This window comes from Bufo bufo, chromosome 10 (genome assembly GCF_905171765.1).
Source record: "Bufo bufo chromosome 10, aBufBuf1.1, whole genome shotgun sequence".
Lineage (NCBI taxonomy): Eukaryota > Metazoa > Chordata > Amphibia > Anura > Bufonidae > Bufo > Bufo bufo.
In genome coordinates, this window is record NC_053398.1 from 46723686 (window position 1) to 46867864 (window position 144179).

Genomic DNA, 144179 nt, shown 5'->3' on the forward strand with positions numbered 1-144179 from the left:
TTTCTGTTTCCTTCCTCCCAGCTGTTCCTCCTGCGGTTGATTTCCCTACCTTTAAATCACCCCTCCTCCTATTGTAGGGCGTGGATTATATTTCTCATTTCAGTTGTAGCTCTTGCTTGAGTATCTTCACTTGTAGCTATCAGTTCACTGGACCTGTGTTCTGCTGCAGCAAGCACTCCGGATATTGCCAGCTGTCCTTGGATCCGTCTTCTCTGCGGCTGCAGCTCCTTCAGCTAAGTGTGCAGACATTGTTGTGTACCTGGTTATTTTCTGACTGGATCTGAGGTGGCCACGGTTCCCTCCATATACTGAGCAGGGCACCGGTGGCCGTGCCCCTTCCACTATTGTAGGGGTTACAGTGGTCATCAGTCTTAGGTACGCGGGCATGCCTCGTTCCGCCATTTGGATCCGGGCATGTGCTTTAGCAGCATAGGGAGAGCTTTGAGGGTCTGACAGGGGTCACCCTTTATCCTCCCTAGTTTGGGTCCGGTCAGTAGCTCTTTTTACTGTGTATACTCTTGTTGCTCACATACAGCCGTGACAGGTAGAGTGGAGAAACTTAGCACAAACAGATTCATTGTTTCAACACTCGTCTCTCATAGACTTACATTAGTGCTTTAATGATACTCAAAGGCAATGACACAGCAGTATTTCGAGACACAAACAAGTTTCCAGACATAATAACATAGCTAAACCAGACAGTCACAAGGTCAGTCTGTCTGGTGTTGGTGGTAAATAACATCTGGCTTTTTTCCTCCAAAACATGCTCTTCTATAAACCCTATGGTAGCTGTTAAAAATTACCAGCTTCTCTTTCAAAGTCCCAAAAGTCTCTCAGTTTTCATTAACCCTTTTCACAGAGCCTCTCAAATACAGTACAAATGAACAGGATATATATCACAACATACATATACAACTCAGTTACACAGTAATTAAACAGCGCAAGTTAACCCTTTCAAGTGATATAAAGTTAACTTTGTATAGGGGAAGCAGGCAAATGTCCAAAAGTCAGAGTACCCCTGCTCCAGGGCACTACATTATATGTGGTGTTACATAGGACTAAAGGTAACATTCACTTCATTATCTGTATTCAGAGAGTTATCAATGTGTTATCTGTGGTGTTACATAGGACTGCAGGTAAAGTCTCTTGCTTTCCCGCTTCCTCTACATCCAGCGGGACAGTCCCAGATTTCAGAGGCTGTCATGTGGTCCCGGGAGGGCTGAGGTATATCCCTAGGGGAGATGTGTCCCTACTCTCTAAGCCACTCCTATTACTCCACCCAATGCATATCTATACACTCCCAATCCCTCCCAGTTCCTTTAGTGCCCCCACACAGAAGTTATACCTACATTGTGGCCCTCCCAGTAGTTTTGCCCATATTATGCCCCCTCACAGTAGTTATGACCACACTGTGCCCCCTCACAGAAGTTATGGTCACATTGTGCCCCTCACAGTAATTATACCCACATTATGCCCCCTCACAGTAGTTATGCCAATACAGCAATTATGACCACATTGTGCCCCCTTACAGTAGTTAGGACCACATTGTGGCACCTCACGATAGTTATGGTCACAGTGTGCCCGTCACAGTAATTATACCCACATTGTGCCCCCTCACAGTAGTTATGTCCACATTATGCCCATTCACAGTAATACCCACATTGTGCCCTCTCACAGTAGTTATGGTAACACAGCTGTTACGACCACATTGTTTCCCTTTACAGTGCTAATGCCCACATTGTGCCCCACTTACTGTAGCAATTCCCACATTATATCCCAACAGTAGTTATGCCCACATTGTGCCTCGACTGCAGCTATATTCACATTGTGCCCCCAGAGTAGCTATGTTCCCCTCTCAGTAGTACCACCCCATTTATAAAATAAAAAAACAATAAATAAATAAAATACTCACCTAGGCCTCCGCAAATTCTGCTCTCCCTAGCAGGAGCAATGCGGTCACACATTGGATGATGGAATAGAGACACATCATTGTCTTTTTTTTCTTACTGGTATTGATCCTGCTTTGACTGTCAGCCTAATGCTGCTGATTTTGAATAAAATTTGTTAGAATACACTTCCTTAACTCTACTCTACTTTTCACTCTTAAGTGTATTTTTCTACTCTAGCTCCCATTGCCCCTTGGATTGTTTTTTTCAAATGTACCTCATTTGCAGTTTTCTCTTATCCACCATGTGACACTCACCACGCTCCTTGTTCTTACCACTGACGCATCCTATGTCCTACGTTACCAGGCTCCATTGCAAGACGCAACCTACAGCGATGGAATATCAAAACAGATTTGTCCCAGGGCTCAATGGTGGGCTAATAAGAGTAAGGCTGTTTTGATAAATGGTGGTATTTGGGGAAAGTGATATATCAGTGATATCTGTTGGGTGGGATACATTTATATTAGTGGCTTGTCTGAAAAAGCTGTCACAATCCCAGTTAGATGCTGTAATTGTGACTATATTAGCATATTTACCAATATTTTAGTCGGTCCGTTCAGGCACCCCAAACCCACTTGTGGGTGGAACTTGTGTAAGCACCGTCCATTTCTGACCCAGGAAAGCCTAAAAATAAGGTACAGTCCCTGCAAATTCAGGTCTGTTGGCAACTATGTATTAGTTGCCCCCTAGCTTAGAAAAAGATATAACAAGACTGAGAAAGTGAGTAGTAATTCAGAACTTTCCTTCCCAGGGAGAAATCCTCTTTTATTGAGCAGTATATGTTACATCCTGTTACATAGGTACAGAGGAGAGTGGGAGGGCGAATTAGCAATGGCATATAGTCTTATCGCCACAGCCATAAATAAGTGAACGAATAACCGGGAAGGAATCAAAGGTTAATCATGGATGATACTCTCAGTGTTCAGTCAACGTACAGTCTTTTCCATAAAAGAAACTAACACCCTACCCACCCAGGAACAGCCACTTCTATTTGGAAGATCGGGACCCTCCTATCAAAAATGGGGCCCCTTTTGGCCCTATGTATTCTCCTTTTGATCCCGATGGGATGTTTATCACAAGGTAAGGTCTATGACTTATGTTCTTTCTTAGAAAATGCAGAATACATTGGTAAGTACACATCAATATACTCAGGGGTTGGAAACGTTTTCTTGGGATCTTCATTACAATATAGCGTCTACCTTCATTTTCATTCCTTCTGATATTCATGATATTATATACCAATATAAAATATAGCAACCCGAATACAGATGCAACAGTGCCAAAATTACGTGATCCGCTGGGATGTCAGGGTGTGTTATGTGTGGATATCTATCCAAGACTCTTCTGTAACATATTAGATGTTTGATTTATTACAGTTTAACTTGGTTTATACATTATATGACCCCTATTATGAATTATTGTTCCTTTTGTTCAGTATTTTGCACTAGGTACACTCGCAGTGAGCCTTGTTATATGAGAGCTGGGCTACCAATACATCCTGATAACCTGTCGCCTGCACTTCCTCATCAGGCACAAGAGAGCAGGGGTGTGGGGACTGGCACATGTTTCTTCTGACCACCGTCTCTTTTTAAATGTATATTCTGATTTCTACTAGATTCATTGTATATGGATTATTGAATTAAAGGGGTTTTCCAAGATTTTTTAACTGATGATCTATTCTCTGGATAGTTCATCAGTGCCTGATCGGTGGGGGTCCCACACCCAGGACCCCCGCTGATCAGCTGCTTGAGAAGGCACCACGCAGTAGCACCACGGCCTTCTTGCCAATTTGCTTTGGCCATGTGATGTTGTGTTCATCGTCACATGGCCTAGGCGCAGCTCAGCCCCATGGAAGTGAATGGGGCTGAGATGCGATACCAAGCACAACCGCTATACAATGTACGGGTCTGTGCTTGGTGGGCTGCGAGAAGGCCCGTGATGCTAGTGTGAGTGCCAGGGCCTTCACAAGCAGCTTAGCGATGGGGGTCCCAGGTGTCAGACTCCCTCCTATTAGATACTGATTGCCTATTCTAAGGAAGTATAAAAGTCTTGGAAAACTGCTTTAAAAGTAGATACATGTTGGGTCACTTGCCGCTTGGGGACACATCACCGCTGAGGCCAGTCCCTGGCTTCAGTAGCACATGTGACCCCGTCCGTACAAAAGACCACTAAAGAGACCCTTAACAGAGTGACTTTTTTCAACAGGTACAACAGGCAGCTATCGAACGTTAAAAAGAAAAGTCAAAAAAATCGAGACAACCTCTTTAAAGGGGTTATCCAAAGACAAAAAGATCCCCCTTACCCCAATGCCCCTCGTATACATTATACTTATCTGCTCCTCTGCACCTGCGTCGCTCTGGATCCCTGCTGAATAGCTGCTAGGGAGACTCGTCGCTGTCATGGCCTGCTATTGGCTGCTCCCCCCTGTCACCGGATGCACCTGACGGGGAGATGCAGTGGCAGCCATGCATGGATCCGGAGCGAAGCAGGTGCTGGGGAGAGAGGTAAGTATAATGCATATAGGGGGCCCAGGCATTGGGGGGATCTTTAAAACTTTGGATAACCCCTTTAAGACTTAGAATCTTAGAAGCTTGGTTTGAGGACTACTGCATGTATGGAGCCTTTGTCGCTTTTTGTTGGTATTATTTAGGCTTGCACGATAGTATAAACTTTGTGTGCATTGTGTGGTGCTGCTGATTAGGCTCTGAACAGTACAGTCACTAAATTACATTCACTGGGGGAATATAAATGGGTTCTCTAAGAATATATATGAAAAATGTTGTTATGGGAAGGGGTGGACTTAGAGAGCAGGGGGCTATGTGCAAGGAGAAAAGAGTATATGGAGCATTTGCTGTTGAATAGCCCAAAATAGACCACCCCCTTATTCCAGTTATAAACAATTAGACATTTCCACCTGTCCACTATATAAGCAATAACAGCTAGATACACTATATGGATATAAGTACTGGGACACCTACACTTTACACCTACAGGAGCTTTTATGACATCCTATTCTAAATCCATAGGCATTAATATGCAGTTGCCACCCCCACCCCCCTTGCAGCTTAAACAGCTTGTGAAGAATTTCTACAAGATTTTGGAGGGTGCTTGTGGGAATAGTTGTCCATTCATCCAGAAGTGCATTTGAGAGTTCTGGCTCACAACCTCCTTCTAGTTTATAGGTGGTTGGATGGGGTTGATGTTAGGGCTCTGTGTGGCCAGATAAGTTCTTCCACACCAGACTCACATAACCATCCCTTCATGGACCTTGGTTCTGCTGCAACAGAAAATGACCTTCCCCAAACTGTCCCTGCAAGGTTACAAGCATACAATTGTTCATAATGTCTTGTTTTGCTAAAGCATTAAGATTTCCCTTCACTGGAACTAAAGGGCCAAGGCCAACCCCGGAGAAACAACCCTATAGCATTATCCCTCTGCCACCAAACACCAAACAGTTGGCACAATGCAGACAGGCAGGTAATGTTCTCCTGGCATTCGCAAAGCCCAGATTCGGCCATCAGGCTGCTAGGTAGGGAGTGGTGATTCGTCACTCCACACAAAATGTTTTCACTGCTCCAGAGTCCAACAGTGACGTGCTTTACACCACTCCATCTGATCCTTGGCATTGTGCTTGGTGATGTAAGGCTTGCATGCAACTGCTTGGCCATGTGAACTCATGTCATGAAGCTCCTGGTGCAGTTTTTGTGCTGATGTTCTTCCCATTGTGGAAATGAATGGAGATCCAAGTGATTGGTTCCCCACTGATCTAGCACCTATCCAGTAAAAATGAAAATTGCTTATAACTCAGGGCGGAATTTGGTCCTGGTGCTTGGGTATTTGTCAGCCCGTTTTAAAAGATGCGCTCTCGGCGCGCACCATGGTTTCCTGAGCCGGAACAGTGGAGAAGGAGAGGAGTCCCTCCCTCCCCACTGTGCGCGGCTGCCGCTGACCACCAATGAGAACAGAGTAGGAGGAGGGGAAGGACTGTGGCCACTGCGTCACCAATGAATGCCTGAATACCAATGTGCCGGCCATATCCCGGCCCCTATGACTGCACGCTGTGATCCGCGCGATTAATCCCTCAGTTGAGGGGTTAATCGCGTGGATCACAGCGTCCTGTCAGAGGTCGGGTGCCGGGAATGTTTGTCTGCATTGGTGGCAGTGGGCAGTTCCGATCGGAGTCCCAGCAGTGTAATGCTGGGGCTCCGATCGGTTACCATGGCAGCCAGGACGCTACTGAAGTCCTGGCTGCGATGGTATGTTAGTGAGCAGCATTATACTCACGTGCGTCATGGCCGCCGGGCGCTCCTTCTTCTGTCTGTGTGGCTCATTGCTAATGCTTATAGCATTAGCAATGCGCCGCACAGACCTATGAGAAGAAGGAGCTCCCGGCGATCACGGCGCACGTGAGTATAATGCTGCTCACTAACATACCATCGCAGCCAGGACTTCAGTAGTGTCCTGGCTGCCATGGTAACCGATCGGTGCCCCAGCATTACACTGCTGGGACTCCGATCGGAACTGCCCACTGCCACCAATGATGGGGGGGGGAGGAGGAGGGGGACCCTGTGGCCACTGCCACCAATGATTAATACTGGGGAGGGAGGGGGGGAGGGGTGGTGTGTTTGTTACCAGAGGGGGCTGATAAGAGGGAGAGGCTGGAGGGGCTGATCAGAGGGGGGGGGGGCTGATCAGAGGCTGGAGGGGCTGATCAGAGGGGGGGGCTGATCAGAGGCTGGAGGGGCTGATCAGAGGCTGGAGGGGCTGAGCAGAGGCTGGAGGGGCTGAGCAGAGGCTGGAGGGGCTGATCAGAGGCTGGGGGGGCACATGATAGGCTGGCTGCCATGGTCAGCTCCCTGCTGTTGTGTGCACAAAGCACAGGGCAGCAGGGAGAGTGTAAAGTCTAAAATAGAGCTCTATTAGGGTGAATATGACAAGGGTTCTAGCCCTTAAGGTGGCTAATAGTTATTAAATAAAAAGTAAAAAAAAAAAAAAAAGTTTAAACACCCCCCCCAAATATAGAAAACAATATATTGCGATATATATCGCATATCGCACATGCTTAAAATTATATCGCAATATAGATTTTATGACGCGGCTCCGCCTGGCTCCTAACTTTTTTAGCTGGCTCCTAGATTCCAAGGAAATTTGTCAAGCAACTAGAGATGAGCAAATCGAACTACATGAAGTGGAATTCGATCCAAATTTCAGGATAAATTCGATTCACCTAGAAGCCGAATTTCCTCGTGCTTCGTGTCAGCGAATCGATTTAACCTGAAATAGTATAAAAAACAAAAAAATTCAAACTTACCTCCTCTATTTGCTCGTGACGGGCCGCCAGCCTCTATCTTGCTTAAAAATCTCTGGGCGAAATCCAGTGCGGCGTGAGCTTACATCATCACGCCAGCTGGCGTGATGACGTAATCTAGTGCTGCACAGGATTTCGGCCGAGATCTTCAAGCAAGATGGCGGCGGCCGGCCCGTCGTGAGCAAATGGAGGCGGTAAGTTTGATTTAATTTTTTTTTATTGTTAATTTTACACTCAGATGCCGCAATCATGTATGAAAGCGGCATCTGAGGGGTACAATGACGGGGGTGTCGCTATCGCAGCTCTCTGTTATTGCACCCGCTACTTACAAAAAATGTGCTTCATGATGAAATAATTAGTCAAGTAAATTTTTTTGTGAAATTCGGCGAATGAGCCCAATCGAACTTTTAAGAAATTAGTTTATTTCTACTTATCACAGTTGTGTGGGTGTAAGTACCCAACATGATCTAAATTCACAATTAAATAGAGAAAACAAATAGGTGAATAGAAAGATGTGCTTATTATTTAGTCATATTTTTGTCATTTTTGAGGCACCTTTCTATTCTCTTCATTTTATCTATTTAATCATGTATTTAGCTCCTGTCGGGTGCTGTACTTCTCTATTTTCCAATGTGTACTTTATTCTATAATATTTGCAGTTATTGTCTTGTGTTGCAGCCTGTGCTTATACTTGTGTACCTTTGTAGATTACTGGTTCTAAGGGTTGTGCCTATCATAGCACACTATTTTTGTGTGTGGTTCACGCAATTGTCTGCTCGATAATAGATTTTGTATAATAAAATATATTATTTTGATATTTATTGAGGAGTGCATCTGTTTTATACCTCCGGTCCGGTTTCTTCCTTTATATTCTATTTAGATTTTGTTTGGGGAGGTGGATAACACCTGAAGTGATATGAGTTGTGCTGACCACTGTCTTGCTTCTATTCTGAGGATAGGGCATCAGTATTAAACACTGGTATAACCCCTTTCACTGTCAATAAGTTTTATACATTTTTTTGGAAGAAATCACAAAATGAAGCAAACAGATATCGCAAGAGATGCCAGATGTTTCCTAAATATATCTTGTACAAAAATGTGCATATGGAAAGAAACAGAAAATATGTCTTGACTGTATTATTGTGAGATTGGAAGGTCAGGAAAAAATAGACTTAACACGACTTAGGTGCATAAAGAGTTTACTAAATTATGATAAAACATATACAGTATACGAAGATATACAAAGACAAAGATTAAGTAAAGTAACAGTCACTGAGAGTCATCAACTAATGGGCAGGCTCCATCGAACATCTTACTCTGATGAGCTCTTTGTTCCAGAACTAAGGGGAATATTTATGAAGACCCGCCATTTAGACGCTTGTCTTAATCACCGCCGGAAATGTGGGTCGATTCGCCGAAGTTATGAAGAGGCGCCGGCCTCTACATAACTTTGGCGCATCCACCGCCAGTCAAAATGTAAGCCAGCTTCATTGGTGGCTTAAATTTAGACCATTTTCTATACCTAAAACAGGCATAGAAAATGATAAATGAGACAGGCTCTCAGACCCATCCCCTTCCCTGCCCACTCTACGCCCCCACTTTTTTAGACCTGGTGAGAGCGTGGAAAAGTCACAGATTGTGGCGCAAATAACCTGATAGTAAATGACTCCCTACATGTTTTCTACTCTACTGGCCCCTCCTAGCCCCATCTAAAGGTCAGTATGTATGTACAGTTACCTCATACTGCAGAAATGCAGCCAGGTATAGAGATCACTAAATAAATTCATGAAATTAAATGGGAAGAACCAATTAAAAACCTCGCTTTACATGAAATTTCCAGAGTTAACAGTAACAGTCTGTTCTGAGCGTATCTCATTTGCAATGAAAGCACTCAGTATTATCAACTAGTGCACAATTATAGTCCCCTTTATGCACAATTACACAGTACTTAAAAGGGTTTTCCGAGAATTTTTTACTGATGACCTATCTTCTGAATAGGTCATCAGTATCTGATCTGAGAGGGCCCAACACCCGTGAGCCCTTCCGATCAGCTGCTGCATTTATTAATTTTTTTCATTTTTTGATCTCTACATTTCAAAGCCATAACTCTGTTTTTGTTGTTACATCGAATAGCTGTATGAGGGCTTGTTTTTTGTGGGACGAGTTGTATTTTTAATGGCATCATTTCGGAGTGCATGTAATGTATTGTATAACTTTTAAAATCTTTTTTTGAATGTTGCATTGAAAAAAGGCAGCAGCAATTCCACCATTCTTCTTTGGATTTTGCTCTTATGTCATTTTCCGTGCCTTATAAGTGACATAATAGCTATATTCTCTGGGTCAGTACAATTACACCAATACCATATCTGTATAGTTCTTTGTTTCATGGTTTTCTACTTTTACAACTCTTTTTCTTGAAGTTTTTGTGTAGCTGCATTCAAAGATCCATAACACTTTTCCTTTTCCATCATTGAGGCGATATGAGGGTTTGTTTTTTGCTGGAGGATTAATAGTTTTTAAGGTGCCAATTTTGTTTCATTTGACTTTTTGATTGTTTTTTTATTGCATTTTTGGGAGGTAGAATAAACAAAAACGTACACCTAATAGTCATGCATATGTACGCCTATGCACCACCTGTACAGGAATGCTAATGTCCTATGTGTGTTCTAGCATCCTGTAGGCCACAGGTCTATAGTGGCCTGTGGCTGACAACATGGAGAACTGCTCTACCACAAGCTCTAACTGTATCTGCATCCTATAGACGCCGATACACTTGACAGTGCTGGGCCACTCCAATCCTGGTGGGTCCTACCATGCCAGTGTGCCCAGAGCCATTGCTCCCCCTACACTCCTGCCAGCCGTGCCTCTTCCTGTCACCACTCCTGACATGCCTATTTTAGAAATAACTTGCATTCATTGTAAATTGCTAGTAATTCATTCCCTTTACTTCTAGCAGGAATAATAAAGGAATGCCACATCATAGAGCCATAAGAATAGATGCTCTAGAATTGCTATTACATGGGGAATGCAAGTAGTTACTAAAGAAAGACATGTCAGGAGAAGTGACAGTTCCTCTTTAGGGTTTAGTTATCATTAGAGGTGGGACGACGAATCCGTCGAATCCACAAATCCCTCGAACCTAACAAGATTCGAGGGATTCCTGGACTCGAATCCTGACCTATTTTGTAAAATTCGAATCTGACGAATCCCGACAGCGGATACCATTGCAGTCCCTGTATTCTAATGCACCGGCCCCGCTCACTGTTGTATAATCTTATTCTTATCTAACCTGTAGGTATTGTTAAAATAGAATATTCATTTGTAATCCAGCTGTATTACAGCTAAGTTCCGTAGCAAGGAGGAGGGAGGAGGCAGGCAGGAGGCAGGCCAGGAGAACGGGCGGGCGGCGCGTCACTCACTACGTCACGCGCCCGCGACGCCTGCTTTATTCATAAAGTGGGCGGCGCAGGTGCATGACGTAGTGAGTGACGCGTCGCCCGTCCGTCCTCCCGGCCTGCCTTCTGCCTGCCTCCTCCCTCCTCCTTGCTACGGAACTTAGCTGTAAGTAATACAGCTGGATTACAAATGATTATTCTATTTTTACAATACCTACAGGTTAGATAAGAATAAGATTATACAACAGTGAGCGGGGCTGGTGCATTAGAATACAGGGACTGCAATGGTCCCCGCTGTCATTACTAATCCAGATGCCGGCCCCCAGCCCCTGTATTGGGGGTCATTCACACTGCAGGGACACTATTATGGGGGGATCTGTGGATGGCACATAGCACAAGATGCATATGTGTCATCCACAGATCCCCCTCATAACAGTGCCATCTAGAGATCCCCATAACAGTGTCATCCAGAGATCCCCCATAACAGTGCCATTCACAGATCCCCCCTTCCCCCCATAACAGTGCCATCCACAGATCCCCCCTTCCCCCCATAAGTGTTTTGATCACTTTGTTTCTTACACCGTTCACACAATTCTTATGTACAGGATTCGTAGGATTCGAGATTCGAAAGATTCGATAGATTCGAGAACCTTTTCGGATTCGGAAAAAATTGGATTTGTCCCACCTCTAGTTATTATATAGTATAGTGGGACTTAAAGGCTGTGGACAAACTCTCAGCAATTTATGTGATACATGCAGTTAAAAATCTGCATTTGCAGATTTTCCCTCCTGAGTTCCGTCAGCTGACGGCTCATGTGGAGCCTTATCTCTGATCTGACCTCATTACACTCACTATAGCTGGACTCTTATCAAAATGTTAAGAATATAGCCTAAATGCGTGTTTATGAGGTTGAGAGATAAGCTGTCAGCTAACGGAACTCGGGAAGGACAGTCTGCAAATAGACTTATTTTTAACTGCATGTTTCACGAAAACTGCTGGCATTTTTTAATGAAGACCAATGGAAAAAGGATTTTAGCTCAAAATGAGTAGAATGCAATCATTAAAAAGTGCCCCAAAGGTGTCCATAGCCTATAATTAAAAACAATATCAAAAGAACTGATTGTTAACAAATATTACAAGTTAAAAAAATAAACAAAACTTCTTTGTTGTGGAAAACAATAAAAATAAAAACACAAGTGGAATTTGCTTCTGCATCAGTTTTCCGTGTAAAAAAGTGCAATTTTTGTGCAAACATTTGATACTTTTTGTGGCTTTTGTGCCACTTTTGCCACTTTGAAAAAAGATGGAAAAGGGTGTGTGGTTACTATGGTAATTAGGTGAACGCCAGATTTGGCAACTGCTATTTTTTTTAAATCACAAAAAAATTGCAATCTCGATCTAGTGGGGGTGGCTTAAAAATCGGGTAACTTTGTGTTATTTGTAAAGATGCTCCACATTTGTTATACATTGTGCGACATTTTAAGAATTTGCCATAAATTATGGTGCTGTAGACTGAAAACTGACTTTAAAATTTTTTCCTCATGGTAAATTCCCCCATCTGGTATTACTGCATCTATAACAACCTGAACTGTGAAGTTATCATGTTCTTTATCCCACATGGGGAACATCATACAGAAACAACACCAGAATTACTGTTTTTGTTTGCAGTGAAAAGTGACCAAAAAGTTACTTTTTATTCTTATTTTACATTCCACAACAAGTAAGCGATCTCACAGCTCGATTGATGAAAAAATCAAAATGTAATGGGAGTTTAATGCAGGCACACAAAAAAATTCACAGGCAAAAAAAAAAAGGAAAAATGCTCTACAGGGCCATGTGATCCGAAAAATAAAGAAGTCATAGCTATTGGAACGTGATGATGAAAAAATTGTTTTGTTATTAAACTGAAGCAGAATCCAGTTGGCACTCGATCTTGTGTTCACGTTGCAGCGGGAAGGAGCAAACCCCACGTGGAATGTATGAAGGAATCCCGGCAACCGTGTCTTGCTTCAAAGTATATTCTTTTTATTTTTTAATCATTCAACGTATAAGATGCATTTCGGCACAAAGCCTGACTGAGAAAGGCTTTGTGCCGAAACGCGTCTTAATTATACATTGAATGATTTAAAAAATATATATATATATACCTTGAAGCAAGACATGGTTGCTGGGATTCCTTCATACATTTACTTCAGCAAACGGCATTTATCATGCAGAGAAAGTTAATTCAAGACACTTACTAATTGTGGTTATTGTGATTGTCCATATTGCTTCCATCACATTATACATTGCTTGTTTCCAGGGGTTACGACCACCCTGCAATCTATCAGTGGTGGTCGTGCTTGTGCATTGACCCCCTGAGGAGCTGATGCAGAGGATAGGAGTACACCCATGGGATCGGTGCAGTAAAATGATAGTACTAAATAGTGCCAAATAGTGCTAGTGTGAATAAAGAGAAATGAGGGTGAAGGGAGGACAGAATTGTCTGTTTGTGGGTGGTGTGCGGGAAGCTCAGTTCTAGAGATGAACAAAGTTCTCTAGAATTCGATTTGTCTGCTCTGCCAAATTTTACATTTGCTTTGTGATGAATTACTTTGTCACGAAGCGCATTTATTTGTAAGTAGTGGGTGCAATGACAGGGGATTGTACCGCACCCGTCATTGAACCCCTCAGATCAGGAGCGTAACTACCATAGCGGCAGACCAGGCAACTGCTATGGGGCCCAGGGCAAGAGGGCGCCCAGTTGGGATTATCTCCTCCTCTACTGGGGGTGAAAACGTGGTCAGGACTCTACCCTCCAAAGAAACAACTTTTAGCAAACGAGGCAGTGGAAAAAATGGCCCAGGGGTCATTGAATGGGGTTTAGGTGGAAACCCTTCTCTACTGTGTGGGGGGCCTGGTTTGATCCTTACCATGGGGCCCTTACTTCTCTATGTACGCCACTGCCTCAGATGCCGCGTTCATCGCTGATCACGGCATCTGAGATCCATATTAAAGCATTATAGTGTTTGCTAATTAAAAAAAAATTAAATCATACTTACCTCATCCATCTAAGCATGAAGAGGCCATCGCGGCCATCTTACTTGAAGATCCAGAGCAAAATCTTCAAGCAAGATAGCTGCATTGGCCTCGTCGTGCTCAAATGCATGAGATAAGTATGATTTTTTTTTTTTTTACTGCCATTTAAGGGAAAATCGATTCGTTACCACGAAGCGCGAAGAAATTTGGCTTCGCAGTGAATCTTTGTAAACTTTAATTTGCTCAACACTACTCAGTTCTATTACTCTCTAATGGCAGGTTACAGTTTTAACAGCACAATGGTTCTAGTACAAAGAGAAATGTGTATATGTGGGCCGAATGCATGGCCGACCCTGAAGTACATGTATGAGCCAGGTCTTTAAGAGCCATTCTTTGGGAGGGGCTATTAACTCTCAATAAGAGGAGGTGTCTTCATTTGTGATGTCCATCTGTCTTAAAGGGGTTCTCCAGGACTAAAATATCAAAGATAGGTCATCAATATGAGTTCAGTGGGGGTCCGACACCAGGCATCCCATCGATGAGCTGTTACCGTCATCGGCGGATCTAGGAAATAAAATAAGTATGCCGCAGGAACACCACAGCTTCGTGCATTGTGTGGTGGCCGTTCTCAGGTACTGTCACTGATGCTCCTTTCCAAGTGAATGGAACCTGCGAACACCCACTACACATTACAGTAGCTGCACATAACATAGCGGCATTTTAGGCAGGTATGTTGGCAGTCTGCTTTCTATCATAGGGAAAATAAGGTACAATTTCTGTTCAAATATTTGACCCTCTAGCGCTGCAAAATCCTGGATACAAGTGAGCAAAAAGTCCACACAATAAAATAGAAGAAAAAATGGATTGCGCTGCAGGAGAGTATGCTAGAAATAATCAAAGTCACAAAGTTATTTGCATTTTCTTCCTATGTAAATCTTCGGTCAAATGGATTCATCCATATACATCAAACACAAACTGGAATGTAGAATTCTGAAATAAAATAGAGACCGCACAATGGTGTAGTAACTTCTAAAAGAGTGCAACCTAGATACAGGTTATACTCACAAAACTCAGATGGTAATAAGCGTAGAGGACCGGCTCAGCACTGTCATGGACCCAGGAGTCGCACACCTCAGATGCGGTTCACCAGACCAGACGGACGGACAGAATCTTTAGCCGTTTCCACAAGCACAAGCCGGATCTCCAAGTGAGAACCACTTAGGCAAGATGTCAAACTTTACACTCCTCAAAGTCTCGGAAGAAATATATCAACCAATGGTGAAGTACATACCACAATGTTGAATAAAAAGGGTTTATTATACTCACAAAGAACGCAAGTTTTGGAGCAAATTTAAAACAAGTACAAAGTGCCCGACCTGGGTTTCGCCATGATGCTTCGTCTGGGGCGTGTGTTCCAAAGAACCTCCCTTGTTGGACGTCATGGAACTTAACAAATGCAAATTACTTCTAAAATGTATGAATGCACACACATAAATGCTGCCTCCCCCGCACACAGACGGGTAGGAAACATAAAAAGTTATAATTACTAAAATAGTTTAAAAAATAAATAGACAAAAACTAATACAATCATCTCGGGACCTAAACCTTTCTATCATAAAAGCGCAAACCTATTATAAATACATCCTAGATTTAAACTATGCAAGCATTCACATCACATTCTATGTTAAGACCCTGGGGTTGAATGGTGTTTAAAAGAAACATCCATTCCACCTCCCTTTTATTTAGTATTGAAATAACCCCCCCCCCCCCGTATAGGGGTACGGACCAGCTCAATACCAGTAAAAAGAAGCCCTCTGGGATTTTTTTGATGGTGAATTTTAAAATGAAGGGAGACACTATGGGTCTCCAGACCTTTTTTAATATTTCGAATATGTTCTTGCACTCGGGTCTTTAAACTACGTGTGGTTCTCCCCACATATTGGAGGCCACAAGGGCACTCCAACAGATATATGACACCCACATTGTTGCATGACAGATTACCTTTTATTTTAAAACTACTACCTGTTCTTTTATTAGATACTACGGAGTCAACACAAATTTTTCGATCTTTAGAGATGCGGTTTTTGCAAGGTATGCAAAAACCGCACCATGTGAATTTACTCCTATGTGCAATCGGATGTTTTTTATTGGTAGCAAAGCTAGCACTATGTACTAACTTATTTGTAAGATTACTAGCTCTTTTAAAAACTAAAAAGGGTTTTTCTGGAAGATCCTTATTCAAAACCGGATCATTTTGAAGTAAGTGCCAATTTTTGTTAATCATCTGTTTAACCAAGCGGGTTTCATTAAACAGATGATTAACAAAAATTGGCACATACTTCAAAATGATCCGGTTTTGAATAAGGATCTTCCAGAAAACCCCTTTTTAGTTTTTAAAAGAGCTAGTAAGGTAGTAGTTTTAAAATAAAAGGTAATCTGTCATGCAACAATGTGGGTGTCATATATCTGTTGGAGTGCCCTTGTGGCCTCCAATATGTGGGGAGAACCACAAGTAGTTTAAAGACCTGAGTGCAAGAACATTTTCAAAATATTAAAAAAAGGTCTGGAGACCCATAGTGTCTCCCTTCATTTTAAAATTCACCATCAAAAAAATCCCAGAGGGCTTCTTTTTACTGGTATTGAGCTGGTCCGTACCCCTATACGGGGGGGAAGGGGGGGGGGGTATTTCAATACTAAATAAAAGGGAGGTGGAATGGATGTTTCTTTTAAACACCATTCCACCCCAGGGTCTTAACATAGAATGTGATGTGAATGCTTGCATAGTTTAAATCTAGGATGTATTTATAATAGGTTTGCGCTTTTATGATAGAAAGGTGTAGGTCCCGAGATGATTGTATTAGTTTTTGTCTATTTATTTTTTAAACTATTTTAGTAATTATAACTTTTTATGTTTCCTACCCGTCTGTGTGCGGGGGAGGCAGCATTTATGTGTGTGCATTCATACATTTTAGAAGTAATTTGCATTTGTTAAGTTCCATGACGTCCAACAAGGGAGGTTCTTTGGATCCTTTGGATCCTTTTTATTCAGCTGCAAGCAATTAGGAACACACGCCCCAGACGAAGCATCATGGCGAAACCCAGGTCGGGCACTTTGTACTTGTTTTAAATTTGCTCCAAAACTTGCGTTCTTTGTGAGTATAATAAACCCTTTTTATTCAACATTGTGGTATGTACTTCACCATTGGTTGATATCTTTCTTCCGAGACTTTGAGGAGTGTAAAGTTTGACATCTTGACTAAGTGGTTCTCACTTGGAGATCCGGCTTGTGCTTGTGGAAACGGCTAAAGATTCTGTCCGTCCGTCTGGTCTGGTGAACCGCATCTGAGGTGTGCGACTCCTGGGTCCATGACAGTGCTGAGCCGGTCCTCTACGCTTATTACCATCTGAGTTTTGTGAGTATAACCTGTATCTAGGTTGCACTCTTTTAGAAGTTACTACACCATTGTGCGGTCTCTATTTTATTTCAGAATTCTACATTCCAGTTTGTGTTTGATGTATATGGATGAATCCATTTGACCGAAGATTTACATAGGAAGAAAATGCAAATAACTTTGTGACTTTGATTATTTCTAGCATACTCTCCTGCAGCGCAATCCATTTTTTCTTCTGCTTTCTGTCATAAGAATATCATCTTTTTTTCTACAGCTTGTAGGGCTGATAACCCAACTCCAGCTATTAGGGAAGATGAAAAACCCGGTACAGTGGTGACAAGATTAATTATTGATTCGGGGCATACAGTGGAAGTTAACTCAACTAAATTTGGAATAGTTAACTCAACAAATTTGGTTTTAACTGAAGAAGTAGACTATGAGGTAAGTCCGTGCGAATGTCCGGGTAATTTTTCTAAAAATAAAAAAAAAAGTTGTTAAATGGCATCTGTCTCCGGGAGCTATGATATATTTTTATGTATTTGCACACCCCACAAACAGCCTCCAATTTACAAGTCGGGCAATGAGATGACCCCTCGCCCGATTTGCAATTGAGCTGTTTTTAGTATTCTTGTTTTACGCCTAGAGGGTTCACTTGGCGGCAACATCCACCTGCATAGACTCATTCAGAAATCCGCATTCAACAGTACACTGTTTGGAATGTCCTTCCTGATAACTGCCCCGTGTAAATATGCTGCTAATCCCCCGACAAAGCACTGTGTATCTTCATGCTGCACCTAAAATCATCACTTGTCGGCAGCACATGACCCTGTGTAAACATGGTGTGCTGCTAACAATATGCACGGTAAATGGGGATGAATGATCGTAATAACTAGGGATGAGCGAATCGACTTTGGATGCTTCATCCGAAGTCGATTCACATAAAACTTCATTGTATTACTGTACGGAGTGGGAGCTCTGTACGGTATTAGAATGTATTGGCTCCCATGAGCCGAAGTTATTACTTCACGAAGTCTCACTAGACTTTGTGTAATAACTTTGTGAATTAATTATTACTGTAAAAAAAAAAATTGATATCGAACTCAGGTTCGGTTCCAAGTAGTGCCGAGACTTCGCGAAGTAATAACTTCAGCTCATCGGAGTCAATACATTCTAATACTATACGTAGCTCCTGCTCCTTACAGTATTACAGCAAAGTTTTATGCAAATCGACTTCGCATGAAGCATCCAAAGTCGATTCGCTCATCCTTAGTAATAACGATTATTCGTCCCCCATTCCTTTTGCATCAGGCTGTGTGAAAGGCCCCATAAATCAGCATAGATTGATGTTAATATTCTCACAACGCTGGTGTCTCAGCACTGGGCCGTGTAAGGGGAGCCTTAGTGAGTCTGCATATCTATTGTCCTTTGTTACATTTTACTTTTCTTTGTATTAATAGGTGGAAACACTCATAAGAGTGACTCTTATCTGCAAAAATAATGGCCAGATTGTAAGTAACATCCTCCCTGTCAATCTTAGGGCTCATGCACACGAGCGTGTGTGCCCCGTGCTGCAGACTGCAAATAGCGGTCCGCAGTGCACGGGTACCGCCCCAGTACACACCGTTTGCGGATGTGGGCCCAATTCATTAAATGGGTCAGCGATCAGCAAGATACGTTCTGCACAGACCAAAATCCCACAGAAGCGTCTGGTAGTGCTTCCGATCTCTGCCTCCGTTCCACACCATATCTTGCAGATTGTGGTCCGCAATACGGGCACTGATGGCCTACGGTCGTATGAATGAGTCCTTAATGTTACGTTGCTCCTTCATGATGTCGTTCTGTCGCTATTTCTTTCTCTAAGTCATTGTGTCAATCTTCATATTTCAGAAGCTGCTGTCTCCAGTGACGTCATAGTGCAATAGTGATGTGGCTGAGAGTCTGAAGATTACATCTATTGTTTTTTTTTTTTTTTTTTCAGGTTCCTGGGGGAATCGTTTATGTACAAATTATTAATGTCAATGACAATGCACCCGTCTTCAAGGAAGCGAGCTATCATTTCAGTATTGCTGAGGTGAGTATTTTATAAACGCTACTTCTATGTGATAACCATTGAAACAAAGAGGAGCTGTTCATGGCACCCTGTAGACTGTCCATCGAGTCCAGTCTACAATGTAAGGTTTTCATTCTAATGACACATGCGGATCCCGGAGGTGGGGACCCCAACAATCAGAGATTTATCATTTATCCTGTTTATAGGTGATGGTGGAAAAACTCCCTTAAGGTTATCTGACCAATGAAATGCCCTCCCCCCCATATACCCGGGCCCCTCACACACAATGTACTTACCTGGCTCCCCAGCACCCGGGTCACTTCTGAAGCCCGCATGGCCGCTGCTGCATCTCCCCATCACGCGGATGAAAACATCTGGTGTCAGGGTGGGGCGCAGCCAATAGCAGGCAGGTATAGCGTCACCCACTATGCTATGAGCTCACAATTATTACTAGGAACAGCTGTCAATGTAATGTGCATGGGGGGGGGGGACCTCCAGACTCTCCCACGTTGGGGGAAGAGGAGTTAGGCACATTGAGTTTTGCCTGGGAGAGATAGATCTGCTGTTTTTGAAGGCCAGCTATTAACCATCAGACTGTTGGTAAATCACCTGTATGACATATTTCAAACATCCTTTTATATGTATATTAAGAATCTGCCAGTGAACAGCGCCATTGGTCCTGCAATGCAAGCTGAAGATGCCGATCTGGATACCCTCTACTATGAGCTCATTGGGAATGATACGGTAAGAGGAACAACAAATATTTGCTATACCTACGCTATGCTTTGAATTTCTTTTCGTTGGTAGTATCCCCCTTCATGATCGCTGTTGACCTTTTGTTATGGCGGTCTAAGAAGTAGAGATGACATGAGACGTTCTGTAAGGGACAAGCAGCAATATTTCAGATTGTTTCATGTGTCCTCATCTTAAAGGGAATCTGTTGTCTACTTCTGTCCTACCTGAGGGCATTATAAAATAGTGACTGACACATCAGCGTTCTCCCTTTCCGCTATTGAGATCCGTCATAGGATTTATGGCGGGGGGAAAGCGCTTTGTTTTGTCCCCATTCATTGTCAATGGGGACAAAACTGAACTGAAGGGAACGGAGTGCACCAGATAGCGTTCCGTTCCATTTCATTGCGTTCCCATGACGCACACAAAAACGCAGAGTGCGTCCTGGGAAACTGATCAAGACGGATCCGTCATGACTCACAATGTAAGTCAATGGTGATGGATCCGATTTCTCTGACGCGAAAGAAAACGGATCAGTCCCCCATTGACTTACAATGGTTTTAGAGACTGATCCGTCTTGACCATTTTAGAGATAATACAACCGGATCCTTTCAGAACGGATGCAGGCGGCCGTATTATTATGACGGAAGCGTTTTTGCTTATCCATGATGGATCCAGCAAAAACGCAGATGTGAAAGTAGCCTTGCTTAACCGGGGTATTCCCTATCCTCAGGATAGGAAAAAACTATTAGATCGGAGTTGGTCCTAACACTGAGACCCCCACTGACGGCGAAAACGGGGGGCCCAGAACCCGTGGGGCACCCCGAAGTAAACAGAGAAGATGATTGGGTATGTGTGCAGTCACTCTCTTCATTTCTAGGGGAGTTCTGGAGATATAGCCAAGTATAGTGCTCAGCTATCTCCGGAAATCCCATCTAGAAATGAATGGAGCGTCTGCACGCATGCCCGACCGGCCGCTCTGCTCACTTCGGAGGGCTCCACGGGTTATGGGGCCCCCATTCTCGGCGGTAGGACCGCCAATGATCTAATAGTTCTCAGAATAGAGGATAACTTCATATAACTGGAATATCCCTTTGGGTGGTTGCAGAGATCCTGCTGCTGGAGAAGAATCATTCATGATCTCCTGCTCACCCACCATCATATAGTGCAGATAATACCTTTCTAACCTAGCTAAAACCAGCCCTATACCTCAAATGGATCCAGAGATCTCCAGCTTCACTGCTTCAATTGCTTCCACCCTGGCAGCTCAAGAAGTGTGTCCTTTCTGCTGCAGCTCTCTTCCTGTAACTACCACAGAAGTATTCAGATCCAGGTGCTGGTTAGAAAAATGTGGAATATGCTTTGTGACACAATCCCTTTAAGAAAGTTGGTGTGGCCTTGTGAGACTCTAAAGTTTCACACATGGTATTACCTTTTCCACAGACCTTGTATGGACCCATGTGTACTTTGTGTGCCCACATAGTACCTCTGTTATATGGCATGGGATGAGAGTGCAACATTGGCATGAAATAGGTGGTAAAAAAAAATAAAAATCCTAGAAAACCATAGGCACATTGGAGTATACAATATGGCATCAGTGGTCCTCAGCAAATATGAAATTGTCAGTCTCTATGTAAAAATATATCATTATATCCAATTGATTTATAGACTCTAAGGGGTATTCCCATAATTTGCTAAAATATGCCAAAACATTATAATCAGTGGGTTCACCGATCTGGATATACATTTGGTAGATCTGTGCTGCTGGTCACCCACTTTGTTGGGCAATGCATTCAAGTGAATGAGGTTGTGGTTATCTCCGTGTGGCCGGCAACATCACTATACTTGGAAAATCATTGAAAGAACCGCAATGCTTAAAGGGCATCAGTCAGCAGACTTGTACCTATGACACCGGCTGACCTGTTACATGTGCACTTGGCAGCAGACGACATCTGTGTTGGTCCCATGTTTATATGTGTCCGCATTGCTGAGAAAAATTATGTTTTAATATCTGCAAATGAGCCTCTAGGAGCAATGGAGAACGCCCCTCAAACCCAATGCTCACTATCACTATTACTATTACTATTACTTCATAACCTATTAACATACTAATAACATACTAATTATGCTTTTTTCCCCTTACTATTAGGCTGCTGGTTATTTTAGATTGTCTTCTGTAACAAATCCATTAATACTACTGAATAGATCTCTGGATTATGACCTGCAACCCCACATACGGCTGAATCTCACTGCACGGGTAGGTTGTGTTCACAGAATGCACAGGGCCTCTGTGCCAGATTTGTTCGTGGACGCCTTTCTCTTTCAGCCTTTTATGCCTCTCTAACAATTCACTAGCAATAGTTTGAATCATGAGATTCTTAGTCTTGAATTTTTATATTGATCTGCAAGCATCGTTATCTTATTGGCGGGGGTCTGACACCCCACAGCCGCATCGATCATCTCTTCCTGAGTAGCTGCGGTGTTGGAAATAGGAACGGCACAACTCAGTCCATTATGTAGTAGATGGAGCTGGTTCCTGCAGCGCGGCTCCCATTCACTTCTATCAGCTCACATTGGACAGACCTGTGTAGTTTCTGCACCTACGTCCTGCTCCGGGGCTACAAGGTAACTCTGAAGCGGGGGGAAGGGGTTTTGGACCTCCACCAATCAGATAGGGATGGCCTATCCTGAGTCTTGAGGAATCAAATACAATTGAAAGTGGTGTTCTAATGTGAATCCAGAACTACTTGGCCAAATATTTGGAACATGTGCCCCAGATGTCCAGCTCTAGTGACACCAAAAATATGAGACTGAACCACATACAGTGTGTTTGCGAACATTCACCAACATGGTTCACAAGCCACATGTTTGCATACAGCCCAAGTAAAGGTGCTGCAATGTGAAAGTTAACATGAAGCAGACCATGCGACTAGGCCCCTGTTATAGAAAGTGCCAATTTCACTGGGTGATGAGCACAAAAATATGACCTGTAGAGGTGCAGCAATGAGAACGGTGGGGTCAAGCAGCAGCTGTAAAGTGTAACATGTAACATAGTAACATAGTACATAAGGCCGAAAAAAAGACCTCTGTCCATCCAGTTCGGCCTGTCATCCTGCAAGTTGATCCAGAGGAAGGCAAAAAAACTCCTGTGAGGTAGAAGCCAATTTTCTCCACAAGGGGGAAAAAATTCCTTCCCGACTCTAATCAGGCAATCAGAATAACTCCCTGGATCAACGACCCCTCTCTAGTAGCTATAACCTGTAATATTATTACACTCCAGAAATACATCCAGGCCCCTCTTGAATTCCTTTATTGTACTCACCATCACCACCTCCTCAGGCAGAGAGTTCCATAGTCTCACTGCTCTTACCGTAAAGAATCCTCTTCTATGTTTGTGTACAAACCTTCTTTCCTCCAGACGCAGAGGATGTCCCCTCGTCACAGTCACAGTCCTGGGTATAAATAGATGATGGGATAGATCTCTGTACTGACCCCTGATATATTTATACATATTAATTAGATCTTCCCTCAGTCGTCTTTTTTCTAAAGTGAATAACCCTGATTTTGATAATCTTTCAGGGTACTGTAGTTGCCCAATTCAAGTTATTACTTTAGTTGCCCTCCTCTGGACCCTCTCCAGCTCTGCTATGTCTGCCTTGTTCACAGGAGCCCAGAACTGTACACAGTACTCCATGTGTGGTCTGACTAGTGATTTGTAAAGTGGTAGGACTATGTTCTCATTACGGGCATCTGTGCCCCTTCTGATGCAACCCATTATCTTATTGGCCTTGGCAGCAGCTGCCTGACACTGTTTTTTGCAGCTTAGTTTGCTGTCTATTAAAATTCCTAGATCCTTTTCCATGTCAGTGTTACCGAGTGTTTTACCATTTAGTATGTACGGGTGACTTGCATTATTCCTTCCCATGTGCATAACCTTACATTTGTCAGTGTTAAACCTCATCTGCCACTTCTCTGCCCAAGCCTCCAGTCTATCCAGATCCCTCTGTAGTAGTATACTGTCCTCTTCAGTGTTAATTACTTTACACAGTTTAGTGTCATTTGGGTCTTATTTTAATTATTATCTTTTGCTATAGGATTTCCAGCTTCTTTGTGAAAGCTTGCAAATGTTCTGATTGTATGGTTTCTATCACAAAAACTGGCTTAGTTGCCCATATCAACCAATCGTGTTGACAAATGTCCCTCTCCAAGAACTCCAATATATTTTTTGAGGCAGAAGTGATTGGACAGATTTACTATGGTCTTAATATTAGATAAATTTACTATTCTGGCGCATAGACCTTTATAAATTTGAAATATTGTAAATCCTGTGCCAGATTCATGCTAGAATTCCATTAATGCACCAAAAATGTTTCTGTGCACCAGAATTTTGTCTCTGCGCTAGAAAAATGCATCTGTGCGCCAAAAAAATCGGTTTAGTCGAAGTTTACACCGCCTATAGGTTGGCATAGTTACACCCCACAATGTGCCAAAATGTTGTATAAAACAGTAAATTTCATGAAAAGTATGCACGCCAATTTTTTTATGCTAAATGCATAAAAAAACTGGCGCATTTTCAATAATAAATGTGCTCTTTCGTGTACCAAACCTTGTGGACGCATTGTATGATTTTAGATATATCACACGTCTTCATTTTTATCTTCTTGTGGATTTTTCAAATGACCGTGTCATCGTCTGTTTCTGTTTAGGACACAGAATTTCCTGACGTTCATCCCAGTTTCACAGCTACAACATCTATAATTATTGACATCATTGATGCAGATGATAAACCACCTTTCTTCCAGCCCTGCAGGCTGATAGGCACGAAGATCTGTATTAGCAATGGCTACACAAGTAGCGTTAACCGCGCTGAACAAGCAGTAAGTGTGGGGGCGGTTTACGGAGGTTTCTAGTGATGCCGGCTTCATGAATTTCAGATGAACACCATTGAAATGTATAAGGCAATTACTGTTCCTTAGGCCAGGTTGACATCATCGTCTCAGAGGAACAGAAACCAACAAAAACAAAAAAACGGATCCTTTATTTTAAAGAGTAACTATTCCTTTTTTAAATTTTTTATATGCCATAGGGACATACCAGAAGTGTTGATCGTTGGGGGTCCCAGGTCTGAGACCCCCACAGATCGCTAGAACGTGGAGTCAGAAGCAGAAGCACTCAGCCGAGCGCAGCTTCCCTCGCTACTGATAAAACTTGATAGATTATTAAAGAAACTACCCACTTTATTATTATAGACACGGTCAGATAGCTGAGATGACTTCTAGCTATAGAGGAAAGCTGCTAGTATCCTCTTTTCCCCATGACCTACCTTCTCAAAGTTGCTGCAGGGACCCCCATATTAAATCATCTGGTATCAGGTGCCCCCTCCTCCCCCCCCCATGCATTTTGAGCAGGTAATATTTGTATGTATCCGTACAGTGGGCCCCAAAATAAATTTTACTGGTGGGCCCTAGGCACCCCAGTCTGACACTGCCGCCGATCAAGACTTTTTCAAAAATGGAAAAAAAGTGTAATTACTCATTGGGTACTTTCACACTAGCGTTTTTCTTTTCCGGCGCGGAGTTCCGTCCTAGGGGCTCAAATCCGGAAAAGAACTGATCAGTTTTATCCTAATGCATTCTGGATGGAGAGAAATCCGTTCAGGATGCATCAGGATGTCTTCAGTTCAGTCTTTTTGACTGATCAGGCTTTTCAGAAAAACGTAGCATGTTGTATTTTTACCTCCGGCCAAAAATCCTGAATACTTTGACTGAACGCCAGATCCGGTCTTTTTCCCATTGACTTGCATTAACGCCGAATCCGGGGCGGTGTGTTCAGTCAAACCGGATCCGGCTTTTGCATGTTAAACCCGAAAAATGTGAAAAAAAAGTTAAAGTCCATAAATGGCGGATCCGTTTTTTCCAATGCATTTTTTCATTGTGATCAAAATCCTGATCAGGATTCAAATGTAATCCGTTTTCACACGTTTTTCCGGATCCGGCAGGCAGTTCTGGTGTCGGAATTGAACGCCGGATTAAAACAACGCTAGTGTGAAAGTAGCCTCAGCATCCGTTATGCTCAGTTATGCACATTTTGCATCCGTTTTAGCCATTTCCGTCTAAGATCCATTATTTCAGAGGGAAAGATAAAGTGTAGATGGGGATGTCTGGGACATTTACTAATCACAGAGAACGCATGGGCTGTCATAAAATGAGAAAATAAATATTTCTGACCTGGAAAATCTCCCGCAACTCCGATGTTCCCACTGGTCCCTGTTGCTGTTCTGCAGTGATGACATTGTGACCTCCCACTGTAGCCACTTAGCAGACAGTGAATGGCTGCAGCAGTGACTTGTGGGTAATCTCAATGTCATCACTGCTGGACAGCATTGGAGATCAGCACTAGGGCGGCAGGGGATTTTCCTGCTGTCTCTGAGTGTTTTTAAAGAGGCTGTCTCATCTTAGACATCGGTGGCCTATCACTAGGATATGTCACCGATGTCAGATAGGTGCGGGTCGCACAGCTATTTCCAGAATGGGTCCATGAAAGTAAAGGAGAGCGCATCATGCATTCACAACGCGCCACCCCCCAGGGCCCCTCTTGCGTCCCAGGTGTAGTAGGAATGCTGAGTGGTGTAGTGTGGCCTAAATGTTTCTTTATGTGTCACGGTGCTCCTACCTGGATACTGCTGGACCCCAGCTTTGGCTCCCAAGCAAAATAAAGGGGGAATAATTGAGGGATGAAGGAAAAATCTGTTGAGTCCAGACCTTGTGATGAAATCCAACGGCAGCTTTACTTGAACAAACGTTCATCCAAACAATTTGCAGGCTTTGTGTTCGAGAAGGCCTTAGCATAAACTGGCAGGCAAACTCAATAACTCTGCTTTCTCTCTCTGCTGTACTGACAGGCTTGATTAAATACTTCACTTTCTTTATGCTGCACTAAACTCTGCTTAAGTCTGGTTTCTGTACTCCTCATCTGATCTGGTATCCTTGGATGGGGTGCCGTTCACTGTTATTCCCCTCCTGACACTCAGTAAAACTTATCTTCAGCCGACAAAATATTCCTCTTGCTGATTTCTCTTATGGCGGCCGAAGAACTATTCCTCTGGCCTCTATGGCTTCCAGACATCTTTCTTCATGGCCAGCAGAGCTTAGGGTGCTCTGGCTGGCATAGACATGCCTGAGCGTGCCCCTGCTCACACTTCTCCTGTCTAGCTTAGAACTAGAACTCGAACTCTGGAAACTCCTGCCGAACCCATCCGACAGGAAGCAGGACTGGTCCACTTCTGCCCAAAGGGGGGAGAATGGAAAGGTGAGTTCCATTCTCTCTAACTATAGCTCTGCGATTTGCACTGGTGGTGAGCACATAACATAGCATTTAGGTTAACCATTAGAGATAGTAGCAGGGTGTAGGAGTGGTAACACCACTCCGGGGTGTTACAAATGGGAGCTTGGCTGTTTTCAGAACTTCCATGAAAATGAATGTAGGGCGGTCACGTATGTGCGGCTGCTCTCCACTCCGTTTGTGGGTCCAATTCTGGACATATGTGTGGGACCCAGAGCATGTGGAGCCCCCTTAAGCCACATGCAGATGTCTGTGGAACACGGTCCGTGAGATACCGGACTGGCATTGCAGGAGCGCACGGCGTCATTGGTTGCTATGACGCGGTGCGCTCCTGCAATGCCAGTCCGGTATCTCACAGACCGTTTTCCACGGACGTCTGCATGAGACTTTACATTTATCTCCATGGAAGTTCCAAGATAGCCAAGCTCCCATAGAAATTAATGGAGAGCAAAGGGCGTGCTCTCCTTCACTTTCAGGAGTCCATTGTAGAGATAGGTGTGGGCCCCAGCTGTCATGGCCATGGTCATGGTTGTGACTCCTGTAACCGCATGCAGTTGCCTGTGGTCTTGGTGTTGTTGTCAATCACAGGTGAGGGCTATAGTATGTTGCCTCACCTGTGTTTGCCGCTGGCAACATTGTGTATGTGGCAGCAGAGCAGCCTGAGCGGTGCTAGGCAGCTTGCTGCAGTAGGCATGCGGTTGCACCTGGCAACCTCTCTTTATAGGTATACCTTTTATCGGTGTGCACGGGGTGTTATATGTGTTGTGTGCACTTCCCCTTTAAGTTGTTGTTTTCCCTTCCCTGGTGTTGGAAGGGTTAACTTCCTTCCTAGTGTGTGTGTGCACTGGGTGTGTCTGACTGTGGGTGTGACTACTCGGGCCTATAAAGCCTCAGTGGAAGGCAGTAGTCAGAGAGGGTGATCAGCCATGCTTGCTGGAGACATCCTCCTGCTTATTTACCATCTGCCAATGAGGGCCAACCTGGTTGTCATAAACGCTATGTCTGGTGTTAGTTTATGGTTTATCTGTTATTGCAGCATATGGTTTACTGGGTTCCCGTGTGATGTCTGTTGTGTGCTGTGTCCTTTATGTTGGTTGTTGATAGCAGCACTTGCACGTGGGTTCCAGGTTGTGTGTCTGTGGCAAATAAGTGTGGAACTAGTCTCACTTACCTGTCATTGCCATATGTCTGTTTATGTTCCCCCTTTCTATGTATCTTGGCCTGTGAGACTCCTGTTCCTCCGTGTCTAGGAGGAACGGGTCGTCTTACCCTGCTCCTAGACCAGGGCCACCCTGAGGGCGAGCAGGAATATCAGGTTCCGGAGTATGAGCCCTCCTACCTTCAGGGATGGCTCATACGGATAGGAGATAGGGTCAGAGTTAGGGATGTGTAGGAGGTGACCAGCTCCCTAATTCTCTGTCCTGGCCTTGCAGCGACTCCATCTGCTGATACCGCACGGCTGAGGGTTTTCCCCATCCTCAGCCGTGACACCAGTGGTGACAACTCCACTAAATGTCTTGGATAGTCCTTAATTAATAAAACATCTTTACTATGCACGTCAGAGTAGACATTTACATATCAACTGTTCTGTGTTCTACAATACAGTCATCTAGCTCATAGTAACGATGGCAACAATGCATTTACATGGTTGTCGAGAGGCCACAGAAGTATGCATGATAAGACAGAAGAAATGGTTGTGACTTTGCTCCTTTATTGAGTCGTTTGATGCACTTTAGACTCACAACAGCTTTAAGTAATGTGCACATGTACGTCAATTGCAAGGCAATAAACTACAGTGAATTGCGTTGTTTGATGTCATATTGTGTCAGATTGAACTTAGAACTTTACACTTATGTGATTTACCCATAGCTCCCAACTTGTGAAAAGCACAAAGAGGGACAGTATTTGCCATGCCTCTAACGCCACCCAAAATATAACTATACATACCCAATCCCATCTAGTTCCCCCAATGCCCCCACATAGTAGTTATTCCCCCTATATGTCACCACACAATAGTTATGCCCACATTGTGCCCCATTCACAGTAGTAATGCCCACATTGTGTCCATTTCACAGTAGTAATGCTTACATTGTGCCACCACACAGTAGTTATGTCACCCCTTGTGTCCCCTTCACAGTAGTTATGTCCACATTGTGCCTAATTCAGTAGTAATGCCCACATGTGCCACTTCACAGTAGTAAGCCTACATGTACCCCTTCACAGTAGTTATGCCCAGATGTGCCCCTTCACAATTGTAAAGCCCAAATGTGCCCCCTTCACAGTAGTTATACCCGGATATTTTCCCCTTCACAGTAGTTATGGCCAGATGTGCCTCCTTCACAGTAGTTATGCCCAGATATGTGCCCCCTTCACAGTAGTTATACCCAGATGTGCCCCCTTTTCAGTAGTTATACCCAGATGTGCCCCCTTTTCAGTAGTTATACCCAGATGTGTCCCTTCACAGTGGTTATGCTCAGATATGTGCCCCCTTCACAGTAGTTATACCCAGATATGTGCCACCTTTACAGTAGTTATGCCCAGATGTGCCACCTTTTCAGTAGTTATACCCAGATGTGTCCCTTCACAGTGGTTATGCTCAGATATGTGCCCCCTTCACAGTAGTTATACCCCCTTCACAGTAGTTAATGTATACCCAGATGTGTCCCTTCACAGTAGTTATACCCAGATGTGTTCCCCCTTCACAGTAGTTATGCCCAGATATGTGCCCCCTTCACAGTAGTTATACCCAGATGTGCCCCCTTTTCAGTAGTTATACCCAGATGTGTCCCTTCACAGTGGTTATGCTCAGATATGTGCCCCCTTCACAGTAGTTATACCCAGATATGTGCCACCTTTACAGTAGTTATGCCCAGATGTGCCACCTTTACAGTAGTTATGCGCACAGGTGCCCCCTTCACAGTATTTATGCCCAGCTGTGCCCCTTTCACAATAGTTATGCCCAGATGTGCCCCTTCTCAGTAGTCATGCCCAGATGTGCCCCCTTGACAGTAGTTATACCCAGATGTGTCCCTTAACAGTAGTTATGCTCAGATCAGTGCTTCCTTCACAGTAGTTATGCCCAGATAAGTGCCCCCTTCACAGTAGTTATACCCAGATATGTGCCCTCTTCTCTGTAGTTATACCCAGATATGTGCCCCTTTACAGTAGTTATGCCCAGATGTGTCCCTTCACTGTAGTTATGCTCAGATCAGTGCCCACCTCACAGTAGTTATGCCAAAATATGTGCCCCTTCACAGTAGTTATGCCCAGATATGTGCCCTCTTCACTGTAGTTATACCCAGATGTGCCCCCTTCACAGTAGTTATACCCAGATGTGTCCCTTCACAGTAGTTATACCCAGATATGTGCCCCTTTACAGTAGTTATGCCCAGATGTGTCCCTTCACTGTAGTTATGCTCCGATCAGTGCCCACCTCACAGTAGTTATGCCAATATGTGCCCCTTCACAGTAGTTATGCCCAGATATGTGCCCCCCTTCTCAGTAGTTATGCCCAGATATGTGCCCCTTCACAATAGTTATGCCTAGACAAGTGCTCCCGTCACAGTAGTTATGCCCAGATGTGCCCCTTCACAATAGTTATGCCCACATGTGCCCCCTTCTCACTAGTTATGCCCAGATGTGCCCCCGTCACAGTAGTTATGCCCAGATATGTGCCCCCTTCACAGGAAGTAAAAAAAAAAAAAACAGTAAATACTTACCTGGTTCCTCTGATGATCTGTGCTCCCCAGCAGCAGGCAGGATACACCTTGCGCTGCTGGGCTGTGTGGGAGGAGCACAGGCTGTGTGCACAGCTCCTCATTGTTTGTTACTATGTGTCGAATATCTTCTATATAAAAAGAATAAATGCCATTTACTGAAGTGAGACAACCCATTTAAGCAAGTATAAATAGAGAAACAAGTGGGATGTCAGCAGACTACATCATAAATATGTGACAGAGGCCTTAAATGGTTATAACTGTAGAGTAATGCAATTTTTATTTTAGACTCAGCCGCTACAGCTGATGCCTGGCCCTCTATATGCTGTGGATGGAGATTATGGCATTAATGACCCTATTTCCTACAGTATTATCAGTGGTATGTAAAAATATCAATGTAATAAATATTGCAATTGTCAAAACAGCGGATTCTCCATATAGCCAAATCGAAAACATTGAAGCTCTAATGCCGTGTGCGTGTAAGAACTTTTCACTGGGTCTATACAGTATTGCTTTACAACATATTATTCTGCTAGCTGATGGGATCCAGTATATGTTCAGTTAAATTAAATCTTGAACCACTTGCAATGATAGTTCTTTAAAGGGGTCTTAAAAGGCATTTTATATAAAGTATTATTGTAATATACCTGCAATAAAAATATTGTTGCACATCACATTTGTCTCTGCTGTTTATCCCTTTGGTCCACCTTCTTCTGCAACCAGAGGTGGACTGACATGCTCAGTAGCTTCCCTGCTCATCCCTACCTTTGAATTAATAGGACTATATAGATATATCTCTCTCTAGACAGTGGAGAAGGAAACTGTGAGGGTATTACATACCATATGTATCTCCGGGGCTATATGTGGTGGTCCTACCCTAACAGCTATCTCATGTCTATGGCCAGAGTTATCTGACTGCTGTTGGATTCACTGCACTCTTCACTTCGGTGTGCACACATACACATTATTCAGGGCCGTTACCATGGATGAATATGGTGATATCCAAGCTCAGAATAGTAGGCATTATAGGAATATAAGTGGAGGAGATGTAGGTTTGCAGCCTGCGGCTTCAAGCAATGACAGGTCATGACAGACGATAAGTGGTTATGTCTGAGAAGATGTAACCTATGAAAAAACTCCTTTTGAATATCTCATGTATCTCCTATAAACAGTTTTGGTAGATATCCGTTAACCTTTACTAATTCACCACTTAATCTATTTTTAAACTTTTAATCTCCTTTGTGTTTAGGCAATGAGAACAGTATATTTTCTATAAATACGGGAAACGGAAACATAACAATGGACAAGTCAGTAGACACCTTAAGGACATTCCTGCTGCAAGTTATGGTAGGTACTGAAGAACTTGTTGGGTGGACATGGTAGAGGGCACTAGAAATAATAAGCCATTTTGCTCTGTACAGTAGGTGTTTGTGAGATTGTGCTTTCAGCACGACAGCGTCGCGCTGATACTCGGCGACGTGGTGCCGAGATCTCGCACTCACTGGGATAGCGACAGCACATCCCAGCAAGCGCGTCATAGAAGAGGCGGGAGATCCGACTTGGATTCCCGCCAATTCTACACGTGTGCGGCGTTTGTTATGAATCCTGAGGGGGAAGTCCCCGCCGGATTTTAAATAAAAATCCGGCCTGGGTCCCGCCCTCAGGAGCATACCGGGCCCTTAGGTCTGTTATGGGTTGTAAGGAGAGCCCCCCCTACGCCGAAAAAAACGGCGTAGGGGGTCCCCCTACAATCCATACCAGACCCGTATCCAAAGCACGCTACCCGGCCAGCCAGGAAGGGAGTGGGGACGAGCGAGCGCCCCCCCCCCCTCCTGAGCCGTACCAGGCTGCATGCCCTCAACATGGGGGGTTGGGTGCTCTGGGGCAGGGGGCGCACTGCGGCCCCCCCACCTCAGAGCACCCTGTCCCCATGTTGATGAGGACAGGGCCCCTTCCCGACAACCCTGGCCGTTGGTTGTCGGGGTATGCGGGCGGGAGGCTTAACGGAATCTGGGAGCCCCCTTTAATAAGGGGGGCCCCCAGATACCGGCCCCCCACCCTAAGTGAATGAGTATGGGGTACATCGTACCCCTACCCATTCACCTGCAAGAAAAGTGGTAAAAACACAAATAAACCACACAGTGTATTAAAATATTTTATTTTTCTGCTCCGGAGGCCGCCCCCTGTCTTCTTTATTAGCTCTTTTACCAGGGGGGGCTCTTCTTCTTCCGATATCCCGACGGGTCTTCTCCGCTATCCGGGGGGGTCTTCTCAACTCTCCGGGGTTCTCCTTCTGTCTTCTCCTTCTGTCTTGTTGTCTCCTTCTGTCTTCTGTCTCCGGGGGGGGCTCTTCTTCTTCCGATATCCCGACGGGTCTTCTCCGCTATCCGGGGGGGTCTTCTCAACTCTTCGGGGTTCTCCTTCTGTCTTCTCCTTCTGTTCTTCTTCTGTCTTCTCCTTCCTTCTTGTTGTCTCGGCGCACCCCGATTCTTCTCTCTGTTGTTGACTCGGCGCACCCCGGTTCTTCATCTCGCGAGACGAAGAATCGGGGTGCGCCGAGTCTCGCGAGACGAAGAACCGGGGTGCGCCGAGTCAACAACAGAGAGAAGAATCGGGGTGCGCCGAGTCTCGCGAGACGAAGAACCGGGGTGCGCCGAGACAACAAGAAGGAAGGAGAAGACAGAAGAAGAACAGAAGGAGAAGACAGAAGGAGAACCCCGAAGAGTTGAGAAGACCCCCCCGGATAGCGGAGAAGACCCGTCGGGATATCGGAAGAAGAAGAGCCCCCCCCGGAGACAGAAGACAGAAGGAGACAACAAGACAGAAGGAGAAGACAGAAGGAGAACCCCGGAGAGTTGAGAAGACCCCCCCGGATAGCGGAGAAGACCCGTCGGGATATCGGAAGAAGAAGAGCCCCCCCTGGTAAAAGAGCTAATAAAGAAGACAGGGGGCGGCCTCCGGAGCAGAAAAATAAAATATTTTAATACACTGTGTGGTTTATTTGTGTTTTTACCACTTTTCTTGCAGGTGAATGGGTAGGGGTACGATGTACCCCATACTCATTCACTTAGGGTGGGGGGCCGGTATCTGGGGGCCCCCCTTATTAAAGGGGGCTCCCAGATTCCGTTAAGCCTCCCGCCCGCATACCCCGACAACCAACGGCCAGGGTTGTCGGGAAGGGGCCCTGTCCTCATCAACATGGGGACAGGGTGCTCTGAGGTGGGGGGGCCGCAGTGCGCCCCCTGCCCCAGAGCACCCAACCCCCCATGTTGAGGGCATGCAGCCTGGTACGGCTCAGGAGGGGGGGGGGGGCGCTCGCTCGTCCCCACTCCCTTCCTGGCTGGCCGGGTAGCGTGCTTTGGATACGGGTCTGGTATGGATTGTAGGGGGACCCCCTACGCCGTTTTTTTCGGCGTAGGGGGGGCTCTCCTTACAACCCATAACAGACCTAAGGGCCCGGTATGCTCCTGAGGGCGGGACCCAGGCCGGATTTTTATTTAAAATCCGGCGGGGACTTCCCCCTCAGGATTCATAACAAACGCCGCACACGTGTAGAATTGGCGGGAATCCAAGTCGGATCTCCCGCCTCTTCTATGACGCGCTTGCTCTCCATCGCGGCAAGCCAGCTCGGCGCTGGCTCCCGCGATGGGGCTCGTATGTGCTCAATCTCGCCGAGAAATACGGCGAGATTGACACAAAATCGGGTTCACCTACTGTATGTGGTTGTGAATACATTTGATCTTAGTATCACATGGCAGCCTCAAGCAGTCAATGCAGGTCTCAGTGACAGTTTGTTACATAACATCCTGCAGCATTGATTAATGGATGAAACAGCCATGTGACTTCACATCAATATCCATGAAACGTCACTGATGTAAATCCAGAATGATGTTGATTCAGATTTCTCGCATAGGACTTTAGTTGAACATTATATACTATATTATAAAATGTATTTATACAGTAAAACATTATGCAGTGTTTTTTTTCCATGTGTAGTGCATTTATTATTGTACTTGGCTGATTACTAGAAAGAACGTTTGCCATTGAATATTTTTTTGTGGTATAATAGGACATTACATTTCCTTCCAGGCTTATCAGTCCAATGATATACAGAAATATGCCACCACCACAGTCCAGATTGAAGTAAAGGAAAAAAATAATTTTCCTCCAATATTTCAAATGTCCAATTACTATGGAACTATAGCTACAAATACAGATATTGGAAGTTTTGTTCGGAATTCTAGTGACCAGAGTAAATCACTCCAAGTGTTTGCCTCTGATAGAGATTTTCCAGATGTAAGTATCTCCAGTAGCTGAAAGAATAAAATAATTATTCTGTTTGAATCTTACAATATATTGTAATTCTATACTTATTTTTATTATTTACATATCTACAAAATGGCTGAACGTTGCTGTTGTGCTTGGTATGCTTTTACCAACATATATTTTTTGCACTGTATCTGTGATAGCATTGCAGTCAAGAAAAAGAACATACTCACTGCACAAAATGTATTCCCTTTTGACCCAATAAGAGATGCTCACAACTTATGGCAACAAATAGTGCATAGGAGCCCCTTCATCACATCCTTAAATCAGACACCACACTAGACCTCAATAAACACACTAGACTCTAGACCAGGCTCCCTAAATATATCCAGCCCCCAGAGCAGACATCCTAAATAAATCAAGCCCCCAGAGCAGACATCCTAAATAAATCCAGCACCCAGACCAGGCATCCCAAAATATCCAACCCCCAGACCAGGCATCCCAAAATATCCAGCCCCCAGATCAGACTTCCTAAATAAATCCATACCCCAGACCAGACTTCCTAAATATATCCAGACTTCAGACTGGAAATCCTAAATTAATCCAGCTCCTAGACCAGACATTCCAAATCAATGCAGCTCCCAAACCAGACATGGACCAGATATCCTTAATCAATCCACCCCCCCAGACCAGATAGTCTAAATAAATCCAGACCTTAGACCACACATCCTAAATACATCTAGCCCCCAGACCAGACTTCCTAATTAAATCCAGTCCTGATATCCTAAATAAATCCGGCCCCCAGACCAGACTTCCTATTTAAATCCAGTCCTGATATCCTAAATAAATCCAGACCCTAGACCAGACATCCCAAATACAGACCCCTCAGACCCTAAATAAATACCTCTATGTAATACAGAAGACATAAACTAGATATAAACTACTGCAGATCCCAGTCCAGACCCTTCATAACATAGATCACAGACCAGAACTGCCTTAATATAGACTCCAAACCTTGCTAATTATGAATACCAAGTGCAAAAATTTTTTAAAATTCTTGAATATTGTAAAAAATTAAAAATGTAATTTACTATATTTGGCATCATTAATCAGACAGCTTCCCTATTTATATGTACACTGTCTGTTTTTCAGGGTTTTAATCTAGCTGTCATATATAAGGTAGAGAACAGCACGGATTTTACCGTTCTTCGCGATGGATACATATTGACTAGTTCTGTTTTCAACTCTCCTGGCACCACTGCGTTACTGGTAAGTTCTGCAAAGTACTGTATTTCATGGTTTATTGAAAAGAAAGACACACATTAAAGGCCTTATTCTTACGTAATATTAATATATTAATGTTATCCCTTTAAGTTTCCTAGACCTTGGTATGATGCTATATTTTTGCACACATTTTTATATGCAGTCCAGGTAGTAGTGTTGATCGCAAATATTCTAATCGCGAATTTTTATCGCAAATATCGGCACTTCGAGAAGATGTAGAATATAGTGCTATATATTCGTAATCGCGAATATTCTAGTTTTTTTTTCATCAGTAACCTCCCTTCTTGCTTGTGGGCCAATGAGAAGGCTGCAATATCTTTGTCAGAGCTTAGCAACATCCCTAGCAACCAATAGGAAAGTTGCCCCTTACTATATAAGAACCTCCCCAGCAGCCATTTCTGCTGTTTTTTTTGCAGTTCTGAGACAGCAGTGACATTGCTGTGTTCTGTGCTTTCATCTGGATCCTATTCCTTATCCACTTACATTAAATAGTTAGTTCATATATATAATACAGATAGTTAGTGGGAGATAGTCAGTGTAGGATAGATAGTGATATAGTGTAGATGATAGGTTCCAGTGCATGGTGTTAGGTAGTGTGATAGGAATTACTGTTTCTCAGCTATCCATACATACATGCTACAGATATTGTGCTGTGATGTCACAACCATACTTAGTGCAGAAATCAGTAATATCTACTCAGACGAAAAAGTTGGATCTGTGTGTATTGACCCATACAAAACCTCAGAATGCGTACCAAATGGGATTCAATGGAGAAAAGAGTTTGAAAAATGGGGTCTAGGAGTCCAACTGTGAGTCCTGCTCTATTAATAACACTAGATCCTGAAGGCTATTTTCAGCCATACACACATTCAGACCATAAAGGGTAGGGCCACATGAGACCGAAAACCGTGGTAGCATGTGCTCGCAGTGGGTTCTGTTAAGTCAACATCTGTTTTCCGACAAAATGATCTATAAATTATTAAATTATCTATTTGGTCATTCTGCAAAAAGGCTCTGGAGGTATCCGTTCACTGATACTTCCTGATTTATACCTCCAACAGAGGGCTCTGATGTTCACCACTGTAAAGTCATACAGTGGCACATGTCGCCCATAGACTCCTATGTTGAAATGATATGTAGAAGATTTTTTATATGCTTGAAAAAAATTTTTGCTGATGTAAACCAACTAGACAAATGCCAAATGAACACTGCCATCCATTGCGTGCATGAGATACATCTGACAAATGGAATATGTGCAATATTCGATTCAGCTGCTTCGCTGAATTTTACAAAAAAAATAATTGCTTTGTGACGAATTACTTTGCCACATAGCGCAGTTTATTTTGTAAGTAGCGGGTGCAATGACAGGACACAGTGAACCCCTCAGATGCCGCGTTCATCACTGATCGCGGCATCTGAGACCAATATTAAAGCATTTTAGGGGTTACTCCAGAAAAAAATAAAAATAAATTGTACTTACCGCATCCATTTGAGTGCAAAGAGGCTGCTGCGACCATTTTGCTTGAAGTTCCAGCGTGAAATCTTGCGCGACGCGTGATGACATCCTCACTTCAGCCGGCATTGGTCATACGTCACCGCGCACAAGATTTCGCGCAAGATCTTCAAGCAAGATGGCCACAGCGACCTCTTTGCACTCGAATGTATGAGGTAAGTATGATTTTTTATTTTTTTTTTACCGCCATTTCAGGGAAATCAATTCGTTACCACAAAGCACAAGGAAATTCGGCTTTGTGGCGAATCGAATTTTTCCCGAAATTTGGATCGAAGTCCACTTCGTTAACTTTGATAAGCTCAACACTAATGTGCAGTGTGAACATACCATTAGTAGATGTAGAAGAATATAGGGTGTGATGTCTACAATGCTGCCCAAATTCTGTAAAGACACTGGGGGTCATTTATCAAACTGGTGTAAAGTAGAACTGGCTTAGTTGCCCTTAGAAACCAATCAGATTCCACCTTTTATTTTCCAAAGGAGCTGTCAAAAATGAGAGGTGGAATCTGATTGGTTGCTATGGGCAACTATACACCAGTTTGATAAATGACCCCAACTGTTTTTTCTTTCAAAAAGGTGAGTGCAACTGACGGTGCAACATCTGAGAGGACCACAACTCTGGTTACAATAGAAATCACCCAAAGTAAGTGCCTAGCACCCTCCGGTTGCTAGCAAGGTTATTGAAATATTGTAGAAAATGTGCATTCAGTGGACAATTTATTTGGTACGTGTGATTAGAATCCATTTATGATATGACCCGTGTGTGCAATGATTATAGGATGCAGTGGAAGCGGACATGCACATGTTCTGTTAGAATTGATCCTGGGCCCTGAGTTTAATTTCCTTCCTTCCCACACTGGGTATAATAAACTCAAAAGCTGCCAATCTCCAGCAATTTTCACATAGACCAGTTTCTAAAGTATATAGAAAATGCTACTCAGAGCAAGAAATGCCCATTGAGGCCTGGATCTGGGGCCCAAACCATCAATTAATGAACTAAGTCAGAAGAGCATGGATAAGGATTATGCATGGAGAAGTGGATGGTCTACAGCAGCAGAAGAACATAATGAGGAACATGTATCAAGACTGGCATTCCCATACGCAAGTCTTGATCCCTGTGCCCTGAAGTGAGATGCTCCTAATTTATTAGATTAATAGATCTCTGGCACTCCGCGCACCAGAAACTGACGTCTACGCCAGCTACGCCACATTTACTTCCTCTTTCACACGAGCGTGTCCGGATGCGTTGCGGCAAACCCACGTGAGTAGGTACCCAATTGCAGTCAGTTTTGATTGCGTTCCGTTGTTCAGTTTTTGTTGAGCGGGTGCAATGTGTTTTGCACGCGCGTGATAAAAAACTGAATGTGGTACCCAGACCCGAACCCGGACTTCTTCACAGAAGTTCGGGTTTGGGTTAGGTGTTGTGTAGATTGTATTATTTTCCCTTATAACATGGTTATAAGGGAAAATAATAGCATTCTGAATACAGAATGCTAAGTAAAATAGGGATGGAGGGGTTAAAAAAATATATAAATAATTTAACTCACCTTAAAGAGGACCTTTCACCGATTATTACTCTATGAACTAAGTATACAGACATGTAGAACGGCGCCCGGGGATCTCCCTGCACTTACTATTATCCCCGGGCGCCGCGCCGTTCTCCCGCTATGCCCTCCGGTATCTCCGCTCACTAAGTTATAGTAGGCGGAGATTCCAGTCCCTAAGTTATGGTAGGCGGAGTCTGCCCTTGTTCTGCTCTAGCGCTGGCCAATCGCAGCGCAGGGCTCACAGCCTGGGAGGTTAAAAGCCTGAGGCCTCTTTCACACTACCGTTTTTTTTCCCGTTTTGCGGGCCGTTTTTTGCGTTCCGTATACGGTCCGTAAACGGAACCATTCATTTCAATGGTTCCACAAAAAAAAACAGAATCTGTTCCGTATGCATTCCGTTTCCGTATTTCCGTTTTTCCGTTGCGTTGAAAGATAGAACATGTCCTATTATTGCCCGCAAATTACGTTCCGTGGCTCCATTCAAGTCAATGGGTCTGCAAAAAAACGGAACACATACGGAAATGCATCCGTATGTCTTCCGTATCCGTTCCGTTTTTGCGGAACCATCTATTGAAAATGTTATGCCCAGCCCAATTTTCTCTATGTAATTACTGTATACTGTATATGCCATAAGGAAAAACGGAACGGAAAAACAGAACGGAAACACAACGGAAACAAAAAAACGGAACAACGGATCCATGAAAAACGGACCGCAAAACACTGAAATAACCATACGGTAGTGTGAAAGAGGCCTGACAGTGTTTCCTGATGGATGTTGCAGCTCAATGAGCAGAGAATACTTCAAGATAAAGCACCACTCCCTGGTCGCTTGCATGAGCAGGTCAAAACTGCTGACAGACTCCCTTTAAGGCCTCATGAACACAACCGTATGGATTTTTCAGTGTTTTGCGGTCCGTTTTATACGGATCTGTTGTTCCTGTTTCTTGTTTCCGTTTCCTTTCCGTTTTTCCGTATGCAATATACATTATACAGTAATTACATAGAAAAAAATTGGGCTGGGCATAACATTTTTAATAGATGGTTCCGCAAAAACGGAACGGATACGCAAGACATACGGATGCATTTCCGTATGTGTTCCTTTTTTTTGCGGACCCATTGACTTGAATGGAGCCAAGCACCGTGATTTGCAGACAAGAATAGGATATGTTCTATCTTTTCATGGTACGGAAATACGGAAATACTGAAACGGAATGCACACGGAGACACTTCAGTTTTTTTTTTGCTGAACCATTGAAATGAATGGTTCAGTATATGTACCGCATACTGAACTCAAAAAACGGCCAGTATACTGAACGCAAAATACTGTCGTGTGCATGAGCCCTAAGCCTTAGCCTGAATATTCAACCCCACAGCAAAGCCTTTACAAACATTACTGCCTGTTATACCATTACCGCTATTGCAGCCTGTCTTAGGCTACTTTCACACTAGCGTTTTTACTGGATCTGGCAGGGTTCAGCAAAAACGCTTCCGTTACTGATAATACAACCATCTGCATCCATTATGAACGGATCCGGTTGTATTATCTTTAATATAGCCAAGACGGATCCGTCATAAACACCATTGAAATCCGTTTTCTATTGTGTCAAAAAAAATGGATCCGTCCCCATTGACTTGCATTGTGGTTCCATCTTGCTCCGCATCTCAGGGCGGAAAGCAAACCGCAGCATCCTGCCGTTTGCTCTCCGGTATGAGAACGGAACGGAATACATTTTGGAGCATTCCGTTCTGTTCAGTTACGTTTTGTCCCCATCGACAACGAATGGGGACAAAACGGAAGCGTTTTTTTTCCCGGTATTGAGACCCTATGACTGATCTCAATACCGGAAAATATTAACGCTAGTGTGAAAGTAGCCTTAGAATACAGGACCACAGTTCAATTAATAGACGTGTGGGTTATGGCAGAACCATTACTGATCGCATAATTTTCTCACTACAGAATACAGATAATGCTAATTAAAAAAGGTTCATGTTTAGTAAGCATCCAAAAGTTGATTTTCCAAGTAGATTGTATTATGAATATATGGGGAGGATTGAACTGTATGTTAAATGGTAAATCAAATTGCAAACATTAAAGGGGTTTTCCAGTTTGCATCAACATCCTTTAAAATAATCATTTATGAAGGTAGTTGTAATTTTGTAATGTGTTTCTTTTACCTTTATTGCTCGTGTCTTCCATTCTGGGCTGTGGTCATGTGACCATGTCCATGCAGCTCTTTCTTACTTTCTGTGATGTTATGTCCATGGGCATCAGAGCAGCAACTGGGGCAGTAATAGAGGAGTGTCTCTGTAAGTAGCTGGGTGGGAGGAGCTATAAACCAGATGGGTGTTATGAGGGGCGGAGCAGGAGCTGTGGCAGAGAAAGGAGAAGTGCATCATGGGTTTGGTTGGATACAGCAACAGGAAGTGCTACATACAGGATGGAAACAAACCAGAGGGATTTGTTTACATGGTGAAAACAGGAAAGCAGAGTCCAAATTCACAATGAAAGAGCATAGGGTAGATATACATTTGGTAAGTAAAGAAATGAGCATATCTGTTAAATCATAGTAAAACCTTTTAAGGTACAATAATTATAATGACGTTATTATTGACTTTGGAATATCTATTTCTTGTATAGCACTCACCACTACCCCAAGTACAACAACAAGTACCACTAAAGCCACAACTCACTCTACTCCAACAACAATCAGTACCACTTCTGGAACAGGTACCACTACAACTACTACTCCTTCTACTCAGACAACGACCAGCATGACTGCTGGAACAGGTACCACTACAACTACTACTCCTTCTACAAGGACAACAACCATCACGACTGCTGGAACAGGTACCACTACAACTACTACTCCCTCTACTCAGACAACGACCAGCACGACTGCTGGAACAGGTACCACTACAACTACTACTCCTTCTACAAGGACAACAACCAGCACGACTGCTGGAACAGGTACCACTACAACTACAATTCCCTCTACTCAGACAACAACAAGCACCACTACTGGGACAGGTACCACTACAACTACGACTCCTTCTACTCAGACAACAACAAGCACCACCACTGGAACAGGTACCACTACAACTACTACTCCTTCTACTCGGACAACAACAAGCACCACCACTGGAACAGGTACCACTACAACTACTACTCCTTCTACTCAGACAACAACAAGCACCACTACTGGGACAGGTACCACTACAACTACTACTCCTTCTACTCAGACAACAACAAGCACCACCACTGGAACAGGTACCACTACAACTACTACTCCTTCTACTCGGACAACAACAAGCACCACTACTGTACCAGGTACCACTACAACTACAACTCCATCTAGCCAGACAACAACAAGCACCACCACTGGAACAGGTACCACTCCAACTCCAACTACTTGGACAACAACAAGTACCACTACTGGGACAGGTACCACTAGAACTACAACTCCATCTACTCGGATAACAACAAGCGGCATTAGTTCGACAGGTATCACTACAACTCCCTCTACTCAGACAACAAAAAGTACCATTGCTGAAACTGGAACTGTTACAACTTCTCCTGCCACAGAAACAGGCACTATTACAGGGAGTACTACCACTGGGACAGTTAGTACTGCTAAAAATCCAGAGCCAGGTATTACCATAACCACCAGAATAAAGACCACAACATATTATTTTCACATAAAACCTGTTACACATTTATCTGTTAGCAGAAGCACTACAATAAGTACATCACACACAACATTAACATGCACCTATGGTTCCAGGTGAATTTTTTGAACAGACCTTAATTTGTATGTGCTTAAGATATATATATATATATATATATATAGAGAGAGAGAGAGAGAGAGTCATAAGAACAAGGTACACTCCCTTTGAATTCTGTTGTTTTATGTATTAGGCATACAAGAAATCTGGTCCTTATAAGGTTTTAGAATTAGGTAAATACAACCTCAGATAAACAACACCATATTTATTTAACAAAACTAGGGTAAGGGTACTTTCACACTAGCGTTATTCTTTTCCGGCATTGAGTTCCGTCCTAGGGGCTCAATACCGGTAAATAACTGATCAGTTTTATCCTAAGGCCTCTTTCAGACGGGCGTTGCGGGAAAATGTGCGGGTGAGTCGCGATTTTTCCGCGCGAGTGCAAAACATTGTAATGCGTTTTGCACTCTTCACAGAAGTTCGGGCTTGGGATCGGGGTTGTGTAGATTGTATTATTTTCCCTTATAACATGGTTATAAGGGAAAATAATAGCATTCTGAATACAGAATGCATAGTAAAATAGCGCTGGAGGGGTTAAATAAAAAAAATAAAAAATTTAACTCACCTTAGTCCACTTGATCACGCAGCCCGGCATCACCTTCTGTCTCTTTTGCTGAACAGGACCTGTGGTGAGCATTCATTGCAGGAACAGGACCTGTGATGACGTCACTCCGGTCATCACATGATCCATCACCATGGTAAAAGATCATGTGATGGATCATGTGATGACCGGAGTGACGTCACCACAGGTCCTGTTCAGCAAATAAGGAGACAGACGAGATGCCGGCAGCGCGAGCAAGTGGATTAAGGTGAGTTAAAAATTTTTTTCTTTTTTTTAAGCCCACCAGCGCTATTTTACTATGCATTCTGTATTCAGAATGCTATTATTTTCCCTTATAACCATGTTATAAAGGAAAATAACAATGATCGGGTTTCCATCCCGATCGTCTCCTAGCAACCGTGCGTGAAAATCGCACCGCATCCGCACTTGCTTGCGGATGCTTGCGATTTTCACGCAACCTCATTCACTTCTATGGGGCCTGCGTTGCGTGAAAAACGCACAAAATAGAGCATGCTGCGATTTTCACGCAACGCACAAGTGATGCGTGAAAATCACCGCTCATGTGAACAGCCCCATAGAAATGAATGGGTCGGTATTCAGTGCGGGTGCAATGCGTTCAACTCACACATCGCATCCGCGCGGAATACTCGCCCGTGTGAAAGGGGCCTAATGCATTCTGAATGGAGAGCAATCCGTTCAGGATGTCTTCAGTTCAGTCTTTTTGCCTTTTCAGGACGGAGATAAAATGTCAGACGGATCCGGCATTTCAATGCATTTGTCATACGGATCAGGACCCTGATCCGTCTGACAAATGCCATCAGTTTGCATACGTATTGATGGATCCGGCAGGCAGTTCCGTCGCCGGAACTGCCTGCCGGAATCCTCTGCCGCAAGTGTGAAAGTAAAATGGAAAAGCTGTGCGTGAAAAAGTAAGTACCCATGAATCATTAGCTTGTAGAACAATCTATAGCAGCAATAACCGGAAGTAATCATTTTATGGAGGAATGTTTGCCCACTGTTCTTTACAACATTGCTTCAGTTCACTGAGGTTTATGGGCATTTGTTTATGTACAGATCTTTTTAGGTCCCGCCACAGCATTTCTAAAGGGGTTGGGAATGGATCTCACTTTGGCTGGGCCATTGCAACACATTTTTTTCCCCCAGCAATTATGTTGTAGATTTAGGCCCCTTTCACACGGGCGAGTATTCCGCGCGGATGCGATGCGTGAGTTGAACGCATTGCACCCGCACTGAATCCTGACCCATTCATTTCTATGGGGCTGTGCACACGAGCGGTGATTTTCACGCATGACTTGTGCGTTGAGTGAAAATGGCAGCATGCTCCTCTTTGTGCATTTTTCACTTAACGCAGGCCCCATAAAAATGAATGGGGTTGCGTGAAAATCGCAAGCATCCGCAAGCAAGTGCGGATGCGGTGCGATTTTCACGCACGGTTGCTAGGAGACGATCGGGATAGGGACCCGATCATTATTATTTTCCCTTATAACATGGTTATAAGGGAAAATAATAGCATTCTGAATACAGAATGCATAGTAAAATAGGGCTGGAGGGGTTAAAAAATAAATAATTAAACTCGCCTTAATCCACTTGCTCGCGCAGCCCGGCTTCTCTTCTGTCTTCTTTTTTGCTGTGTGCAGGAAAAGGACCTGTGGTGACGTCACTCCGGTCATCACATGGTCCGTCACATGATCTTTTACCATGGTGATGGATCATGTGATGACCAGAGTGACATCACCACAGGTCCTTTTCTTGCACACAGCAAAAAAGAAGACAGAAGAGAAGCCGGGCTACGCGAGCAAGTGGATTAAGGTGAGTTTAAAAATTTTTTTTTTTTTTTTTAACCCCTCCATCCCTATTTTACTAAGCATTCTGTATTCAGAATGCTATTATTTTCCCTTGTAACCATGTTATAAGGGAAAATAATACAATCTACAGAACACTGATCCCAAGCCCGAACTTCTGTGAAGAAGTTCGGGTTTGGGTAACAAACATGCACGATTTTTCTCACGCGAGTGCAAAACGCATTACAATGTTTTGCACTCGCGCGGAAAAATCGTGCATGTTTCCGCAACGCACCCGCACCTTTTCCCGCAACGCCCATGTGATAGAGGCCTTACTGGTGTGCTTGGGATCATTCTCTTGTTGCATGAACAAGTTTTGGCCAAGTTTTAGCTGTTGTACTGATGGGCTCCAGAATACTTTGATATACAGTTCATGGTCAACTCAATTACTAAGTTGCCCAGGTCCTATAGTGGCAGAACAAGCCCAGAACATCACCATGCTTTTACATTTGGTATAAAGTGTTTATGCTGATATGCTGCTGTGTTTGATTTTTACCAAACATGGAGCTGTGCATTGTGGCCAAAGAACACTGTTTAAGGAGGCTTGAGGTTTGTTCAGATGCGCGTTTGCAAACTTAAGTCATGTGGCTATGTTCTTTTTAGAAAAGCTTTCTCTTGCCAACCCACCACCCCCAACTTGTTCTTGGTCTTTTTCTAATTGTGCTGTCACTAAGTTGAACATTTAACATACTAACTGAGGCCTGTAGAGTCTTAGATGTAGATTTATTAATTTTTTTGCTATTTCTCTGAGCATTGCACGGTTGTGGAGTCCACTCCTGTGAAGATTCAAAACCAGGGGCGTAGCTAAAGGCTCATGGGCTCTGGTACAAGAGTTCAGCTTGCCTCCTCCCCCCCTTTGTGGCAAGGGGCAGGGGTGCACCTAGCTTTTCTGCTGCCTGAGGTAAAAATTGAAACAGCACCCCCCATGCCAATTTCTTAACTTAACCCCTTCCCTCCAGACCTACTATTAAAGACATACTTAAAAAACATTACATACAGCTCTACAAAACAGACTGCCGGGAAACCCAGCCCCGAACCAGGGCAAGCAACCAATACCCCCCTCCAAAGCCACCGCAACCAAAGTAAATCAACACAGAACTACCAAATTGTTAGGTGGTGATCGGCCACAGCTTTATTTAATTTCTCCTATTACACAGCAAACCCGAGCTTTGAACTGCTCGAACCTTCAATCATTAGGAGCAGTATTCCGGCCATTTTTCTTCACCTTGTACTCTTGCTTATATTCATACCGCCAGCTGTGACTATAACCAATCCACACTAAAAAAGGAAACAGAAATCAGGAACTCAGGCAACACTGTTAAATAACCGGGAATCCCTAAAACCACAACCAGGAGCCACTGCCAACAAAACCAAGGGCGGGTGGGCAGGAAACAATGCTGGCTGGCCAAGAGGGAGATAGGGGGAGGCACCTTTATACTATGGGGGCTGGCTCAACTGGGCACAAGGAGGGGAGGGGGCAGCAAGCCGCACAGTGCTGCTTTTAACCCCAACGTTGCTGTCAACCAGCCTGGTGGTAGCCCAGGAAACCCACATACCCCAACCCCTAAAAAGGACAAAAGGAGGGGGCAACCAAGTCAAGCAGGAAGGGAGGAGGGGATCCCAGCAGGATAATACAGCGCCACATAACTGTCACCACCAATAGTATGTCCACTGTGCTTCAGAAAAATTCCCCCTGAAAAAACTAATACCACACAGATTGCTTCCCCTTCAATAATTATTGACACACAGTGGTCTAAAAAATAACTGTGTCCAGGAAACACTGTCTCTGACATTAATAGTGTAAACATAATGCCCCCCAAATAATAATTGTGCTAAACTGTGCCAGGATGCCCCCCCCCCCCCACAGTAAGAGTGCTCCCCAAAGTAGCACCAATAGAAAAATAATTATCTCCCAGAGTGCATAGTGCTAACAGCGCCCGCAATAGTAATAATGTCCCATTGTTCCCATACTAGTAATCATGCTCCCCATAGTCCCCCAGTAGTAATAATTTTCGTTATAATGTGCGAAGTAGATTAGAGAAGTAGAGAAATAACCCCTAATTTGTGCCAGTACAAAAATTCCCCCTTATAATGTGTTCCAATACAAAAAATGCCCCCTTATAATGTGCGACAGTACAAAAAATACCCCCTTATAATGAGCGTCAGTGCAAATACCCCCTTACAATGTGCACCAGTACAAAAATACCCTCTTACCTTTCAGACCCCCATATGTATGAACGCAGCATCTGAGAGGTACAATGACGGGGGGTGGCGCTATCGTAGCTCCCTGTCATTGCACCCGCTACTAAAAAATGCGCTTTGTCACAAAGTAATTCGTCATGAAGCAAATTTTTTGGTAAAATTCGGCGAATTGGCCGAATCGAACTTTTAAAAAATTCACTCATCTCTACATATAACCCTTCCCAGTTTGATGGGCAGCAACAATTGATTCTCTAAGATCATTGCTGTCCTCTTTGGCATTGTGCTAACCCACACTTGAATGTTCCAGACCAACAAACTTCCAAAACTTCTGCTTTTATAGAGGTGGTCACACGTGCTGATGATCAGTTAATCAGGGACATTTGATTAGCAGCAGCTGGAGGTTGTACTTATCTAATTTTAAAACCTTCTAAACACCAGATTTTTTTTTTATGTTCTGAATATATGTGTGTGTGTGTTTTTCTGGACATAGTTTCACCTGTGTGATGAATTCTTTCACAGTTTCCCAACGCTCTAGGCCTTATCCTGAGCTCTACTCCACAATACACATGCACTACCTGCTATGATGTTCTCACACATTCAGAAGCAATGTACTCTGTTCCCATGCCATGGTTCCGTGCCTAATCTTGATGGACCAGCAAAGGGTCCTGAGTGAGTTCCTGTGTTTCCCCAGCCTGAAAACTGTGAAGAACCACCGTATCTTCATTATACATGAGATAATGACAGCAGATTCTTTGAAGCAAACCATTAGGTGGTATGAAAAATGCCTTTATAAACAAATAAATGCACCAGAGCAGAAGAGCCGATACCTAAACAAATATAGACACCAGATCCTCTAAGCACAGGCCTAGACCAGAAGCCCTAACCCAAGACCAGACTTCCCAAATAAATACAGACCTTTGACGAGACCCCTAAAACTAAAACAGACCCTAAATCCCGTAAATAATATAGACCCTTGATTAGACCCCCAAAACTAATAGACCCATTAAATAATTGCAGACCACAGACAATAAATGCCCCAGATCAGATCACGTAAACTAATAAAGACGACAGACAAAACCCTCTAAATAGACACAAAACCCTGGGAGATCTCCTCTAGTGTTGAGCCAATCGAAGTATCCGAAGTGGACTTCGATTTGAATTTAAGGAAAGAATTCGATTCACCATGAAGCCGAATTTCCTCTCCCTTCGTAGTAGCTAATCTATTTTTTCATAAAATGGAGGCTGAAAATAAAAAAATGATACCACATCAACTTGCTCACGGAGAGGCTGCCCACTCCCGTCTTGATTGAAGAAAACCTGCCAAAGGACCTGTGGCGAGCATGATGACCTCACTATGTGATCACGTGGTGACGTCATCACGCTCTATTCAGGTCCTTTGGTGGGTTTTCTTCAATCAAGACTGGAGTGGATGGCCTCTCTGCCAGCAAGTGGATGAGGTGAGTATAATTTTTTTAAACCCCTCATTAACCCCTGAATGGCTTATGGATAGTTCTCAACAGCGGGTACACATTACCTTTTGCTAAGGAACTGCAGGTGGGAGGGAACGAGCAGCAGCCTGAACCAATGATGTGATATGAGGTGTTTCTCAGACTACCTCAGACTTCCTGTGGGCACTGTAGGTAAACTGTAGTCACAGATCACATCTCTGCCCTAGTGCAACAAAATTAGAGGAAAATAAATAGCAGGACTGGGCAGTCACTTCCCAAGAATCAACCTCTACACCCCAGTGTGAGTAAGCCCCAGAACAGCAATACATAGGGGCAGTATGTCCTTCATGTGCCACTGTACAGGAACAAAATCTCCATACATATGGCATTTTTTCTGATATTCCTATACAAAAAACTCTAAAAATCCAGAGGCATTCAGAGGTATAGTAGTGGCTCCATGCACTTGAATGAGTCCTACTAAAGCTCTGTGTTACCGTACATGTGTTTAGGCCTAATTACCAAACAAATTGCTCCTCTCTAGAATCCGTGGAATATTAATTTTATGACTCATATTAATGAGTTATTCCCATCTGAGAATGACCTCCCACCCCTCCCTGACCTCCTCCTGCCAGTGATGGTCAGGACTATGGAAATACTGGGCTGTGCTATGCTAAAAGAAAAGTACGGTAATCTCCCCGTTGGCTATAAGCTACTGCACCACTTTTTATTTGCCCTAATTTTATATACACAAGGCATTAAATCGCATCATCTATGAGGAATCATTATGGAACTCATCTTCCTCTCAACTATATTACTGGTGAAATATCAATCGCTCCAAAAGGAATTTTCAAGATACTAAATCCTGATGGACCCAGTGTCCTACAGAGACGCTCTGTTCATATGCAAATACTACAGTGTAGACTCTACACTGAACATAGTGGTGGTGGTCCCATTAGTGGTGCTTTTGATGTCCTTATTGGCTTTGTGTCCTGTTTTCACATCTTTCTACACACCTATTAATCATTGTATGCACCTTTGTAGGAAACTTTTATTTAGTGATTTATATACATATAGTAATAAAGGGGGGAGAATGCAAGAATTCTGTCTTTCAGCTCTACCTGTTACTGAACAGAGTTTCTCCAGGAGAGCAAAACTATGAACATCTTAACGTTCTTAAACTTCTCTTTTTGTAATGGGGTCTCTCTGGTGACAAATTCCCTTTAAAGTGTCCCTGTCAAACTTTTGAAATGTCTTAGTGAAAGGTTTTGATCAGTCGAGGTCCAAGTGCTGAGTTCCCCGGTGATCAGAAGAGCGCTCTCTCTTCTTGCTGTAGGAGATAAGATAAGCTTATGGACTTTCTACTGAGCCTGTCCCCAGCAGCAAGGAGAGACGGTGCTCTGTGTGAGAGCTTCTTTCTCCTCGTTCTAGCAATCAGTGGAGGTCTCAGCACTCAGGCTCCCACCGATCAAAACCCTTGGTATGTCACTATGATCTATAAAAAAAAAATTGAAAGTACAGGGACACGTTAAGGCTTGCTCTTGATAATAATAATAATGCTAAAAATAAAATTGTCACACTTTTTCCTGCTTAACAAAATGAAATGAATTATTGATTATCTTTTCACAAAAATGTACGTCAATTTCCTATCCATGTTTCCTACTTAGGGTGTGTATGCTTTTTCAAGCAGGTACTGAAGGAGTATTGCAGAATGCTAAATATTTTACCTCCACTGACATGGCAATACTTGGCGCTACCCTGGGAGCTGTTCTTGCTCTGAGTTTGGTTGGACTGGCTTTCCTCATTTACAAGCAATATGGAAACACAATACGGAGTAGACTGATGAAAGGCTCAGGAAATGTAAGTAGCTTGTATTTTAGACTCCCAATAATGCAAATGTCACCTGCAAGTCTACTCACAGAGTCAGAAAGAAGAAGAGGCCACCAGTCTGTACATAAGCTGGCACCAGCAGTGGGACTTTTTATTACCTTTTAGTCAACTTTTTAATTAAAGGGTTTGTCTAGCTAAATAAATATTGCCTTAGCACTGGTACCCATACAAACATGAGGAGAACATACAAACCCCATGCAGATGTTGTCCTTGGTCAGATTCAAGCCTAAGACCTCAGCGCTACAAGGCACCAGTGGTAACCACTGAGCTACAAAACATTACAAAATTCATTAATTCCTCTCTTCATCTCCTTTTCTTTCATATGTCTGGCTATAAGGAAACTGGCTGGAGCAGTAGCCTCCCCCCTCTGCCCTATCTCTCTTCCCCTCTCTCTTGACTAAGTCTGGCCGACCTACTGAAAAGGGAACAAATCAGCAAGAGATAAATTTCTCTGTTTAGGATTTCTACAAAAAAATTTCAGGAACATGCAGAAATCCTACAGAAGTTAGCTCTGATAACCATACTTTAAAGTGCATCTGTCATCAGATTTGTACCTATAAAACTGGCTGGCCTGTTACATCCGCGCTTGGCAGCTGAAGACATCTGTGTTGGTCCCATGTTCATTTGGCCCGCATTGCTGAAAATTTTTTTTTTTAATATATGAAAATAAGCCTCTAGGAGCAAAGGGGGCGTTGCTGTTACTCCTAGAGGCTCAGCTCTCTCTGCAACTGCCTTGCCTCTCAGGGCCAGGTAGTGTATACGTGATCACTCCTGCCTGGCCCTATCAATCAAAGTGTGGCAGCACGGCCATTGCAGAGAGAGCTGAGCCTCTAGGTGTAATGGCAACACCCCATTGCTTCTAGAAGCTCATTTGCATATATTAAAACCTAATTTGTCTCAGCAATGCGGGCACATATGAACATGGGACCAACACAGATGCCTTCAGCTGCCAAGTGCACATGTAACAGGTCAGCCAGTGTCATAGGGACAAAACTGCTGACAGATGTGCTTTAAAGTATAGTTATCAGAGCTAACTTCTGTAGGATTTCTGCATGTTCCAGAAACAATCTTGTAGAAATCCTAAACAGAGAAGTTAATCTCCTGCTGCATTGTTTGCTGACACATGAGATGTGTACCTTTATCATAATCATATTAACAAGACTTTACTCTTCCTGAAGGATCACAATAAAATGAATACAAGCAGAGATCTGTAAAACCCTGAAGAACTAAAACACAAAATTCATACAGAATTACATCACTTATCTTTATATAAAGAAAATCTTTCTTGTAACTACAATCTGGTTAATTGGCTTAGACTGCATTCACACTGCATCTGAAGTGTCTGTTTCCCATTTGTGTCGGGGAACGTCAAGAGCAGGTCAAATGTTTCTATGGAATAAAATTCAAAATCTCTTTATCAACTTCATAATTTTGTTGCAAGTTCTTAAGCTCCCCCTTGTGGTGACTGCAAGCAACCAGCGTTTTATCATTTAACTATGTCTATGGAGGAAATTTAGGCTCTGGTATTAAAAAATAGGCATTCACTTTAAACTAATCTGAGACTATCAATGATGAGCAAAAGACACAGGAAGAATTGCAGTTCAGGGACTTTTAATAAAAAATTTAATTTAAGTTTAACGTTTTTCTATTTTAATCTAGAATTCTGGAGGATCTGGAGATAGACAACTCATAAATGAGGAAGATAATTTGAGTGTAACACTGCCTTCAAATCTGGACTTTGGCATTGATGGTGACATTGTCGAAGTGTCCTCTGAAAATAACCTACTTTCAGCTGCAGCAGTAACCTCAGTACTTTTAACAAATGCCCCAGCAGGGAGTCAGTCATTGGAGGAAGAAGATGGGGGGTCTGATTCAGAGGACAAGAAGGTAAAATCCATCTTAACTAAAGACTTGAAGGAAGATGGAGGTTACAAGTCAGTGTGGTTTAGGGAGGATGCACCTCCAGAAGTAATGGTGATTGAGGGAGCTGAAAGTGGGGAAGCAAATGATGATGATACAGAAGAAGAATTCAGTAATCAACATGGAGAAGATGATGATGAGGAGGAGGAGGATGAAGATGAACTTAATCCAACATTCAGCACTTCAAATAACAATGCAATTAATTCAAATAATATAACCATATTCTAAGAGTCTTTTCAACCATTGTACTTTAAGATGCAAATATTATATTGTTGTACAATTGCATGTTGTGTATTGCAAAGATTGACAATTCTGAACATTATTAGTGAAAATCAGCTTTTCTTTGGAGTATTCATACTTTACTTTTGTATGTTTACCAGCAAAGTATAAGATCACTAGGGTACAATCTTCTATTGTATTGTTAGAGGTGATAAAATAGAATCAAAATACATTAAGGGGAACCTGTCAGCTCATGATTTCAGTGGTCTGTCACTTATCTGCTAATGTTAAAGCATACCTCAGTTTTCAACTAAGTTTGCATAATGGCTGTGCTTCATTGTAGAATCATAACTGTGAAGGGACAGGTGTTTTTTGGGCTTCCATAAAGTCTTCCTCGGCCATATTATTCCCTGTTTCAGCTGCACAGCTTGATGCATTACACTCAGAAGCAGTGGGGTATCCCCTCTGTGAAGTATGCCAGCAATGTACTGCTGTGAAGTACTTTCGTTTACTTCCCACTATATTTGTTTTCAGCTCCAGAGCTAGCTCACAGAACAAATATGGAGGAGGAATCACAGACTCACAGGAAGCTCCTATAATCTTCAAAAGCTGTGTAGGATCTCAGGATCTCAGCTAGTTCTGATATGCCCCCATTTCCCATGACCCATCTTCAGATTCTGTTACTAGGGATGGATCTGGACTGCAAATTAAGTGCAAGTGATACCCCTAGTGGACATTTTCAGGTGGATGTAGGCATACTTTATAAGTGAAGTGATTTAGAAATTTGCTAGTTATACCATTCTCTAGTAAATGAAAGGAAATTGTGTGAAAGTAAAGTCTTTAAGTGGTTTAAGAAGAATCCAGATTATTCATGAGCTGCTGTTCCCCCTGTCCAACTGCTGCTGAATGACAGTATTCTATTTTCTTTTCCTTGGAGAAAACTGTCAATCAGCAGCAGATGGACCAAAGAGCAGGAACTCATGAAAAATCACGAGTCTTCCAAAGCAGAGTAGATGACAGACCACTGAAATTGGCATATCTGTGATGACGTTATGGTGTCCTCAGTGAGGAGGACAAGTTCCCTTATTAAATAATAACTTTTTTTTTTTATTATTCCTTTTCCTTTTCAGTAGTTCTGAGCCATCTACTACTGTTTTATTGATACTTAAGACACAATGTAATATGAAATTGCCACCTTTCTCCTCTGTTTAAAGGTGTTCTCTGGGATTTTCATATTGATGGCCTATTCTCACAATAGGTTATCAATATGAGATCGACTCCTGGCACCACCACCAATTAGCTATTTGAGGAAGCCGTGCTGCTTACCAAGCCCAGCACTGTTCATTTGATAGTGGCTGTGCTAGGAATTCCAGCTCAGCCGCATTCACGTGACTCCTGCTAATCTAATATTGATGACCTATCCTGATAAGCCATTAAAGGGGTGGTCTCATCTCAGAAAATGGAGGCATATCGACAGGATATACCCCCATTGTCTGATAGGTGCGGGTCCCACTGCTACACTATATCACTATCTAACCTACACTGACTATCTCCCACTAACTATCTGTATTATATATGTGAACTAACTATTTTATGTAAGTGGATAAGGAATAGGATCCAGATGAAAGCACAGAGCACAGCAATGTCACAGCAAATGGCTGCTGGGGAGTTTCTTATATAGTAAGGGGTAGGCAACTTTCCTATTGGTTGCTAGGGATGTTGCTAAGCTCAGACAAAGATATTGCAGCCTTCTCATTGGCCCACAAGCAAGAAGAGAGGTTACTGATAAAAAAAAAAATCTAGAATATTCGCGATTACGAATATATAGCACTATATTCTACATCTTCGCAAGTTCTCAAAGTGCTGATATTCGCGATAAAAATTTGCAATTAGAATATTCGCGATCAACACTACTGTAGACCTTTTCGTCTTCCTAATTTACCCTCAGGAAGTTTTCATTATCTGCCATGTTACAGATACAGTGGTGCTGCAGCTCAGTCACCAGACACTGCATGTACAATCCTGCCAGTTCAAATCTCTCTTGACACCAGTCTTTCCCCCCTTCCTAATGTTGGTACGTACATTACTACTATCAACTAGCATATTCCTTCTACAGGCACACAGACAGCTTGTACTTCCCTCTTTGGATAAGATATTCAAGTCCTTTTATAGGGTGGCCACTTGATTCACCCCAAGCCATGCCCCACTTGGCAGCAAAAGGGGAAAAAAGGACTGGAAGACCTGAAGTTGAGCTATGTGGGGCCGGGAGTGCTCTCCTCATGACATGTCCACCAGCTCTAGTGACTGACCGGGGGTGAGAGAAGCCTCAGACAGTCAGAAACAGCAGAGTTATGAAGATGGCAAATAAAATACTTAGAACATTTAAAAAGAACAAAATATCTCTAATTTCAAGGTACAATCCTAAGCACTCGTCCCTGGCAAATTTTGGTAATGGTCATTTTTCATATGTCATTACTAAACCACTGTATGAGAAGTGACCCAACATTTCAGCTACTTCCCCTCTTACAGTGTCACAGAGGTATCCTGCAGCAGCCACAAGTGGGAGCTCATGGACTACAGGTATACAGATCATTGCGTGCTTTCTATGGCTGCATGCTGTCAGAGTTATCATAAACTAGACATTAAGCCCGTTATAATAACGGGCGCTAGAACAGTAGTGTATAAACATTAGTAGAAACAGTCTATATTAAATAGTAATATAATTTAACCACATTGTATTTCTTGTTTTATTTTCTTTTGTCAAAAATATTTTGGAAAAAAGTCAAAAGTAAATTAATAATAAAAAATAAAATGGAAACGTATATATCACGATACAGTAAGTATAGTTTGTAACAATCTGCAATATACAATACCTGAATCAGATATTCAGGAAAAAGGTATTTTTTTACCTCTTGAAATTTTTCTATAAAATTTCTTTATACACAACATTTCTTGTATATATTCTATCTGAATTTGGTAACAGTTTGCCTTGTTCAGGACCATCTACAACCTTTACGACCACATCTGAAAAAGTTCTAACTCTAGATAATGCAACATATAACTGACCGTGGCAGAATACTGGTTCTGGCAAGTAAATGCCAACTTTTTCTAAGGTTTGCCCCTGAGCTTTATTAATTGTCATGGCAAAGGCTAATGCAACTGGAAATTGTCGTCTTCTTAAGGTAAATGGCAAATTAGTAGAGGATGGAGCTAAATCAATACGTGGAATAAAGACCATGTCCCCTTCCGCTGAACCTGTTATTACTTGAGCAATAATGAGGTTTCTTTTCAAGTCTTTAACAAAGAGGCGGGTTCCATTGCACAATCCTCTTTTAGTGTTTATATTTCTGAGGAGCATAATTATTGCTCCCTTTTTAAGGTTCAGTTTATGCCTCGGCATTCCTGTTAGAGTTAACTCATTAAGAAACTCAATAGGATAGTTCTGCATATCTTTCTCAGTTGAGTCATCAATTGAGTTTGAGCTAAGGAATGTCACAGTATCTCCTTCCAAAATGTTTAGCACCTCTTCATTTATTCTATCAACATCAGTTCTTTGGGCAAAGAATACATTTTTTTGTTATCTTTGAGACATCAGCAACTAAAATTCTTTCTCCAAAAATGTTGTTGACAATATTTCCTGTACATAAAATTTTTGAAGGGATTTCAATTATGACTTCAGGCAAACCGTCAATGTGTGGTGTATCACCATTGCCAACTTGGATCAACCAATTGCTGAATTCAGTATCAACTGAACGGATATTGTTTGTAAGGTTAAGTATTTGGAAGTTTTGCCACAGTTTATTATACTTTATACATGCTTCAACAATTTTTGTCCGGTCACCATGAGGAACCACTGGAAGTGTTTGCCGAAAATCTCCACCAAGTAATAAAACTTTTCCTCCAAAGGATTTCTGGTTATCCATTATTTCTTTTAGCAGTTTGTCAACCACTGTAAGAGCAATAGACCAGGCCATTGTACACTCATCCCAAATGAGCACTGTAGATGATCTCAAATTTTCAGCATCAGCAGAATTGAGACGCATATTTGATATTGAGTTCTCAACTATCGGAACAGGTAATTTGAACTGAGTGTGGTATGTTCTTCCAGCCTCAAGAAGATTGGCTGCTATACCTGTTGAGGCTACAGGGAGTGCAATGTTACCTTCTCCACGAACTGTGCTGAGAAGAGTTTTGTAAAGATAGGTTTTACCACTACCTCCTGGACCATCCAAGAAAAAACAACGGTTGCAAAGGTTGTCATTTCTGCTTGCAGACAATATTTTTTCTGAATCTCTTTTTTGTTCTCTGTTTAATGTTTTCTCCATTTCTTCAGCTCTGTATTTTTGTAATTCCTTATCATACATATTCCAAAGTTGATCAGTATTTGTCATTGTGGAAGGCAATCCAAAATCTTCACAGTTTTTGCCATGTAGTACCAGAATGTTGGCTATTTCTTTAAGTGCGATCTTACGACAAATTGTACAATCATCATTGTGTTTATGTTTGTGAACTAAATCTTCAATGAGATATTGCTCATATTTTAGAAAAAGTGCACTCATATTTTGTAATGATGCAAAAACGCAGACATATGCAAATAATTCCCTAAGTTGTTTAGGCATTGTAAAGTGGACAGCATCTTCCAGAGTGTTCTCCCACACATCGTCATTAATAAGTCCTTTTGCTTTTGCAGCCTCTTGGAAAGTGGGATAGACATTACCATGTACTGTCCTCAGATCTTCAAAGGATACTGCACCAGCCACATGCAGCAACAATAGTAGACGCAGACAGTAACGCTCTGCATCTGATATTAAATTGACAGAATACATTCGTCCAATAATTTTTTCTGCACCACGTTGACGCAATTTCCAACAACAATTTTGAGAGTCAAACACATAATGCAAAGGAATGTCCGAAAATAATATATTCTTTGCTTCCTCTTTTTGTTGATTCAATTTGAACCAAGCTGTCAATTGAGTATCACGGTTTAAAGCTCTCTGTACCGCTGTGGTAATGTCATTTGGGTTGAAAAAAACTGATTGTTCTTCAGGCAGATGCACTGCTAATCTATGGATGGTATGGGATTGATAATGCATTTCAAACCCATGCAAACGCCATGCTGCTTCTAGAGCACTGACCTACCTAGAATTAATAAAGGTGTTTATTTCATCATGATTCAAAGTACCTTGTTCTTGAATGACAACATTTGCACAATCATGACCTTTGTACATATATTTAAAAAGGTATTTGACACTTTTCACTGATGCACAAACTTCCACATTAATGTGGCAATTGTACTTCAACGCTAAGTAAGGATTATATGGTACAACCCAAGACTTATCAATATTCTTTCCGTTAAGAATTATAGTTTGGCCTGTATTTCTTCTCTTGTACTTTGGATAGCCATTGCTATTAGCAATAGTTTTTTGTTGGAATTCCTTTGGAAAATCCTTACAGCATTTGTCATTTGTCATACATGGAGAATTAGGATTGAGTGCTCCGCATGGTCCATGAATCATATGCTTTGTTACAATTGCATGTAAGCGAGGAGTGATTTCTATGTTAGGGATTTCAGCAGAGACAATTTTATCTATCAGTTCTTCATTTTTTACAGCTTTCTTTAACCTCCTCAGGACCGCCGTACGCAGGATTGCGTCCTGGCGGCGGCCCTGCTCTTCTGGGTGGACGCATATACGCGTCCTCTCGCGATAGCCGAGATTTCCCGTGAACGCGCGCACACAGGCGCGCGCGTTCACAGGATCGGAAGGTAAGCGAGTGGATCTCCAGCCTGCCAGCGGCGATCGTTCGCTGGCAGGCTGGAGATGTGATTTTTTTAACCCCTAACAGGTATATTAGACGCTTTTTTGATAACAGCGTCTAATATACCTGCTACCTGGTCCTCTGGTGGTCCCTTTTGTTTGGATCGACCACCAGAGGACACAGGCAGCTCAGTAAAGTAGGACCAAACACCACTACACTACACTACACCCCCCCCCTGTCACTTATTAACCCCTTATGAACCACTGATCACCCCAGATCACCCCATATAGACTCCCTGATCACCCCCTGTCATTGATCACCCCCCTGTCATTGATCACCCCCCTGTAAGGCTGCATTCAGATGTCTGTATGTTTTTTACGGATCCACGGATACATGGATCGGATCCGCAAAACACATACAGACGTCTGAATGGAGCCTTACAGGGGGGTGATCACCCCATATAGACTCCCTGATCACCCCCTGTCATTGATCACCCCCTTGTAAGGCTCCATTCAGACGTCTGTATGATTTTTACGGATCCACGGATACATGGATCGGATCCGCAAAACACATACAGACGTCTGAATGGAGCCTTACAGGGGGGTGATCACCCCATATAGACTCCCTGATCACCCCCTGTCATTGATCACCCCCTTGTAAGGCTCCATTCAGACATCTGTATGATTTTTACGGATCCACTGATACATGGATCGGATCCGCAAAACACATACCGACTTCTGAATGGAGCCTTATAGGGGGGTGATCAATGACAGGGGGGGATCACCCCATATAGACTTCCTGATCACCCTCCTGTCATTGATCACCCCCCTGTCATTGATCACCCCCCTGTAAGGCTCCATTCAGATGTCTGTATGTTTTTTACGGATCCACGGATACATGGATCGGATCCGCAAAACATATACGGACATCAGAATGGAGCCTTATAGGGGGGTGATCAATGACAGGGGGGTGATCACCCCATATAGACTTCCTGATCACCCTCCTGTCATTGATCACCCCCCTGTCATTGATCACCCCCCTGTAAGGCTCCATTCAGATGTCCGTATGTTTTTTACGGATCCACGGATACATGGATCGGATCCGCAAAACACATACGGACATCTGAATGGAGCCTTATAGGGGGTGATCAATGACAGGGGGGTGATCACCCCATATAGACTCCAAAGAAATAGAAAAACCGCAGCACTCTCTTGTATCTTTAAATCCCTTTATTCCATCAAATTCATGCATAAGGCCGGTATACCCTGAGTGCTGCTACACCATCCATTTTATGTCCCATATAGACTCCCTGATCACCCCCCTGTCATTGATCACCCCCCTGTAAGGCTGCATTCAGATGTCCGTATGTTTTTTACGGATCCACGCATACATAGATCGGATCCGCAAAACACATACGGACATCTGAATGGAGCCTTATAGGGGGGTGATCAATGACAGGGGGGTGATCACCCCATATAGACTCCCTGATCACCCCCCTGTCATTGATCACCCCCCTGTCATTGATCACCCCCCTGTAAGGCTCCATTCAGACATTTTTTTGGCCCAAGTTAGCGGAAATTATTATTTTTTTTCTTACAAAGTCTCATATTCCACTAACTTGTGTCAAAAAATAAAATCTCACATGAACTCACCATACCCCTCACGGAATCCAAATGCGTAAAATTTTTTAGACATTTATATTCCAGACTTCTTCTCACGCTTTAGGGCCCCTAGAATGCCAGGGCAGTATAAATACCCCACATGTGACCCCATTTCGGAAAGTAGACACCCCAAGGTATTCCGTGAGGGGCATATTGAGTCCATGAAAGATTGAAATTTTTGTCCCAAGTTAGCGGAAAGGGAGACTTTGTGAGAAAAAAAAAATCAATTTCCGCTAACTTGTGCCAAAAAAAAAAAAATTCTATGAACTCGCCATGCCCCTCATTGAATACCTTGGGGTGTCTTCTTTCCAAAATGGGGTCACATGTGGGGTATTTATACTGCCCTGGCATTTTAGGGGCCCTAAAGCGTGAGAAGAAGTCTGGGATCCAAATGTCTAAAAATGCCCTCATAAAAGGAATGTGGGCCCCTTTGCGCATCTAGGCTGCAAAAAAGTGTCACACATCAGGTATCGCTGTACTCAGGAGAAGTTGGGCAATGTGTTTTGGGGTGTCATTTTACATATACCCATGCTGGGTGAGATAAATATCTTGGTCAAATGCCAACTTTGTATGAAAAATGGGAAAAGTTGTCTTTTGCCGAGATATTTCTCTCACCCAGCATGGGTATATGTAAAATGACACACCAAAACACATTGCCCAACTTCTCCTGAATACGGTAATACCACATGTGTGACACTTTTTTGCAGCCTAGGTGGGCAAAGGGGCCCACATTCCAAAGAGCACCTTTAGGATTTCACAGGTCATTTACCTACTTACCACACATTAGGGCCCCTAGAATGCCAGGGCAGTATAACTTCCCCACAAGTGACCCCATTTTGGAAAGAAGATACCCCAAGGTATTCTGTGAGGGGCATGGCAAGTTCCTAAAATTTTTAATTTTTTGTCACAAGTTAGCGGAACATGATGATTTTTTTTTTCTTACAAAGTCTCATATTCCACTAACTTGTGACAAAAAATAAAAACTTACATGAACTCACTATGCCCATCATGAAATACCTTGGGGTGTCTTCTTTCCAAAATGGGGTCACTTGTGGGGTAGTTATACTGCCCTGGCATTTTAGGGGCCCGAATGCGTGAGAAGTGGTTTGAAATCAGAATCTGTAAAAAATGGCCGGTGAAATCCTAAAGGTGCTCTTTGGAATGTGGGCCCCTTTGCCCACCTAGGCTGCAAAAAAGTGTCACACATGTGGTATCGCCGTACTCAGGAGAAGTTGGGCAATGTGTTTTGGGGTGTCATTTTACATATACCCATGCTGGGTGAGATAAATATCTTGGTCAAATGCCAATTTTGTATAAAAAAATTGGAAAAGTTGTCTTTTGCCAAAATTTTTCTCTCACCCAGCATGGGTATATGTAAAATGACATCCCAAAACACATTTCCCAACTTCTCCTGAGTACGGCAATACCACATGTGTGACACTTTTTTGCAGCCTAGGTGGGCAAAGGGGCCCACATTCCAAAGAGCACCTTTCGGATTTCACCGGCCATTTTTTACAGATTTTGATTTCAAACTACTTTGCACGCATTTGGGCCCCTAAAATGCCAGGGCAGTATAACTACCCCACAAGTGACCCCATTTTGGAAAGAAGACACCCCAAGGTATTTCGTGATGGGCATAGTGAGTTCATGGAAGTTTTTATTTTTTGTCACAAGTTAGTAGAATATGAGACTTTGTAAGAAAAAAAAAAAAAAATCATCATTTTCCGCTAACTTGTGACAAAAAATAAAAAGTTCTGTGAACTCACTATGCCCATCAGCGAATACCTTAGGGTGTCTACTTTCCGAAATGGGGTCATTTGTGGGGTGTTTGTACTGTCTGGCCATTGTAGAACCTCAGGAAACATGACAGGTGCTCAGAAAGTCAGAGCTGCTTCAAAAAGCGGAAATTCACATTTTTGTACCATAGTTTGTAAACGCTATAACTTTTACCCAAACAATTTTTTTTTACCCAAACATTTTTTTTTATCAAAGACATGTAGAACAATAAATTTAGAGAAAAATTTATATATGGATGTCGTTTTTTTGCAAAATTTTACAACTGAAAGTGAAAAATGTCATTTTTTTGCCAAAAAATCGTTAAATTTCGATTAATAACAAAAAATGTAAAAATGTCAGCAACAATGAAATACCACCAAATGAAAGCTCTATTAGTGAGAAGAAAAGGAGGTAAAATTCATTTGGGTGGTAAGTTGCATAACCGAGCAATAAACGGTGAAAGTAGTATAGGTCAGAAGTGTAAAAAGTGGCCTGGTCATTAAGGGTGTTTAAGCTAGGGGGGCTGAAGTGGTTAAGAATGAGAAGTATGTGAGCATGTGGTAAACCTCTCTTTTGAAATTCTATCACGTAGACCATTGCTTTTGGGACTCCAAAAAATTTTTTTTTACTGATGTCATCAATTAGAGCTTTCAGTTTTAGGTGAAATACTCTTGCAACTAAATGTGGTAGTCCATCAACAGTTTGTCCATGTTGTAGGTTATGTACAATCTCTTCGCACGCAATTTAGGCTGATTTTGACGTATATAATTGAGTCTGTTGGCTTCTGTTTTTACATATGCATCAACTATATATTGCTGTGTAAGGCGGCCTGCATTTAAAAAGGGATTAAAATCCTCTCTAATGGAAAGACGGTAACCGTAGTATTGCATTTTAGGGACTCTAACTCTAGGATTGTGTGACTGGTTTGATAAAATAAGACACTAATTATTTTTTATTTTTTTTATTTGTATAATCTTTACTTGGTTTGCAGTGTATAAGAAGATCTCTTTCAAGTGGTGGTTCTCCATCATCATTTTGAAAAATAAAAGCAACCTCATTATATTTTGGTGCGTTATAGCGCCTTTGGTCATTTTTGCGATCTTGTACTATTGTCATGGACACTTCCTTAATAATATTGTCATTTTTGGCGGCATTCTCTTCATATTCTTTTTCAACTTGGTACAATATTTTGCAGGCCTCGGCAAAAGGATTGAATTGTGCCATAAATGTACTTAATGTTTGCATAAGCTCTGTATTTATTCCTGAGTTGGCAGAAATTTGCATTCTTTGTTCTGCAGCTTCAGAGGGATCTAAAATGTATAATTGTGCAAACTGTCTGTTTTCACCCTGTTGAGGATGCAGTGTTCCTGCTCTGTGACAAATCGAACCATGGATTCCAAAACAGTATGGCCCAAAGCCAGAAGGCGGAATAATGTTAGCTCCCATAGATGCAAATGCTAGAGCACTATTTATTGACCTTATATTTTGCATGAAATTTTTGCTGTAATGATGCTGACCCATCATGAGCTGCTGTATAAATTGATTTGTTCGAATTGGTTGAAGATTTCCTTTTGAGCAACACTGTGTAAATTTTTGATCAGATGGTCTTTCTCCTTCAAAATGTTTTGCTTGACAAAAATTGCATATCTGATTTAAATCTCCACAGGTGTGGGGTATAATGTTACCCTCATTAATATTAACTATATCATTTATCATTGCCATTCTTTCTATTGTTGCCCGGGATTCGTTATTTTCCACTCGTTTACTTCGGGCCAGTCTCTGTAATTGTGCTTGCCGCAAACATTGTAATTGTCGTTCTTCTGATGTAAGACTTGCTCTCCTAGCTTTTTCTCTTTCAGCATGTCTCTTACGTTTTTGTCTTTCTCTTATATCATTTATCCTCTCCTGTGTGGCTGTTGATAAATGTGTTGTGTCTGTTTGTAGATCTGTTATCCTGCCTCTTTTTATTGCTTGTTACTGACGTAGTGTTGCTCTCCTAGCTCTGTGTGCTTTCACATTTTTCTGACGCTCATTTTCCTTTTCTTCAATAGATCTATTTGCTCGTCTTTGTCTTTCTCTTAGAGATTGTTTTTTACGCTGATTTTCCTGTTCTTCTATAGATATATTTGCTCTTCTGAATCTTTCTCTTTTAGCGTTTTTGTGACACTCATTTTCTTTTTCTTGAATTGATCTATTTGCTAGTTTTTTTCTTTGTTTTTCAGCCTTTCTTTTTTTGATTTTTACTTGCTGACTTGACTGTTTCTCCAGTAGAATTTGGTTATGTAGGGTTTCCTTTTCTGTGTCTTTTGTCCTACTTGATGTGTCCTTTTTTTTGGGTGGCATGTTGTTAGTAAAAAGTCCAAGTAATATAGGCTTGTACTTTTATAATTTTATAATATTTTCTCTTACTGTAATACTGACTTATATGTAGCTGTAATATGCGTCACTGGCACTGACTTTTGGCTGAGACTGCAGGCACTGTGACTGGTGGCTGATATGACTGCCACTGACTGGTAGTGCTGAGACCACTTGCACTGTGACTGGTGTCTGATACGGCTGGCACTGACTGGTGGTGCTGAGAGCACTGGCACTGTGACTGGTGGCTGATACTGCTGGCACTGACTGCTGGTACTGACTGGTGGTGCTGAGACTGTGGGCACTGCGACTGGTGCCTGAGATGGCTGGCATGGACTGGTGGTGCTGAGACTGCAGCTGATGGCTGAAACAGCTGGCACTTACTGGTGGCTAAGACGACTGGCAGTGCCACGTGGTGCTGAGACTGCTGTCACTGTGATTGGTGGCTGATACGGCTGGCACTGACTGGTGGTGCTGAGACCACTGGCACTGTGACTTGTGGCTGATAGAGCTGGCACTAACTGGTGGTGCTGAAACCACTGTCACTGTGACTGGTGGCTAATACGCTTGGCACTGACTGGTGGTGCTGAGACTGCTGTCACTGTGACTGGTGGCTGATACAGCTGGCACTGAATGCTAGGACTGACTGGTGGTGCTGAGACTGTGGGCACTGTGACTTGTGCCTGAGACGGCTGGCACGAACTGCTGGCAATGACTGGTGGAGCTAATACGGCGGGCACTGTGACTGGTGGCTGATAGAGCTGGCACTAACTGGTGGTGCAGAAACCACTGTCACTGTGACTGGTGGCTGCTGACAGCTGGCAATGACTGGTGGTGCTGAGACTGCAGCTGATGGCTGAAACAGCTGGCGCTGACTAGTGGCTGAGATGACTGGCAGTGCCACGTGGTGCTGAGACTGCTGGCACTGTGACTGGTGGCTAATACGCTTGGCACTGACTGTTGATGCTGAGACTGCTGGGTGATACGGCTGGCACTGACTGCTGGCACTAACTGGTGGTGCTGAGACCACTGGCACTGTGATTGGTGGCTGATAAGGCTGGCACTGACTGCTGTCACTGTGACTGGTGGCAATGATTGATGGCTGGCAATTATTGCTGGCACTGATTGGTGGTGCTGGCTAATACTGCTGGCAGCAGCTGCAGTGTGTATCTGAGAGCAATTTCTGTCACTGTGCATGTAATGGCGGCGCTTCTTATGCACTCTGCTTCTTATGCACTCTGCTCCAACTGACACCACACACCATAAGAGGCGGTTATTGGCCAGCGGCGCAGTTGTGGGGATGGTGTGATTGGACGGCTCCATGCTGTGGGCGGTCCGTACAGCGTGTGGTGCGCTGTGTGTTTATTGGCTGGCGCAATTGTGGGCGGTCCGGGCGGCGACTTTGATTGGACGGCCGCGCTGCTATGGGCTGTCCGGGCTGCATGTGATGCGCCGTGTTTTTATTGGCCGGCGGCGCGGTGCTTTGGGCGGTCCCTGCTGTGTGTGTGTGTGCTGATTGGTTTGTGCGCCGCACATGCGCACTTCACTAAGGCTACTTTAACACTGGCGTTTCAGGGTCCGCCTGTGAGATCCGTTTCAAGGCTCCAGTTTTGCCCCAATGCATTCTGAATGGATGCGGATCCATTCAGAATGCATCAGTTTGGCTCCTTTCCGCCTCCATTCCGCTCTGGAGGCGGACACCAAAACGCTGCTTGCAGCGTTTTGGTGTCTGCCTGGCGGTGCGGAGCCGAACGGATCCGTCCTGACTTACAATGTAAGTCAATGGGGACGGATCCGTTTACATTGACACAATATTGGTGCAATTGTAAACGGATCATTGACTTTCAATGTAAAGTCAGGAGTCCCTATTAATATACCATCGGATCTGAGTTTTCTCCAATCCGATGGTATATTTTAACTTGAAGCATCCCCATCACCATGGGAACACCTCTATGTTAGAATATACCAATCGGATTTGAGTTAGATTGTGAAAACTCAGATCCGACAGTATATTCTAACACAGAGGCGTTCCCATAGTGATGGGGACACTTCAAGTTAGAATATACTAAGAACTGTGTACATAACTGCCCCCTGCTGCCTGGCAGCACCCGATCTCTTACAGGGGGCTGTGATCCGCACAATTAACCCCTCAGGTGCCCCACATCTTCACCAGGGATCCCTAACATGGGGAGATATGAACTGTCAATGCAGCACACTGGGCCGCAGGGGAAGTGTAGTGGCTGGCAGGATGGGAGTTGTGGCAGTTACAATGAGGGTGGTTGTAGTCTTTACGGTGGTTAATCCCTCTCCCTCTAGTGCTCCGTGGGCCACCCGTGCAGTGAGTGGAGGGCGCACCATTTTTTCCCTCGGAGCACACCTTGGGCTTTTGGGGTCTCCTACCTGGTGGTGGCTGGGGTGCACTTGATGGTGGGTCAAACAAGGCCCATTTGGTTACAATAAAGTTTTTATTTACAGAGCAGATGATGGGAGTTGCAGTAAATATAGTAGCAACAGGCACAGTTCTGGGGTATATTACAGGGTAGACTTTTCACAGTAGTTGTGTATAGGAAGTAGCAATGATGGCATTTATCCCCATGTCTTACTTTTGCCCTTTGATCTGCATACTTACCAACCTGGTAGTTTGTAAATTTGAAACACCCCCAAACCCGCCCAGGAACATCAATTTATGGGCTTTAAATCTGCATTAAAGAGTTTATCTGCATTAAAGGGTTTGTCCAGTCGTCTGATATTGGTGACCTATCCTCGGGAAAGATCATCAATAACAGATCGGTGGGGGTCCGACTGCACTGCCACTATAATGCTGACGTCTTGCAGGTAAACAATGAGGAGGACACAACGCTCACACGAGCGCTGCAACCCCTTATAACAGCTGATTGTCTGGGGTGCATGGAGTAAAAAAACCCTGATGGGGTGTAACTTGTCCTGCAAAAAATAAGACCTCATACAAGTACATTGATGAAAGAACAAAAAAGGTATAGCTCTTGGAATGCAATTTTTTTTAAATGTGTGTGGTCACTAAGGGGTTAATCCAGTCCCAACTGATGTTTCTCTGACTGGAGTCGTTCACTTTTTGCTTCTTCTCCATTTACCCTAGTCTGCCATGAAAAGTTCTCCCAAAGGGTCTCTTTGGCCAGTGATGTAGCTGTAGGGGGTTAAGTAGTAACAGTCACATCTGGGCCTCCTAACCCAAAGACCCCACTGCTATATAACGAGACACCAGTTTTATAAATGACACATAGTACCTTCACAATACACACCACACCAAACATCATGGTACACACCTCAGCTGCTGCAGAACCTCATAACACACACCTCAGCCGCTGCAGAACCTCATAATACATACCTCAGCTGCTGCAGAACCTTATAATATATACTTTGTCTGCTGCAGAACATCATAATACACACCTCTGCTGCTGGAGAACATCATAATGCACACCTTGGATGCTGCAGAACATTATAATACACACCTCTGCTGCTGGAGGACATCATAATACACAGCTCTGCTGCTGGAGAACACCATAATACACACTTTGGATGCTGTAAGACCTCATAATGCACATCTCTACTGCTGGAGAACATTATACAGTCCTGATAAAAAGTTTAAGACCACTTGAAAAATCTTCTACATTCTTGGATCTTAACAAGGTTCCAAGTAGAACTTCAACATGCAACAAGAAGAAATGAGAGTGAGACAAAAAAAAATTTGAGCATTCAATTAATTGAAAATAACGATTAAATTGAAACAGGCTGTTTTTCAGCTGATCCACATTTTAGGACCACATGCCTTTAAAAGGCCAAATCTGTGCAAAGATGTGGATTCATTGTCATTTTCTGTCAGGTAGTCACACGTTGTGATGGCAAAGGCAAAAAAACTCTCCCTTTTTGAACGTGGTTGGGTTGTTGAACTGCATAAGCAGGGTCTCTCACAGCGCGCCATCGCTGCTGAGGTGGGACGCAGTAAGACAGTAATTTGGAATTTCTTAAATGATCCTGAGGGTTATGCAACAAAAAAGTCAAGTGGAAGACCCAAAAATTTCATCAGCATTGAGCCGGAGGATCCAATTGGCTGTCCGTCAAGACACTGGACGATCCTCGACCCAAATTAAGGCCCTTACTGGTGCTGACTGCAGCCCCATAACCATCAGACGGCATCTGAGACTGAAGGGCTTCAAAAACAAAAAACGTCTTCAAAGACCTCGTCTCCTTGAACGCCACAGAACTGCTCGTTTGGACTTTGCAAGAGAGCAACAAACATGGGACATTCAAAGGTGGAAGAAAGTTTTATTCTCTAATAAGAAAAAATTTAACCTCGATGGTCCTGATGGTTTCCAACGTTACTGGCATGACGAGCAGATCCCACCTGAGATGTTTTCTACGCGCCACAGTGGAGGGGGCGCCATAATGGTCTGGGGTGCTTTTTTTCTTCAGTGGAACAATGGAGCTTCAGGAAGTGCAGGGGCGTCAAACGGCCGCTGGCTATGTCCAGATGTTGCAGAGAGCATTCCTCATGACTGAGGGCCCTCGTCTGTGTGGTAACGACTGTGTTTTTCAACAGGACAACGCTACAGTACACAATGCCCGCAGGACAAGGGACTTCTTCCAGGAAAATAACATCACTCTTTTGGCCCATCTTGCGTGTTCCCCTGATCTAAATCCAATTGAGAACCTTTGGGGATGGATGGCAAGGGAAGTTTACAAAACTGGACAACAGTTCCAGACAGTAGATGGCCTTCGTGCGGCCGACTTCACCACTCGGAGAAATGTTCCCACTCACCTCATGGAAACGCTTGCATCAAGCATGCCGAAACGAATTTTGGAAGTGATAAACAATAACGGCGGAGCTACTCATTACTGAGTTCATGTTTGGAAGTTGGATTTCTGTTTTGGGGGGGTTTAGTTTTTTTTTGGAGGTGTGGTCCTAAACTTTTGATCAGCTGAAAAACAGCCTGTTTCAGTTTATTTGTTGTTTTCATTAAACTGAATGCTCAAAAAATGTTTTGTCTCACTCCCATTTCTTGTTTTTGCATGTTGAAGCTCTACTTGGAACCTTGTTAAGATCCAGCCATGCTAAATATGATTTTTTGCCATTTTTCAAGTGGTCTTAAACTTTTGATCAGGACTGTACTACACACCTTGGTTGCTGCGAAACCTCATAATACACACCTCAGCTGCTGTTGAATATTATAATGCACACCTCTGCTGCTAGAGAACCTCATAATACACACCTCAGCTACTGCAGAACCTCACGATACACATCTTAGGGTACTTTCACACTTGCGGCAGAGGATTCCGGCAGGCAGTTCCATCGCAGGAACTGCCTGCCGGATCAGTCAAAACATATGCAAACTGATGGCATTTGTCAGACGGATCAGGATCCAGATCCGTATGACAAATGCATTGAAATGCCGGACTCGTCTCTCCGGTGTCATCCGGAAAAACGGATCCGGCATTTATTTTGTTCACATTTTTTGTGGTCTGAGCATGTGAAGACCGCAAAAACAGATACGTTTTGCCGGTACACTCAGGGCCAGATCCGGCATTAATGTATGTCAATGGGAAAAAATGTTCCAAGTGTTCCGGAATTTTGGACGGAGATAAAACCGCAGCATGCTGCGGTATTATCTCTGTCCTGAAAAGGCAAAAAGACTGAACTGAAGACATCCTGATGCATCCTGAACGGATTGCTCTCAATTCACAATGCATGGGAATAAAACTGATCAGTTCTTTTCCGGTATTGAGCCCCTAGGACGGAACTCAATGCCGGAAAAGAATAACACTAGTGTGAAAGTACCCTTAGCTGCTGCAAAAAGCCATAATACACACCTTGGATGCTGCCAAACTTCATAATACATATGAATGCTACAGATTCTCATAATACACACATTGGATCAAGGGTAAGACCAAGGGTAAGCCCGAATAGAAGAAATGCAAGAATCTAAGTGTATTGAGAGAGTATTAGGAAAGACTAGTGGAGGTGAGAGTGTTACCTCAGCCTATAGACTCCATTAGCAACCTATGTGAGACAGCAGTTGGCCTATGGTGCCTGTTCACAGTCTACAGTGAAATACAAGCTGCATACAGAGCCGTATTCCTATATGGACAGTGTGGACAATACTTTTGGAAATTGTAAGTAAGCCAGGGAGGCAAGACATATGTATAATGGCCATGTGAAGCAGTTTAAAGATGTATACTCCACACCTGTAAGAAAGTCAGCCAGAAGTTACCACAGCAGCCTGAGTGTGATCAGAATCTATGCATCACCAAAAGATTATGATACACCTACCTCTTCCATGTCAACGAACCTGTACAACTACCTCAAGGCAACTGATTACCAGTAAATTTTCCAGTTGTTTATTTAAACGGACTCCTCTTTATTTCCACACCTCATTTGCACCCAAGGGTGCTGGAACCTCAGGGACCCTGCTGTAAGCCATGTACCGGGGTGGGCTCCCCAGGATACAACGAAGTCACGAACGAGGAAAGCAACTCCAACACCAGCTTTTGCCAAAACAGAATTTTACTAACACGTGGTAATAAACACAACAAATGCTGAGAACATAAAATAAATTTACATACACCCAGCCCGAAGGCTGAGACCCCTGTGTTGCACAGCATGGCGCTGATGGATGCTGGAGGAAATTTTGCGGTAATTTAGTACTGGCAGGCACAACTAAAACTGCCTCGCCGTACCTATTATTACCATAAAGCAAACACAAACAATTTTTTGGGTGCTTAGTACAGGTTAGCCTGCGGTGCAATACAACAGTTTACAATCTTACCATGCTCTATAGTATTCCCCCTCCCATAACAAGTCCGGTATCACGTGTCTGAGTATTACTCCTGAGCAAAACGTTGAAGTGGATTGAGTTCGTGGGGATGTTTATCAGCTCTCAAATGTGCAATGTCCCTTTAAGTAATGGAGTCCTTGTAGTAACAGTAGCAACACTTTAGGCCTGACACAAAGCAGAGACCCTAACTAGCTAATTATAGGCCTGTTCTCAGTCTCTAGGCACCAACACTGCAGTGAGATGCGTGCACGATCTTACCGACCCAGGTCTGCTCTTTATCCGCTGATAACTCTGAACCAAACAACCAGTCTTTCCAGCAAACATGAGGTCCCGCAGAGTATGCAGATTTGTTTCTCAGCTCTTAGCCTCCCTGGAAACAATCCTCCTTTCCCTGGACAGGATCTGGGTCTTGTATCAACGATCAGCTTCAAGAACAATTGTAGATAGAACGGACGGCACTCACCCTAATGCGCTGATATAAACTTCTCTTTATTGGCAGTGGACAGCAGACAACATGTACAGCAGTGTAATCAGCTGAATGGGCGACGGCCGATTCGCACTGAAGTGCTTCCTCTGGCCCGTAATCAAAGTGTTCAATTCACCTGGTCTTTTAAGACAATCAGCCTGTGACGCAGGATTACCTGCGCCCAACAGGTACTGCGCCACTCCGGCGCCTGCCCCTATGCGTCAGAGTAAGCCGCGTCCCATCTGAAAGATAAGCAACAATACAAACATTAAAAACAGTACCATATATTATGTAATCATACCTGCAGTATATTAGTGTGAGCAAACGGGTCCCTATAGGAATATTCCCATATCTATTTTATCATTTAACCCCAGGGGTCCCATTGCGTTTGAGTGAAGAATCCATCTACTCTCTCTTCTGAGGAGTTCCTTCTGTCTATTGCCCCCTGTGGTAAGCTCTGTAATACTTCTATGCCGGCAAAGCTAAGAGTAGAGCTGTTGCCTGCATGCTCCTCCCTCACATGGTCAATCAACCGCAAACAGCCCCTCCCTGTGGACAGGGAGAGTGTTCCCTAATTCTAGTGAGCGCTTGGATCGTGCCGACTTTCCTGACTCACCCTCATTGACGTACCATCATTACAAGAAACAGGGGTCTGTTCATTGAGCCGCAGTGCCACTCCAGCCCTTTCTTCTCCCACAGTCCAATGATCAGCTTCACTCAGCTGCAGCTGTGGTCACTGAGGGGTCCTCTCACTCCTGGATCCATCAGATCCTCTGCTCACACACACAGTTTCTCAGTCCCAGCTAGCTTCTAAGATGGCTGCTGCTTCTTCTAGCAAGTTCTCAAACCCCAACTTCTTTGAATATTCAAATATCTGCAGTCTATTAGCTGTATTTAAGAAACAGCGGCATCTTGTGGCCAAACAGCAGAATATCAGTCCTGATCATTTAACTTAATCCACACACAAACAGTGTTCAAACAATGAGAGCTGTTTCTCAATCTCACACTGCCTTCCCTGCACCTAAAACCTGTACCATCAAGGGCACCTCAAGAAACATCTGGCAGGAGATCCCTCAACACCAGAGTGTGCCCCAAACAAATCCGGGGCTATTCTTCCCGTCACTGCATGCTGGCCCAGGGAGCTACAGAAATGTGAGTACCAACTACTACATAGAAAAATTGTTAGTAGCAGCACAACGAAAAAATGAAACCTTTCTTGTGGTGGTGCCAGCCGTGTTGGGAGCCAGTCTGAAGATCCCCCTTAGATGCGTCGTATATGTCAAAAAACCGCAGCACTCGCTTGTCTTTAATTATGCAGGATTTATTCACCAACAAAAATGCAACGTTTCGACCGTCATGGTCTTTGCTAGAGAAAGACCATGACGGTCGAAACGTCGCATTTTTGTTGGTGAATAAATCCTGCATAATTGAAGACAAGCGAGTGCTGCGGTATTTTGACATATACGACGTACCAACTACTACACCCATCAGGCCACCGCACTTACGTGTCTTTGCTCATGGCAGTGTGCTGCTACTTGTAGTCCTTGTTTCCTTTTACATTGCAGCCATGTTAGCATGCACCTGAACCCTTTTTTTTTTCACATTTTTGGAGTTGCTGGTCTGACTTAGTAATTTTATATATTTTTCACAGCAAAATAAAAAATATCAATTTTTTTTTTTTATACCATTACCATTTCACAGTAAATAACCCGTTAAACTATTCAGTTTATTATACATCCCTAAAAAGTATAGGTTTTTTGTTTTTATGCATTGTAAGGGTACTTTCACACTTGCAGCAGAGGATTCCTGCAGGGCGTCGCCAGGGGGGGGGGGCCAGAGGGGGCCACGGCCCCCCCTACATCACGCTGTGCCCCCCCAACGAAAATGCCCCCCCACAAGTGAGCCGCCGCACTGCCGCAGTCAGGTACAGGGAGATGAGCGCTTCCATTGCGCTCATCTCCATAGTAATCTGCCTGTGCTGCGGCGGTGCAGGGGAGGGAGAGGCATGTCCCTTCCCCTTCCTCTGATAGGCTGCAGGCACTAGGCCGGCAGCCTATCAGAGGCCGGCGCAGGTGGCGCGATGACGTCATCGCGCTGCCTGAGCCATACAGCGCGGGACACAGGCCGGAAGAGGCCTGCATCGCATCGCTGACATGGAGGTAAGTATAACTGTTTTTTTTGTTGGTTTTTTTTGCAATATTTTTACAGGCACAATAAGGGGGGCTCTTGTTACTGGCACATTGGGGGGCTTATTACTGGCATATTGGGGGGCTTATTACTGGCACATTGGGGGGCTTATTACTGGCACATTGGGGAGGGGTTTATTACTGGCACATTGGGGGGGCTTATTACTGGCACATTGGGGGGGCTTATTACTGGCACATTGGGGGGCTTATTACTGTCACATTGGGGGGCTTATTACTGGCACATTGGGGGCTTATTACTGGCACTTTGGGGGGGCTTATTACTGGCACATTGGGGGGGCTTATTACTGGCACATTGGGGGGGCTTATTACTGGCACATGATGGGGGGTTTATTACTGGCACATGATGGGGGGCTTATTACAATACTGGCACATGATGGGGGGCTCTTGTTACTGGAACATTGGGGGGCTCCTATTACTGGCACGTGATGGGGGCTGTGCTCTTATTACTGGCACGTGATGGGGGCTGGGCTATTATTACTGGCACGTGATGGGGGGCTGGGCTCTTATTACTGGCACGTGATGGGGGGCTGGGCTCTTATTACTGGCATGTGATGGGGGGCTGGGCTCTTATTACTGGCACGTGATAGGGGGCAATTGTTACTGGCACGTGATGGGGGCTCTTGTTACTGGCACGTGATGGGGGGCTCTTGTTACTAGCACGTGATGGGGGGCACTTATTACTGGCACTTGATGGGGGGCACTTATTACTGGCACTTGATGGGGGGCACTTATTACTGGCACGTTATTGGTGGGCACTATAGGGGCATCTACTGAGGCCACAAAGAAGGGGTATTTTATATGGGGGGCTCTGTACAGTAGCATTTTATACTGGGACACATTATGGTGGGTACTATGGGGAAGGGGGAGAGGAGTACTATGGAGTCATCTACAGGGGGCACTAAGAAGGGGTATTTTATACTTGCAAATTATGGGGGACACTGAGGGCATCTACTGGGGCACAATATATGAGGCATTTTATACTGGTACATTATGGGGGGCACTAGGAGGAAGGGGGGAGAGGAGCACTCTTGGGCACTATATAGGGGTATTTTATACTGGCACATTATAGGGGCACTATGGGGACATTAGCTCAACTGGGGGCATTACAAGGGGGTATTTTTTGCATTGTCACATTATAAGGAGAATTATTTCTACTGGGGGGGCATTATGGTGGGCTTTATTACTCCCCCATGGTATGACCCCCTAGTAGCAGCACCATCCTCTCCCTGCTCTGTGACCCCTCTGCCCCTTCTCCAAATCCTTATTATGAAATCTTTCTCATTAGGATAAAGCACAACATCAGCTCCGCCGAGCCCCCAGCCAAGTGTTGAAGTGGCGTCCGAGATCCCCAAGGGCCAAGCCAAGTAATTGTAAGTTTTCATGTGAAATATGTTTATGTTATACACATATAGCATACACTGTGCCACACAATATACAGTATACCTCTACACTGTGCCACACAATATACAGTATACCTCTACACTGTGCCACACAATGTACAGTATACCTCTACACTGTGCCACACAATGTACAGTATACCACTACACTGTGCCACACAATATACAGTATACCTCTACACTGTGCCACACAATATACAGTATACCTCTACACTGTGCCACACAATATACAGTATACCTCTACACTGTGCCACACAATATACAGTATACCTCTACACTGTGCCACACAATGTACAGTATACCGCTACACTGTGCCACACAATGTACAGTATACCTCTACACTGTGCCACACAATGTACAGTATACCTCTACACTGTGCCACACAATGTACAGTATACCTCTACACTGTGTAGTCTGTTCTATAAGCACCCTTGTTCTGTGGCGGCGGACGGAAAATAATCTGGAAGTGCCCCTCTCGAGACCAGGCTCTGGATCCGCCACAGTTTAGAAATGTCAAATGTACACTCCTGTGAGAGGCGGGGAGGGAGATCTGTGGATGACACTGTTATGGAGGGGGAAATGGGGATGACACTGTCATGGGGTGGATCTGTGGATGACACATATAGCATAAGATGCTATATACGGTATGTGGCATCCACAGATCCCCCTCCCTATAAAAGTGTCATCCACAGGCAGCTAGGACATATGTTGAAATCTGATTTTTTTTTTTTTTTTAAACCACAGACAGTAGGACTTTTCTTCCATGTTGCGGTTTTAGGTATTGAGTAAAGTATCGCAGCATTTCTAAGCATACTTGTGCAAATGTATCGTTGTTATAGCTGCACCCCCCTACTTTTGTCCTGGCCCCCAGTGTGCCCCCCCAAAATTTGAAAGCTAGAGACGCCACTGCGGCAGGCAGTTCCATCGTTCGAACAGCCTCCTGGTGTCGGCAATCCAGACGCAAACTGATGGCATTTGTTAGACAGATTCGGATGCGGATCCATCTGACAAATGCATTGAAATACCGGATCCGTCTCTTCGGTGTCATCTGGAAAAAACGGATCCGTTTTTTTTTTTTCTGCACTTTTAAAGGTCTGCACATGCGCGTGAGAAAAATTTGGTATGTTTGGTACCCAAACCCGAACTTCTTCACAGAAGTTCGGGTTTGGGTTAGGTTTTGTGTAGATTGTATTATTTTCCCTTATATCATATAAGGGAAAATAATAGCATTCTTAAAGGGTTTCTACCACCAGAAATACTGTTATGTAGCTGACTGACATTGGCGATGCGCTAATGTCAGCACTACATAACAGTATGTTTTTTACATTTCTCCCTGCAGCCGTTCTGATAAAATAAGCACTTTTATAATATGCTAATGAGCCTCTAGGTGCTATGTGGACGTAAAATCAGCACCTAGAGGCTTCGTCCACTCACCCTTTATTCCGCCCAGGTCCCCTGTTCTGCCCGACCCGCTCCTCTTGGTTGATGTTACGGTTCGCAACATCGCTCACAAAATCCCGCGCCTGCGCCGTTGACTTCGTGTATTTGGCGCAAGCTCTATTTTGTGCGTTTTTCATGCAACGCAGGCCCCATTGAAGTGAATGGGGCTGCGTGAAAATCGCAAGAATCCGCAAGCAAGTGCGGATGCGGTGCGATTTTCACGCAAGGTTGCTAGGAGACGATCGGGATGAGGACCCAATCATTATTATTTTCCCTTCTAACATGGTTATAAGGGAAAATAATAGCATTCTTAATACAGAATGCATAGTAAAATAGGGCTGGAGGGGTTAAAAAAATAATAATAATTTAACTCACCTTAATCCACTTGTTCGCGCAGCCGGCATCTCTTCTGTCTTCATCTGTGAGGAAAAGGACCTGTGGTGACGTCACGGCGCTCATCACATGGTCCATCACATGATCCAGGACCATGGTGATGGATCATGTGATGGTCCATGTGATAAGCGCAGTGATGTCATCAAAGGTCCTTTACCCAGGTCCTGAAGAAAGAAGAAATAAGAGAAGCCGGGCTGTGCGAACAAGTGGATTAAGGTTAGTTTTTTAACCCCTCCAGCACTATTGTACTATGCATTCTGTATTAAGAATGCTATTGTTTTCCCTTATAACCATGTTAGAAGGGAAAATAATACAATCTACACAACACCTAACCCAAACCCGAACTTCTGTGAAGAAGTTCGGATTTGGGTACCAAACATGCCGATTTTTTTCACGCGCGTGCAAAGCGCATTAAAATGTTTTGCACTCGCGCTGAAAAATCGCACATTTTCCCGCGTCGCACCCGCATCTTATCCGGGCCAAAAACATGACGCCCCTGTGAAAGAGGCCTTAGAGGCCGCCGTAAAAAGGAGTATTGTCGGTCATTAAGGGGTTAATAAACATCTCCCCGCATGTTTGCCGTTATATCCCCAAGCTGTAATTGTTTTAGAGCAGGACAAACTATGGACACTAGGAATCAATAAGTGAAAAATATTCTTAAAGTTTAGTCAGTTAAGTACTGAAAGGGTCACTGAGTTTTCATAAAACTTTTAGTGAGGGGGGGTCTGAGTGCCAAGACGCTATCAATCACTGGAGCGCTTCTGCCTTCTGTTCCAGACCGATCAAAACCTTTAATATGTCTCTATAACATATGAAAAGTTTTATGAAAACTCAGTGACACTTAAAAAATGTTTGCACCAGAATGTACATAATACGGCCACAAGGGGGACCTAAAGTGCTGAGTGAAAAGAGGCGAGGAGCACAGTAATCAGCCCGTACATGGCTCTGCACAAAGAGCATATGATTCCCATTCACAAGGGTTTTTATGCCCAAAGGAATTACCTTTGCCATTTATTGGAGCATAGGACGAGGTCAGACTGCCCATAGACCCTACAGGTAAATCTCCCCGTGGCCTGATGCACAGGGGACCGCCTATTAGGCTATGTTCACATAAGCGCTTTTTATTCAGGTTTTGACATCTGGCAGAGGATCTCAAAACCTGAATAAAATTGATCTGTTTCATTTAATGCAACACTATGCATCCGTTCCATTCCTATGCAGTTGTATTTAATCAAAATGGAACAAACCAGATCTGGCATTAAAATCACTGTAAGTCAATGGGTCAGTTTAATGAAAAAAATGGATCCGCCACCATTGACTTACATTGATTTTCTGGTTTGTTCAGTTTCATAGACCGGACACAAAACCCGCAGCTTGCTACGGTTTTGTGTCCAGTCACAAAACGCTACAAAACGGAACTGATACATCCTGTTTTGTCCCCTTTGACAATGAATGGGGACAAAACTGAACCATTTTACATCCACATTTTGACTTTCCAGAAAACCAGGAAGCCAAAACGTTGATGTGAAAGTAGCCTTAATTAATGCTGGGGATATCAGATACATATGTACCTGGCCAGCATCCACAGGTGCCCTCCTGAATTCAACTGTATTGCCATTCTCAGGACGGTGATACAGTTGAATACTGCAGTGGGGCATGGGAACCCATGGCTCCGGGCCCTGCTGTTCACCCTCATAGGCTACAGGCCAATATATAAGGCTATGTACAAATAGGACAAAGATGTCTCAGGCTGCAGGCTGGAAGAAACCTGTGGCCTGCACTAGAGATGGCCCATATTAGAGAAAATTGGAGAAGGAGGAGGACAGAACATGGCAGCTATTGAAGGCCACCACAGAGGGGAGGTATTTTGGGCTGCACTGTGGTATTTGGTTCTGCTGGAATTATATTTTGTGCTGCCTTATGGTATTGCTGCCCCACCTACTTGTGTTGGCTCCATCTACTTCTGTTGTCCCTGCCTAATTGTGTTGCCCCACTTTCTGTCAATTTGGACTGGACTATAACATGGGGCCACTAATATTATTATTTTTTCCAGGGCCATTTTAATTTTCCAGGATTGGATAATTTCCTTCAGCGCAAAAACCGTCACAGAGACTTGGATAGATAGGTTCTTCTTGTTTTATTCAGCAATATACAACGCGTTTCAGGGAACACAGGTCCCCTTCTTCATGTAAAACCTCCATAACAATCAAAGATTGGCGCAGACTATAAAGAGGGGCCATTAACACAAAAAAGGGGAGGTTGGAGGATGGTTTCCACTATTTTTGGACACGCCCCCTGCTGTTAACAATTTGCATAGAGACATATTATAAAAATTATTATTTTGGAGTATAAAAGCTCACTAGGATCCACACATATTGATATCACTTGGTAGAACTTATGAAAAAGTAAAAGGAAATGCATAAATACCTTTAATGAAGAGTAAAGCATACGAGTCACCATGGTGACAAAAAGAAACATGCCGAGAGCTTCCAGGACCTTTGATCATATGAGCGGGTCATCACATGACAAAGAAACACAAAAGAACACACCGGGAGCTTCCGAATACCCCAACCCACGTAATACACCTCATCCTTCATCTACTTCACAACACTCTGCGCCTCACTATACCAAGAATAGAACATTCACAAATGGCTTCAATTTAAGTGGCGTGCATGGCAATCTAACACGGACACCAGACACCGGGGCACCAAAAGTAATCACAAAACTCAATCTCAAAATACAGACAGGATCAAATTCAGTTTTACTGCACACGATGTCACTTCTGTTGCAAGTTCTGACACACCCATTGCCACTCTCAATACAATAGCTAACAGCCATTACAACAATTCCTCACCCAACCTGTACTATACCCCCAGGACGATCCTAGCACTCTGAAGCACACCATCAACCCCAATACCTATGTGCCTTCTTCCCCTACCACAACAGAAACCTTTTTCGGTGAGGATATTCTTGCAGGATGCAATCTCTCAATCTCCCACTGACCATTTTTGCTTCACCTTCCACCGACATCCCATCTACAACCACAATTTAACCTCTAGTGTCCTTAACAGATTTAGAAGAGGAATCACTTCTGACCATACATGACAATTATCTTTCCACCTCCCCCAACAATCCGATTCAACCAGCACTTCCAATCTCAATACATACAATACAACCAGATCCTGGTAATATAACTACATCTAACGGCACACTGTCACCAGTGTCTGGACCAGCTTCTTCTTCTTTATTGCTTCCGTCAAATCTCACTCCAGTCACGGTATATCCCATCTAGAGATGAGCGAATCCAATCCCATGAAGTGGAATTCGATCCGAATTTCAGGATAAATTAGATTCACCTCCAAGCCGAATTTCCTTGGGCTTCCTGTAAGTGAATCGATTTACCTGAAATAGTATAAAAAACAAAAAAATTCATTCTTACCTCCTCCATTTGCTTGCGATTGGCCGCCAGCCACCATCTTGATGGACGATCTCGGCCGAAATCCCGTGCGTGGTGACGTATGACATCACCACGTCGGCCGGCGTGATGACGTAATCTCACTCCGAGCGAAATTTCGCGCCAGATCTTCAAGTAAGATGGCGGTGGCCGGCCTGTCGCGAGCAAATGGACGCGGTAAGTTTTATTTAATTTTTTTTAATGTTAATTTCACACTGTTTTTACACTTAGATGCCATGATCATGTATGAACGCGGCATCTGAGGGGTACAATGACGGGGGAGGTGCTATCGCAGCTCCCTATCATTGCACCTACGACTCACCAAAAAATGCGCTTCGTGACAAAGTAATTCATCACAAAGCAAATTTTTTCGTAAAATTTGGCGAATCAGCCGAATCAAACTTTTTAAAAATTTGTTCATCTCTAATCCCATCCTAAAAAGCCCAAATACCAAAGTTATTATAGGTCCCAAGTCACAACAACTCAAACATAAAAATTCAAAAGAGAATGCACAAAACCTCCTACCACTATGAATACAACAAATAAAGAAAAAATCAAAATATTCAACTTATCATCACACATACTTAGTTCCAATGAGATCAGTCTCCTGTCCAAAAGTTTATCTTTCTGCCCTTGGTCAAAAATCTATAATTTCGATCTCTTTCTAGACCTAAATTCTTTTACGCGTAAACTTACACTAAAAAGACATTTTGCTATTTTAGAGAAAACCACAAAAACATCTGCCACCCTAGATATACATCATCCTACAGTAAACCTACCTGAAGCCATTCACACAGGCCTAAAACCACCATCATCCTTTTATCCAATACAAAACAAGGGTAATTTCTAAGATACCTTTTTCAACCTGGTTTTAGATGACTTCCTCACCATCAATCAGCATACCTCTATCAAACAAAATCTGTCATATCCTGAAAAATTGTCATTAAAACAACTACAATTGAATGAAAATATGGTAATCTGGAATACAGACAAAGGGGGGACATAGTATTTCAAAACCAAACAGATTATTTAAATGAAGCTTATCGAATTCTCTCTGACATTGAATACAATACACCCATTTCAATTGATCCTTCCCGACAATATATGGAGGAATTCACTAATCTCATTTAATCTGCTACCAGTATATTAGATAAAAAAGAAAAGGAATATATTGTGATCAAAAAAACAGCTTTAGCTATTTTTTATCACCTTCTCAAAATACATAAAGACCCATCCAATCCCCCTAGGCGACCTATTATTTCAGGGGTGTCTTCACTCACAATTAATCTGTCGCATTATGTTGATTTACTGTTACAAAAATATGTTTTGAACCTAGATTCTTATTTAAAAGACTCCACCTCCTTGATCAGAACATTAAAAGAGTATAAGTGGAAGAAAGGTTGACACTAGATGCATCAGCCTTATATTCAAACATTCAACATGAATTGGGCATAGAATGTGTGGCCCATATTTCTCGAAACAGCCATCCACATGCCTCCCCTACAAAGAGAGTGCGTAATCAATAGTATCAGGTTTATACTCACCCATAACATCTTCTTCTTTCAGGACCAACTTTATAAACAAGTATGGGGTACCGCGATGGGTATGATGTTCATGCCCAGTTTCGTGAACCTCTTTATGGGGAGGTTTGAAGACCTTTTTATAAATGGGTCCAAATTTTGGAATGAAAACATCATATTCTATCGTTATATAGACGATTTATTGTTCGTATGGGGTGGAAATTTGCCATCCATTGAGAATTTCCTTCACCATATGAATTCCAATGATTGGGGTTTGAAGTTTACAAGTAATTCCAGTGAGACATCCATTAAATATCTAGATTTAGAATTATATATGGAATACCATACTCACTCGTATATTCTTTAAGAAAGTGGATAGCTACAGCTATCTAAATTTTTCGAGTACATACTCCAAAAATTTGAAAACTAATATCCCCTTTGGACAATTAAAAAGAATAAGACGGAACTGCACCCGTTAAATGTCATACAAGCGGCGAGAAACAAGGCAGGCAATCTGACACAATCAGAATGCCTTGTGTATAGAAAAGATTCAGTAAATGAAAAGAAAAAGACCTTCAATACCAATTTTATTACTACCTTTAGCAGTAATCATACTGCAATAAGAAATGTCCTCTCTAAACATTGGTATATTTAAAAAAAGGATCCAATCTTAGGGAAACTACTACCCAGTCATCCTCAGCTTACATACAGACGAGCTAATACCATTAAAAAATATTGTGGCCCCAGGTGTCAAACGAAACTGGGAGCTCCAGGTGTTTCTTATTGAAATGTATGCGGTGTGACATGATTTGTAAAACATCCACTTTTTCCAGCAAATTCAGTAATGAGATCTTTTCCATCAAATGTCAACTTAGTTGTGGCTCCACTTTTGTTATTTGAGTTTTTCGTTGGACGAACCATACAGACATTACACAATACATTGAATAAACATAGGTCTAATGTAAAAAAAAAATATATATATCCTCCTCCCCTGCCTTCGCCTTGTGCTTCCACTTGTCCCCCGGCGTCAGTCGGGAATGCTCTCAGGAGCGCGTCTACTAGCGTGCGCCTGTAGTCGCACATCTTCCGATCACGCTCCAGTGAGGGAATTAAGGACGTCACATTGTCTTTGTAACGGGGATCCAGCAGGGTGGCCACCCAGTAGTCAGCACACGTTAAAATGTGGGCATCTCTGCTGTCATTGTGCAGGCACTGCAGCATGTAGTCGCTCATGTGTGCCAGGCTGCCTAGAGGTAAGAACAAGCTGTCATCTGTGGGAGGCATATCGTCTGCGTCCTCTGTATCCCCCCAGCCACGCACCAGTGATGGGCCCGAGCTGTGTTGGGTGCCACCCAGCTGTGAACATGCTTCATCCTCATCCTTCTCCTCATCCTCCTTGTCCTCCAGTAGTGGGCCCTGGCTGGCCTCTGCTGTTGCAAAAAACCTCCCTCTGAGCCACTTCTAAAAGACTGGCCTGAAAGTGTTAGAAATGACCCCTCTTCCTCCTCGTCCTGGGCCACATCCTCTTCCATCATCGCCCTAAGTGTTTTCTCAAGGAGACATAGAAGTGGTATTGTAACACTGATAACGGCGTCATCGCCACTGGCCATGTTGGTGGAGTACTCGAAACAGCGCAACAGGGCACACAGGTCTCTCATGGAGGCCCAGTCATTGGTGGTGAAGTTACGCTGTAGAGCAGGATGGCAGGATGAGAACGCCAGAAGCGCGCACAGACGGCCCACACTTTATGCAGCAGCTCTGACATGTCGGGGTAGTTGTGAATGAATTTCTGCACCACCAAATTCAGCACATGTGCCAGGCAAGGGATGTGCGTCAAACCGGCTAGTCCCAGAGCTGCAACGAGATTTCGCCCATTATCGCACACCACCAGGCCGGGCTTGAGGCTCACTGGCAGCAACCACTCGTCGGTCTGTTGTTCTATACCCCGCCACAACTCCTGCGCGGTGTGGGGCCTGTCCCCCAAACACATCAGTTTCAGAACGGCCTGCTGACGTTTACCCCTGGCTGTGCTGAAGTTGGTGGTGAAGGTCTGTCGCTGACCGGATGAGGAGGTGGTAGAAGAGGAGGAGGAAGCCGAGTAGGAGGAGGAGGCAACAGGAGGCAAAGAATGATGCCCTGCGATCCTTGGCAGCGGAAGGACGTGCGCCAAACAGCTCTCCGCTTGGGGCCCAGCCGCCACTACATTTACCCAGTGTGCAGTTATGGAGATATAGCGTCCCTGGCCGTGCTTACTGGTCCACGTATCTGTGGTTAGGTGGAACTTGCCACAGATGGCGTTGCGCAGTGCACACTTGATTTTATCCGATACTTGGTTGTGCAGGGAGGGCACGGCTCTCCTGGAGAAGTAGTGGCGGCTGGGAACGACGTACTGTGGGACAGCAAGCGACATGAGCTGTTTGAAGCTGTCCGTCTCCACCAGCCTGAATGACAGCATTTCAAAGGCCAGTAGTTTAGAAATGCTGGCATTCAGGGCTAGGGATCGAGGGTGGCAAGGTGGAAATTTATGCTTTCTCTCCAAGGTTTGTGAGATGGAGAGCTGAACGCTTCTGTGTGACATGGTGGAGATGCTTGGTGACGGAGGTGGTGGTGTTGGTGGCACATCCTCTGTTTGCTGGGCGGCAGGTGCCAACGTTCCTCCAGAGGCGGAGGAAGAGGCCGAGGCAGCAGCAGAAGAGGGAGCAGGAGGGGCCCGAGCCCTTTCTTGGTTTTGAAGGTGCTTACATGCCCGTGTCTCGCATGTAGATGCCTGGTCATGCAGGTTGTGCTAAGGTTCAGAACGTTAATGCCTCGCTACAGGATCTGATGGCACAGCGTGCAAACCACTCGGGCCTTGTCGTCAGCACATTGTGTGAAAAAGTACCATGCCAGAGAACTCCTTGAAGCTGCCTTTGGTGTGCTCGGTCCCTGGTGGTGGTGGCCAGTAGCAAGCAAACAGTTTTGGCTCTGCTTTTGCACCCTGCTCCCTCTTTTGCTACGCTGTTGGCTCGGTCTCACCACTGCCACTTCCTCCGAACTCTGAAAGTCAGTGGCACGACTTTCATTCCATGTGGGGTCTAGGACCTTCCATGTGGGGTCTAGGACCATCGTCTTTCACCCAGTCTTCCTCCCTGACCTCCTTTTCGGTCTGCACACTGCAGAAAGACGCAGCAGTTGGCACCTGTGTTTCGTCATCATCAGAGACATGCTGAGGTGGTATTCCCATGTCCTCATCAGGAAACATAAGTGGTTGTGCGTCAGTGCATTCTATGTCTTCCACCCCTGGGGAAGGGCTAGGTGGATGCCCTTGGGAAACCCTGCCAGCAGAGTCTTCAAACAGCATAAGAGACTGCTGCATGACTTGAGGCTCAGACAGGTTCCCCGATATGCACGGGGGTGATGTGACAGACTGATGGGCATGGGTTTCAGGCGCCACTTGTGTGCTTTCTACAGAAGACTGGGTGGGAGATAATGTGAACGTGCTGGATCCACTGTCGGCCACCCAATCGACTAGCGCCTGTACTTGCTCAGGCCTTACCATCCTTAGAACGGGATTAGGCCCGACCAAATATCGCTGTAGATTCTGGCGGCTACTGGGACCTGAGATAGTAGGTTCAGTAGGACGTGTAGCTGTGGCAGAACGGCCACGTTCTCTCCCTGCACCAAAGTCTCCACCAACACCACCACCACGACCATGACCGCGTCCCTTATTAGATGTTTGCCTCATAGTTAGCGTTCACCAAGCAAAGTAAAAAGTGGTTGAGTCTGTTAAAAATAATTATCCGCCAATAAAAACCCTGATGTAGGGTATTGCACTCAATTATTTTTTTTTAAACTCTATATGACAGCGGTATTTGTGGCCTAAATTTCACAGTAACTTATGCACCTCTAATCCCAGATGTGCAGTATATCAGAGTTTTTTTTTAACCCCAGTAAGCAAAAGCCTTATTTGTGGCCTAAATTTCACAGTAACTTATGCACCTATAATAACAGATGTGCAGTATATAAAACAGAGGGGTGTTTTTTCACCCAGTATGCCAAAGCCGTATTTCTGGTCTAAATGTGACACTCACTTATGCACCTATAATCACAGATGTGCACTATATGAAACAGAGGTTTTTTTTCCACCCCGTTATGCGAAAGCCGTATTTCTGGCCTAAAATGAACAGTCCCTTATGCACCTATAATCCTAGATGTGCACTATATGAAACAGAGTTATTTTTTTTCACCCAGTATGCCAAAGCCGTATTTCTGGCCTAAATGTGACACTCACTTATGCACCTATAATCACAGATGTGCACTATATGAAACAGAGGGTTTTTTTTCACCCCAGTATGCCCCAGTATGAGAATGCTGTATTTCTGGCCTAAATTGAACAGTCACTTATGCAGTGATAATCCTGGATGTGCACTATATGAAAGAGAGTTTTTTTTTTTTCCCTGAGGTGCTGAGGTGGTATTCCCATGTCCTCATCAGGAAACATAAGTGGTTGTGCGTCAGTGCATTCTATGTCTTCCACCCCTGGGGAAGGGCTAGGTGGATGCCCTTGGGAAACCCTGCCAGCAGAGTCTTCAAACAGCATAAGAGACTGCTGCATGACTTGAGGCTCAGACACGTTCCCCGATATGCACGGGGGTGATGTGACAGACTGATGGGCATGGGTTTCAGGCGCCACTTGTGTGCTTTCTACAGAAGACTGGGTGGGAGATAATGTGAACGTGCTGGATCCACTGTCGGCCACCCAATCGACTAGCGCCTGTACTTGCTCAGGCCTTACCATCCTTAGAACGGGATTAGGCCCGACCAAATATCGCTGTAGATTCTGGCGGCTACTGGGACCTGAGATAGTAGGTTCAGTAGGACGTGTAGCTGTGGCAGAACGGCCACGTTCTCTCCCTGCACCAAAGTCTCCACCAACACCACCACCACGACCATGACCGCGTCCCTTATTAGATGTTTGCCTCATAGTTAGCGTTCACCAAGCAAAGTAAAAAGTGGTTGAGTCTGTTAAAAATAATTATCCGCCAATAAAAACCCTGATGTAGGGTATTGCACTCAATTATTTTTTTTTAAACTCTATATGACAGCGGTATTTGTGGCCTAAATTTCACAGTAACTTATGCACCTCTAATCCCAGATGTGCAGTATATCAGAGGTTTTTTTTAACCCCAGTAAGCAAAAGCCTTATTTGTGGCCTAAATTTCACAGTAACTTATGCACCTATAATAACAGATGTGCAGTATATAAAACAGAGGGGTGTTTTTTCACCCAGTATGCCAAAGCCGTATTTCTGGTCTAAATGTGACACTCACTTATGCACCTATAATCACAGATGTGCACTATATGAAACAGAGGTTTTTTTTCCACCCCGTTATGCGAAAGCCGTATTTCTGGCCTAAAATGAACAGTCCCTTATGCACCTATAATCCTAGATGTGCACTATATGAAACAGAGTTATTTTTTTTCACCCAGTATGCCAAAGCCGTATTTCTGGCCTAAATGTGACACTCACTTATGCACCTATAATCACAGATGTGCACTATATGAAACAGAGGGTTTTTTTTCACCCCAGTATGCCCCAGTATGAGAATGCTGTATTTCTGGCCTAAATTGAACAGTCACTTATGCAGTGATAATCCTGGATGTGCACTATATGAAAGAGAGTTTTTTTTTTCACCCCAGTATGCCCCAGTATGAGAATGCCGTATTTCTGGCCTAAATTGAACAGTCACTTATGCAGCGATAATCCTAGATGTGCACTATATGAAACAGAGTTTTTTTTTCACCCCAGTATGCCCCAGTATGCCAAAGCCGTATTTCTGCCCTAAATGTAACACTCACTTATGCACCTATAATCACAGATGTGCACTATATGAAACAGAGTTTTTTTTTTCACCCCAGTATGCCCCAGTATGAGAATGCCGTATTTCTGGCCTAAATTGAACAGTCACTTATGCAGCGATAATCCTAGATGTGCACTATATGAAACAGAGTTTTTTTTTCACCCCAGTATGCCCCAGTATGCCAAAGCCGTATTTCTGCCCTAAATGTAACACTCACTTATGCACCTATAATCACAGATGTGCAGTATATGAAACAGAGTTTTTTTTTTCACCCCAGTATGCCCCAGTATGAGAATGCCGTATTTCTGGCCTAAATTGAACAGTCACTTATGCAGCGATAATCCTAAATGTGCACTATATGAAACAGAGGTTTTTTTTTAACCCCAGTGTCTCAAAGCAGTATTTCTGGACTTGCAGACATGCAGATAGCCTGTGCTGGTGCACTATCGATGCATAAAATGGCTGCCGATTATGTATTGATATTGACTAACTGAAGGAAAAAAAGTTTGTTTTCAGTAGTAGTTGGCTCAGGGCAGGCTTAAAACAATTGTGCACTGCACCCACAAAACACATTTGCTGTAGATCGCTGAGTAAAGAAGCAGTTCTTCATAAAATTTCTCCCTGATCTCTCCCTCACAGCAGCGGCATCCTCTTCCTACACTAATCCGAGCAGAGTGACGGGCGGCGCTACATGACTCCAGCTTAAATAGAGGCTGGGTCACATGCTGCAGTTGGCCAATCACAGCCATGCCAATAGTAGACATGGCTGTGATGGCCTCTTGGGGCAAGTAGTATGATGCTTGTTGATTGGCTGCCTTGCAGCCTTTCAAAAAGCGCCATAGAAATCGCCGAACACCGAACCCAAACTTTTACGTAAATGTTCACAGTTCGGGTTCGCTCAACTCTATAGATGACATAACCTTAGGATTAAATCCAAGGGGGGTCCAACTTTCTTCACCCATGGCAGTTGTATGGGTGCTCAGCATCTTCAGTTTAGTCTCTACAGAACTCCATGGGGCAATTTAACAAGCCCTGAAGTCCAGAATTCTGGGTTCAAAAAGTATCAAAATAGGGCTTTGTGACTTTTTGGGCTTACTGGTGTATTTTTACACTACTCACTCCAGCTGATCTAAGCTAAATTTTATCAACTGCAACTTTTAAAAAAATTGTAGCAATCTCCCTTCAGCAAAGAGTTGGCGTAGAAAGTGGAGTAACAGTAGTATTTTATTTACAGATGCACCAAATTTATCAAACATGGTGCAATATTTGATAAATCTGACTTTAAAAATCCCCCCACATTTGGCACTTTAAAAATCCCCCCACATGGAAAATTTCCCTTGTAGCAGCTGTTCTGTGTATTGCGGTTGTCTCATTCACTTTAATGTAGGTGGGCCACCCAACCTATGTCCCCTCAGGACTGCAAAGCCTCCTAGCAGACATTTTAACCAGGACTATTCCTGGTGTATACCTCCAATAGAAGACAGTTCCATATTGTAAGATGCCTCACCTTAGAAAAGCATAGTTGACTATGCTTTTTTATACAGTTTAAAAGGTATGCTTGTATATAGAAGGCATAACTACTGTATGGGGGCACTTAAAGGGCATTCTTAATATGGGGAGCACTTAGAAGGCATAACTGCAGTGTGGGGGCACTAAGGTGGCATTGTTTCTGTAAAGCGGGCACTTAAGGAGCATTATGTTGTGAAGGGGGCATAACTACTGTGTGGGGGCACTTAAAGGGCATTCTTACTATGGGGAGAACTTAAAAGGCATAACTACGGTGTGGGGGCATTAACGTGGCATCATTTCTGTGAAGGAAGCACTTAGGGAGCATTCTATTGTGAAAGGGGCATAACTACTGTTTTGGGGCAATTAAAGGGTATTCTTACTATAGGGAGCACTTAGAGGGCATAACTTCAGTGTGGGGCCACTAAGGTGGCATCATTAAGGTGAACTGGGCACTTACGGAGCATTCTGTTGTGAAGGGGGCACTAAGGGAGCATAACTACTGTGTGGGGGCACTTAAAGGGCATTCTTACTACGGGGAGAACTTAGAGGGCATAACTTCGGTGTGGGGGCATTAAGGTGGCATCATTTCTGTGAATGGGGCGCTTAAGGAGCATTCTGTTGTGAAGGGGGCACTAAGGAAGCATAAATACTGTGTGGGCTTAAAGGGCAATCTTACTATGGGGCACTTAGAGGGCATAACTTCAGTTTGGGGGCATTAACGTGGCATCATATCTGTGAACGGGGCACTTAAGAAGCATTCTGTTGTAAATAGGGCACTAAGGGGGCATAACTACTGTGTGTGGGCACTTAAAGGGCATTCTTACTATGGGGAGCACTTAGAGGGCATAACTTGAGTGTGCGGACACTAATGTGGCATCGTTAAGGTGAACTGGGCACTTACGGAGCATTATGGACACTAAGGGAGCATAACTACTGTGTGGGGGCACTTAAAGGGCATTCTTAATACGGGGAGCACTTAGAGGGAATAACTTCGGTGTGGGGGCATTAAGGTGGCATCATTTCTGTGAATGGGGCGCTTAAGGAGCATTCTGTTGTGAAGGGGGCACTAAGGTAGCATAACTACTGTGTGTGGGCACTTAAAGGGCAATCTTACTATGGGGGGCACTTAGAGGGCATAACTTCAGTGTAGGGGCATTAACAGATATATCATATCTGTAAATGGGGCACTTAAGGAGCATTCTCTTGTAAAGCGGGCACTAAGGGGGCATAACTACTGTACTACTGTATGTGGGCACTTAAAGGGCATTCTTACTATGGGGAGCACTTAGATGGCATAACTTCGGTGTGGGGCCACTAAGGTGGCATCATTTCTGTGAACAGGGTGCTTAAGGAGCATTCTGTTGTGAAGCAGGCACTAAGGGGGAATAACTACAGTACTGTGTGGGGGCACTTCGGTGTGGGGGCACTAAGTTGGCATCGTTTCTGTAAAGGAGCACTTAGGGAGCATTCTGTTGTGAAAAGGGCACTAAGGGGGCATAACTACTGTGCGGGGGCACTTAAAGGACATTCTTACTTTAAGGGGCACTTAGAGGGCTTAACTACCGTATGAGACACTAAGGGGGCATAACTACTGTGTGAGACACTATAGGAGCATTCTACTGTGAAGGGGGCACAAAAGGGAGTGGATGGGATTGAGCATGTATAGATAGTATAAAAAATTTGCCCTGGGACGCCACTGATCTTGTCCCTTCTTACCCCTAGTTGGGCTTGAAGTGTTTTGCATGTCTCAACAATTTATTATGGTTCTACATTTCTTTTGGGCACTTCAGTAATGCCCATTGCATTTTTTATGACCAGAAATTCTGAGAATAATGAAGGCAATTCACTAGAAAGAAATTCACTGATCAAACAATAGCGGCTGAGCGGGGGCACGGTGGGGCTCGCGGCTTGGCACCGCGTAACCAACTCTTCATTCACCTGCAGTCACTTGAGGAAGTTGATAATCCTGGTAAAAACCAATGATGCAATGAAACTCAGCTATGTTTCATCAACACATCTCGGGAAACGAAACTGAAAACTGTAAAAGCCTATGACATAGCAAGTCCTCCCTCCCTCCCACCACCCCCTCATTAACTCTTCCTTCACTATGGACAGGGGTGACGAAAGGACCGCAGGCATCCCCGGCGACTGGTGGAATTTCTCCATCTGCACTGCTTATTACACATATTAATACTGTCATGACCACAGGCAGCTGCAAAACCGGGTTTAGAGTAAACACCCATTTAAAGTGACGCTCCTGCTGCTTTCCCTATTTAACCTTTTCTCTGCTGGACTGCACAAGCTTCATTTAAATCACAATGTCAGATTGAGATTTATCAAACCAGTGCAAAGGGAACCAACTAATCAAATCCCACCTTTCATTTTCCAAAGGAGCCCTGAAAAATGAAACGTGGAATCTGATTGGTTGCTATGGGCAACTAAGTCAGTTTTCCTTTACACCAGTTTTGATAAATCTTCCCCAGTAACTTTTGATATTCTGGTTTACAGACTTATTGCAGAGTGTGGAGGGAATGAATCCGGATTTCAGTGTCTGAAGTTTGAGGTAAAAAATAAATAAAATGTAGTTATTACGAACTAAAAGAATCGCATGAAATATACTGCACACCTTTGTCCATACATCATAGGCGTAGCACATTCATCTCTCTGTTAGGACTCGTCCACATTTCCGTTTTTTCATGAACGCATGCCGTCTGCTTCTTTTACAGACAGCATACTGATCCATTGATTGTAGTATGTTTGTCCACATTTCCGTGATTTTCTGCAGTCCATGTGTCCGCAAAAAAATCCATAGATGCATGCACTGCTTTCATCCATGCACACGTCCATTGTAGTCTATGGGTCCGTGAAAATAATGGAGACAACACAGATAGCATCCATGGTGCGTCCGTTTTTCATCCATGCCCCAGACTGCACACGTCCATTGAAGTCTATGGGTCCGTGAAAATAATGGAGACAACACAGATGGCATCCGTGGTGCGTCCGTTTTTCACGGATGATGCTCATGAAAATGCTCATGAAACTAATTTTCATCTGTGCAATGTCAGTGGATTACGGATGACACACGGAGAGTGTAAAAGCTGACAGATGGACCAACCATGGATATAAGGACGTTTTTAATTCACGTATGTCATACTGATACGGAGTTGTGGACAAGGGCTTAGTGTGGTCAAATAATCTCTAATTAAACTAATTAGGCATGTATTGTTAATGGCTGTGCAGTATTGCAGGTGCTGCATCGTGGGGTCACACCTGCAATACCGCAACAGGACTGCACCGAGTTGTCGCTCCTTCACAGTGAAAGGGGACGGCTAAACTTAGGGTACATTCACACGAAAGTTAAAAACAGCCATGTGTACGCTTTTTTTAAACGGCTGTCACAGCATTTTCAGAACCATTGCAGTCTATGGGAGTATTCACATGGCCATTTTTTGTTCTTTTTTTGACCGTTTTCGCAGCCAGACAGGCCCCATTGAAATCAATGGACATGTTTTTGCAGTGCACCGCAGAGGAGCCAGTGCAGAGGATGGGAGTGATAGTGACGCTAAAGCCTCTTTCATACGAACGTGTGTCCCCCGTGGCCGTATTGCCAACTTGAATGGGTCCGCAAATCCGGAGATGCAGTGCGGAACAGAAGCACGGAACGGAAGCACTGCGGAGTGCTTCTGTGGGGTTCCGTTCCGCAAAAAGATAGAACTTGTTCTATCTTTTTGCAGAAGGGACGGATCGCGGACCCCACTCTAATGAATTGGTCTGCGATCCGCATGCGGCTTCCCCACGGTCGGTGCCCGTGCATTGCGGACTGCAATTTGCGGTCCGCAGCACGGCCACGGGGGACACACGTTCATGTGAAAAAGGCCCGATGAAGTGTTTTTCACTGTGTTTTGTCTCAAACCGTTGCTCCCTGGGGATCAGTGCAATGGAAATGCAGTATTGAAGAATGAGGCCAGAAATAAATGCATAAAAGTCTCTTCAAAGGGGTTATCTCAACTCATCAAGTTATATTTATTATGTGCATGCCATTGATATAAGTAACTTACTAATGTAGATGAATTAGCAGAAATGGCTCTGGTGCCCACTATCTTTCTTCTTCGTCCTCTTTATAGACTGCTCATCTCCAGAGGTTACGGCCATCGCTGCAGTGCAGCAGCAGTGGCCGCGATTGCGCACAACTAGAAAAAAAGCCGGCCTTTCTGGTAGCCGGGAATTGATGGAGTGAGCGTGCACAGGGCCGCGCGCATGCGCAGCAGCTCCCGTTCCCCTCACTGTTATTCTCTCCTGTATAATACAAATCACGGCAACTACCTTCTATAGGTTGTCACGATCTGTACAGGGTCTGCTCCACTGAGACTGTTAGTGTTTCAGATAGTCTAGCAGCCTCACGAGCGTGCACGTGTAGTCAAGGGGCGGGATTATATTATCTCAGCGCCTCATGCTTGCTCCATCAGTCACAGCAGAGGTACCGCCCCCACTATAGCTCAGGAAGTGCCCCAGGTGCACTGAGGACTGAAATAAGGAGGTGAGACAACCCCTTTAACTAAGTGTAACACAGAACTTCAAATACATTCAATTGCAGCAGATTTCAAATGCAATTTTCTCTGGCAATGGTAAGGATTATGGAGGCAGGTTGGATAGCTGCAATTTAGCACTTGGGTTGTACTGGCCTAGTAATGTTCTGAGTGATGGGTGTCTTAGCTGTAGTCCCTCACCTTACAGCAGTGTCTTTAAATTCTGGATGTAGCAAAATAATTATACTGGGAAAACTATGGGGGCAAAAAATGTACAGTATACTGGGGCAAAACAATTATACTGGGGCCAGTATTGGGGCAAATATTTATACTGGGGGCAAGATAATTGTGGCGAAACCAACCTCGCCACTGGGTGCTGGAGAAGCCTGGTTGCCAGCCTCTTGCCACAGGATTATGGGCCCTCTCATCAGCCCATGCTAAACTTAAACCCCATGGCGATTTGACTGTGTTTGTGGCATCTGAGCGCTGTTCGGATATATTGAGCGCTCAGATCCAAGCCATCTGGGGATAAAGTGAATGTGGGGGTTCTGTTCAGTTTGATAGGAGTTATGTATTTTTGTGTAGCCTAACTCTGTAAAAACTGGTTTTGGGCAGAAAAGCCAAAGGACTTTTACTAACTGTTGAACCCCTGGTCTAATTCGTGCCATTTTTGGATATGTTAAATGTCTATGTTTTATGCAATAGCTGCACAGTTAAATATTCTTCTGTCTCAGCTACCATGTGGCTAATGAAGTTTTGCCTCTGCCCTTGAAGATAAATTGGGTTACTTCCCAATTGTCTCCAGGACAGAAGACATTGTGTAACACTGTGTATTCTCCTGCCTGTGATAATTACATTAACCCATTGTGTAAGGTAATTGTATCACAGGCAGAGGGGAGGATTTTGTGTGGGAGTGTCTGAGTGTATTGTACGTGTTTGCTGGTTGTTTTACAAAACCCTGTGGGTGGTACTAATGTGTAAGAATGTGTATATAAGAACAATAAACACACAGCTCTGGCTGTCCACTGCTTTACCCTCAACACAGTGCTTGGTCTCGTTCTTGGCAGGATTCACTGTATGCTGTTAGAGACTGATTGCTAGGAGTGTAAGCCGCTTGGGTGCGTTTCCTATTCGTCTGCTAGCAGCTATTCGTGAGGTTCTGTTCGGGAGTTGGAGTATTCCCTTGTATGCTGTTACAATAATTATACTTCGGGTACTATGGGGGCCAATATATATATATATATATATATATATATATACACAGTACAGACCAAAAGTTTGGACACACCTTCTCATTTAAAGAGTTTTCTTTATTTTCATGACTATGAAGGCATCAAAACTATGAATTAACACATGTGGAATTATATACATAACAAACAAGTGTGAAACAACTGAAAATATGTCATATTCTAGGTTCTTCAAAGTAGCCACCTTTTGCTTTGATTACTGCTTTGCACACTCTTGGCATTCTCTTGATGAGCTTCAAGAGGTAGTCCCCTGAAATGGTCTTCCAACAGTCTTGAAGGAGTTCCCAGAGATGCTTAGCACTTGTTGGCCCTTTTGCCTTCACTCTGCGGTCCAGCTCACCCCAAACCATCTCGATTGGGTTCAGGTCCGGTGACTGTGGAGGCCAGGTCATCTGGCGCAGCACCCCATCACTCTCCTTCATGGTCAAATAGCCCTTACTTTCAAAGTTTTCCCAATTTTTCGGCTGACTGACTGACCTTAATTTTTTAAAGTAATGATGGCCACTCGTTTTTCTTTACTTAGCTGCTTTTTTCTTGCCATAATACAAATTCTATTCAGTAGGACTATCGCTGTGTATCCACCTGACTTCTCCTCAACGCAACTGATGGTCCCAACCCCATTTATAAGGCAAGAAATCCCACTTATTAAACCTGACAGGGCACACCTGTGAAGTGAAAACTATTTCAGGGGACTACCTCTTGAAGCTCATCAAGAGAATGCCAAGAGTGCGCAAAGCAGTAATCAAAGCAAAAGGTGGCTACTTTGAAGAACCTAGAATATGACATATTTTCAGTTGTTTCACACTTGTTTGTTATGTATATAATTCCACATGTGTTAATTCATAGTTTTGATGCCTTTAGTGTGAATCTACAATTTTCATAGTCATGAAAATAAAGAAAACTCTTTGAATGAGAAGGTGTGTCCAAACTTTTGGTCTGTACTGTATATATATATATAACAACACAGATAGAGCAGCAGCACAGTCAGACGGTGTGAATAGGGTGCAACTCCTCAGGGAAGGCAGGCTTCTCCTCCACTGTATATACGTCCAAAGAACGAGGCAGCACTCCAAATTCTCGTGAGGGGGCGATGACCCAAATTTATTTCCCAGGCAACGTTGCGGCCTACTCAATAAGGCCTTTGTCAAGCAATGCAATAGTGTTAAAACTGGGTATATATACCCAAATGCCAAAAGTGCAAACAAATCACATGGTGCAAATTAAGTGGATAATTGAACACATGATAGGTATAATGCATGATCACATGACATCAGAAGCAAAATATTCTCAGTGCAAAAGTGCATAAATACATTAAAAACCAAATAGCTCATATTGTGGAGGATTCATAAATACAATGAATGCATAATGTTCGCATCACATCTTTATAAAAATAGATTTGCAGACCTGTGTCTTAGTGCTAAAGTGCTCGTGCTGGTGACTTAAGGGTTAAAAAATCGTCTGCAGTTATTAAAACTACAGCTGTATCAAATTAGATTTTTTTAAAATTAAAATAGCTTACCATTGGTGGTTCAGTGTGACCGCATGTATCTGGCGTCCCTGCATGCGTACTGCGCAGGGCCAGACAACCCGCCCCATCCTCCCCGGCGCGAGCGGCGCAGCTCCGAACTCCCGTCCACGTGATCTGGGACGTGATGACGGAGAACACGTCACTCGCATCAGAAGGGGAAGGAGCGGACCATGTGACTCCGCATCTGCCAATACACATCAGGGGTATGTCCGGTCACCATGGCGACCAGGAACCAGGGCCGTCTTTTCCAATGGGCACGCTGGGCAGTTGCCCGGGGGCCCCACTTGCCTGGGGGCCCGCCTGCCCAGTGAACCCACCACCCGCGGGAACGGCCGCCTAACACACACAGGTTGCCCCCCCAGTTGAATACTAATGAGCGCTTCCATTATGGAAGCGCTCATTAGAACCGAGAGACCAGGAAGTGGTGAACGCTCTGTACTCACCACTTCCTGGTCCTCGGCTGTCGGCTGTGCAGGGCTGCGCACAGCGTGAGGGCGCTCTGTGACCTCACGCTGTGCGCGCCAGTTCAGAGCACAGAGTCGACTGAGGAGAGGCAGGCGGCGTCCAGGAGCAGGAGAGGTAAGTGATTTTTTATTTTATAAGAAAATGTGGCTGCTGGGGGCATAAGGGGGCTAATGGAGAGGCATATGGGGGCTAATGGAGAGGCATATGGGGGGCTAATGGAGAGAGGCATATGGGGGGCTAATGGAGAGAGGCATATGGGGGGCTAATGGAGAGGCATATGGGGGCTAATGGAGAGGCATATGGGGGCTAATGAGGCATATGGGGGCTAATGGAGAGGCATATGGGGGCTAATGGAGAGGCATATGGGGGCTAATGAGGCATATGGGGGCTAATGGAGAGGCATATGGGGGCTAATGGAGAGGCATATGGGGGCTAATGGAGAGGCATATGGGGGCTAATGGAGAGGCATATGGGGGCTAATGGAGAGGCATATGGGGGCTAATGAGGCATATGGGGGCTAATGGAGAGGCATATGGGGGCTAATGGAGAGGCATATGGGGGCTAATGGAGAGGCATATGGGGGCTAATGGAGAGGCATATGGGGGCTAATGGAGAGGCATATGGGGGCTAATGGAGAGGCATATGGGGGCTAATGAGGCATATGGGGGCTAATGGAGAGGCATATGGGGGCTAATGGAGAGGCATATGGGGGCTAATGAGGCATATGGGGGCTAATGGAGAGGCATATGGGGGCTAATGAGGCATATGGGGGCTAATGGAGAGGCATATGGGGGCTAATGGAGAGGCATATGGGGGCTAATGAGGCATATGGGGGCTAATGGAGAGGCATATGGGGGCTAATGAGGCATATGGGGGCTAATGGAGAGGCATATGGGGGCTAATGGAGAGGCATATGGGGGCTAATGAGGCATATGGGGGCTAATGGAGAGGCATATGGGGGCTAATGGAGAGGCATATGGGGGCTAATGGAGAGGCATATGGGGGCTAATGAGGCATATGGGGGCTAATGGAGAGGCATATGGGGGCTAATGATGAGAGGCATATGGGGGCTAATGATGAGAGGCATATGGGGGCTAATGATGAGGCATATGGGGGCTAATGATGAGAGGCATATGGGGCTAATGATGAGAGGCATATGGGGCTAATGATGTGAGGCATATGGGGGCTAATGATGAGGCATATGGGGGCTAATGATGAGGCATATGGGGGCTAATGATGAGAGGCAGCATATGGGGGCTAATGATGAGAGGCAGCATATGGGGGCTAATGAGAGGCATAATAACACTGTCATCCACAGATGCCCCCATAACAGTGTGTCTTCCACAGATCCACCATAACAATGCGACTGCGCACTGACGAGAGACAGAAAGAAGGGGAAAGAATCCACGGAAGCAAGCAGAGGACGGCACAGCAGACGACTGAACAGCTTCTTTTGTAAGTAAATAGTTTTATTATAAATGTATCCCTGCATACCGCAATTCTCTCATATTTTGTAATCTTATTTATATATACTTATTTTGTTTTTGCCCCCCCATTTTTGACTGTGGTATCTTTGTGCCCCCCCTATATATTATTCCTATATTAAACACTGATTTTGTTGAAAGTACCAATAAATATCGCCTTATTGATAATTTGCATTTTTATTCTAGTGCGTGATTGTGTAGACAGGGCCCCAGTGCACTGTATTGCCCGGGGGCCTATAATGCTCTTAAGATGGCACTGCCAGGAACTGTTTACTATACTTAGATATAGTAAAAACAACATCAGTGGGACCATCTTGATTAACACCGCAATGAAATCAGCGGGTTGTAGGATCAATCATACTAGGCACAATGTAATAAAGGGAACTAGGGTGGCACGTATTATGACGTGGCGGCAACCATCACAGTGACTACGCGACACCGATGAGCTCAACTGTCAACCAACAGGCCACTATCGGGTGATCAGAAGCTCAATATCGTGCCATCCATTGTCCCAATACACAAAATCACATCTTCAGATGACCGAGGAGGGGCTCACCCTTCCCTCTTGAATGCACTGTAAAAATGGTGCAACGTAAGAGAGGAGCCACAAAGTGGATCCATCAACTACTGTTATTGTGATGACATCCGAAAGTGGTACACATGTGGCCCACTCCGGCTGTCCAAATAACACCACCACTGCAGAAGTGAGATTGTCCAAAGATTCTTCATATGAATAAAACAAGGCCATGTTGCGCGGAGACAAGGAACCACTTCTGGTATCGCTAACTGGATAAGGACAAAGGACTTCCAACGTATCTATAAAAAATAGATGTGTTGTTGTATCTAGGACTTTGCAGCTTAGCACTGACATCGCCTGTTAAGATGAGTTCACCTGAAATGGACCCTCCCGATGTGTTTTCCTATACCAGACTGGATGAAGAAAGAATCCTCCAAGGTTTGGTGAGCGATAGAACCTTTTTATCTACTCCACCTGTGACAGAACTAAAAAAATGTTATGAGGCAGATGGTAAGCGTTTGGCCTACATGGTGCTACATCTTACAACTTAGGCCGAGTACTATAAGTCAAATAGGATTCCAAGAGGTATGCGCTCTCAATTGAAACCTAATTTGTTTCCTGTGGACTCTCCGTTTGCGCATAAGTTTACACAGATTTCTAACAAATATGCACTGGATGTTATTTTGTTGAATCTGGAGTATCTTCAACATGAATTAGGGGTCACACAGAAGCATTTTGCCACTGCAGACAATAAATTAAAGGATGTACTAAGAACACAGGATTATGATGCGTATCTCTCAATTTGTTCAGCTTATCTTAATAAGTTTAAAAAGGAACAAGAAGTGATCAAAAGACGGAAATGGCTGAGGGATGAGGAGGATTACAAGCGAGGCAATGTCTATACTTGGCATGAACAGAGAGGTCAAAGACGCCCGCCAGCTCAAGGTTATAACAATATGAAGAAATTTACAAGCCGCTCTAGAACCAAAGCAACATCACCTATGGTAACAGGATGCAACTTTTTTAGGAGTAACTCTGGAACCAAAAGGACCAGACGAGGTGGACAGAGACAACACAGATGGAGAAAAGGAGCAACGATCCGCAAGAGGCCGGACTGTGGGAAAGAGACATCAATAGTGGTAAATACTGTATATCCTCTCATTTACTTACCCATGCACAGACTGAACTTTTATCCAAAGGTTTATCTTATTGCCCCTCTGTTGGTATTGATTGGTTCCAGTTGGAAGTAGATTTACAACGCTTCTTTCGCAATATTAAACTGAAAGTTTGGTTTGCTGACACAACTAAAAATGTGGTTAGTGGTGATAATGATGATCGTACTAATGCAGGTGGGTGTGAACTCTCTCTTCGTGGGGTTGGCCTACGCACTAAGAGCGACTTCACCCCACAATTGAGTTGTCCAGCTATTGATACTTACATTAATGCGGTCAATACAGAAATTAATGATTTGAAACATGTTTTGCAAAACGGCGGTTTGAAACATCCTAATATGACGGCTGATGAATTACGGGCTATTGATGAGTTGTGCAACAACGCTTCCCTCACATACAGAATGGTATGTTTTTTTCTTTTAAATCAGATCATTTTTATTGTAAAAATGTACATCAATAGAACATTGTTACAAATACAAACATATTGTATCCCATAGTTTGATATACAAAGTTAATTCCACTGGTCAATATGATACAACAACAAGTGTCTATATAAATTATAATACTACCGCAACATACCCTTCCCACCCCTCCATCCCCCCAACTCCCACTTCAGCACTTTATGGACTTATCCGATTTTTATTCGGTGCTAAACCTCCAGCGGCCCCACAATTTTTCATATTTTTGCGGACATCCCCTCTTCTTAAACACCATTTTCTCATATACTAACATTGTGTTTACTTTCCTTTTAAATTCCTCAATGACTGGAGGGCACGACTGAATCCAATGTAGGGCGATCAACTTCCTTGCCACATATAGTAGTCTGCCAGCTACAATCCTATCTGTCTCCTCTTTCCCAATATCTGACACATAACCCAGAACACATACTTTTGGTTCCTGAGGTATCTGCAGTGAAAAGGTATTTTGAATCATTGCCAACACATCCGACCAGAAGCCATCTAATTGTGAACATTGCCACAGCATATGCAATAAATCAGCTGGTTCTGCTTGGCATCGTGGACACTTTGCCTCCGTTCTGATGCCAATACGGTGTAAAAAGACCAGAGTTTTGTAGACTCTGTGTACAATGAAAAGTTGAGACAACTTCCCACCTTCGCTTAATGATACTGTCGGTATGGCTTCCAATATAGCTGCTCCTGGGATATTTCCCCTATGTCTTTCTCCCAGCCCTTCATTCTGGATAAGGGGAACGCTTCCAGATATTTGTCTAGTAACATTTGATATATCATTTAAATAATCCCTTTTTTATCTCCTCTCTCGACTATTAAACGTAAGGACGCGTCTTTATGTATCTTGGTATTGTCATTTTTACACATCTCATTAAATGCGTGCCTTATTTGTAAAAACTGGTAAAAGCTGTTCTTTGGTATACCATACTCCTCCTGTAGTTTAATAAATATTTTGAGTATCCCTTTCTCCATTATATCTCCAATTTTGGTCACCCCCCTATACTGCCATTGTTTGATAAATCCTCTGAGATGTAGGAATTCAGGTACATTGCGATTGTTTCCTAAAGGTGTAAGTTCCGTGATTCCGACTGCACCCCTCAGCTGCTTGACCTTCTCCCAAACCTTCCTCATCAGACATACCAAATGTGAGCGATTATCTACAAAGGGTGTTCCTGATCCCTCCAATATCCACAATAACTCCTTACCCCCCAATGCATGTTTCAGTATTTGACCTGTCATGTCCGTCATGTCACTTTCTATCCAGCCCCTAAAGTGCTGACATTGTGCCGCCAGGTAGTATAACCATGGATTTGGTAATGCCAGACCCCCTGCTGCCTTTAGATATTGTAGGGTCTCTAATTTGATTCTGGATTGGCCTTTCTTCCATATCAAGTCTCTAAATATAGAATTAATTTGCCGAAATCTGTCAAGTGGTATCCACGTCGGAGCATTGTGTAGTACCTGCCCATCTAAGAACATAAGAGCCGATTTGTGCCAGTTTATAGTCAGGCCTGATAGCCCTCCAAAGCGGCTAAGCAACGACATAGACTCAGCCAGGGATGTCGACGTGTCTCCCAGAAATAACAAGGTGTCATCAGCATACAGTCATGTGAAAAATTAGGACACCCTTTGAAAGCATGTGGTTTTTTGTAACATTTTTAATAAATGGTTATTTCATCTCCGTTTCAACAATACAGAGAGATTAAAGTAATCCAACTAAACAAAGAAAACTGAAGAAAAGTCTTTTCAAGATCTTCTGTAAATGTCATTCTACAAAAATGCCTATTCTAACTGAGGAAAAAGATAGGACACCCTTGCCCCTAATAGCGAGTGTTACCTCCTTTGGCTGAAATAACTGCAGTGAGACGGTTCTTGTAGCCATCTACCAGTCTTCGACATCGGTCTGAGGAAATTTTACCCCACTCCTCAATGCAGAACTTTTTCAGCTGTGAGATGTTTGAGGGGTTTCTTGCACGTACAGCCCTTTTCAAGTCACCCCACAGCATCTCAATGGGATTCAAATCTGGACTTTGACTTGGCCATTCCAGGACTCTCCATTTCTTCTTTTTCAGCCAATCTTTGGTTGATTTACTAGTATGTTTTGGGTCATTGTCATGTTGCATGGTCCAGTTCCGCTTCAGCTTTAATTTTCTAACTGATGGTCTCACATGTTCTTCAAGCACCTTCTGATACACAGTAGAATTCATCGTGGATTCTATGATGGTGAGCTGACCAGGTCCTGCTGCAGCAAAGCAGCCCCAAACCATGACACTTCCACCTCCATGCTTCACAGTTGGTATGAGGTTCTTTTCTTGGAATGCTGTGTTTGGTTTACGCCAAACATGTCCTCTGCTGTTGTGTCCAAATAATTCAATTTTGGACTCATCTGTCCAAAGAACATTATTCCAGAAGTCCTGGTCTTTGTCAACTTTATCTCTGGCAAATGTCAGTCTGGCCTCGATGTTTCTCTTGGAAAGCAAAGGTTTCCTCCTTGCACACCTCCCATGCAAGTTAAACTTGTACAGTCTCTTTCTGATTGTAGAGGCATGTACTTCTACATCAACAGTAGCCAGAGCCTGCTGTAGTTCTCGAGATGACACTTTAGGGTTTTTGGAGACCTCTTTTAGCATCTTGCGGTCTGCTCTTGGGGTGAACTTGCTGGGGCGACCAGTCCTGGGCATGTTGGCAGTTGTTTTGAAAGCCCTCCACTTGTAGACTATCTTCCGGACAGTGGAATGGCTGATTTCAAAATCTTTTGAGATCTTTTTAAATCCCTTCCCAGACTCATAGGCTGCTACAATCTTTTTTCTGAAGTCCTCTGACAGCTCTTTTGCTCTCACCATGGTGCTCACTCTCACTTCAACAGTCAGGAGCACACCAAACTAAATGTCTGAGGTTTAAATAGGGCAAGCCTCATTCAACATGCAGAGTAACGATCTACTAATTATGTGCACCTGGTGTGAGATCTGAGCCAATTTAAGAGGGAATACATGTGAGGGTGTCCTATCTTTTTCCTCAGTTAGAATAGGCATTTTTGTAGAATGACATTTACAGAAGATCTTGAAAAGACTTTTCTTCAGTTTTCTTTGTTTAGTTGGATTACTTTAATCTCTCTGTATTGTTGAAACGGAGATGAAATAACCATTTATTAAAAATGTTACAAAAAACCACATGCTTTCAAAGGGTGTCCTAATTTTTTCACATGACTGTACATGGCCACCTTATTGTGAACAGAGCCATATTTAAATCCCATGATCGTCTGTGAATACCTGATCGCAGCCACTAGGGGCTCAATCGCAAGTGCAAACAGCAAAGGAGACAGTGGACATCCCTGCCGCGTCCCCCTAAACAGCTTGAAACTTGATGACAACTCCCCATTAACTCTAATACGTGCCCTTGGTGCAGAATATAGCGTTTGTGCCCACTTAATGAAGTATTCCCCAAAGCCCATTGTCCTCAGTGTACACCATAGATAACCCCACTCTATACTATCAAACGCCTTGGCCACGTCTAGTGGTAAAATCGCTCTATCACCCTCATTATCTGCTGTACACTGTATACTAGCAAAGACTCTTCTTATGTTAATAGAGGTGGATTTCCGAGGCATGAACCCAGTCTGGTCAGGGTGCACTATTGTCAGTATTACCTTTGATAATCTCACCGCCAAAACTTTAGCTAATATTTTAACATCCGCCGCTAACAGTCAAATGGGCCTATAGGAATCAGGTAACTTGGGGTCTTTTTCCGGCTTAGGCAGTACCACTATAAGAGCGTCTTGCATTGTAGCTGGAAGAGAACCTGCTTCTAAGGACTGTTGGAGAACCTTTAGCAACTCCGAGAGCAGAACTCCCCTAAATTTCTTGTATATCTCTGCAGGGAGCCCATCTGAGCCCGGGGCCTTGTCATTTGCCATGGAGTCTAGCGCTACATTCAGTTCCTCTAGGCTAATAGGGGCATCTAGCATTGTTCTGTTCTCAGGGGACAGCTTAGGGAGGTCAATGCCATGCAGGAAATCCACAATCTCTGACTCCACACAACTCGTCTTGTATGTGTAAAGGTCAGAATAGAAGTCCTCCATAACCTTCAGAATTTCCCCAGTAGCCCGTTTACTCTGACCCTGCTCATTTACTAACTCTGTTATACACGTTGCTCCCTGTTGAGCTTTTGAAATAACCGAGAGTAGGTTCCCCACACTTTCCCCTTCTGCAAAGAACTGCTGTTTGTAGAACGGTCTCTTCCTATCTGCCACCTGAATCAAATGGCATCTTAAATCTTCCTGAGCTAACTTTAAGTTCCGGCTCGCCGCCTCTGACGGATTTAAAACAAATGTCGCTTCTACATCTTTGACAGCTGCGTGCATACGAACATTAGTCTCCCTAGATCGAGATTTATGTCTGTTAATCTGTTGGATTAGTACACCTCGCAGGAACCTCTTCATAGCGTCCCAGACAATGTGCAAAGGGGCTGTACCTGTGTTAAAACAAAAATACTCCTTCAGCGCCCATTTCCCATCCTCCAGTCCACCTAGCGTCTGCAGCCAAAAAGCATTACATTTCCACAGTTTGGAACCCAGTCTAGCGTTTCTTACTAAAGCCAATTCTATTTTAAGAGAGAATGGTCTGAGAGGGATCTAGGGAGATACTCTGTGGAGTTCACCAGGGGAAACGCAGCTGCGTTAATCAAGGCTAAATCTATTCTTGATAGCGATGCACAAGTGGAGGAGTTGCAGGAATAGCTGCGAGACCCTGGGTGCTGTATCCTCCAGATGTCCAGCAGTCCCACTTCCGCCATTATATTATTAAGAGGAGACGTTCTCTGATACCTGCCAATGTCATGAACTCTGCATCTATCTATTCGCTCATCTGGGACATTATTGAAATCCCCAATTATCAACCAAGGGACACTAGCATATTGCGCTAAAATATCAAATATTTTCCTTAAAGGGACCACCGAAAATGGAGGAGGAATGTAAACTGATACCATGCGCACTCCATCTATTTCGCAGAATAAACATATAAACCTGCCCTCCTCATCTACATGTTCCTGCAAACATAAGAACTGGATACTTCTATGTACCATTATGCTTACCCCCCTTGAATGTGAGGAGAACACTGCATGCTACGAAAACCCCGCCCAAGCCTTACTCACAGTGTGCAATGATTGTTTAGTCAAATGAGTTTCTTGTAAGCAGCATATAGCTGGATGGAACCGCGTCAGGTAATTAAACACACTTTGGCGTTTCGTCGCATCAGCTAGTCCCCGCACATTCCAACTAATTATTTTAGTCACTTGAGTCATTGACAATTATGTTTCGAGAATTATGCAACACATTTGTTGGAGCTTGTAGGTTCACTGGTGTCTCTCCTCGCCGCCATTGCCATTTAGTGCTGAAGCATGATAACCCCCACCCCCCCTGTTAACTCCCCATTCCAAAAACAGGTAAATTGATTTCTTATACTGAACAACATTTCCCGCCCTAGGTGGGCAGCTACAGCCAACACTACCTAGCTTGCGATGCAGCATAGCCTAGCTCTGTGTTAACACTCACACAGGCTAGAGTCCTTGGTAAGGTTATGCACGCTGCTCGTGCTCCTGCTATCAAAATGTCACCGTCACCATAGAAATAATAATAAAAATTAACATTAAAACTGAACAGGATCCGCACTCCTTGACAACAATCTTCTTACTCCCAGCGTATCAAAAAGAGTAGAGAGGGAAAAACTACAATCAGGCCGCATGGGAGAAATAAAAAGAAACAGGTCAGAAGACTGTTCTCTCCATAACAAGTGCGGGTTCTCCCCAACCGTAGGGGAACAAGGAGTGCAAACAAAAAAAGTTGGAAAACATTACCACCATCATTGTCCACTTCAAGTGTCCAGGTCTTTATGCTTCAGGCGCTTTTCATGTAGATCCGGCCACTATAACGCGTCTTCTGGATTCTCAAAGAAATTAGTGGTTCCCAAGGCCGCCACCCTCAATTTCGCCGGGAACAACATAGAGTATGGTACTTGAAGAGTCCTCAGCCTTCGTTTTATATCCAGAAAACGCGCCCTGCGCTTTTGAACCTCTGAGGAGTAGTCCGGGTATATTAAGATCGTCGCTCCATTAATGGATAGCTCCGGAAGGTCGCACGCTTTCTTCAAAATAGTGTCCCTATCTTTGTAGTGTAGTATCTTGGCTAGGATCGGGCGTGGGGGCCTCCCCGGAGGAAGCGGTCTAGTGGGCACTCTGTGTGCTCTTTCCACAGCATACAATGGAGACAGACCTTTATCTTGAAAGTTTTCCAACAGCCACTTTTCAATAAAATCAGTGGAGTGAGATCCCTCAGCTTTTTCAGGGATGCCCACAATTCTAATATTGTTGTGCCGCGACCTATTTTCAAGGTCGCCCGTTTTGGCAAACAACTGTGCAATGTCCCGTCCAGACGTCTTGGTAGCCACTTTAAGGGGTGTCATTTCATCTTCTAAGCCAGACACTCTTTTTTCCACCTCAGTGGTTCTTTCAGATATCTTATGCAGGTCATTTCTAATGATCACCAAATCTTCTCTAAGTCCCCCTACTTGCAATGTCAGGGACTTGAGGGTGCTGCTGCAATGTGTCACTGCTCTCATGACATCGTGGAGTGTTGGCTCTTTATCATGAGGTGCTTTTCCCCCCTCAGCTGCATGGCTCTGCTTACCAGGTCTCACAGAAGCCCGGCTCCCTCCAGACCGCTCTCTTCTTCCACCGAGGGGTCTCTCTCCCCATCTGAGGACGCCTCCGTCTCCTCACGTTCTTTCAAGCCCGCTCGCGCTTCTCCCGAATCGCTGGCATATCGACTGAGCCGCGCCGCCACATTCCGGCTCATTTCTTCCACACAGGTCCTCCCCTTCGTCTTCCTCCGCGCCATGTTGCTGCCGCTCCTCCCGCTCCTCTCTGAAGCTCACCCGGGATCCTTTGGACATTTTCGCCGGCTTCTGCGAACTCCTGACCATTGTCCCAACGATCTTACGGCTGTTACACCGCTGCAGAGTGTCGGTAACTGCCTTACTGGTGACTTTTACAGGATAAACGGCAGGAGCTCTTCACATGTGCGCCTTACTCCATGCCGTGCTAGGCCACGCCCCCCAGAATGGTATGTTTCTGAGATGTATAGACAATTAGGTGATGACAAAGTCTATAGATGTCTCAATCACGGTCCCAAATTTGATGTGTTAAGAGTAATCACTAATATTTTGGACACTGCCAGGTCAGGTGGCCTGATAGATGGACCTCTATACAACAATTTACTTGTGACACATCTGAAAACGCCACTGATATACATGCTACCCAAAATTCACAAATCTCTCGTTAACCCTCCGGGGAGACCCATAGTATCGGGTAGAGATTCAGTTTTTTCTATATTGCCAATTCACCATCTTTTTAGACAAAATTTAACACCATTTTGCTGCTGCTTCTACATCATTCATACGTGACACAGGAGATTTTCTGGAGAAAATCTCCAAAGTATCAGTGACTTCAAATACTATATTGGTGTCCTTCGATGTGACTAGCCTCTACACCTCTATCAATCATGATAGAGGTTTTGAGGCCGTTCGGAGATGCTTTATTAAAACACATTACACAGATGAGTGCAAAGAGTTTATCATTGATCTTCTCATTGTTGTTTTGAAGTATAATTATTTCGCCTTCAAAGATGACTACTATCTGAAATTGCGGGGAACCGCAATGGGTTCGAATATGGCGCCAACTTACGCCAATGTCTTCATGTCAGGTCTGGAGGCAAGACACGTCTATGTCTCTCACCACTTCAGCCATGTGCTGGGGTGGTGGAGATGTATGGACGATGTGTTTGTTATCTGGAGTGGCACTGAGGATGAATTGGTGGAGTTTTACCATTTTCTTAATGGGGTTGATCCTGAGATTCAATTTACACTTACTCACTCCACCGAACAGGTTCAGTTCTTGGACACCATGGTTAGAATTCAGGACAACATGTTAATAACTGATCTTTACACCAAACCAACTGATTGTAATAAACTTTTACGGTTTGAGAGTTGTCATCCGCGCTCTATGATCAAGTCATTGCCACGCAGTCAATTTCTCAGAGTTCAGAGTATTGTTAGGGATCCTGAGGTATGTGATCGTAGATTGTCAGAGATGTCTAATAGCTTTGTTTAAAGATACTTGGCATGAACAGAGAGGTCAAAGACGCCCGCCAGCGCAAGGTTATAACAATATGAAGAAATTTACAAGCAGCTCTAGAACCAAAGCGACATCACCTATGGTAACAGGATCCATACAAGAACAACAGGAGGCAAGTTTTTTAGGAGTAACTGTGGAACCAAAAGGACCAGACGAGGTGGACAGAGACAACACAGATGGAGAAAAGGAGCAACGATCCGCAAGAGGCCGGACTGTGAGAAAGAAACATCAATAGTGGTAAATATATCCTCTCATTTACTTACCCATGCACAGAATTAACTTTTATCCAAAGGTTTATCTTATTGCCCCTCTGTTGGTATTGATTGGTTCCAGTTGGAAGTAGATTTACAACGCTTCTTTCGCAATATTAAACTGAAAGTTTGGTTTGCTGACACAACTAAAAATGTGGTTAGTGGTGATAGGGGTATGTCCGGTCACCATGGCGACCAGGAACTGTTTACTATACTTAGATATAGGAAAAACAACATCAGTGGGACCATCTAGATCAACACCGCAATGAAATCAGTGGGTTGTAGGATCAATCATACTAGGCACAATGTAATCGTAAATTGTCAGAGATGTCTGATAGGTTTGTTCAAAGAGGGTACCCTGAAAGGCTGGTCCAGAGGCACCTGAACATACTGGGGTATGATGCCTCTGGGACAACTAGACAAGTAACCACTGACAGGGTTCCCATTTATTTCTACTTTTACAGAGGGTAGTTATCAGATAGCTTTGGTAATTAAAAAACATTGGCCTATTTTGAAGAGCAATTTTAGTCAAGTTAAATAATTCTCTGCCCCTCCTTTAATGTCATATAGAAGGCCCCCCAATCTACGTGACAAACTTGTTAGAGCAGATGTGGTGGGGGATAAAACATTGAGTCAGACCTACATAGGTATTAAAAGAAATATATGCTTCCCATGTTTGAGTTGCGTCAATTGTTGTTATATGTTAAAGGGGACAAATTCGTACATCCCATCTTAAATACTCAGTTTGAGATCAGTCATTATCTAACATGTAATAGTACATTCGTACATTCTATTTGCTTCAATGTCCGTGTGGCCTCCTATATGTAGGAGAAACCACTTTGGATTTAAAAACACGACTCAACCAACATAGGTACACGATACGACAGAAAAGAAAGGATCTTCCTGTGTCCAGACACTTTGCGGATGTTGGACATAGAGAAAAAGATCTTAAATTCAGAATCCTCTAAAAAGAGGAGGCAATAGACAGTTGACATTAAAACGACGTGAATTAGTATGGATACACCGGTTACATACACTTAAACCCGATGGTCTCAATACAGATTTCAAATGGGATCTCCTTGATAAATAGGTACAGATTGCTGTGGTGGATATGATTTGTCTAGCCTAGTTTTAGGACTATGCAATAGTGCTATCCTTTTTATATATTGATTATTTCTCATAATTTTTTGTCTATTTTTTATAGATATGTTGGAAGTCCTTTCTCCTTATCCAGTTAGCGATACCAGAAGTGGTTCCTTGTCTCCGCGCAACATGGCCTTGTTTTATTTATATGAAGAATCTTCGGACATCAGTGGTTCCATCTATGAGTGGTGTTACTATCGGACATGAGGTTGTTTTTGTGTCTTTACTCGATGCCAGTCTTTTTTTTTTTCAATCAAATCGTTTTTATTGGTCAGATAAAATTGACTTATTACATGACAATATATGTCTTCATTTTTTCCAAATCACAAATGTACAATTAGAATAAAACAATAGCATATAACAATATACTGAGTATATCTCCACCAATCCTTGTACAATATATGCAGATAAGAAAAAGCAATTGCAGATTTATTTGTCTACTACAGACCTTGCTCTCAGCCCCTCCCCCCCCTAAACAGAGCGTGAATATCTCTAAAGCAACCTATATTACAACATGCGTATGAGACAACCATTCATTCCACAACTTCTCAAACTTCTGAGGACATCCTCTCCTAACAAACACCCCCCTTTCTAAAGTCAACATATCATGCACCTTTCTCACAAATTCCTCCAATGTCGGCGGACTCCCCTGGATCCACCTCAGCGCCACCAACTTCCTAGCCACATACAGCAGCCTCCCTACTGCCACCTTAACCGACTCTCCCCCTCCAATATCAGTCACATATCCCAGCACACATACCTTTGGATCCTTTTGCAACCTCAGCTCCAGATTGCGATTAATCAAAGTCAACACTTCATCCCAGAAACTGCTTATCACCGGACAAGACCAAAGCATATGAAGCAGATCTGCACCTTCCTCCATACATTTCGGACAATTGTCGTCAGTTCTAACACCAACTTTCCGTAAAAATACCGGAGTTTTATATACTCTGTGAATGATGAATAATTGTGATAGCTTGCCCTGTTCACTTACAGATACTCTAGGAACTACCTCCAGTATATCTTCCCACTGATCTTTAGAGATGTCCCCCAGGTCATCCTCCCATTTCCTCATCCTTGTAAGTGGGAACCCTACCAAAAATGTATCTAGTAAAAGAGTATATACCTGCGATATCAAACCTCTCTTCCCCCCAACCGGGAGAACCAGTTTGTGAACCACATCCATTCTAGCTATTATGCAACCTTTCTTCATCGTGACATCATAGGCGTGCCTAAATTGCAAATACTGATAAAACCAGACCTTGGGGATATTAAATTTCTGCTGCAAACCCTGAAACGATTTAAATACATTACCCTCAGTCAGTTGACCTATCCTCGATACTCCGCGAGATTCCCAATTCCGGAGTCCTGACAGAGATATGAATTCTGGCAGCAAGTTATTGTTCCAGACTGGGGAGAGTTCACCAACACCACCTACACCCCTAATCAATTTCACCTTCGCCCAAACTTTTTTCATAAGTTCTATAAGCAATGCCTTTTCTCTCCCCACATGCATTCCTGATCCCTCCAGAATACCCATAAGATCCCGGCTGCCCGACCAGTGCTGCAGTATCTTTCCCATCACATCCGGCAGCTGGAAATCAATCCAGCCCTTAAAGTGCTGACACTGGGAGGCTAAGAAATAGATCCAGGCATTGGGAACTGCCAAACCTCCTTCAGACTTGGGATATTGCAACGTCTCTAGCTTAATCCTAGCTTGGCTGTACTTCCAAATAAGATCTCTGAACATCGAATGTATTTTCCTAAACCTATCCAAAGGAATCCACACAGGGGCATTATTCAATACATACAGCAGCTGGGGCATCATTACCATTTTTAAAAGGTTTACTCTACCCACTACCGATAAAAAGAGTCTACACCATGTCCTTACCTTCAGCCTAAAAGTATTTAGCAAAGGGGTTAAATTAAGTTCTTCAAAATCCAGCAGTCTAGGTGTTATATACAGCCCTAAATATTTAAATTTCCCTACCCATGGAACCAAACTATTGACTTGCGCACCTGAAAGGGCCTGTCCATCCACCGGCATCAAAGCAGACTTCTGCCAATTTATCCGGAGCCCAGAGAAGCCTCCAAATCTGTCTATTAGAGCCATGGCTGCATCCAGAGAGCTCCCAGTGTCGCCCAAGAATAACATAGTGTCATCAGCATACATAGCTACTTTATTTTGCATCTCACCATATCTAAACCCCACAATGTGGGGTGACAGGCGAATAAGGGCCGCAAGTGGCTCAATTGCTAGAGCAAACAACAAGGGCGATAATGGGCACCCATGTCTGGTGCCTCTGGCCAAAGCGAAGCTATCTGACAGCCCCCCATTAGCTCTAATTCTTGCCCTGGGGCTCGAGTACAGTACCTTCACCCACCGAATGAACCGTGCACCGAAACCCATGACTCTCAGGGTTCCCCACAGGTAGTTCCATTCAACACTGTTGAACGCCTTGGCGGCGTCTAACGCGAGTAAAGCCCTATCCCCTCCATTATCAGCCGGAATATTCAGGCTAGCATACAGTCTGCAGATATTTATAGCAGTCGATTTCCCAGGAATAAATCCCATTTGATCCGGGTGCACAATAGACAGAATCACTCTGGACAACCTGTTCGCCAGCACCTTTGCCAGGAGCTTCACATCCGCTGTTAAGAGCGAAATTGGTCTATAAGAAGCGGGAAGATTGGGATCCTTCCCAGGCTTAGGAATAACTACAATTATTGCTTCCTGCATAGAATGTGGTAGCGAACCCGTCTCCAGAGAATATTCAAGGACCTTGAGTAACTCAGGGAGAAGTACCCCCTGTAACTTTTTATATACCTCCACTGGTAAACCGTCTGCCCCCGGAGCCTTACCATTCGCCATCTCCCCGAGAGCGGCCTCCAGCTACTCAAGTGAGATCGGCTCTTCTAATCTCTCCCTATATTCATCTGACAGCACTGATAACTGTGCCTCTGCCAAGAAGGCGGTCAGGGCCTCCTCAGAGCTAGAGACAGTGGAAGCATATAGAGACACATAAAAACCTTTTAGAATGTCTAATATCCCTTTTGTGTCCTGGCTACTATTCCCAGTTCCATCTCTTAGTTCCTGTATGCAGGAGGAGCCCCTCTGTGCCTGAGAAACAACTGACAGCAGATGACCTACTTTCTCCCCCTCCTCAAAAGATCTTTGGCGGTAAAAACTACGTTTCCTCTCTGCGGCCTGTAATAAGTGACACCTCAAATGTTCCTGAGCTACCGCCAGCACCTCACTATTAGCCAGGGTAGGGGATCTACTAAACAACCTCTCAGCCTCTGCTACTTGTACATGAGCTTTAACATCCGCCTCTCTGGACTTAGATTTATGCTTACTAATTTCTTTAATGAGAACACCCCTCAAGAATGCTTTCATGGCATCCCAGACTCTGTGTATTGAGGCCGTCCCTCCATTGATAGCAAAGTACTCCCTGACCTCCAGAGAAATCCCGGATAGGTCACCAAGTACATTTAGCCAATGTGGGTTACATTTCCACAACCTCGGTCCCTGTCTGAGCACGCCCAGGCACACATCAATCTGCACCAAAGAATGGTCAGACAACGACCGAGGGTGATAGATGACATCCCTTATCAGTGGTAGCATAACATCATTAACCAAAGCCAGATCTATGCGCGTTAATAAATGATGTGTAGCAGATCTACATGAAAATACTCGCCCAACAAGGTTCCGCAGTCTCCATACATCAAATACACCAGTTTCATTCATAATATTCTTTAGAGCTACACTCCCCGGTGATCCACTAGCTCCTTCTACCCGACATCTATCTAAGGAGTCATTCAAAGTGCAATTGAAGTCCCACACTAGTAGCCACGGCAGTCCAGGGAAGTCCGCCACAAAGGTCATAATATCTCGTATCAAGGGGGAAGAAAACGGTGGAGGCACATACACTGACACCAACACCATCTGAATCCCATCGATCTTGCACACAACACATACATACCTGCCCTCAACATCCACACATTGCTGCATATGTTCATATCTAATTCTTTTATGCACAATCACACTTACACCCCTGGAGTGAGAGGAATGAATTGCATGTACTACATGACCCACCCAATTCTTGTTCAGCCACTGCACATTATCATTGGTCAAATGCGTTTCCTGGAGGTAACATATGGCTGGCTGAAACCGTCCCAAATATTGAAATATACACTGTCGTTTCCGTGCATCTGCCATACCTCTCACATTCCAGCTCAATACTTTAATCACCTGTGTCATGGTGAAACATTGCGACATATCTGGATCTCACACCCCACTCAAACATCACCCACTCAGAATTCACGCCCCTTTCCCATCTTCTATCTGTCTCCCTAACCCCCCCACCCCCCCTCCCCATTAATCAGGTTGCTGTAAACAATTTCCCCAACCCCCCCCTCACCAACATCCAACTCTAAAACAGGGCAATCCGTAAGCACCTTGCCCATTAATGAACAATAATCATTACTGATTCCAACACACTCCCTCAGGTAGAGAATCCTCTCCACAACTGGGAAACACATTTCAATCCCCCAACCTCCTACTCCCGCCTCAGGATCTACCATGTGGTAGCAACACACAATGCACTTCTTAACTGGTGTAACATTAAAGTGACATTAGGGTGTAATCCCATGTATAAAAAATAAACCCAAACGACAAACTATTTCCTTCAAGTGTCCAGGGCTCCACTTCTCAGTTGCCGCTCGTGGACGTCCAGCCACTGTGCCGCTTCATCTGGATCCTCAAAAAATCTGGTGGATCCCAATGCCACCACTCGCAATTTAGCCGGGAACAGCATGGCGTATGGAACCTGTAGCCCTCTAAGCCTTTTCTTGATGTCGATAAATCTGCTCCTCCTCCGCTGCACCTCATTTGAATAATCTGGAAAAATGGACACCTTGACCCCGTTCAGGACCATCTCATCATTGTCCCTGGACTGACGCAGGATAGTGTCCCGATCTTTAAAATGCGAAATCTTCGCCAGTATGGGGCGAGGAGGCCTGCCTGGCGGGAGCGGCCGCGTAGGCACTCTGTGCGCCCGCTCAACCGCATACAAGGAAGATAGGCCCTTCTCAAGAAATAACTGGTACAACCATTTCTCCACAAATTCAGTAGCATTGGCCCCCTCCGTCTTCTCTGGCATTCCCACAATTCGCAGGTTATTCCTCCGCGACCTGTTCTCTAGGTCATCCGATTTGGCATATAAGGCAGCAATATCTTTCACATTTGTCTTAGACGCCATTTGCAAAGGCTGAATTACGTCTTCCAATGAGGACACCCTCTTTTCCAGTTCAGAGGTGCGCTCAGAAATCTTGTGCAAGTCATGTCTAATTATAGACACATCAGAACGCAGGCTGCCAACTTGTACTGTGAGCACTTTCAGGGTACTGTTGCAACTTGCCACGGCAGCCATTATATCCTTCAGAGTGGGTTCTGATCAGAGGAGGTAGGTATATCAGTCCCTTTATCACTAGCCCAGTCGCCCACTCCGCCATCAAGTCTGGCATACTTGCTGAGTTTAGCTGCCGCGCTCTGGCTCACCATCTCCTGCAGCGCCGTCACCTCTCCACCTTCGGCGCCATCTTGGCCAATCTCCAGGCGGTCTTGTTTAACAGCTTTGCTCGATTTTCTCTGCATTTCCAGGTTCCCAATCGTGACACAGCAGCCACCGGACACTTTCCTCTCACCAGGTAAGGTTTTCAAAGCAGCCTAAGTGTGCTACCAGTGTAACAGAGCAGGATACGCGCTCACAGGCCACGCAATCGATGACAGTCTTACTTCTGCAGTGGTGGTGTTATTTGGACAGCCAGAGTGGGCCACATGTGTACCACTTTCGGATGTCATCACAATGACAGTAGTTGGTGGATCTACTTTGTGGCTCCTCTCTTACGTTGCACCATTTTTACAGTGCATTCAAGAGGGAAGGGTGAGCCCCTCCTCGGTCATCTGAAGATGTGATTTTGTGTATTGGGACAATGGATGGCATGATATTGAGCTTCTGATCACCCGATAGTGGCCTGTTGGTTGACAGTTGAGCTCATAGGTGTTGCATAGTCACCGTGATGGTTGCCGCCGCGTCATAATACGTGCCACCCTAGTTCCCTTTATTACATTGTGCCTAGTATGATTGATCCTACAACCCGCTGATTTCATTGCAGTGTTGATCTAGATGGTCCCACTGATGTTGTTTTTCCTATATCTAAGTATAGCAAAAAGTTCCTGGTCGCCATGGTGACCGGACATACCCCTGATGTGTATTGGCAGATGCGGAGTCACATGGTCCGCTCCTTCCCCTTCTGATGCGAGTGACGTGTTCTCCGTCATCACGTCCCAGATCACGTGGACGAGAGCTCGGAGCTGCGCCGCTCGCGCCGGGGAGGATGGGGCGGGTTGTCTGGCCCTGCGCAGTGCACATGCAGGGACGCCAGATACATGCGGTCACACTGAACCACCAATGGTAAGCTATTTTAATCAAAGAATGTGCTAATTTGATACAGCTGTAGTTTTAACCTGTAGACACAGGTCTACAAATCTATTTTTATAAAGATGTGATACGAACATTATGCATTCATTCTATTTATGAATTTTCCACAATATGAGCTATTTGGTTTTTAATGTATTTATGCACTTTTGTACTGAGCATATTTTGCTTCTGATGTCATGTGATCATGCGTTATACCTATCATGTGTTCAATTATCCACTTAATTTGCACCATGTGATTTGTTTGCACTTTTGGCATTTGGGTATATATACCCAGTTTTAACACTATTGCATTGCTTGACAAAGGCCTCATTGATTAGGCCGAAACGTTGCCTGGGAAATACATTTGGGTCATCACCCCATCATGAGAATTTAGAGTGCTGCCTCGTTCTTTGGACGTGTATATATATATATATATATATATATGTATAGATCCAGAAAAAAAAAAATCTTTCTATATATATATATATATATATATATATATATAGAGAGAGAGAGAGAGAGAGAGTGGGCACTACTGAGGGGTATTTATACTGGGGGCACAACTGGGGGTCATTATATGTCCTGGGGGAACAACAGAGGGGCATTAAATATACACACTGTTGGGGGGGGGCATGATGTATACTGAGGGCGCTGCTGCAGGGCTTGGGGTTAAAAAAAAAAGCCAATGAAATTCACCTGTTCTTAACAGTCACTAAATGTAGACTATGGACATTTGTGGACATTTGCCCCTATTCCAACTATGCAAACCCATCAACTCAGTACTTTATTGCATTTTGAAGCGTTAGCTTGCACTTTGATTTATGCTGTTTTCTGCACTTATACTATTTCATATTGTTGAACTGCAGTTTATATGTTTATTCTAATATATCCTGTTCATTTGCACTTTTATTGCACTGTATTTGCGCTGCACTTTACAGAGGTTTAATGCACTGCCAGCTAATAGTGAGAGACTTTGGGACTTTCTATCTAGGCACTAAGGATCTAGTAATTTTCCAGAGTTACTATAAGGAACTATGCAAAGTTTTGAAAAAACAGACAAACTGACCTTTTAACTGTCTGGTTTAGCTGTATTGTTTACATCTGAATACTGATTAGTCATTACCATAGACTTGTATTGAAGCAGTGGCATACATAGAGAAGTAAGGGCCCCATAGCAGGGATCAAACCAGGCCCCCCACAAATGACAGAAGGGCTTCTGCCTAAACCCTTTTCAATGACCCTTGGGCCATTTTTCCACTGCCTCAGTTGCTAAAAGTTGTTCCTTTAGAAGGTAGAGTCCTGACCAAGTTATCACCTCCAGTAGAAGAGGAGTTAATCCCATCTAAGACTGGGCCCCCTTTTCCCTTGGGCCCCATAGCAGTCGTATGGTCTGCCGCTATGGTAGTTACACCCCTGTATTGAAACACTATACAAGTCTATGACAGACTGAATTTGCAAATAGTTTCTGTTTAGGCTATACATCTCCACTCCACCCCAGCCACTAGAAGGTTCTAGTTAAGTTAGAAACTGTATATCCAAAGAGCAGTTAGAGTCTGTAGTTGTGTGCAGACAGGAATCAGTGTTTAGTAGAAGAGACTCTGCCAGACTGCACAAGTGAACAGAAGAAAGTGCTGAGATGGGGATACAATGCCACAGACCTTGGGTGGGCCAGCCAGACGACTGAGCCACATACCCTGGACCACAGAATGTTAGACAGCTAGCTCAGGCCTTTTCTCAGCATAGAACCTTCTTCTCCCGGGAGAAGACTGGAGAAGCCATCTCAGTGCCTCGCCTGTATTGTTTCGCACTTGAGTTCCTGCAGTAAAGAAGCACGCTGGTTTACTGCAGACCCTGACTCTCTGGACTTATTTCCCATTGAAGTGCCCCACATCTTACCATCCCTTCCGGAGAGCAGCAACATGTGGTGATACCTCAACAGTGCCTAGGGGACCCAGCAAGGCATTGGGACCACCCCAAACCCAGCCACTGAATAATGATGGATGCAAGGCGGAAGTTAAAGAAGGATAGACGACTAGAAAATGGATGCACACAATAATGCAAAATGGCCGTGAAAAACTGACAGTTTATCAGTTTTTTTCACCGTCATGAACGCACCCTAATTTAGGCATATTTCTGTTTAATTTATTTTGATCTTGGTGTAGTTGTATAACAACTTGCTTTTTTTTCAGGATTACTTATACGCTGATCAGCCATAACATTAAAACCATAAACATATACTTGGTACCTTTTTTACAAAAAATATGGCGTGATGTAAAAAAAATTTTTTTTTTAAAGTGTGTGGTTTGCCATCTGCCATGAATTTTGCCTTGTCATGACTGTGTGAAGTGAAGGCTCCTTTACACGGGCTGATTAAAGTGATTATCAGAAACAAACATTCTGAACATTCACACATTCGTTCCTGATAAGTGACCTTTGTAAAGGTGCTGCCGATCATCCGATGAGAGAGCAAACGCTCATTTTAGTCAGGTCAGTTAGTACATTAGGGCTTGTTTTTTGTGGGACAAGTTGTGCTCTCTAAGGGCTCATGCACATAAACGTATTATTTTTTTGTGTCCGTCAGGACAATCTATAGTCTTTACTGTCATAAAAAATCAGAGATCCAGCACCCATGTAGATCTTTTCGGTCCGGTCTATATTTCACCAAAATATCATGAACACATCCAGTGGCACCTTCTCTCACTCACACACGATTTACTCGTTTCGAACACTTCTGTTCTTAATCATAATCTTAATAATAATGTATGATTTTTTGATCACTTTTTATTCCATTTTGTTTGGGAGGTAAAGCAAGAAAAAAACCTGCTAATCGGACACGTTTTTTTTTTATTACGCATTCAGCATATGGGATAAATACATTTATATTTTTATAGTTCAGACATTTTGGGACATGACGATTCCTGTGATCTTTATTTCTTTTATTGTTTATTTATTTTTAATTTTTGATATCGGGAAACAAGGGTATGTTTTTATAATGAATTGCAATTGCATGTTTGGGAGATGTGTTGTGTTTCTATGGAGCCCTGTAACAAGCAGGACTCCAAAAGAACGTAGCTATGGCAGGCCTTGGATCCGTCAGAGAGCCCAAGGCTGCCACGATCATGAACCTTGCCCGAGGTTTTGAGAGGCACCAAGTTTAAACCTCGGACTATTGCCATACATGTAAGGTGATCTTCCTTAAAGGGGTTGTCTCACTTCAGCAAGTGGCCTTTATCTTGTAATGAAAGTTAATACAAGCCACTTACTAATGTATTGTAATTGTCCATATTGCTTCCTTTGCTGGCTTGAGTCATTTTCCCATCACATTATACACAGCTCGTTTCCATGGTTATGACCACCCTGCAATCCATCAGTCGTGCTTGCATATTATAGCAAGCTAAGCTCTGACCTTTCTTGTGGCATGGACCGTGGGAGCGCACATAGGCTAACACTTTTTCCTATAGTGTGCAAGTGTGCTTGATTGCAGGGTGGTCATAACCATGGAAACGAGCAGTGTATAATGCAATGGAACAATGAATCCAGCCAGCAAAGGAAGCAATATGGAAAATCACAATACATTAGTAAGTGCCTTGTATTAACTTCCTCTACATAATAAATGCTATTTGCTGAAGTGACACAACCCTTTTAAGCTGCTAATCTTGATGATGACAGCATTCATGGCAACTAATATTGCTGCATGTCTGAGACTACTGCTACATCATAATGGGAACACGGAGGAAGTGTTAGTCTGAAATCCTCCTAAGGGCTCATGCAAATTGCTGATCAGCAAAAGACAGATACCGGCCGTGTGCATTCCGCATATTGTGGAATGGAACGTACGGCCCCTAATAGTATCCTATCCTTGTCTGTAATGTGTACAATAATAGGACATGTTCAATTTTTTGGCTGAGCGGTAATGTGGACATACCAACACGGCATGCACGCATTCCCCATTGAAGTGAATGGTTCTGCATACTGGCCACACAAAAAAACGGAATGGACACAGAAAAAGATACATTTCTGTGCATGAGCCCTTACACTGTGCTGTAATTTAACGTCATAGTACAATTAAATGGACTGGGTGTGTAACATCTCAGAGTGGTGTTACCACTCCTGCACCCTGCTACTGTCTTTAATGGTCTCACACAGTGTCATCTTATGTATTTTTGTTCAGGTCCTCCATATTGTGCATTAATAATCTTGTTATGCAACGGTCATGTTCATGTAATATGCCTGGTTCACTAGCAGGTGGCAGCAAACACGGCAGAACTGTACTTAGATAGAATGGAACTTACTATTCCATTCTAAACTCCCTCTGGAGAGAAGTGGGCTAGTCCTACTTCCTGCAGGAAGGGTGGGGACCAGTTAGTTCCAGTCTAGTTTACTCCCTGCAAGGGGAAGGTTGTGCAAGTGCACGTCTCTGCTGGACGTGCCCATGCCAGCCAGAGCACCTTTAGCTCTGCTGACCATGGAGGCCAAAGCTTGAAGCCTCAGGAGCCAGGAGAGAAAGTGCAGCATCATGAAGAAAGCAAAGATACTATTTAAGCTTGTCAGTACAGCAGAGTCAAAGAGAAAGAGAGCAGAATTAAGTTTGCCTGCCAGTTATATGCTAAAGCCTGCTGGAACCAAGACAAAGCCCTCAATCTGTTTTGGAAAACTGTTTATTCAAGTAAAGCTGTTGTTAACTTCATCTCAGGTCAAGTTCTTTCCAATCCCTCAATTATTCCCCCTTTTTATTGCTTCGGAGCCAAAGCCTGGGGTCCAGCAGTATCCAGGAAGGAGCACCGTGACACAAAAAGAGACATTTAGGCCGCACTACACCAATCGGCATTTACTAAACCTAGACGCGTTATATGAGGGCCCTGGGGGGAGGCGCCCCTTGCAGGTGCAAGTCACTCTCCTTCTTCTGTCCACCTACTTAGTTTTGAAGCTTAGGATCAAATGAGTAGATAAGGGGAAACAGAGGATTTTTATAAACCAAACCTAGATAAAATAAACGCTGAATCACTGAGGTACTAAAATCCCATCATAATCTATTAAAGGGGTATTTGCAGCTAATAGAGTGAGCCCATAATGCTAGAATAGGCCATCATTTTATAATCGTGGCTTCCTGACTAGTGCTGAAATGATTCATCGATGTAATCGATTAAAAAAAGTCCTCTTACTGGGAGCAGCCAAAGTGCAGGGTGGGTGACTGCTCCCCACGTTCCAGCCCGGGTCTTGGTTTGGGCTATAAAACACAGGCAGCACTGTCAGGTGGTAGGAATTTACTCCTCTCTGACAGTGAAGCTCTGTCAGCCTCTGTGTTGGGACCTGGGAGTTTGGGCCTAGGTAAAGGCCTGCTACCTTGTTGGCATGAGAGCAGGTGGTTTCTGCTATGTCCAAGGACTTCTGCATTGCTGCATGGTGTGAACAAACACCAGACTCAAGGTGACTGTTTTCCTTGAAACTGACTTTTTGTTTTGCCTATCCTTATGTGTGAATAAACACCGAACTGTTTAAGTTAATGACGTTGTCGTTGCCTCTATACTGAGTCTGCAAGCCTGTCTACCAGAGCAAATCCCCACACAGCGCAGTGCCAGGAAAGGTAAGTATAAGAAAGCACTAGAAGGGACCTGAATCTGGGGGGTGGGAGGTGTTAGGGGCGCAGATTTTAAGGGGGCACCTGTGATTTGAAGTGATGGCGCTGGGGGACATGGATGTCAAATTGGCAGTGGCATCGAGAGGCTGATGATATCTGATGGCGCTGGGGGACATGGATCATTGGCAATGGCATAGAGGAGCTGATGATGATATCTGATGGCACTGGGGGAGTGAGGGACATGACATGGAAGGGCTGATGATGATATCTGTCGGCACTGGGAAAGTGAGGGACATGACATGGAGGGGCTAATAATGATGATATCTGATGATGGCACTGGGAGAGTGAGGGACATGACATGGAGGGGCTGATGATGATGATAACTGATGGCACTGGGAGAGTGAGGGACATGACATGGAGGGGCTGATGATATCTGATGATGGCACTGGGAAAGTGAGGGACATGACATGGAGGGGCTGATGATGATATCTGATGATAGCACTGGGGGAGTGAGGGACATGACATGGATGGCATGGGGGTCTTGTGGTGGTGGTGGCAGCCTGGGGGTCTGATCATGGTGGCACTGGCATGGGGGTCTGATTGCGGGCTTGCGGCATGGGGGAACTGATTTGAGAGCAAGGCTGACTGACTTGGGGGGGTTATTGTGGCTGAGATGTGATAGTCTGATTTGGGGGGTTTGATCTGATGATCTGTGTGTTCTGATGAAAAATATTTTGTTTATGAAATTCTTATTGTACCCCCCCCCCTTAAGGTGTGACTCTTTTACTGTTGCACAAAGCAAGAGGCAAGACCTAAAGAAGTATTAATTTACTTCAACTGCAAAATGGAGAAAGAGAGAGAAAATAGAAAGGCCTAGGGGCGAGCCGAAGAGACAGGACAGAGAAAACGGCACAGTGTCCAAAGTTTGGGATCATTTCAAGCTGAAAAAGAACTAAAGCTCTGTATAGTGTGTCTATTGTAAAACCGAACTAGCCTTCCATAACAGCACAACATCAATGCTTCAACATCTCACCAGAAAATACCCAGTTTTCGCATTTAGTTCACCGAGCGGACCGGACCCAAGGTAAGTAAAGCAAACATTTTATATGATCTTAGTGACACACACAACACACAGGCTTTGTAGTGTAAGAATAATTGTTTATTTAAACTCTTTTTCAGTACATCACAATCACCATCACAGCAACGAATGGACAGCTACAGTGCCTTGCAAAAGTATTCACCCCCCCTTGACGTTTTTGTATTTTGGTGCCTTACAACCTGGAATTAACATGGATTATTTGAGGATTTGCATCATTTAATTTACAGAACATTCCCACAACTTTTTTTATTGTGAAGCAAAAAACAAATACATTAGGACAAAATAACAGAAAAAGTCAATGTGCATAACTATTCACCCCCTAAAGTCAATACTTTGTAGAACCACCTGTTGCGGCAATCACAGCTCCAAGTCGCTTTGGATAAGTCTCTATGAGCTTGTCACATCTTACCACTAAGATTGTTGCCCATTCCTCCTTGCAAAACTGGTCCAGCTCCTTCAAGTTGGATGGTTTGCGTTTGTGAAAAGAAATCTTTAAGTCTGACCACAGATTTTATATTGGGTTGAGATCTGGGCTTTGACTAGGCCATTCCAACACATTTACATGTTTCCCCTTAAACCACTCAAGTGTTGCTTTAGCAGAGTGTTTGGGGTCATTGTCCTGCTGGAAGGTGAACCTCCGTCCTAGCCTCAAATCACGCACAGAGTGGTAAAGGTTTTGCTCAAGAATATCCCTGTATTTAGCACCATCCATCTTTCCCTCAACTCTGACCAGTTTCCCAGTCCCGGCAGTGGGGAATCCAGAGCCTGGTCTCGGGGGGGCACTTTCAGATTATTTTCTGTCCGCCGCCACAAAACACATAGCTCGGTGGCCTCCTCGTACTGCCGCCACCTCCAGACTCGGTCACTGTGCCACTCGGTGGCCTCCTCATACTGCTGTCACCTCCAGACTCTGTCATTGTGCCACTCGGTGGCCTCCTCGTACTGCCGCCACCTCCAGACTCGGTCACTGTGCCACTCGGTGGCCTCCTCATACTGCTGCCCACTCCAGACTCTGTCATTGTGCCACTCGGTGGCCTCCTCTTGATGCTGCTGCTGCCGCCACCTCTACACTCTTTAATTGGGCCACTCTGTGGTCTTCTCATGCTGCCGCCACCTCCAGACTCCGTCATTGGGTCCCTCGGTGGCCTCCTCATACTGCTGCCAACTCCAGACTTGGTCATTATGCCACTCGTGGCCTCCTCATACTGCTGCCAACTCCAGACTCGGTCATTGTGCCACTCGGTGGCCTCCTCATACTGCTGCCCACTCCAGACTTGGTCATTGTGTCACTCGGTGGCCTCCTCATACTGCTGCCACCTCCACACTCTGTCATTGTGCCACTCGGTGGCCTCCTCATACTGCTGCCACCTCCAGACTCTGTCATTGTTCCACTCTGCGGCCTTCTACTGATGCTGCTGCTGCCACCACCTCCACACTCTGTCATTGGGCCACTCTGTGGTCTTCTCATGCTGCCGCTACCTCCAGACTCTGTCATTGGGCCACTCGGTGGCCTCCTCATACTGCTGCCAACCCCAGACTTGGTCATTGTGCCACTCGGTGGCCTCCTCATACTGCTGCCAACTCCAGACTTAGTCATTGTGCCACTCGGTGGCCTCCACATACTGCTGCCAACTCCAGAATCTGTCATTGTGCCACTCGGTGGCCTCCTCCTGATGCTGCTGTTGCCGCCACCTCCACACTCTGTCATTGGGCCACTCGGTGGCCTCCTCATACTGCTGCTAACTCCAGACTTGGTCATTGTGCCACTCAGTGGCCTCCTCATACTGCGGCCAACTCCAGACTCTGTCATTGTGCCACTCTGTGGCCTCCTCCTGATGCTGCTGCTGCCACCTCCACCCTCTTTCATTGGGCCACTCTGTGGTCTTCTCATGCTGTTGCCACCTCCAGACTCGGTCACTGTGCCACTCTGTGGCCTTCTCATACTGTGGCTACCTCCAGACTCTGTCATTGTGCCACTCTGGGGCTTCCTCCTGATTCTGCTGCCACCATCTCCAGACTCTGTCATTGGGCCACTCTGTGGTCTCCTCATACTGCTGGCAACTCCAGACTCTGTCATTGTGCCACTTGGTGGCCTTCTCCTGATGCTTCCAACTTGACTCTGTCATTGTGCCACTCGGTGGCCTCCTTATACTGCTGCCACCTCCAGACTCTGTGATTGTGCCACTCGGTGACCTCCTCATACTGCTGCCAACTCCAGCCTTGGTCATTGTGCCACTCGGTGGCTTCCTCATACTGCTGCCACCTCCAGACTCTGTCATTGTGCCAGTCGGTGGCCTCCTCATACTGCTGCCACCTCCAAACTCTGTCATTGCTCCAGTCGGTGGCCTTCTCCTGATGCTGCCACCTCCAGACTCCGTTATTATGCCACTTGGTGGCCTCCTCATACTGCTGCCAACTCCAGACTCTGTCATTGTGCCACTAGGTGTCCTCCTCATACTGCTGTCAACTCCAGACTCTGTCATTGTGCCACTCAGTGGCCTCCTCATACTGCTACCAACTCCAGACTCGGTCATTGTGCCACTCGGTTTCCTCCTCATACTGCTGCCACCTCCAAACTCTGTCATTGCGCCATTTGGTGGCCTTCTCCTGATACTGCCACCTCCAGACTCCGTTATTATGCCACTCGGTGGCCTCCTCATACAGCTGCCAACTCCAAACTCTGTCATTGTGCCACTCAGTGGTCTCCTCATACTGCCGCCACCTCCAAACTCTGTCATTGGGCCACTCTGTGGTCTCCTCATGCTGCCGCCACCTCCACACTCTGTCATTGGGCCACCTGGTGGCCTCTTCATTCTGCTGCCAACTCCAGACTTGGTCATTGTGCCACTCGGTTTCCTCCTCATACTACTGCCAACTCCAGACTCTGTCATTGTGCCACTCGGTGGCCTACTTATACTGCTGCCAACTCCAGACTCAGTCATTGTGCCACTAGGTGTCCTCCTCATACTGCTGTCAACTCCAACCTCTGTCATTGTGCCACTCAGTGGCCTTCTCCTGATGCTGCCACCTCCAGACTCTGTCATTGGGCCACTCTGTGGTCTCCTCATGCGGCTTCCACCTCACTACTATGTCATAGGTCCACTCCGTGGACTTCTCATGCTGTTCTCATCCTCTCCACTTCATGACTGGGCCACTATTTTGCCTTTCGGCCTGGCTGACATCATGATTTATTTGACCTTTCTTCTGATCTGTCAGAAGGACGGAAAAATAAGACTCACAACGGATCCTGTCTGTGTAGCAGCTGTAAGGCCTGTATGGTCCCATCATAATTGGCTTATGATTTGGTAGCCAAAAGCAGGAGTGGGTACAAAACACAGAAGCACAGAAGACATGCAAATATTCCATTCATGTGTCATCTCTGTTTTAGATCCACTTTTTTTTTTGGCATTAGCAATACTGATGGATTATTGAGCAAATGCTGACCGAGTGAAGGCGTATGCTCCACAGATAGGATCCATTATTTGTGGGTTATTGTTCTGACGGATCAGAGGAAGGGTAAATTAATCAGTGACGTCAATACAAACTTACTGCTGACACCCTCTCCACTCTGTCTGGGGGGCTCTACTTGTATACGCGTTTAATAGAACAGGTTTTGTAGACATCTATGCGGAATCAGCTGCCCATGGTGTAAAAGGAGTGCGCTTCTTCTTGGCGCTAACATCGACCTGTAAGGCTGAGTTGCTACTTGAGTTATTTGCAGTGTGCAGTTATTCTAAATGCAGTGATTCCTGTCATCTGCATGTCATATGGACTCACAGTATTATTTCACTACCACAGCAGACTCCCTATGCGTGTTATACTGCAAGGGGCACAGTATTCTACACCACTATAAAGGCTTTCAGCAGCCAGGAAATAGCAGTTTTTTTATGGAATTCACCGCGAATATATTCGGATCGAACCGAAATTTTCCCCAAAAAAATCGGCAAACCAGCTAATCGAATTTTTTTAAAATGCGCTCATCTCTAATGTCACCCATTAAACTAACAGACAAACTAACTATATTCATTTCCCTGTCACGGATGCATTGCAGGTGTACCTCACACAAAAAATGGGTATATGTCACCCACCGAACTAACAGATGTATTAACTATTCTATTTTTGTGTCAGGGGTACAAAGATGGTGCATTGCACCCACAAAAAGATTGCTATAGGTCACCCACAGAATAAATAGTCAGATGAGATTCCTAACACTCTCCCTCACTTCAGCTGCCTGCTTCCTGTCCCTGCACTACTCAGAGCTGGTGGGCGGTGCTACACGTGATCCAGGCTGGGTCACATGATGCATCGGCCAATCACAGCCATACCATTACAAGGCATAGCTGTGATTGCTTCTAAGTACCCACAGCTTAAAAGCTTGTGGATTGGCTGCCCTACAGCCTTTCAACAAGCTTTATGAAATGCCTGAACACTGAACTCGAACTTTTGCTGTAAAGTTCGGGTTAGAGTCCGGGTACCCGAACTAGCAAAGTTCGGTACGGACATGAACTTTGCAGTTCGAGTTCGCTCAACACTAGTCATAATGCTATTTGATCCTGTCGGAGAAGCGATGTCAGAACCGGACTTCACACCGACATACACTGCAAGTTTATCAAATTGAACTCGCTCATGTGTCTCCGGCTTTAAGGCATGGCACCTGGGTCAGCGTAGGACTAATTGGCATGTGATTTCCAAATCTGGCATTTGTCCTTGTGTAAAAAGCAAGCCAGATGATTTCCGCTAAATTACATCATCCCTGTTTCAAATTTCCCTTCATTGTGACCTCCGTCAGGATCAAAGTAAGATATGAAAACAATTTCTTGAGAGATAGAGATATCATCAAAAATGCATCAATATTTTTGCATTTGCTTTACAGATTATCTACAGCACGATTTCTTTTACCTACTGCTCATATGTAATGAATGCTGCCATTTTATCACATTAAAAAGCGGTTTTACGGGATTGTGCACCTTTGGGCAGACCTGCGAAGAGAAGCATACTTACCTGCTCCTTCTTTCCCTGGCCTTAGCTGCTCCGCTGCACTCCCAGGATGTAAACTGTTGTGACCTGGTGCCCTTGTGTCAAATTGCTCCATCAAATGGTCATATGACGCGAGATGAGCAGGCCACCGCTGCGACCAACTATTGTCTGCAGCAGCGTCAAAGCGGAAGTTTACATCCTGGGAGTGCAGCAGCCAGAAGGTGTAAAAAGGGCACTGTCCAGGTACGAATGAAACTAGTTGTTCAGGAAATACATTTTCAGTACCCCAGAGCAAGTGGTATCTGCAAATGGTTTGTTAAGTAATGCGTTGTAATGTTATGTATACATATAATGTTATGTCATGTATAGCTATGTATGGATGGCACAACCAGAGTTAAAGGGGTTGTCTCATGACAGACAATGGGGGCATATCGCTAGGATATGCCCCCATTGTCTTACAGGTGCGGGTCCCACCACTGGGGCCCACACCTATACCGAGAACGGAGCCCCGAAAGTGAAGGAGGGCGCACTGCGCCTGCGCAGCCGCACTCTATTTATTTTCTATGGGGCCGGCGAAAATAGCCGAGTGCTGGCTCGGCTATTTCCGTTGAGCCCATAGTAGTGAACAGGAGCAGTGGCCGGTCATGCGCAGTGCGCTCCTATTCACTTCTATGGGGAGCCAGCTTGGTAGTGGCCGGACCGGAGTCCTCCAGCCAACACCTTGCGGGGCTCCATTCTCGATATAGGTGCGGGTCCCCATTGTCTATGATAAGACAACCCCTTTAATACTCCTGGTTCAGCCCTTGTAGGTTGCAAGGTGGTGGCTGGCTCCTCCCATAGGTCGAGGAGTGTATAATGAGAGTTCAGACAGAAATGGAGCAAAGTCCATGTACTCCATCTTCTCAGGCTCAAAAAAGCTTCCTAGACTATTAGATCTCTGCATGATCTACAGAGATAGAGAGGAAGATAAAGAAGAACTTGGAATCTGCATGACCAAACATAAAATATAGGAGTCAGCATTGTAACCTGCTACCACAGCCTTTCAGACTTTGCTGCTGTGAGGGACACCATTAAGACACTTTTCCCACTTGAACATGTCCTGGCCAGAGGTATCTTTAAAACCCTGTATCCCACAGTGGACATTATAGCCATTATTGCTAAAGTACTGTTGTCAGCCATAGATTTTACTAAAACTTTAGTAAGATACTATACAAAGAAGGACATAACTGCCATCCTTGCCTAAATCCATACATCTGGGAGAGAATTTCACTGTATCACAGTTGAAACTGTGTCTCCCATTTTGCACTTGAGTACAGAGAGAAATTTATTCTTTATTCTACCTCTGGCCTGGTGTCAGGGGCGTAACTAGAAGTCACTGGGCCCCACAGCAATTTTTTGTATGGGGCCCCCCACCCCGCGCACTTCGCAACTCAGGTGCCAGGGGGGCACAGACCAGGGCAACATAGACAAGGGCTGGGGGAAGGGGGGGGGGGGGTTGCTGCAGAATTGTGCTTTCCTGTGTAATATAACCGAAGAGGTGAATATGACGTCACACTACATTGTATGTACAGCACAGTATGACCGCTGCTGTAGGATAGGTGCCCATTCTATGTATTGCTGTATTGCTGCAGGGCTGACACCGACTGTCCCAATGGTCTGAGCCCCTAATAACCACAGCTCACTGTCTCCATACATAAGGGAAGCCTACAAGTAGCCAGGTTTTAATTGATTTACACCTATCACAAGAACTAATATTCTGGGACTTGTAGTTCCCCAGAAGCAGTACAGGAAAGGCGGGGGGCTCTGGTTTTCTGCGACCCCCGTATCTACATCAGTGCTGGAAATGCTCCATTCACATGTCCTACGGCAATGGCTAAATACTATACTTGGCAAGGACCTACTGACGTCACAACATCACGTGGCACTCCCAGATCACGTGGATCAGAAACAGGAGAGTAACGTGCTTTTTCACATGGATCATGGAGTTCGCGAGTGTCAGCAGTACGGGAGAAGTATGCAGAACCTACTCATGTAGTCATTTATTTTGAACTGAGATGTGGGGGGGACTGTACGTTGAGATGTGGGGGGGACTGTACACTGAGGTGTGGGGGGACTGTACACTGAGGTGTGGGGGGGACTGTACACTGAGGTGTGGGGGGGACTGTACGCTGAGATGTGGGGGGAACTGTACGCTGAGATGTGGGGGGGACTGTACGCTGAGAACGCTGAGATGTGGGGGGACTGTACACTGAGGTATGGGGGGGACTGTACACTGAGATGTGGGGGGACTGTACACTGAGGTATGGAGGGACTGTACATTGAGGTATGGGGGGACTGTACACTGAGATGTGGGGGGACTGTACATTGAGGTATGAGGGGGGACTGTACACTGAGGTATGGGGGGACTGTACACTGAGATGTGAGGGGACTGTACACTGAGGTATGGGGGGGACTGTACACTGAGATGTGGGGGGACTGTATATTGAGGAATGGGGGGGACTGTACACTGAGATGTGGGGGGACTGTACATTGAGGTATGGGGGGGACTGTACACTGAGATGTGGGGGAACTGTGCACTGAGGTATGGGGGGACTGTATACTGAGGTATGGGGGGACTGTACACTGAGGTATGGGGGGACTGTACACTGAGGTATGGGGGAACTGTACACTGAGATGTGGGGGGACTGTACACTGAGATGTGGGGGGACTGTACATTGAGGTATGGGGGGGGACTGTACACTGAGATGTGGTGGGACTGTACATTGAGGTATGGGGGGGACTGTACATTGAGGTATGGGGGGGACTGTACATTGAGGTATGGGGGGGACTGTACACTGAGGTATGGGGGGACTGTACACTGAGGTATAGGGGGACTGTACACTGAGATGTGGGGGGACTGTACACTGAGATGTGGGGGAAATGTACACTGAGGTGTGGGGGGGACTGTACACTAAGATGTGGGGGGACTGTACACTGAGGTGTGGGGGGGGACCAACTCACTGTGAACTGGCTATATACTATTTCAGTTACATGTCCTACCTCAGGAGATGCGAGTTCATAGTGAGCAAAAGGACCTTTCATGATGTCAGGAGCACGTGATCAGTCACATGAGTGGGCGGAGTCAGGCTTGAGCTGTGCTGGAGACTGTGTTGCTGCTCACATTTGGTCACACAGGGGGTGGTGATGGACAGGCCAGGCCCCCAATTGGAGCTGCACTGTATGTGAAGGGGCCTGGCCTGAAAAACTATTAGATAATTAGGAAACATTGTGCCTCACGCTGCTGGGCGCCGGGCCCCTTGTCAGTCCGGGCCCCGAAGCAGCTGCTTCCCCTGTAGTTACGCCACTGCCTGGTGTTCTGACCCCTACACCATACACTAGCTATTGCACTCCACATGCCCTGCCTTGCCCCCAACATCATGGACACTTAACATCATGGGTACCCTAACTACCATCAGGCCAGAACCAAGGAGAGCCCTGAGGAAAGAAAGGGTGCACCCTCCTTTCACTGCATGACCCTAGGTAGCAACGTTTTGAGGAAAGCCACCATGATTGACTGATTTTATAGCAAGAACCACTACCACTCCCATCCTCTGCTCCAGCTCCTTCTGGGCTCACTGCACATATCCCTTTGCTGATGTGCAGTAGTTCAAAAGACTATTCCATCATGTTCAGAGAACTGCATTAGCTGCTTCTGGTGCAGTAAAGTGGTGACTCAGAGGAGAGCACAGAGAGGCCTTCTGTTCAGACATGTTACTGCCAGGCATCTGCTTAGCAAAAGCTTCAGTAAGCTGGTACAGCACCTATAATGGTAATATGCCAATTTTGCTTCCTTTTGGAAGCAGGTAAAAATTCCCCCATTTTCCTTTTACAGTGAACGTCTAAAAGCATGGCAATCCATTAGTTATCCCTGTAAGCACTGAAGAATGCAGCTTGCCATGCTCTCCAGAGTGCCTAAGGACTTCTTGAAGGCCTTCTGTGGTACATTGTTTGTGTAATTCCCATACTCTGCAGCTGCTGCTCTGCTGTTTCCATAACTCTGCCTCCTCTAGCAAGTGCTTAGTCCTGTCTCCGCCATGTAAAAAGCGATATGATAATTATTGTGATAATTCTTGTCTAGTGAGTGCTAGTTAATTCATGCAAAATAGTGTCCATCTCTATAATTGTAGATGGAGCACACTGAGGAAAATACAATGAAAATACGAATGAAAAATGTTCTGTGCTGCTCCACATGGACAGAAGTAAAGAGTGAAGAGGTACTGTACTTATGTAACCAATATCACCAACAGGACTCAGCCTCTAACATATCTAAAGCGAGAACCTGAGGAGCCAGTGCAGAGGATAGGAGGGGTAGTGACCCTGATCAAGTGTTGTGTCACAGTACTCCCTCAGACCGTTGCTCCCTATGGATTGGTGTAGTAGAAAGGTAGTTCCCGAAGAATGAGGCCAGAAGTAAAATGTAGAACAGTCTTTTTACAGTCTTTGTAGCTGTTCCCTGTCTGTCTTCTCAGGGATTCACTTGAGGGACAATCAAGTTGATCTCTCTGGAAAACCTCTAACAGGAGCAGGAGCTCTGTCATGTGCTTCCTCTCCAATCAGTACCCAGATAGGAACTCCCTATCCTGGCAGGAAGTAGCAGAATCAGCCTACTCCTACCAAGAAGGGAAGAACAGGATGGTTAGCACTGGTTCTTGCCAACTTTTGCCAACCATTATTTACTTGTAGATATAGGCAAATATAAGCAATAAAACAATACATAAATATGCAATACAAAACAATATATACACAGCAATTGTAGATGCCCCAGGTCTGGAGACCTGCATATCCATTTCACAATCCCCAGAAAGAAGAAACTTCTCAAGACTCGAGTTGGTTCCAAGCCATGATCAAGAGATTAGCAGACTTGGCTTTATTCATGCCCGTTTAACTTTGCTGTATTTGCTTTTGTGTATGTACAATAAAAGGATTGATGGAAACGTGAAATGTACACGCGAGGTGCTTATCCATTGGAGACTATCCTTTTTAACCCACAGATCAGGCTGTCCTTATACCTATCTGGAAGTTTCATTATCCTTGACAATGGCAGGGCAAGGGCTGTTTGTATATATTTTTTACACTGCTAAGCGGAAGCTTCCGCCTTGCAGTGTTGTCAGTTTTTCCACTGACACTGATGGGCAGGCTTTGGCGCTGCCCTAGCCCTTTTTTGAGGACCATATGTGGAACCATTAATTTTAATGTGTCCGCAAAAAAAACGGAAGTTACTCCGTGTGCATTTCGTGTCCGTATGTCCATTCCGCAAAAAAATGGAACATGTTTTAGTATTGTCCGCTTTACGGACAAGGATAGGATAGTTCTATTAGGGTCCAGCTGTTCCGTTCCGCAAAATACGGAATGCACACGGACGTCATCCGTATTTTTTTGCAGATCTCTGTTTGCAGACTGCAAAATACATACGGTCGTGTGCATGCACCCTAATGCAGTGAGTGTAAGTTCATCCACATATATTGAATATTGAAATTCTACTTCTATTGCATTTCTAGAAACCTATGCAGTTTGTTTGTAGCATTTAAGGGAACTTGTCAGGTCCTGATTTTCACAGTCTGACACCCACCTATGTGCACACGTGGACCTTTTTTAAGAAGCTACATGTTTAACTTCGAAGCACATAGTCAGAAAGGAGTCCACTGCCTGCAGATAAGGGCTTCCCTCGCACTCCAGCTGCTGAGTGTCAGGTTTTTTACTTTGCATGGTATTTCTCAGATATTTTATTTTTAAATACAACAAGTGACTGCTTGTATTGTATTGTCTTGTATTTGTTGCTTTAGAACACTGGGACCCTGACCTCAAATCAGAGCAAGGACGACATCTACATGGAGATTATGGGGGTCATTTATTAAGGGACTTGCGACTATTTTAGTCATAAATATAGTCGCAAATCGCTCTTCTTAATGTCTGTGCGACAATATTTTGTCGCATGGCCGGTTTTATGCTGTGTTCAGCAGTTGGGCGGGTTAGGGGTGGAGTGTGGGCCATGACGAGGCCGTGCCAGGGCCATCCCCGGCAAATTTAATAACAGCTATCCCTGGAAACAGGCATCAGTGTTGGCAAAAAATTAGACGTGGGCCTAGTGTAGTTTTCTCTCCAGGCGCATGGACTGCCTTAGGGTGCATTCACACGACCACATTTTGCTGATCCGCAAAACACGGATATTGGCCAAGTGTGTTTGGCATTTTGTGGATCGCACATGGCCGGCACTATGATAGAAAGGTCTATTCTTGTACACGATTGCGGACAAGAATAGGAAATGCTCTATCTTTTTTGCGGGGCTGCGGAACGGAAGTACGGATGACAGCTATGGATGCGGATAACGTTTACACTCCCTGGCCCTGTCGATCAAAGTGGAGAGGGTGCAGCAGTTACAGAGAAAGCAGAGCCTCTAGGTGTAATGGTAACGCCCCCATTGCTCCTAGAGGCTCATTTGCATATATTAAAACATCATATTTCTCAGCAATGGGGACACATATGAACATGGGACCAACACAGATGTCTTCAGCTGCCAAGAGCACATGTAACAGGTCAGCCAGTGTCATAGGTAGAAAGCTGCTGACAGATGTCCTTTAATAATGTTATATTTCAGTTATTACAAAGAAAAAATGTGGGGGATTCAATCAGCACAACCCTATATGCAGGTGCACATCACTATGGCGAAATACATATACAAAGAAAAAGACACAAATGCAATAGCACTCTGCAACCAGCATTCTGCCCTGCCTCTATGCTGGATGAGGCATTGGTGTACATTTTGGCCAAAGCGTAATAAGCCACTCACCACGTCAAGGTCGCCTCCATGAGTGCTCCCTAACACTAGTTCCTACCTGTTTATGGGCCATGACAGCCACACAAAGTCCAGGGAATGCAGGTGCAGCATGCACGCCAAGCACACTCTGCTTTTAACCCCGTCCGGTGCCATTACAGCTTTCATCGGATCCAGGGATGCAAGTACCAACATGCATGCTGAGCCCAAAATGTACTCCAATGCCTCATCCAGCATAGAGGCAGGGCAGAATGCTGGTTGCAGAGTGCTATTGCATATTTCAGTTATTGTCATTTTGCCTAAGATAAATTATAAGAGTGTGGTATCGTTGTAACCGTACTGACCTGGAGAATGAAGATAACAGGTCAATTTTACCACATAGTGTACTGTGTAAAAAAATAAAAATAAAAACCTTTATCAGAATTGCCTTTTTTCCCAATTCTACCCCATTTGGAATTTTTTTCCCCGCTTCCTACTACATGGTATGCAACCGTAAATGGTGCTATTAGAAAGTACAACCTGTCCTGCAAAATATAAGCCCTTATGAGGCTATGTGAATGGAAAAATAAAAAAGTTAGGACTATGGGAAGGCGGTGAGTGAAAAACGAAAACGCAAAAATGGAAAATCTCAGGGTCCTTGAAGGGTTACGCGGCGTTCCAGTCACAGATGTATCATCTCAAATTCTAATTGCCAGCTGCAGGGCCCCCCAGACCTGACTTATATGGAAAGTCTCTCTTTGGAAAACCCTTCAGATAATCTCTGTCTGGGTTTGAAAATGCAAGATGGATTTTAGAAAAAAATAAAAAATCTGGCAAAGTACCAGCTTTGTTATTTTCAGTTTCGATTCCTGCTGATGAAACCTTGCCATTAGTGCATCGTTATTCATGGAACTTCCTGATTCTTTCCTCCTACTCTGTGTTCAATCACATTCTTGTGTCTGCTGATGAAACTCTCCACACATAATCTCTGCTAGTTCACAGACGCCCACAGTTTCTTTTAACCTGCTGATAGCGTTTGTGTTCTTTATTGACTTTTCTATCAATATGTGCAGGATTAAGGCTCCCTTTTATGCCAAACTACAACCACAAACATTTAAGGAGTATTGCACAGCCTGCCCCATGTAAATAAGCAAACCATGTAACCATGGGGCCCCATAATAATACTTATAATGGAGCCCCCACTCCTCCATGGCCACTCCTCGCCAGCAAATTCAGAACATGGAAGGTGCTTTCACACAGAGATAATGCATACCGTCATGTCACAGTGGAGGAAAAATGCACACCGTGATGTCACAGGACAGGGGCATGGGGATTTCAAAATAGTAGAATAATGTACAGAGTGAAGCTAAACATTCACAGAAGTTTCACAAAACTTTTGATGTGTCACAGAGACCCCTACCGATCGCTAGAACGAAGAGACAGAAGCACTTGCATAGCGCACTCTCTGTCCACCCTGCAGGAGATAGAATTGAAATGGACTCACTGGGGGGCATTTACTAAGCTTCTTAGGCCCCTTTCACACGGGCGAGTATTCCGCGCGGATGCGATGCGTGAGTTGAACGCATTGCACCCGCACTGAATTCCGACCCATTCATTTCTATGGGGCTGTTCACTTATGCGTTGCGTGAAAATCGCAGCATGCTCTATATTCTGCGTTTTTCCCGCAACGCAGGCCCCATAGAAGTGAATGGGGTTGCGTGAAAATTGCAAGCATCCGAAGCAAGTGCGGATGCGGTGCGATTTTCACGCACGGTTGCTAGGAGACGATCGGGATGGAGACCCGATCATTATTATTTTCCCTTATAACATGGTTATAAGGGAAAATAATAGCATTCTGAATACAGAATGCATACTAAAATAGCGCTGGAGGGGTTAAAAAATAAAAAATAAAATTTAACTCACCTTAGGGCTCTTTCACACTTGCGTTGTCCGGATCCGTCGTGCACTCCATTTGCCGGAGGTGCCCGCCGGATCCGTAACAACGCAAGTGAACTGAAAGCATTTGAAGACGGATCCGTCTTCAAAATGCGTTCAGTGTTACTATGGCAGCAAGGACGCTATTAAAGTCCTGGCTGCCATAGTAGTAGTGGGGAGCAGTATACTTACCGTCCGTGCGGCTCCCGGGGCGCTCCAGAATGACGTCAGAGCGCCCCATGCGCATGGATGACGTGATCCATGTGATCACGTCACCCATGCGCGTGGGGCGCCCTGACGTCACTCTGAAGCGCCCTGGGAGCGGCACGGGCGGTAAGTATACTGCTCCCCCGCTCCCCGCTACACTTTACCATGGCAAACAGGACTTTAGTGTCCTGGGAGCCATGGTAACCATTCAGAAGAAGCTAAACGGCGGATCCGGTAATGCGCCGAAACGACGTTTAGCTTAAGGCCGGATCCGGATTAATGCCTTTCAATGGGCATTAATTCCGGATCCGGCCTTGCGGCAAGTGTTCAGGATTTTTGACCGGAGCAAAAAGCGCAGCATGCTGCGGTATTTTCTCCGGCCAAAAAACGTTCCGTTCCGGAACTGAAGACATCCTTATGCATCCTGAACGGATTTATCTCCATTTAGAATGCATGGGGATAATCCTGATCAGGATTCTTCCGGCATAGAGCCCCGACGACGGAACTCTATGCCGGAAAAGAACAACGCAAGTGTGAAAGAGCCCGTAATCCACTTGATCGCGAAGTCCGGCTTCTCGTCTGTCTCCTTTGGTGAACAGGACCTGTGGTGAGCATTAATTACAGGAACAGGACCTGTGATGACGTCACTCCGGTCATCACATGATCCATCACATGATCTTTTACCATGGTGATGGATCATGTGATGACCGGAGTGACGTCACCACAGGTCCTTTTCCTGTAATTAATGCTCACCACAGGTCCTGTTCAACAAAGGAGACAGACGAGAAGCCGGGCTTCGCGATCAAGTAGACTAAGGTGAGTTAAATTTTATTTTTATTTTTTTAACCCCTCTGTTAGGAAAATTTACTCTCTTTTACCTAACTTGTCCCTGTCTTCAGATTTCGGCGATCAGCTTGAATTAAGTCTTAACCGGTACCGGGAGAATGAAGAAGATAACACTGAACCGTGTGTAGTTCTAACCCATTCTGGTTTATTCACAGCTGGCAAACAGTTATAATAGAGGGGGTTGAGCTTCCTTGACATCCAATCATATGTTAGTATTAGTATTTGACCAATAGTATGGTCACACATAAGCTCTGCATTAACATAATAGATGACTCCTAGTAACAGCATTTGACCAATCAGGTATATACACATGGGCTAGCATACAGTTGAGCCAGATGGCTTTATATGGTAGGAGTGTTCAGACTTACAACCTAAGGAATGTATGGATTTCTTGAAACAGCCCAGGATGTGTCACACACATTCCTTAAGGGGGAAGGGAGGTTTTGTAGTGCACTAACCAAATGTAATACACATGGCTGAATAAGACAAAATGGAGTCACATATACCCCATCAAATCCCCTCTTAGAACCTTATAAATATATATATATATATATATATATATATATATACTATATGGTTCTTTCTGTGCTCTTCCTTGGTTTGCTTGTAAGCCTTTAGGTATTCCATGTACCCTTCAGGAGTATAATCCTAAGGCTTTGTTGAGGTTGTGTTTGCCTCTTCTACCTCTACCGGAGTATAGAGGAATGTTGAGTGTACCCCTCTTTCGGCCACCTTTTGACATATGACAAGAAGGGAGGGCACACACTGTAGACAACAGCAGAGACACACTATTGCAGCGACCACGGCGAGTGCCACTCCTAAAACATATCTTATTTGACCAAAGTCAGGTATTCAGCCAAAAAGCCAGTCCCACCAACCTTGGTCAACATCCTGTTTTATATGTTTTCTCATCTCCTCTAATTGGCCTATTTTATCTTTTATTCCACGGGAGTGATCTGATAAATTGAAACAACACATCCCTGCGAACGCTGAGCATCCTACACCATGTTGGAACAATAAATAGTCAATAGTTGCCCTATTCTGCAAGATAGCCTTTTCATACGATTGTATATCCAGCAGTATATCTTGCAGAACTGTACTAGTGACATTTATCTGTTCTACCATAAAACAGGCAAGTTTTGATATTGTCCTGTGGACAATATGGCCAACCCTGGTACTCCTATCAAAGATACCCCTAAACTCATATATTCTGATCTAGAGAGGAGATTCACATTATAATCACAATTTTCTGGTAACTGTAGGGAAGTGTCTCTCGTGTGTCGTGTCTGCATTGCTGGGACTAGTGGTATCATTGCTAATGTCAGCCTGGCTATTGTACAGGGTCCCTCTGTAATATTGGCCGGTATGTATGTGTGACTAATATTTCCACAGGCCAATACCCATCCTGTTGGTAGAGGTACATGTTTGTCTAGGGATGGTACTGTTTTAGTAATATTACATTGCATATTCTTTCCTGATATTATCTTTTTACAACTACCTAAATCTCTATCACAAATATTTGGCTTAGTCTTATTCTGCATTTTTGCTTGTATGCAGGGAGGCAATAGTGTCTCATCACAGGTGAAGTTATAACATATTTCTGCTGCTGTGACAAGACCTGTAATTATTTCTATCATATTACTTTGCAGAGTCTCATATGTAGGACAGTCATAACAAGCATGATAAGGATTTACATATCCATATTTAACATCATGATGCTCCATATCTGCGTCATTCCATTGGGAACGTAGGAGCTCCGTCCATACATCTAGTGGGGTGGGGACCGCTACCAGACATGTCTCCAAAATGTTAGATGCCGATAAAGTGGTTTGGAGACAAAAGTCAGTTAAGTTCAGAGTTTTGGCCAGGTACAGCCATAAGTTCTCCTTTGTCTTGCATAGACTGTCTTCCCCTCTGCATTCTGTTTTCAGGTATATCTGTCTGTTCCACAGCCATGGGACAGTAAGTAGGGGACACAAAACTGCAATTATTAAGGCACTACATCTCAGCCATCTCGAGGAATTTCCCGACTGCGTCATCTCGTTGGGGGTCAAGGCTGTCTGCCTCCGTTAGTACCCCTTCTGTATCTTCTTCGAGGTCAAGGCTGTCTGCCTCCGTTAGTACCTCTGGGCCTCTTTGGAGGTCAGGGCTGTCTGCCCCCGTTAGTACCTCTCTTTTCTTCACCAACTTAATCCTTGTGGCGTAGATTCACGTGGGCGACTGTTCAGTGAGGACTGCTGTTCTGGTGATCACGACTACCTCGGTGGGTTGTCCGTAGGTGAAACTTCCTGGTTCCTTTCCCTTCTTTAAGATCTTGATCATCACCTGGTTGCCTATCCGGAATGGACGGGTTGATTCCTGTGAAAGAGAAGGAGACTTACAAGCAACTTATTCTTCAGTTTTACTGAGGACTTTGATCAGATTAGTAACATACTCCTCCCTGATCAGGTCCAAGTCCCCTTCCTGCACCACCAGGGGGCGTCTTGCCCATGGTGTGGGGAAAGACCTACCCATGAGTATCTCAATGCTGTTTATGTCCTACTCTGTGGAAATGTGCTATTAAGATGGAAGCACTGTGTTGGGGAATACACAACCTCCCCTCTTCGCAGACTAATCCTATCTCAGGATTTTTCTGCAATACTGGATAGCACCAGTCTTGCTGTTCCTGTTCAGTGGCATACCACTGAAGATCAGTAAGCATTTGCAACATCTCAGGGGTTGGAGGTGCCAAACATGGCATCTCCCAATGGTTATACAAACCTGTGAGGTTGCATTTGGCCACTCATTTCGCCATCTTAACTGCCAGCGCATTGCCCTGTGAGACATGATCCTTACCATCTGCTGCCGTAAATCCTCTCCTCTGCCAAATCATACCATGGTCCCACACTACCCCATGTGTGTACCTACTCTCAGCATAAATGGTGACAGGTCTATCAGCATGTAGAATACATGTCCTAGTGAGTGCAATGAGCTCAGCTGCCTGCTGTGTTGAGTGCGGATGTCCTTGAGTAGGCCTACAACATCATGAGTGGTGTGCAAAATGGTGTAATGTCACATTGTGAAAGAATTTGTCAGCTCTTACCATCATAGCACAGGCTGCAAGAGAACACAGACATGCCGGCATCCCTTGAACAGGGGTGGGCATTACCTTTGAGAAAAACACACAAGGACGCAACTTGCCTCCGTTTTCTTGTGTCAGTACACCCGCCATGGTTTTACAATTTTGGCGTGCAAACATGTGGAAGGGCATATTATAGTCAGGGAGGCCCAGCCCTGGGCTCGACATGAGTAAACATTTCAAATAATCAAATGCATTGTACATTTCAGAAAACCATTTAATCAAATCTGGATTTCCATCCAGAGTGGCTTGCCTCAAAACATTGTCAATAGTGGGAGCAATCAGGAATCCATTGTCTACCGTTTATCATACCAAGGAAAGATAACATTTCCTTCTTGGTGTGCGGGGCGACCAAACCCGCAATAGACTGGACTCTTTCTATGCTGACTCTCCGTTCACCTTTTGTGAGGACAAAGCCCAAGTATTCAACCTGCATTTTACACCATTGTCACTTTGTGACCACATCCTGACAACCATTATAACAGTGATAAACCATCCTGAATGCTGGCCTCCGCTGACATGCTACACAGTAATAAATCATCAACATATTGCAGCAGCACAGAACCTTGGGGGGATGTACCATGACTCTAACATCGCTTGGAGGACTATGCTGTACACTACAGGTGAATCAGCATATCCCTGGGGTCTGCACCAGGTCAGTTGACGTCTGTCAAAGGAAAAAACAAAAAGTAGTCTGGTTATCTTATCAACTGGGATAGAAAAGAATGCATTTTTCAGATCTATCACACTGAACCGAACAGCGTCTGCTGGAATGGCAGATAATAATTAAGTGACATCAGGTACTACAGGGGCTATAGGCACAATGATGTTGTTGATGGCCCTTAAATCCTGTACAAAGCGGGTATTACCATCTGCCTTTGTCACTGGATTCACGGGCGTGCTGTAGGGTGAAATCACCTCTTCCAGGATTCCCTTTTGTAGGAATTCTTCTATCATTGGCCTAAGTCCATCGAGTTTCTCTTTTTACAGCAGGTATTGTTTCTGGAACACTGAGATGACACCTGGTTTCACAGTAGCTTTGTAAGGTGTGCAATCTATGAATCCTGTGTCATATTCATTTGAGGACCATAATGCAGGGTTAATGTTATTAAGTTCTGGGTGGTCCTGTATGTTTGCAAGAATCAGTGGCACTGGTGTAGAGACTGGAATGAGATCTGAGTGTACTCTTATGCCCTGAGTCTTTGCTGATACCTGCAAGTCAAGCTTAATGAACAAATCTCTCCCTAATAGGCTGACTGGGCAATCTAGTATAATGCTAAATACATGACATGATCTGTGATGTATTTGTGATGTATTCCCTGTCAATGGTTTCTACTGGTAAGGAATCTGTTCTGTATGTCCTTGTCAGTACCCCATTTATTCCCATAGAGGGCTCACATTTCCTTCCTCCCCTTCTGAGTCATCTAAGTCCACCCCTTTTGGTCGGACGCTTTGGTCTGTCTTCTGTTCTGCCATTAGTATCTTAGCTGTCCATACGAGCAGAGCTCTAATGTTAAGCACAACACTGAACATGTAACATGTAACTGCAAACATTGAAACAAACAGATCTGACAATACAGACATGAACACACAAAGGGCCCATAAAAACTTTTCATTGAAATAAAAATGTACAGCTTGATCAATGCTGTTGGTACCAATAAAAAACCAAAAACTTCCAAGAAAATAAAATAAAATTCTCAATGCGCATATTTAAAAACAAATACCATACTCCATACGCATTCATATGCATTTTTCCATGTACTCTTTTTTCATTAGCAGCTCATAACCACGCCCTTACACATAGAATATGAATTGCACACACAGCTCTGCTACGTACATACAACTCAGAGCCACACCCATTCACATTCCACTGAATCATGTATCTTTCACCCAATCACACAATCTCTTTGTTACATTCCAAAATTTGCAGCACAGACAAACACAGCTTTCCGGGAAGCAGATATCCATACCACACCCAGAATTGCTGATGGTCTGTCACTATAAGACAATATACATGTTAATCATACAGTCATTTTGTTAAAATTAACAAATCATCTTATATGCCATGTAGTTTTTTTTAATTTAGTGTTACACACATTGCCACTTATTCTATATATATATATAACTACACCTTCTCCCATTTCCTTTTGTCCTGCGTCTCCTATTTCAGGAGTGTTCAAACAG

The 144179-nt window shown here is 44.2% G+C and overlaps 1 protein-coding gene across 6 annotated transcripts; it reads left to right on the forward strand.

Moving 5' to 3' along the window:
• The first annotated feature begins 2883 nt into the window (after positions 1 to 2883).
• CDHR5 (cadherin related family member 5) lies at positions 2884 to 54126 on the forward strand. Of its 6 annotated transcripts, none has more exons than XM_040410501.1 (15): positions 2884 to 3026; positions 17335 to 17501; positions 18518 to 18568; positions 19039 to 19131; positions 19762 to 19854; positions 21992 to 22099; positions 24549 to 24719; positions 31188 to 31278; positions 32149 to 32246; positions 34989 to 35195; positions 36318 to 36434; positions 38539 to 38605; positions 42148 to 43158; positions 51051 to 51223; positions 52913 to 54126. In XM_040410501.1, the coding sequence occupies exons 1-15, from the start codon at positions 2966 to 2968 to the stop codon at positions 53399 to 53401; spliced, it is 2997 nt and encodes a 998-aa protein (XP_040266435.1). In that variant the 5' UTR covers positions 2884 to 2965; the 3' UTR covers positions 53402 to 54126. The 6 variants fall into 6 exon arrangements, with proteins under 6 accessions (XP_040266435.1, XP_040266436.1, XP_040266437.1 ...); XM_040410502.1 differs by having other exon boundaries at positions 51054 to 51223; XM_040410503.1 differs by having other exon boundaries at positions 42148 to 43011.
• Positions 54127 to 144179: the final 90053 nt, after the last annotated feature.

Excerpts from the sequence above, each read along its gene's own strand:
- CDHR5 (XM_040410501.1), top strand. The coding sequence starts at position 2,966 with ATGGGGCCCCTTTTGGCCCTATGTATTCTCCTTTTGATCCCGATGGGA. Across the intron at positions 19,855-21,991 it reads AGCTCATTGGGAATGATACG|GCTGCTGGTTATTTTAGATT; the intron begins GTAAGAGGAACA and ends CCTTACTATTAG. Across the intron at positions 35,196-36,317 it reads CTGATAGAGATTTTCCAGAT|GGTTTTAATCTAGCTGTCAT; the intron begins GTAAGTATCTCC and ends TCTGTTTTTCAG.